The sequence below is a fragment of the Ornithorhynchus anatinus genome, chromosome 1, assembly GCF_004115215.2.
Source record: "Ornithorhynchus anatinus isolate Pmale09 chromosome 1, mOrnAna1.pri.v4, whole genome shotgun sequence".
Taxonomy (NCBI): domain Eukaryota; kingdom Metazoa; phylum Chordata; class Mammalia; order Monotremata; family Ornithorhynchidae; genus Ornithorhynchus; species Ornithorhynchus anatinus.
In genome coordinates, this window is record NC_041728.1 from 31,991,371 (window position 1) to 32,134,053 (window position 142,683).

Genomic DNA, 142,683 nt, shown 5'->3' on the forward strand with positions numbered 1-142,683 from the left:
AACTTGCCAGGGGAGTAGGCTGGCAAGGGGAGGCAGGAGAGCTAGAGGGGGAAGGGGCACAGGCTGGCAAGGGGAGGAGGGAGCGCTGGGTGGGGGGAAGAAGGAGAACTAGAGGGGGAAGGGGCACAGGCCAGGAGGATGGAGGGAGAGCTACTGGCAGGGAGGGGCACGGACTGGCAGGGAGAGGAAGGAGAGCTGGGTGGGGGGAAGAAGGAGAGCTGGAGGGGGAAGGGGCACAGGGTGGGAGGGGGAGGAAGAAGCGCTAGTGGCATGGAGGGGCATCAGGCTGGGAGAGGGGAGACAGGAGAGCTAGAAGCAGGGAGGGGGACAGGCTGGCAGGGAGGAGGACTAAGAGCCAGCTGGGAGGAGGAAAGAGAACTATTCATTCGTTCATTCATTCAATAGTATTTATTGAGAGCTTACTATGTGCAGAGCACTGTACTAAGCGCTTGGGATGAACAAGTCGGCAACAGATAGAGACGGTCCCTGCCGTTTGACGGGCTTACAGTCTAATCGGGGGAGACGGACAGACAAGAACAATGGCAATAAGCCAGGGGAGGGGCGTAGGCTGGCAAGGGGAGGTAGGAGAGCTAGAGGGGGAAGGGGCACAGTCTGGGAGAGGGGAGGAGGGAGAGCTAGTGGCATGGAGGGGCACAGGATGGCGGGGGGAGGCAGGAGAGCTAGAGGGGGAAGGAGCGCTGGGTAGGGGGAAGAAGGAGAGCTAGAGGGGGAAGGGGCACAGACCAGGAGGGAGGAGGGAGAGCTAGTGGTAGGGAGGGGCACGAGGTGGCGAGGGGAAGAGAGAGAGCTAACTGGGGGAGGGACACAGGCTGGAAGAAGGGAGTTGGCCCTCCGTCGGTGCAGCCCCTATTGTGGCCCGGGGATCTCTAGCCCACAGGGTGTGGGAAGGATTGCCATCAGAGACTGCCGGAGTGCAAGGTGACACGAGGACGCCCGGTCCCGGGCCCGGGAGGGGCTCCCTTCTTTCATCTCCATCGCTTCCCCCAGCCCTGCTCGAAGTCATCTACCGCTGCAGCGGGGGCTCGGCCAGCAGACCCCTGGTAGGGGCTGTGGGTGGCTCCCAAGGGCAAGTCGGACCCAAGCCAAGGATGGCGGTTTAGCTACTGGCTGAGCTTCAGGGGATGCTGCCCCCAGATGGTGCCTTACTTCTGGGAAACCGAGTCACTGGTTCCCTGGGCCTCACTGTGCCTGTGGGAAAATCCATCAATCAAATCAAAATAAAAGCCGAGTGCCTGCCTGATTCTGACCATTGTATTAAACAGTTGGAAGAGTCGATTTAGTAGTCATGATTCCCTCCCACAAGGAGCTTTCGATCCATTCTTTCGGTCGTATTTATCGAGCCCTTTCCGCGTGCCGAGCACTGTACTGAGCGCTTGGAAAGTACAATTCGGCCATAAAGAGAGACGATCCCTGCCCACAATGGGTTTACGGTCTAGAAGGGGGGAGACAGACATCAAAACAAGTGAGCAGACATCAATAGCATTAATATAAATAAATTCTAGATATATACACATCAGAACAAGTAAAACAGGCAAATCTAGCAGGGGAGATGGACTTAAAAATAAATTTCAGATGAGACTAGTAGTTGTAGAAGAGTAATAGGAATACCAGGAGTAGTAATAATAGAAATATTTATTAAGCACTCGTGTGCTGAGCACTTCATGAAACGCTGGGAGAGAATATTCTCGTGCGAATTACATATTGAACCTGCCCCTCGAGGGGCTCACAGTGTATAAATATCGGGTGGGGAGAGATCTGAAGACAAATACATTAGGAGCAAAGAGACAATGACACACTAAAACAGCATAAAAGACAAGGACAAGTATACAAAAGTCAGTAGGGAGTTGCGGTTAGAGGAGCCGAACTTCTCCTTGTGATTCTGAGTCCAGACCAACAGCTACCTCAACCACTTTTCATTCGATCCTGTTTATTGAGCGCTCACTGTGTGCGGAGCACTGGACTAAGTGATTGGAAAGTACAGTTCAGCAGCAAATAGAGACCATCCCTGCCCACAGCGGGCTCACAGTCTAGAAGGGGGTAGACAGACATCAAAACAAGAAGACAGGCATCCACAGTACTACGTTTCCTAAGGATCTTTGAGGCTTCATGCTGCATATGCTGGGGGCAGGGGAAAGCAGGACAGGATGGGGTCATCTCGATGGGGCAGCGGGGAGTCGGTGCCAGTCCCGTGTGGCGGGGGGAGAAGAAAACTGCCTTCTCTCGGCCACAGACGAGGGGGGCCGAGAACCCGCAGAGAGGTGAGACTGCAAATGCCAGGTGTTCTCTTGGGCTCCAGAGGTGAAGAGGAGCCAAAGAGGTGCAGCAGCAGCTTTTAGACACTCCCCTCCTCCCCCTGCCCATTGCACAATGAGCATTCTGGGGGGTGGAGGTGCTGGCACAGGGTTTCTCAGCCAGGGTGCACATTTTACTCAGCTGCAGGGGAAGAGGGCAGAATGATTTGCACATTAGTGCTTTGGGGGTGAGTGTTCAGGCCACATGGAAGTGCTAAAGTGGCAGGAAAGGTGGAAATAGGGTGAAGAGAGGAGAAGTTAATCCCAAAGACTTCTTGGAGACGTGATTTCACCAGGCCCTGGTAGGTGGGGAGAGTAGCGGTTTGACAGATGTGAAGTGGGAGAGAGCTCTTAGCAGAAGGGAGGGCGTGAAGGAAGGGGTGAAGAAGGCGGAAGGCAGAGCGAATAGCTTAGCCTGAAAGGCATGAAAAGTGTGATCTGGGGCTTGTTGGGAGAGAGGTGAGGAAAAGTAGTAGGGAGAGAGCTGCAGTAATGCCATTTTTACCTAACGATGATGATAAACCTTTTGGAAAAATCATAGTCCCTTGGGAATATATTATTCAACCAATCAGTGGTATTTATTGAGCTCTTACTGTGTGCAGAGCATTGTACTAAATGCTTGGGAGAGTGTAACAGAGTTGGTAATAATAATAATGATGGTATTTAATAATGACGTTATTTGTTAAGCGCTTACTCTGTGTCAAGCACTGTTCTAAGCGCTGATAATAATGGTGGTATTTTTCAAGTGCTTACCAGGTACCAGGCACTGTAGTAAGTGCGGGGGTGGATACAAGCAAATTGAGTTGGACACAGCCCCTGTCCCATGTGGGGCTCACAATCTCAATCTCCAATTTAAATATGGGGAAACTGAGGCCCAGAGAAGTGAACTGACTTGCCCAAGGGCACACAGCAGACAAGGGGTGGAGCTGGGATTAGAACCCAGGACCTTCTGACTCTCAGGCCCGGGCTCTATCCACTAAGCCATGCTGGGGCAGAGCCCCTTGAGCCCTCTCTGAGTGTTTCCCTAGCACCTGTGGTAAGTAAGGATGGCAGAGAGTGGTAACCAGTGGTCAAAGAACAGGTTTGCCTATTGTACTTCACTGAGGTGCTACTAATAAAATGATGCTATATTTCTGCTTTAGTGCTGAGCTGCATTTCTGAGCTGGGGATACATTTTCCGGTAGATCAGAGAGGCGTGGAAACTCCATTCCCATTCCATGAAGAGCTTTATTTCAGAAGGAGCTTCTAAACCTATAATAAAGGGGGGGGGAATCCTGCTGAACTGTATAGCTACTTTTATTACTTTAGAAACAAAAGAAACCCATCCTCTGAATTGGCTTGGAATTTCCTGGGTGCATTATTGCTTTTGTTTCTGTGCCAGGCTCGACCCTCCCCACCCCCCAAAAAAACAAAAAACAAAGGCACAACTAAGTTGGTATCTGAAGCCATAAAAAGCACGGTGGTTTCTATTCTGCAACTGACAGAACGTAAAAAGATTTTCCTTGAGAAATACAACCAAAGCCACTTAGCCAAATTTAAATTCATCCCAGTATATTTTCTCTCCTTTTTCCCCCAACTTGAAACACAGACTAGCAATTCAGCCTAATTGCCTTCAGACTGTCCCACTTTACGCTTTCCAACTACTTCTTATTGATCAGAGGCAGGAATAGTAAATAATACTCACATGTCTCCTGCTGGGCACCATTAGCAGTTTTCGCCTCAGCTCCTGCAGTGGAAGCACTAAAGCCTCGCAGAGCATCTTTTACATGCTGCCCTGGCAAGATTCCTTAAACCGGAGCAAGCCTCTCCTTGCAGAATCCTGTTTCCCAAGCCATTCCAGGGAAATCAGTTTTCCAGCAAGCATCAGGGGGAGTAAGATTCAGCATCTCCTCAGCCCCTGGCCCCACACACACTTAAAAGAGAAAGGTCACAATATTTCACGGTACTGAGAGGGCAGCAAAGACTAGTAGTGTAAGCCCGGGCTATGACCCGACAGACTTAACCTAACTGCTCATCAATCAAGCAGTGATATTTATTGAGCACTTACTATGCGCAGATTACTGTTCTTAGTGCTTGGGAGAGTACACTACAACCGAGTCAGTAGACACGTTTCCTGCCCACAGTAAACTTACAGTCTAGGGTCTACACTTGTCAGCCGTGTGATTTCGGGCAAGTCACTTAACTTCTCTGTGCCTCAGTGACTTCATCTGTAAAATGGGGATTTAAGACTGGGAGCCTCACTTGGGATGACCTGTTAACCTTTTCATCTACCCCAGTGCTTAGAACTGTGCTTGGCTCATAGTAAGTGCTTAACAAATACCATCTTCATTATAATTATTATTATTTTAACCCATCTCACTGCTGACCACCTGGATTACTCTTCTCTTTGGGGGTTAATTTTTCCTTATTGCAGTGGAACACTGTAGCTCAGAGAATCCACTGGGAATCCTGCCACCTTCCCACCGCCCCTCCCAGGACTCCTGCTCCCAACACACCCTGTCCCTCCTGGGCCACAGTGGCTCAAGCTTTAAGAGTGCTCCCCTTGGCCTCTTTCCACTACGGCCGAGTGAATCCATCTTGAATCTTGCCACCTTCCCAGTGTGACACGTGGGGCCTTGGTGTCCCCCTCTGCCAGACGGCCAAGACTGCACAGGCCCTCCTCCATGTTAGAGAGAAGACTCCATCCTGCCCTGCACTGCCCAGCCCTGGCGAGACCCTGAAAAGCAGCCTGGTGCCACCTCCACAAAACCTTGAGTGCTGTAACACTCTCTATGGCCGCATTTGTGACTCTGAACCACGAGAAGTGCAAAATTCAGAGGACCTGGGTTCTAATTCTAACTGCCACGTGTTTGCTGTGTGGCCTTGGGAAACTCATTTAGTTTCTCTGTGCTGCAGTTACCTCATATGTAAAATGGAGATTAAATCCTCTCCCTCATACCTGGGCTGTGAGCCCAATGGTGGACAGGGACTGTATCAGAAGAGATTAACTTGTATTCACACCAGTGTTTAGAAGAGTGCTTGGCACAATAATAAGTGCTTAACAGGTACCATAATTATTATTGTTAAAGGGGGAAACAGGCAGCCATAAATTGCTTACAGGCAATAAGAATATATAGAGATATATACATACACAAGTGTAGATATCTTTGGGATCTTTGGGCACTCCTCTATGCCTCAGTTACCTCATCTGTAAAATGGGGATTAGGACCGTGAGCCCTATGTGGGACAACCTGATTATCTTGTATCCCCCAGTGCTTAGAACAGTGCTTTGCACATAGTAAGCACTTAACAAATACCATCATCATCATGTAGATGAAAAAAGATAGGTGCCACTCAATAGTAAGAGTATGGAAAGTGAATAAATGGACTACTTAAATAATAATTATGGTGTCTGTTAAGCACTTACTCTATGCCAAACACTGTTCTAAGTGCTGGGTGAGATGCCAGGTTATCAGGTTGTCCCACATGGGGCTCACAGTTTTCACCCCATTTTACAGATGAGGTAACTGAGGCACAGAGGAGTGACTTGCCCAAAGATATCTACACCTATGTATGTATATATCTCTATATATTCTTATTGCCTGTAAACAATTTATGGTTGTCTGTTTCCCCCATTAACAATAATAATTAAGTGGCTTGCCCAAGGCCACACAGCAGATGAGTGGCGGAGCCGGGATTAGAATCCACATCCCCAGACTCCCAGTCCCAAAATTCTGCTTTTCCAGCCACGGTATCCTACAGCTTTTTGTTTTTATTTTATGTATTTGTCCATGTCTTATGTCATCTCAGTGTTTTGTCTCATCATTCCTTCTGTGTCTGTCACCAGCTCCCTCACCGTCACTTACGTTTTTAGACTGTGAGCCTCACAGAGGCCCAGCGGCTATGTCCACCTGGGTGTTCTTTTCCGGTCCTCAGTACAGTGCTCTGCCCAAAGTAAGTGCTTAATAAATACTATTACTACAGAAAGAGAGTGTTTCAGCAGGCACCGGTGGGCTAATTAGTCACGCTGGTCGCTGGTTTGTTCTATCAGGGTACGTTGATTTCATTCCATTGTCTGTCTCTCCAGGCTCCTATTACATCATCCCTGAACTACTTTGGATGGAGCAGGAGTGGAGCGGCACAGGAGAACTACGGGAAATGAGTTATTTATCCTCATCCAGACCCAGAAACCTCCTGGCACTGGTTGTCTGGTGACTGTCAGAGTAGCTGCTTCTTTCAAAACTGGGAGGTCGATGATTCACCCCGAGAGTGCTCCTTCAGATAGCAAGTGAAGGCCCGTCCCTCGGGATCTGCCATGGCAACAGAGTTGGATCTTTGGAGAGGTAGACCGAATTCCCCAGCAAAACTGCCGATTAACACTGTATTCCAGGCTGCCTTTACTCTCCCTGGCTCTAGCTTGTTTTTACAGAATAACCTACTTTCTGAATGCTGTGAGCATTCACCTCTTCACCCCAGCTGGGTAACCAAGGGAACTCAGACCCAGTGAGAAGCAGGGTGGTCTACAGGGTAATAATAATAATTACGGTATTTGTTAAGCACTTACTATGTGCCGAGCTCTGTTCTAAGCGCTGGGGGAGATACCAGGTTATCGGGTTGTCCCGCGTGGGGCTCACGGTTTTAATCCCCGTTTTACAAATGAGGTAACTGAGGCACAGGGAAGTTAAGTGGCTTGCCCAAGGTCACACAGCCGACAAGTGGCAGAGTCGGGATTAGAACCCATGTCCTCTGACTGCCAAGCCTGATCTCTTTCCACTGAGCCGCACAGCTTCCCCTAAAAAGAGCATGGTCCTGGGAGTCAGGAAACCTGGGTTCTATCCCAAGTTCTGCCACTTGTCTGCTCTGTAACCTTGGGTAAGTCATTTAATTCCTCTGTGCCTCAGTTTCCTCATCTTTAAAATGGGGATACCTGTTCTCTCTTCTCCTTAGACCGTGAACCCCATATAGGATAGGGGCTGTGTCTGCTCTAATTATATATTATTTCCACCCAAGTGCTTAGTATGTCTGGCATATGGAAAGCATTTAATGAATACTATCATCAGTAGTATTTATTGAGTGCTTACTGTGTGCAGAGCACTGTACTAAAAACTGGGGGCGAGTACAGTAAAAAAGACACTACAGTTTCAGATCTAGGCCTTCCCTGATCATTTATGTCATTTCTGTGGTCTTATTCTTGTATTTTTTCTGTATGTATCTGGTGACTAGTTCCCCATTTCCCCCGCGTCCTATCTTACTTTTCCTCTGTGAGCCCCACGAAGGCCAGGAACCCTGGTAATTTATTTATAATTTATTCATTTATTAATGAATATGTATAATATATAATCTATATAATATATAATGAATAAATGAATAAATTAATGCCCATCTCCTCCTCTAGACTGTCAACTCTTTGTGGGCAGGGAATGTGTCTGTTTACGATTATACTGTACTCTCCCAAGTGCTTAGTACAGCCCTCGGCACACAGTAAATGCTCAACAAATACAATTGAATGAATGAAAGACAACTTTCCAGCCCACAGTGAGTTCACAGATTAGCGGGGGAGATGGAGGAGAATATAAATAAATAATTTACAGTACATGAATTCAAGACATGTTACATAAGCGCTGTAGGTATGTACATAAGTGGGAGAAAAAAAACTGTTTGAAGATCATTTCTAAGTGCAAAATGTCAATCTCTTCTACCACCCCTGAGGAGAAACAGGATGGGGGTTGAGTGAAGTTTCTGAAACAGATGAGACGGAGGAGCAGTGAAGGAAAGATCAGAGACGGATGGTTGCCTGGGCTCTATCCAATTTCCTGTTATCTCTTACTACAACTACAGCTCTAGTTCATTTCTTCCCTGCCGCATAAGTGCAGCGCTTTGCACAGACTAGGTATTTAATAAATACTATTATTTATTATTCATTCATTATTACTCATTATTATTCATTCATTATTACTCATTCTCATCAACACGTCCAACTCGTCAACCATCCCCAGTACTAATAATAATGATGGCATTTGTTAAGCGCTTACTTTGTGCCAAACACTGGGGGAGATACAAGGTGATCAGGTTGTCCCACGTGGGGCTCCCATTCTTAACCCCCATTTTCCAGATGAGGTAACTGAGGCCCAGAGAAGTTAAGCGACTTGCCCAAAGTCACACAGCTGACAAAGTGCCAGAGTCAGGATTCAAACCCCCGACCTCTGACTCCCAAGCCCGTGCTCTTTCTACTAAGCCACTCTGCTCCTCTTATGTGCTTCTCTGCTTCTTCTCTTACTGTACGTTTCTCGTACAGTACTGTTTCTGTCCCTTTCATACTGTTTCTGTCCCTTTCATTGAGGCTGGAAGCCTCTTGACAGGGATTCATTATTTGACGCCCTTCTTCCTCTCCCAAACCAGTCCCAAACCCTGCAATACCAACCCAAACATTTCTGGATAGAAATGGGAATGTGGGTCTTCCTTCATGACTTTTCCTGGCTGTCACCATTCCCCACAGGATCTGCAGGTCAAGAGAGCAGGAAGATACATTCATTCACGGAATCGTATTTATTGAACGCTTGCAGTGTGCAAAGCACCGTAATAAGTGCTTGGGAGAGTGCAAGAGAACGACAAACACATTCCTGCCCACAACGAGCTCACAGTCTAGAGGAAATACCGGACACAAAACCAGATCCATTCCTACCCACCGGTGTGACAATCGCAACCGAGATTGCGACTTTATAAATTGCTCGTTCGTATCAAAGTCTGTCTCCCCCTCTAGACTGTAAGGTCATTATGGGCAAGGAATCTGTCCAATAAGTCTGTTGCGTTTTACTTTTCCAAGTGCTCTGCATATAATAAGCGCTCAGTACATACCATTGAGTAATGAACTGTGGGGTGTGAAGAAAATGGGCAGAAAAAAAGACTTGAATTAAGTAAATAACCAACGTATCTTGCATGAAGATAGAAGCGGTCATCAGCCTTTATAAGAAGGGCAGTTCTAACTGGCCAAGGATGGAGTCAATATCACAGCACCATGCGAAACTAAGATTAGTGAATGAAGTACAGTACATGGAGATGGGCACTGGCTATGCTATCTTGTAAAGAGGTCTTCTCTCTTTAGAGGGGACTTGGGCACCTCCAGAAGCCCACTTTTCATTCATTCATTCATTCAATAGTATTTATTGAGCGCTTACTATGTGCAGAGCACTGTACTAAGCGCTTGGGATGAACAAGTCGGCAACAGATAGAGACAGTCCCTGCCGTTTGACGGGCTTACAGTCTAATCGGGGGAGACGGACAGACGAGAACGATGGCAATAAACAGAGTCGAGGGGAAGAACATCTCGTAAAAACCGATGGCAACTATATAGAATCGAGGCGATGTACAATTCATTAACAAAATAAATAGGGTAACGAAAATATATACAGTTGAGCGGACGAGTACAGTGCTGTGGGGATGGGAAGGGAGAGGTGGAGGAGCAGAGGGAAAAGGGGAAAAAGAGGGTTTAGCTGTGGAGAGGTAAAGGGGGGATGGCAGAGGGAGTAGAGGGAGAAGAGGAGCTCAGTCTGGGAAGGCCTCTTGGAGGAGGTGAGTTTTAAGTAGGGTTTTGAAGAGGGGAAGAGAATCAGTTTGGCGAAGGTGAGGAGGGAGGGTGTTCCGGGACCGCGGGAGGACGTGACCCGGGGGTCGACGGCGGGATAGGCGAGACCGAGGGACGGTGAGGAGGTGGGCGGCAGAGGAGCAGAGCGTGCGGGGTGGGCGGTAGAAAGAGAGAAGGGAGGAGAGGTAGGAAGGGGCAAGGTGATGGAGAGCCTCAAAGCCTAGAGTGAGGAGTTTTTGTTTGGAGTGGAGGTCGATAGGCAACCACTGGAGTTATTTAAGAAGGGGAGTGACATGCCCAGATCGTTTCTGCGGGAAGATGAGCCGGGCAGCAGAGTGAAGAATAGACCGGAGCGGGGCGAGAGAGGAGGAAGGGAGGTCAGAGAGAAGGCTGACACAGTAGTCTAGCCGGGATATAACGAGAGCCCGTAACAGTAAGGTAGCCGTTTGGGTGGAGAGGAAAGGGCGGATCTTGGCGACATTGTAGAGGTGAAACCGGCTTGGCATCTCTCCTCACCTTGCCGCCATGTCCTCTCTTCCCACTCTCGACGATCAGGTCTCCGCTCTCAACTCCACCCTCTCTACTCATCTCGACTCTCTCGCCCCCCTTTCCCTCCGCCGCTCTCGCTCCACTAACCCACAGCCCTGGATCACCTCCTCCGTCCGCCTCCTACGCTCCTATGCTCGAGCTGCCGAGCGCTGCTGGCGAAAGTCCAAGCACCAAGCCGACTTCACACACTTCAAATTTATCCTTTCCTGCCTTAACTCTGCCCTCTCCTCCGCCAGGCAAAGCTTCTTCTCCTCCCTCATCGACACCCATGCCCGTCACCCCCGCCGATTGTTCCGGATCTTTAACTCTCTCCTTAGGCCCCCTGTTCCTCCCCCTCCCCCATCTCTCACCCCCAATGATCTGGCCACCTATTTCCTCACGAAAATCAACACGATCAGGTCTGAGCTCCCCAAAGTCACCCCTCCGCCTCTCCCCTCCCCCCCACCAACCCCCTCCCCTACTTTCCCATCCTTCCCTGCAGTATCCTCAGAGGAGATCTCCTCCCTCCTCGCAGGTGCCACCCCCTCCACCTGCGCCTCGGACCCCATTCCCTCTCACCTTCTTAAAACCATCGCCCCTGCCCTCCTCCCTTCCTTAACTTCTATTTTTAACCACTCAATCTCCAAGGGCTCCTTCCCCTCTGCCTTCAAACATGCCCACGTCTCCCCCATCCTAAAAAAACCCACTCTTGACCCCACTTCCCCCTCCAGTTATCGCCCTATCTCCCTACTACCCTTCCTTTCCAAAATCCTAGAACGGGTCGTCTACAATCGATGCTTAGAATTCCTTAACTCCCATTCTCTCCTAGACCCCCTCCAATCTGGCTTCCGTCCCCTCCACTCTACCGAGACTGCTCTCTCTAAGGTCACCCATGACCTCCTTCTTGCCAAATCCGATGGCTCCTACTCCATTCTGATCCTCCTTGACCTCTCTGCTGCCTTTGACACTGTCGACCATCCCCTCCTCCTCCATACCTTATCTCACCTTGGCTTCACGGACTCTGTCCTCTCCTGGTTCTCCTCTTACCTCTCTGGCCGGTCATTCTCGGTCTCCTTCGCTGGAGCCTCCTCCCCCTCCCATCCTTTAACTGTTGGAGTTCCTCAAGGGTCAGTTCTTGGCCCTCTTCTGTTCTCCATTTACACTCACTCCCTCGGTGAACTCATTCGCTCTCACGGCTTTGACTACCATCTCTACGCAGATGACACGCGGATCTACATCTCCGCCCCATCCTCTCCCCTCCCTTCAGGCTCGCATCTCCTCCTGCCTCCGGGACGTCTCCACCTGGATGTCGGCCCGCCACCTAAAACTCAACATGAGCAAGACTGAGCTCCTCATCTTCCCTCCCAAACCCGGTCCTCTCCCAGACTTCTCTATCACCGTTGATGGCACGACCATCCTTCCCGTCTCTCGGGCCCGCGATCTCGGTGTCATCCTTGACTCGTCTCTCTCGTTCACCCCACACATCCTATCCGTTACCAAGACCTGCCGGTTTCACCTTTTCACAGTTGTGAGCCGGGATGAAGAAAAAGAAGAATGCTTCCTCAGAAAGTAGACAAAAAGTCATCGATGGAGTACTAATTAGTGGCTATGCTAAGGGGTCATTTTAGTGCCAGGGTTCGGTTCTTTATGAGGTCCTATTAACTTGTGTCACCGCCCCTGTGCCTTCACAGCCCAAATGCCCCCATCCTATCCCCAGGGGATCTACCTCTTTAAGAGCCGAATATTTGGTGGGATCGTGAGACGAGGAGTCGGAGTGAAAATAGTACCAAGTCCTGGAAACGACAACAAGACAGCACAACAAGGGACAGCATTTGTGTGTGCAGAGTACAGTGGGGACTGTGGGTCTCCTACTGGTTTTACCAACCATACACCACCCACACACTCACACACACATACACACAGGTGTGAATTTCCCCATCAGGGCCGTGTCTACCTGTGTGTATTTTTGGGGATGGTTAATTTAGAGTGTCAGCAACAGGGGAAAGGAGGGATGTGGTGAGCAGAGGGTGTGCACTGTTTGTGTGTGTTTGTGTGTTTGTGTATTCAACCACTGGGTGGAGTACCTGATGGCCACAGTGAGAGATTTATCCAGCCTGCGAGATTTATTTATCCTGCGAGATTTATCCAGCCGTCTCCCAGAATTTCTATTCTACATTCCCATTATTTTTCATTGCATTCTTGGATGGGTTTTTTTAATGGTATTTGTTATGCACTTGTTATGAGCCAGGCACTGTTCTAAGCGCCGGGGTAATTACAAGATAAACAGTTTGGGCACAGTCCCTGTCCCACATGGAGCTCAAAATTTTAATCCCCATTTTACAGGTGAGGCACGGAAAAGTCAAGTGAATCGCCGAAGGTCACACAGCAGACAAGTGGCGGAGTGAGAATTAGAACCCGGCATCTTCTGACTCCCAGGTCCATGCTCTAACCGCTAGGCCACGCCGCTTCTTTAGTTGTATGGTTAGATCACAGCTTGCCTTCAAGTGTCAAGAATTATGCTGTGCAGGAGGAAGGCATCTATCATCTCCCTCTAGAGAGGTAAGAGTGTTTTGGTGCTGAGTGAAAGGATGATTGATCCCAGGAGAAAGTTTGCTGTTGTTGAGGAGGGATGGTGCTTTTTTTCAGAGTTTTCCAGGTTGTCCTTTCCCCTGGCAAGCCCTTTCAAACATTGAGTGGCGAGCTCTTTAATAAAATATCTTCTGGTAAAAGCTGCCCCTGAAGATGGGGAGTCTGGCTCACTGGAAACTTTCTCAAAACAGAGCAAAGGGAGAGACGTTAAGGTGCCAGTGGGCTGAGGGAAGGGAGCTGATGAAGGTGCTGAGTGTTTTTCATCCATATCCCTGATCCCATCTTAGGCTGAATCCAGCTTTAGTAACAAACTGGCGCCACTGTGTCCCAGCCATCGGGAAGGGCCAGAGGCCTCTCAGTTGGGCTCCCCGACCGGGCATCTGCCAGCTGGAAGACAGGGGGTCTGGGCTCTGCTTTCCTTTGCCCTCAGTCTCCGGGTTCCACGGAGCTGCCCTCGGGGACAAGAAAACAATTGGCTAGTAAAGGTCACACCACTGTATCCCCGGACCCGTGACTAGAAGCCCAGTGAGCTGGCCTCCAGGAAGCCATGTGGAGCCAGATTAGCATTGAGATCCTATTCCAGAGAGTGCGAGTATAGACTGCCTTAAAGCCTGTCCCTCCAACCGGGCTGAAGCTCCTCACACCCTTCGACCTTGAAGTTGTGGCTGCTGTTGTGCTTTTTGCAGAGAATAATTTCTACTCTCCTACAGTGGTGACTTTATGGGACTCTATTAAGAATGTAGAGAATCAAACTCCGTCCCTGCCCTATTTATGGTATTTGTTAAGCGCTTACTTTGTGCCAGGAACTGGACTAAACACTGGCCTGGACTGGCCTGTTTTGTTAGCTGTTGGATTAATAATAATAATAATACTACTAATAATGTTGGTATTTGTCAAGCGCTTACTATGTGCAGAGCACTGTTCTAAGTGCTGGTGGGGATACAGGGTAATCAGATTGTCCCACGTGAGGCTCACAGTTAATCCCCATTTTCCAGATGAGGTAACTGAGGCCCAGAGAAGTGAAGTGACTTGCCCACAGTCACACAGCTGACAAGTGGCAGAGCCGGAATTCGAACCCATGTCCTCTGACTCCCAAGCCCGGGCTCTTTCCACTGAGCCACGCTGCTTCTCTTCATCATCTTATTAATGATGTCCCATTAAGACCGGAGTGCAGTAGAAATCTCTAGTCCAGGAGCAGCATGGCCTAGTGAAAAGAACACGGGCCTGGGAGTCAGGAGGATTTGGGTTCTAATCCCAGCTCCGCCACTTGTCTGCTGTGTGAACTTGGGCAAGTTACTTAACTTCTCTGTGCCTCAGTTACCTCATCCGTAAAATGGTGGGTAATAATAATGTTGCTACTTGTTAAGAGCTCACTATGTGCAGAGCACTGTTCTAAGCGCTGGGGTAGATACAGGGTAATCAGGTTGTCCCACATGAGGCTCACAGTCTAAATCCCCATTTTACAGATGAGGGAACTGAGGCCCAGAGAAGTGAAGTGACTTGCCCACAGTCAAACAGCTGACAAATGGCAGAGCCAGGAATCAAACCCATGACCTCTGGCTCCCAAGCCCATGCTCTTTCCACTGAGCCACACTGCTGAGCCCCATGTGGCAGATGGATGGTGTCCAACCTGATTACTGTGCATCTCCCCACAGAGCTTAGTACAGTGCTTGGCACATAGTAATGGTACATAGTAAGTGCTTAAAAATACTGTTATTGGTTTTTTTTTTTTTTAAAAAAAAAGAGGTGATTCGATAAATTAGCAGTTTAGAGTGGCTACTGATCAAGTGACTTCCTACCCGATTATCTTGTATCGACCCCAGCATTTAGTACAGTGCTTGATACATAATCAGCAGTTAATCAATACCATAGTAATTATCATCATGGTTCATATTACTCGGTCACAGGATCTTCTCGGGGCCAGTGCTGGGGAAGAGGGAGGTGGGAATTCCGTGCTGCTCCACAGGAGGAAGGGACTCAAGCCGACTGCGGGAGTGCGGATTGGGGAGGGGCTGTGCGTGTCATGAGGGGCACACGGGGGGTTTCATCCAAAACTGAGGCAGCTCTGTCCCAGTTTTCCCATTAGGGCCGTGACCCCTCCAGCAGAGGAGTCGTGTGGGTGAAGGGGGACATGTGCAGCTGCGGTTTCCACCACTGGATCAGGGGACAAGGAGGCTACTCCAGCAGGGATGGAGGGACTGAAGCCTGTCTTTCCATCTTTCCACCTGTCAGTCTGGACTCCAGAGCAGGGAATTCTCTTCCCCTCCCTTCAAAGCCGGAAAATGGAGCAAACCAAAGTGGCTCCCCCCGGCTCCTCGGGAGTGTTGCCCAAGGTTCATCTTCCCACTGCCAGCCCAGACTCCGAGGCGGCGGCCGGAGGAAGAAAGCAGGAAAAGCTTTGCTCCTCGCCAGGCCCTGAAACCCTGGCCCCGGGGCAGGTGGAGAAAATGAAGATGAAATGAGCAGTTTCCTGCTCTTTCCTTTCTCTGACAAAAAATAAATCACTGGAGGCCAGCGGGGTCCAGGGCAGGGTTGGTCCCCCGCCCCCGGTCCCACATTGGGGAACCTTGTGGCCACTGCCTGGCCCAGTGGGGCTACGCTCATGCCTTCCTCATGGCTGCACAGGTGCACAGAGGGGAAGGAGAGAGGCGGGCAGCAGACCAGCATCAGATTATGTCACGTGATTGGCAGGAGAAATGGTGCCATTTTGGGTTGTATTTCAACCCTTTCTACTAAGGATTGGTAGATTTAATAGGACGCCCAGATGAATTTGTAATCCTACCAAACTCCTCCTATGCAAATCGCACTCCCGTCGCGGCCCCTCTGATCACTCCATCTCAGGGTCCTTTGCTGGTTTCTCTTCCACCTTTCATCCCCTTTCTCTCTCTATTAGGAGCTCTGCTCCTCTCCCTCTACATTTGCTCTCTTCGGGAACTCGTCCACTCACAAGGCTTCAGTTCCCACCTCTAAATGGATGACTCCCAAATCTGCTGCTCCGTGATAACAAAGACAGAATGATAGCTCCAGGCGGGGCCGCTCCTTCCGAACCCGAACCCCCAAGGCCTGGCCGGCTCCCTCCCCATTTGGGCTCTCCGGAACCCCTCTCCAGTGCAGCAGGTGGAGGACCAAGAGGCGGGGTATTCCTGTCCAGCTTTTAAGACACCGGGGAGACGTGGGTGGTTGCCATAGCTATAGCCTCCCTCCCGGGGCTACACAACACCAGGTGCTGCCAGTCTGATTCTCCACGTGGCAGAGGGTGGGAAGGGACTGAGTCATTGTGGTCCAGAGCTCCCTAAAGACCCACACCGGACTCTGGGCTTTGTCTCCACCCAGTCGGACCAGTATCCCCCAGTGCCTCAGGACATCCTGTACAGGAAGACCTCCTTCGATCAATCAATCAAACATATTTACTGAGGGATTACTGTGTGCAGAACACTGTATTAAGTGCTTGGGAGATTAAGAGTACAACAGTAAACAGACACATTCCCTGCCCACAATGAGGTTACGGAGTAGAGGCGGGGAGACAGACATTAATATAAACTACAGATATGTACATAAGTGTGGTGGGGCTGGGTGATACAGAAGGGAGTGGAAGAAAAGCAAATGAAGGCTTAGTCAGGGAAGGCCTCTCGGAGGAGATGTGCCTTCAATAAAGGAAGGGCGTTCCAGGACCGAGGCAGGATGTGGGTAAGAGGTAGGCCACGAGATAGACGAGATCAGAGTACAGTAAGTAGGCTGGCATTAGAGGAACAAAGTGGGCGGGCTGGGTTGTAGTAGGAGAGTAGCGAGGTGAGGTAGGAGGGGGCAAGGGGATTGAGTGCTTTAAAGCCGATGATAAGGAGTTTCTGTTTGACATGGAGGTTGGTTGGCAACCTCTGGAGGATCTTGATGAGTGGGGAACCATGGACTGAACGTATTTGTAGAAAAATGATCCGGGCAACAAAGGGAAGTATGGTCTGGAGTGGAGAGAGGAGGCAGGAAGGTCGCAAGGAGGCTGATACAGCAATCAAGGGGGAATAGGATAAGTGCTTGGATTAACATGGCAACAGTTTGGATGGAAAGGGTGGATTTTAACAATGTTGGGAAAGTTGAACCAACAACCGTCGTAGTGATAGGTTGAGTATATGGGTTGAATGAGAGAGAGTTTCGGGCCTGTGAGACAGAAAGGATGGTAGTGCTGACTACAGTAATGGGAAAGTTAGGGGGAGGACAGAGTTTTGGTGGGAATATAAGGAGTTCTGTTTTGGACATGTTAAATTTGTGGTGACTGCAGGACATCCCGGTAGAGATGTCTTGAAGGCAGGAGGAAATGCGAGACTGCAAAGATGGAGAGAGATCTGGGCTGGGGATGTACATTTGGGAATCATCCACATAGAGGTGTTAGTCGAAGTCAGGGGAGTAAATGAGTTCTCCAAGGGAGTGGGTGTAGATGGAGCATCGAGTGGGACACAGAACTGAACCCTGATGGACCCTCACTGTCAGGGCTTGGGAGGCAGAGGAGGACCCTGGGAAAGAGACTGAGAACGATCAGCCAGAGAGACAGGAGGGGACGGTGTCAGGGAAGCCGAGGTTGGATGATGTTTCCAGGCGAAGGGGGTGGACGACAGTGTTGAAGGCAGATGAGAGGTTGAGGAGGATTAGGATGAAGTAGAGACTGTTGGATTTGGCAAGAAGGAGATCATTTGTGACCTTTGATAGGGCAGTTTCTGTGGAATGAAAGGGATTGGAGAGGGTCAAGGAGAGAATTGGAGGAGAGGAACTAGAGACAGGAGGTGTAGACAACTCGCTCGAGGAGTCTGGAGAGGAAGGGTAGGAGGGAGATGGGGCGATAAATGGAGGGAGCCTTAGGGTCAAGGGCGGGTTTTTTTTTAGGATAAGGAGACGTGAACACGTTTGAAAGCAGTGGGGAAGAAGCCACCGGAGAGTGAACAGTTGAAGGTGGCGGTCAGGAAAGGAAGAAGAAGAGGGTGAGTTTTATAATAACTTGAGAAGGGATGGAGTCGGATGTGCAGGTGGAGGAGGTGGATTTCAGAGAAGGCAGGTGATCTCTTGAGATACTGTTGGGAAGGATTGGGAGAGTTGAAGAAGGGGCAGGAGGAGGAAGGGATTGGAGAGGAAAAGGGGAGGTTTTAGGTAGACTACGCCTGATGGCTTCAATTTTCTCAATAAAGTAGGCAGCCAGTTCATTATGAGCGAGGGATGCGGGAGGCGAAGGGACATGGCCTTTGAGGAGGGAGTTAAACACCTAGAACGACTGGAGAGGGCAATGGGTATGAGTGCAAATAAGGATGGAGAGAGAATTTTGCAGGGCAGAGGAGAGGGCAGAGTTAAAGCACCAAAGGATGAACTCGGGGCCGGCAAGTTCGGCCCGATATCTAGAGGTCCATCAGCAGCACTTTATGGCTTGTACACAGGAGCAGAGGAAGTGGAAGTGGGCCAGGGCTGTGGGTTAGTAGCACCAGATCGTTGAAGGGCTAGAGGAGTGAGTGGGTTGAATTTAGTGTGGTGTTGAGGGCATCGATTTGTTCCTGCCCGCTTGCCGACCTTTTGAACCCTGAGGAGGCTGTGAGGGTTTATTTCTAAGGACTATTTACCTGGAGCAGTGGAAAGACTGAGGGCTTCCCCTCCAGGATTTATTCTTATACTTCTATTCGACTAGTCAATCATGTTTACTAAGTGCTTACTATGTGCAAAGCACTGTACTAGGTATTTATTCACTCATTCATTCATTCAATTGTATATACTGAGTGCTTACTGTGTGCAGAGAACTGTACTAAGCTCTTGGGAGAATACAGCATGGCTTAGTGGAAAGAGCCCGGGCTTGGGAGTCAGAAGTCATGGGTTCGAATCCCGGCTCCGCCGCTTGTCAGCTGTGTGACTGTGGGCGAGTCACTTCACTTCTCTGTGCCTCAGTTTCCTCATCTGTAAAATGGGGATGAAGACTGTGAACCTCATGTGGGACAACCTGATGACCCTGTATCTATCCCAGTGCTTAGAACAGTGCTCTGCAATAGTAAGCACTTAACAAATACCAACATTATTATTATTATTATTATTACAGTACGGCGTAGAAGATAGAGCACAGGCCCGGGAGTCAGAACGTCATGGGTTCTAATCCCCGCTCTGCCACTTGTCTGCTGTGTCACCTTGGGCAAGTCACTTTGCTTCTCTGGGCCTCAGTTCCTTCATCTGTAAAATGGGGATTAAGGCCGTGAGTCCCATGTGGGACCACCTGATTACCTTATATCTATTCCAGCGCTTAGAGCAGTGCTTGGCACATAAAAAACGCTTAACAAATACCATAATCATCATCAACATCACAAAGATTGCGTCCAACTCGATTTGCTTGTATCCACCCCAGCGTTTAGTACAGTGCCTGGCACATAGTAAGCTCTTAACAAATGCCCTGATGATTGTTAATATTACTATTAATTAACAGACACGTTCCCTGCCCACAACGAGTTTGGCATTTGGAAGCGCACAATAGAGTTGGTAGATAGAACCCCTGCCCCCAAGGATCTTACAATGTAGTGAGGGAGACCAACACTGAGATAAATAGCAAGTAGGGGGAAGGCACAATAGGGAGAAATATAGAAGTACTACGGGTGGGCAGTGGGAGGGAGAAGGTGAGTGTCAACATGCTCAGGTGGTGCAAAAGTGCTGAAGCCGTTGGGGAAATAAGGTGGGGAGAGGAGAAATTAATTGGGGAAGAGGAAATGTAACTTCCGAAGGACTCTGAAGATGGGGAGAGCCGTGGTCCGCTGGGCGTGAAGGGGGAGGGCTATTCGAGGCAGAAGGGAGAGCTGTGAACAAGAGATCACTAGTAAGAGAGATGAGAATGAGGCACCGTGAGTGGCTTGAGAGAGGCACACATTGCCTTGAGAGAAGTAAAACATGTGAGCTGGGGTGTAGCGGGAGGAGAGAATAAATGGGGGAAAATGTCGGTTAAGTGCCCGAAACTCAAGGTCAAAAATTTCTGCTTGATACGGAGAGGAATGGGCAATCTTTGGAGGTTTCTGAGGAGCAGAAAGGAGCGCAGAAAATGACATTTTAGGAAAATGGCTGGGAAACAAAGGGCGGCATGGACTGGAAAGGAGAAAATTTGGAAGTGGGGAGGTCGGCAAGGACTGATGTAGTAGTCTTGGTAGGATACGACCAGTCTTGGACCTGCAAGGTTGGAACCAATCAATCGATTGTATTCACTGAGTGCTTGCTATGTGCAAAGCACTGTTGTAAGTGATCGGGAGAGTATAACGACAGGTTGAAACGTTCCCTGAACTGCATGTAGGACCGTAGAATGTGTCTGACCTGATTAGCTTCTATCTAACCCCAAGGCTTACTACCGTGCCTGGCACAAAGTAAGCATTTAACAGATACCATAAAAAAAGGAACTTATGGTCTAGAGAGGGAGACAGACATTAAAATAAATGGCGGGTATGTACATAAAGTGCTGTGGGGCTGAGGGCGGGGTGAATAAATCTAAGTGCAAAGGTGAAGCAGAAGGGAGAGGGAGTAGAAGAAAGGAGGGCTTAGTCAGGGAAGGCCTCCCCAACCTTGTCCAAGCCTCAAAGCCTCCCCCAAACCGCACCTCCCTCACCAAAACCTTCCCCATCTCGCCAATTCTTCGACAGCTTCTAGCATTTTATTAATGCCCATCTTCAGTACTTGTGATTAAACGTTCAATATTGTTTTTTCAGACTCTTCACTGCTCGCGAATGTTTCTCTCTCCCATTAGAACCTAACCTGCTTGTGGGGTTAGAATTTGTCTTGTGCTTAACAAAAACAACTCTGGTATTTGTTAAGGGCGTACTATGCGGCGAGCACTGTACTAAACACGGGGTAGGTAGAAGGTAATCATAATTAGAATTAATAATTGTGGTATCTGTTAAGCGCTTACTATGTGCCAGGTGCTGTACTCAGTGCTTGGGTGGAGACAAGTCAGTCGGGTTGGACAGTCTCTGTCCCATGTGAGGCTCACAGTTTGAATTCCCATTTTACAGGCGAGGTAACTGAGGCACCGAAAAGTGAAGTGACTTGTCCAAGGCCTCACAGCAGACGAGTGTCGGACATAGACTCCGTTCCATAGGAAACTCAGTCTAAAGGGGAGGAAGAACAAGTATATTAATCCCCATTTTCCAGATGAGTAAACTGAGGCACAGAGGAATTAAGGCGAATTGCCCACGGCCACAATGCAGATGAGTGGCAAAACTGGAATTAGAACCCCGGTCCTCTGATTCCCAATCCTGTACTATTTCCACTAGGCCACGCTGGTTCCCTTGTGCTTCTGTGATAGACGATCAAAAAATATCATTTCTATGACAGTTCCGGGAAGACTGGGGACTCAACTCCCACAGTCATGGCTTTCACTCTAGTGTGCCTCCCTCTCTGTTCTGAGTGTGAAAGCAGAAGCAGTCTTCACACTCAAGCAGCCTTGGGAAGCAGTTTGGTGTAGAACACAGAGCACAAGCCTGGGAGCAAGACGGTCTTGAGTTCTAATTCCACTCCTCCACCTGATTGCTGTCACCTTGGGCAAGTCACTTCACTTCTCTGGGCCTCAGGTCCTTCATCTGTAAAATGGGGATTGAGACTGCAAGTCCCTCATGGGACAACCTGATTACCTTGGATCTGCCCCAGCGCTTAGAAGAGTGCTTGGCACATAGTAAGGGCCTAACAAATACCATCATCATCATCGTCACAAGGACTGTGTCCGACACGATTTGCTTGTATCCACCCCAGTGCTTAGTACGGTGCCTGGCACATAGTAAGCACTTAACAAATACACCATTATTATTATTATCATTAAGTTGTGGGCAGGGATTTTCTCTATTACTGAGTTGTACTTTCCAAGCGCTTAGCACAGTGCTCTGCACACAGTAAGCGCCCCCTTTTCCTCTGCTTTCCCTCCCCTCCCCATTGCCCCGACTCGCCCTCTTTGTTCTACCCCTGTCCCCGCCCCACAGCATTTGTGTATATAACTACAGATTTATAATTATAATTCTCTTTATTTTTATTAATGACGTGTAATTATTTTTATTTGTAATAATGCTACTGATGTCTTTTTACTTGTTTTGATGTCTGTCTCCCCGCTTCTAGGCTGTGAGCTCATTGTGGGCAGGGATTGTCTCTCTTTGTTGCTGAAGTGGAAAGAGCCTGGGAGTCAGAGGTCATGGGTTCGAATCCCGCCTCTACCCTTGTCAGTTGTGTGACTGTGGGCAAGTCACTTAACTTCTCTGTGCCTCAATTACCGCAGCGTGGCGCAGTGGAAAGAGCACGGGCTTTGGAGTCAGGGCTCATGAGTTCGAATCCCAGCTCTGCCACTTGTCAGAGAGTGCTTCTCTGTGCCTCAGTTCCCTCATCTGTAAAATGGGGATTAAGACTGTGAGCCCCACGTGGGACAACCTGATTCCCCTGTGTCTACCCCAGCGCTTAGAACAGTGCTCTGCACATAGTAAGCGCTTAACAAATACCAACATTATTATTATTAAATTGGGGATGAAGACTGTGAGCCTCACGTGGGACAACCTGATTACCCTGTATCTCCCCCAGCGCTTAGACAGTGCACAGAGTAAGCGCTTAACAAATACTAACATTATTATTATTACTGTCCCAAGCGCTCAGTACAGTGCCCTGCGCACCCTAAGCGCTCAATAAAGTCGATGGAACGAAGGAAAGATCATTGATAATGCGGTCTTCTTCTGCAGTAACGCTTTTTTCTCGGGAGGGGGCAGTGGTGTCCCGGCGCCTCGGGGGCGGGGACGTCAAGGCGCACGCGCATACGAGCCTCTTCTGTCCCCTCCCGCTCGCCGTAGCGCCCCCCTCCCGTCTCCATAGGCGCCGCCGAATCCCGCCGTTCCCCCAGTCATGGCGGCAGCCGCGGCCGCCTCCGCCGCGGCGTCTTCTTTCCCGTCCTCCTTTCCGCCCCCGTCGCCCACGTCCTGGCCGGAGCCGCTGTACTGCCTGGGGCCGGACCACGCGCGGGAGCGGCTGCAGGACGACGCGGTGAAGACGGTCACCTCCGTGGAGCAGGTGAGGGGCCGGGGCCGGGCGAGGGGCTCGGCGCGGGGGCTTCTGGGAGCGGGAGTCCCCGGCTCGGGGGCGCGGCCGGGCGGAGCGCGCCTGGGGACTACAACTCCCACAGTGCACCGCGCCGGAGGGGGGCGGGGCCGTCATTCATTCATCCATCCATCATTCAAGCCTAGTGCGGGAGCGCTCACTACGTGCACGGCGCCGTACTGAGCGCTTGGACCGGCCGATTCGACAACAGGGAGAGACGGTCCCCGCCCTGCCGCGGGCTCCCAGGCCGAACGGGGGAGACGGACCGCAAAACAAGGAGCCCGGCGTCAAGATCCTCAAGATAAATGGAAGCCTAGCTGTACACACCTCTTTAATAAAATGGGGCCCTAAATAATATATACAGAGAAGCATAAGTGTGGGGAGGGGGAGCAGAGGGAAAGGGAGGGCTGAGTGTGGGAAGCTCTCAGGAAGGCTCTGAAGGCGGGTGGGAGAGGCCCGCCTTAGCCGTGCGGCCTCTTCGTGGGTCCACACCTGGCCCACCTGCCGCCGTGGAGGCGTCTGGGAAAAGCCTAGTCTTTCTCCTACGCCGTGGAGGCGTCTGGGAAGAGCCAAATCTTCCTCTGCCGCCGTGGAGGCGTCTGGGAAGAACCAAATCTTCCTCTGCCGCCGTGGAGGCGTCTGGGAAGAGCCTAGTCTTTCTCCTACACCGTGGAGGCGTCTGGGAAGAACCAAATCTTCCTCTGCCGCCGTGGAGGCGTCTGGGAAGAACCAAATCTTCCTCTGCCGCCGTGGAGGCGTCTGGGAAGAGCCTAGTCTTTCTCCGACGCCGTGGAAGCGTCTGGGAAGAACCAAATCTTCCTCTGCCGCCGTGGAGGCGTCTGGGAAGAGCCTAGTCTTTCTCCTACACCGTGGAGGCGTCTGGGAAGAACCAAATCTTCCTCTGCCGCCGTGGAGGCGTCTGGGAACCAAATCTTCCTCTGCCGCCGTGGAGGCGTCTGGGAAGAACCAAATCTTCCTCTGCCGCCGTGGAGGCGTCTGGGAAGAGCCTAGTCTTTCTCCGACGCCGTGGAAGCGTCTGGGAAGAACCAAATCTTCCTCTGCCGCCGTGGAGGCGTCTGGGAAGAGCCTAGTCTTTCTCCTACACCGTGGAGGCGTCTGGGAAGAGCCAAATCTTCCTCTGCCGCCGTGGAGGCGTCTGGGAAGAACCAAATCTTCCTCTGCCGCCGTGGAGGCGTCTGGGAAGAGCCTAGTCTTTCTCCGACGCCGTGGAGGCGTCTGGGAAGAACCAAATCCTCCTCTGCCGCCATGGAGGTGTCTGGGAAGAACCAAGTCCCCCTCCGCCCTTGTGGAGGCGTCTGGGAGGAACCTAGTCTTCCTCTGTCACCGTGGAGGCGTCTGGGAAGAACCAAATCCTCCTCCGCCCTCGTGGAGGCGTCTGGGAAGAGCCTAGTCTTCCTCTGCCATCGTGGAGGCGTCTGGGAAGAGCCTAGTCTTTCTCCGACACCATGGAGGCGTCTGGGAAGAGCCTAGTCTTCCTCTGCCGCCGTGGAGGCGTCTGGGAAGAGCCTAGTCTTCCTCTGCCGCCGTGGAGGCATCTGGGAAGAACCAAATCTTCCTCCACTGCCGTGGAGGCGTCTGGGAAGAACCAAATCCTCCTCCGCCGCCATGGAGGCGTCTGGGAAGAACCAAATCCTCCTCCGCCGCCATGGAGGCATCTGGGAAGAACCAAATCCTCCTCCGCCCCCGTGGAGGCGTCTGGAAAGAGCCTAGTCTTCCTCTGCCGCTGTGGAGGCGTCTGGGAAGAACCTAGTCTTCCTCCGCCACCGTGGAGGCGTCTAGGAAGAACCAAATCTTCCTCTACCCCCGTGGAGACGTCTGGGAAGAACCTACTCTTCCCCTCCTCCCCACCTTCCTTCACCCCCTCACCCCTCCTCCATCTTCTCTTTTCCTCTCCCCCCGCTTTCTCGCTCTCCCTCCTCCATTCACGTATTCATTCAGTCGTATTTAGTGAGCGCTCACTGTGGGCAGACCACTGTACTAAGTGCTTGGGACAGTACACTTAAGCAACAAATAGAGACAATCCCTCCCCACAATAGGCTCACAGCCTAGAAGGGGGGGGAGACAGACAAAACAAGTAAACAGGCATCGATAGCATCAATATAAATAAATAGAATTATTCATTCAATCGTTTTTATTGGGCACTTACTGTGGGCAGAGCACTGTACCGAGCGCTTGGAAAGGACAGTTCGGCAACAAATAGAGACAGTTCCTGCCCACAACGGGCCTACATCTTAGAAGGGGGGAGACAGACATCAAAACAAGTAAATAGGCATCGATAGCATCAATATTAATAAACAGAATTATTCATTCAATCGTTTTTATTGAGCATGTACTGTGGGCAGAGCACTGTACCCAGTGCTTGGAAAGGACAGTTCGGCAACAAATAGAGACAGTCTCTGTCCACAACGGGCTCTCAGTCTAGAAGGGGGAGACAGACATCAGAACGAGTAAACAGACATCAGTGGCATAAATATAATTCTATTTAGAATTATTCTGTAATTCTATTTAGAATTATAGATCTATACGCATCATTAATAAAATTAATAGAGTAATAAATATGTACATATATACCCAAGTGCTGCGGGGCCGGGCAGAGGGCCGGGGGGGAGTTTAGAGCAGAGGGAGGGACTCGGCGATGGGGTGAGGAGGGAAAGCTGAGGAAAAAGGGGAGGCTTAGTCCGGGAAGACTTCCTGGTCTGGGTTTCTCCTCCTCTCTTCCTCCCCGTAACAATAATAATAATAATACTGATAGTATTTGTTTAGCAATTACTAGGTGCCAGGCACTCACTCCTAAGCGCTAAGTAAATAAATGACAGATACGTAAATAAGTGCTGTGGGGCTGGGTGGGGGGAAAGACCAAAGGGAGCAAGTCAGGGCGATGCAGAAGGGAGTGGGAGAAAAAGAAAGGAGGGGCTTACTCTGGGAGGGCTTCTTGGAGGAGATGTACCCTCAGTAAGCCTTTGAAGGGGGGATAATTGTCGATAACACCATTCACGGGTCCCCCCGCTCCATCATGGCCAAGTTCCCTGTCATTATTGGCCCGTTACTAGCCAGCTGGCTCAATCATTCAGTGGTATTTATTTAGTTCATACTATGTGCAGAGCAGTGTACTATGCTCTTGGGAGAGAACAACGCAACAAAATCAGGAGACACAGTCCCTGCCCTTAAGAAGCGTGGTTAACCCTCCTCATCATCACTACATCTGCCTTGCCTTGTTGGGGTCTCAATTACCACTGCCCACCTCCCCATCAGGGAAGGGAGAGGATTTGACCTGCCCCTTGCCCTCCAAACTCACTTTGGTTTTCACACGCCCCTGCCGTCTGAACTTTTCTCATTCAGAAAGGTCTCTACCATCCGCTGCAGCTCTTTGTCCCTGTTACGTACCGCCTTCCTGGCCCACCTTTGCCATTCTGCCAGACACTGATGGCTTCGTCCTCTCCCCTCTTGTACTGTGATCCCTGGGACTTTGACTTTTTGCCGTCGATCCCTCATCCAAGCTCCTAGAAGGAGTCGTCTACACTCGCTGCCTAGAATTGCTTAACTCCAATTCTCTCTTGGACCCCCTCCAATCTGGCTTCCGTCCCCTCCACTCTACCAAGACTGCTCTCTCAAAGGTCACCCGTGTCCTCCTTCTTGCCAAATCCAATGGCTCCTACTCTATCCTAATCCTCCTCGACCTCTCGGCTGCCTTGGACACTGTCGACCATTCCCTTCTCCTCCCCCCCCATCTCACCTTGGCTTTACGGACTCCTTCCTCTCCCGGTTCTTCTCATATCTTTCTGGTCCTTCGTTCTCAGTTTCCTTTGCGGGCTCCTCCTCCCCCTCCCATCCTCTAACTGTAGGGATTCCTCAAGGGTCAGTTCTTGGCCCTCTTCTGTTCTCCATCTACACTCACTCCCTTGGTGAACTCAATTGCTCCCATGGCTTCAACTATCATCTCTATGCAGATGCCACACAAATCTACATCTCCGCCCCTGTCCTCTCCCCCTCCTTTCAGGCTCATATCTCCTCCTGCCTCCCGGACGTCTCCACCTGGATGTCTGCCCGCCACCTAAAACTCAACATGTCCAAAATTGAGCTCCTTATCTTCCCTCCCAAGCCCTGTCCTCTTCCTGACTTCCCTATCACTGTGGATGGTACAATCATCCTTCCCTCCTCTCAAGCCCACAACCTCGGTGTCATCCTTGACTCAGCTCTCTCGTTCACCCCATTCATCCAATCTGTCACCAAAGACCTGCCGGTCTCACCTTTGTAATATCGCCAAAATCTGCCCTTTCTTCTCCACCCATACAGCTATTTTACTGGTACGGGTTCTCATAATATCCCGACTGGATTATTGTGTCAGCCTTGTCTCTGATCTCCCTTCCTCCTGTCTCTCCCCGCTGCAGTCTATTCTTCATTCAGCTGCCCGGATCATCTTCCTGCAGAAACGCTCTAGGCGTGTCACTCCCCTTCTTAAAAACCTCCAGTGGTTGCCTATCGACCTCCGCACGAAACAAAAACTTCTCACTCTAGGCTTCGAGGCTCTCCGTCACCTTGCCTCCTCCTACCTCTCCTCCCTTCTCTCTTTCTATTGCCCACCCCGTAGGCTCCGCTCCTCTGCTGCCCACCTCCTCACCGTCCCCCGTTCTCGTGTATCCCACCATCGACCCCTGGGCCACATCCTCCCGCTGACCTGGAATGCCCTCCCTTCTCACCTCCGCCAAACTAACTCTCTTCCCCTCTTCAAAGCCCTACCGAGAGCTCACCTCCTCCAAGAGGCCATCCCAGACTGAGCTTCCCCTTTTCCCTCTGCTCCCTCTGCTGCCTCTCTGCCCCCCCACCTCCCCTCAGCTAAGCCCCCTTTCCCCCTGCTCCTCCCCGTCTCCCTTCCCCTCCCCTCAGCACTGTACTCATCTGCTCATTTGTATATATTTCTATTACCCTATCTATTTTGTTAATGAGATGTATATCCCCTTGATTCTATTTATTGCTATTGTTTTTGTCTGTCTCCCCCGATTAGACTGTAAACCCGTCAGTGGGCAGGGATTGTCTCTATCTGTTGAATTATACATTCCACGCGCTTAGTACAGTGCTCTGCACATAGTAAACGCTCAATAGATACTGTTGAACGAATGAATGGCCCCCACCCTAGCAAACCACTTCCTTAAGGTACTTAAACCCATTGGCCTCCCTCCTCGCTTCACTAAAGCCACACATCGCTATCATCTCCAGACAGTGCTCTATTTAAAATCTCAGCAACTCTGAAATAGCATCCGAAAACGGTTCTCTAGAATTTGGCACTTTGCCCTCTCAGCTCCCGGCGCCCTTCCCCCTCATTATGACCTGGACCTACTTCACCTGTCCCAAGCAATCCCCCCTCACCCACCGTCCTGTCCTTTGAGGGTAAAGCCCATGCCCACAAACCCCCCCCACACAAACGCTGCTTCAAACTCAACTCCCTTGCCCTAGATCAACCTCCAGTTTTTACTTCATTACCCTTGACTGCCTTCCTTTTCTGCAATCTTGCATCTTCTATCTCCAGGGCACCTTTAAGTGCTTACTGTCAACTAAGCCCTATGCTTAATGCTGGGGCAGATACAAAATAATCGGATCAGATAGGGTTCCAGTCATACATGTGTCTCACAGTCTCAATGGGAGAGAGAACGGTTGTTTAAACCCCATTTTATTTAATCGTATTTTATAGGTAAGGAAACTGAAGCACAGAGAAGTTAAGTGACTTGCCCAAGGTCACCCAGCAGGCAAGTGGCAGAGCTGGGATTAGAACCCCCAAGTCTTCTGACTTCTAGTTCTGAGCTCTTTCCACCGGGCTGTGCCGTTTTTCATAGATGTCCTGTTTGTACTTCAAGCTCATCAGATCCAAAACGGAACTCCTAATTTTCCCTCTCAAATCCATCCTTCCTCCTTGCTTTCCCGTCATTATTAACAAGGTCACTGTCTTCCCCAACTCTCAAGCCCACAGCCATGGTATTTGCTTTGACTGCTCCCTCCTGTTCAATCCCCAAATCCTGCCAGTTCTTTCTTCACAATGACTCAGAATCCACCCCTTCCTCTCTGTCCACGCACTTTTCCTATCCTGACTTGAATACTGCATCAGCCTCCCCAGAGACCCCTGCCTCCAGTCTCTTCCCTCGTCAGTCCATACTGAACTCTGCTGTTAGGATAATTTTCCTAAAATATTTCGTGCGCAAATTAAAAAAACTCCAATGTTTTCCAATTCTTCTTTGAATCAAGAAGAAACCTTTCGTCATTGTCTTCAAGCCACTTAAACTGTTCTCTCCCCACTACTTATCCATAGTCCTCTCCACCTACCACCTAACTGGCCAGTGTTGCTCCTCTCAAGCTAATAAACACACTTTGCCCCTCACCACTGACCTCTTTTTTTTTTAATGGGGTTTATTGAACACTTACTATGTGCCAGGCACTCTACTGAGCGCTGGGGTAAAAGCCAATCAGGTTGGACACAGACCATATCCCACATGGGGCTCACGCTCTCAACCCCCCATTTTACAGACGAGGTAACTGAGGCACAGAGAAGTTGTGACTTGCCGAAGGTCATGCAGCGGATGAGTGGTGGAGCTGGGATTAGAAACCAGGTGCTTCTGACTCTTGGCCTGTTTTCTATCCACTAGGCCACGCTGACCTCATCCTCACACTCTTCCTTCTGCCTGGATCTCCCTCCTCCTTCACATCTGGCAGACCACTGCTCTCCCTATCTTCAAAGCCTTTCTGAAATCACATCTCCTCCAGGAGGCCTTCCCTGATTAACTTCTTATCTCCCCCACCATTTCAGTACTTCTGCCCCCTAAGCATTCGTGTCCTTGCTTTCCCAATCATCCTCCGTCTCCTCCCCTCTTGCTGGCAGCACTTACATGCATTTCTGTAAACTCTCTTTCCTCCAACTTGTAAGTCATGTGGATTTCTGCCTCCCCCTGGATTGTAAATCCTTTGAGGGCAGGGATCGTATCTTCCAAGTTTATTGTATTCTCTGCTTAGTGCAGCGCTTTGTCCGGAGTTCAGTAAATACAGTGGTTTGAAAATCCGGGCACCAGGCCCACATCCGCCACTTTGGATTTATTATGATCTGCTCCAGTTCAGTTGTGTCTTCTGCCAAGTGTGTCTGTCTCCCCCTTCTAGGCTGTGAGTCCGTTGTGGGCGGGGATTGTGTATACGTTGCTGAATTGTACTTCCCAAGTGCTTAGTACGGTGCTCTGCACACAGTAAGCGCTCAATAAATGCGATTGAATGAATTAATGAATGAATCACACCTATTCCTCCCTCACTGACTCCCATGCCTGCAGTTTCCTCCAACAGATCCAGCTCTTTACTCCTTCCCAAGCCCCTCATGACCTACCGTGTTCGTATAATTGAGACCATCACACCCAGACTTTACAGGCCCTCCGTTGGCTTCCTCCCGCTCTGTCACCTCCTCTTTTATTCTCCTTCCCAGCTGTCTCTCAGGTGGAGATTTTCCTCCGGTTCTCTAAATCTACCCCCCTCTACCATGTGTTTCTGACTCTATTTCCTCTCACTTCTCAAGAACGTTTCCCTCCATTTCAGTCCCCTTTTGTATCACAATCTTCTATCTCTCATGGATGTCTCCTTCCCCTCTCTGCCTTCAGACTGTAATCAATCAATAGTATCTGTTGATTGAGCTTTTACTGTGTGTGGAGTCCTGTACCGGGAGCTTGGGAGAATATCACCGTCAACAAGTCGGTAGAGACGATCCCTGCCCAAAAGGAGATTACAGTCTAGAGGGAATGGTATTTATTGAGCCCCTACTGAACACAGCACGGTATCCTAAATGCTTGGGAAAGTACACCAGAAACATAAGACACATTCGCTGCATACACTCTTTGAGCATGTTCAGTTATATCCAATTTTCCTAAAACGGTGGGGATAACTTTCTCCCAAAAATCCATATTAAGGGAAACTCACTCTTTAGTATGGTGTCTGAAGCACCACCCGCATGCCCGCTCAAATATGCCATATTCTGTGGTACTGCCAAGTCCCAGGTCTTTATCGTCCCTAATTTCCTAACAGTGTTCTATCCGAAATGCGTGGTGGAAAAAAATGCATTCTGGTAGAACTAGGTGTATGAAAACGTCTCTGTATCTCTCAGCCCCCTCTGTGATCCTTCCATCTTTCTCCTCACATCCTTACCCAGGCTCCTTGAACAAGAAGAATTCACCTGCTGCCTTCACGTCCCGACAGTGAACTCTTCTCTTGTCAGGTTTCTCACCCCCTTCATTCCATGGGGACTGCCCACTCCAGGGTCATTGAACCCAGTTTGGCAGGCTCCATTCTGGCCCTATTCTCCAAATTTCTCCACCACCTCTGACGCTTCTGATTGCTCCTTTCTCCCTGAAACACCGTGGACAAGTCACTTAATTTCTCTGTGCCTCCGCTACTGCACCTGCAAGGTGAAAAAATACCTGTTGTCCCTCCCTCTTAGGCTGTGAGCCCCATTTAGGACATGGACTGTGCCTGATTTGCTTATCTTGTAGTAATAATAATAATGATGCTGTTGGTATTTGTTAAGCACTTACTTTGTGCCGAGCACTGTTCTAAGCGCTGGCGTAGATACAGGGTGATCGAGTTGTCCCAACTGGGGCTCACAGTCTTAATCCCCATTTTACAGATGAGGTAACTGAGGCACAGAGAAGTGACTTGCCCAAAGTCACACAGCTGACAGGTGGCGGAGCCGGGATTAGAACCCATGACCTCTGACTCCTAAGCCTGAGCTCTTTCCATTGAGCCACGCTGCTCCCCCGGCGCTTAGTACAGTGCATAGCACACTCTAAGGACTTAGCAAATACCGTTATTGTGGTTATCGTCACCACTGCTCAGTGACTCAGGCTTGAAGGTCAAAGCAATCCTGTCCAAATTAGGTTGGTTTGTAGTTATTTTTCAGCTAGAAGAAGAAGAGCAAGAAATGCGGTCTCATAAATCTCACCCTTCCTCTCCCTGCCCCGCCCCCCTTTCAGATCTCACCCTTCCTTTCCCGCCCCGACCCACCCCTGCACCCCACAATCCCAGCCCATCACTGCTTAACTGACCTTCTTCTTCAACTTCAATAGTATTTATTGAGCGCTTACTATGTCTAGAGCACTGTACTAAGCGCTTGGGATGAACAAGTCGGCAACAGATAGAGACAGTCCCTGCCGTTTGACGGGCTTACAGTCTAATCGGGGGAGATGGACAGACGAGAACAATGGCAATAAATAGAATCGAGCGGAAGAACATCTCGTAAAAACAATGGCAACTTAACTGACCTGCACCCAGTGAGGAGAATCCTCTGGATCCATTGTGCCCTACCCCCCTTTTTTTTTAAAAAAAAAAAAAATGATATTTGTTAAGCTCTTACTAGTCCGGCACTATGCTAAGCACTGGGGTAGATAGACTGGACCCAGGTTGGACCCAGTCCCACATGAGGCTCATAGTTTGAGTCCCCACTTTATTGATGAGATAACTGAGGCCCCGAGAAGGGAGGAGATTTGCCCAAGGTCACACAGCCGACAAGTGGCGGAGCCAGAACCCAGATCCTCCGACTCCCAGGCTCGTGCTCTATCAAGTAGACTACACTGACCCCCCTCCCTGCCACTCCCAGTGGGCGAACTCCTGCAGAGTGTTAGCTGCAGCCTCGCTGGTCCAGCTAACTCTCCTCTTCGGGCTACTGCCGCATACCGGTGATGGAAGCGGCCCCGAGCAGCGAGGGAAACGATCCTTTGGAATTGCAGAACTGGCCAAACTCCATTGATCATAATGCTTCTTTTGTCGCCTGGTTCGTGCTTGGTGTGGAGAGGAATGAGGATCCAGTGGAGGTTCTGGGGGAGTGGGGAGATGGGTGTTGAACGACGTCTGTTTTGGTTTCCTCTGCCCAGCTGGGGGAAAATGAATCCCAGCTGAAGCACGTGGAAATCTATATTTAGTCCTAGATCTGGGACCCAGCTGTGCTGCACTTTGCCTCACTACTTCAGTCATTTATATGGGCTTCGCTTGCTTTAAATGCCAGCCCTGCTGTTTAGGCCCCTTTAAAATCAATTTGTGGTAGGTTGGAATGAACTGGGTCATACCTGATTCAGGCTGAATTAGGGAGATTCTACTGGCTCAACATCCTCCCGGCTGCTGCTCCAACTCACCTCTCCTGGGGTTCTGGATTTGGATCACCCAGGGGCAGCCCGGGTCTGATTTTAGCCATTAGATGGAAAAGAAATATAAGCCACATCTGTTCTGCCAGGTGACTCTGCTGGGCCCACCAACATATCTAGCAAAAGCAAGACTATTTATAATAGTTTATAATGCTTATAATAGCATCACTGTAATAATCGTAATAATCGAGAAGCGGCTTGACGTAGTGGAGGGAGCACAGGCCTGGGAGTCAGAAGGTCGTGGCTTCTAATCCCAGCTCCTCCACTTGTCTGCCTTGTGATCTTGGGTAGGTCACTTTACTTCTTTGGGCCTCAGTTACCTCATCTGCAAGATGGGGTCGGGATTAGAACCCAGATCCCCTGACTCCCCGTCTCTTTCCACTAGGCAACATTGCTTCCCATACCTTAAGAATACCCGTTTACAACATTGAAATTTTGTGGAAACAACACGAAGTGTTCTCGGTATGATAAATGCTGTAAGTTTTATGGTGAACATCAAATATTTTACACACGGTTCCCTGAACAGCTTCTTGAAATCCTTTAAAAGGTGTTGCAGCCCAAACTGTGGCCCATCCCTTCTCTAGCGTCTGCTACCCTGGATCCTGGAAGACAGGAGGGATGGGTTAGGAGCAGGGACACGGTGGGAAGTTGGAGCTGGGAGCTGAGTACCCCTGGGACCTGAGCACCTCTAGGACTTGCAGACCTTGGCAGGGTGAGGGCTAGGTTCAAGCCAGGGGCTGTTCACCGATTTACTCTCTCGGGGTTTCCGTTCACTCACCATCAACGCCCGTTCATGTAAACACCCTGTTTTCTCTCCCTCCCCTTGCCCTTTCATCAGACGAGAGTAGAAGATAAGATCGAAGAAGTCTTCAGCGCATACAGGATCAACCACCACGTACCAAGGTATGCATAATTTTGAGGTTTAGAAGGGCAAATCAAGACGGAGATTTTTCTGTTTACGCATTCTTATCAATGTTCTTCTTTCCACAGAACTTCTGCACTTTTTTTATGGTATTTATTAAGAGCTCAGAATGTGTCAAGCACTGTACTAAATTCTGGGATAGATTCCAGATAATCAGGTTGCAGACAGTGTAAGTAGGAGGGAATAGGATTGAATCCCATTTTACAGATGAGGAAACTGAAACACGGAGAAGTTAAGTGACTCGCCCAAGATTACACGGCAGACAGTGGCGGAGCTGGATTTAGAACCTAGGTCCTCTTACTCCCAGGCCTGTGCTCTTTCCTCTAGGCCAAGCTGCTTTCCCCATGCATATGTTTAGTCTACTGAGCATTCGATTTTATATATTTATTGGTATTTGTTAAGTGCTTACTATGTGCCAGGCACTATATTAAGTGTGGAGGTAAATACAGTGTCATCAGGTTGGACACAGTCCATGGGGCTCATAGTCTAATTCCCATTTTACAGCTGTGGGAACCAAGGCACCGAGAAGTGACCCGCCCAGGGTCACACAGCAGACGAGAGGCAAAGTCAGGATTAAAACCCAGGTCCTTCTGACTCTCAAGGCTGTGCTCTATCCATTAGCCTTCTAATAATAGCTCAGCTCACAACAGGTTCTCCTTGATAAAGCGACCCTCGGGCCCCACCTGACCGTGTTGACAAAAATCTGTCGACGAACAAAATTGCAGCAAAGTCTGGTGTCTTTTAAACCCTAAAAACGCCTAAAATAAGCAAGCCCCACATCGTAAATCACTGCTTACAAGCATTGTAAATCCTTCCCCTATCCTAACTTCCTTTACAGAATTGCCAACCCCTTGGCAACCCCTTCCAATAGTCAGAAACCTCGCTCCTTTCGGAATATATAAACACTTTTAGCCAGTCGGTCAGTGGTATTTTTTGAGTGCTTACTGTGTGCAGAGCCCTGTATTAAGCACTTGGGAAGGTACAGTTCAACCAAGGGGGTAGATGTGATCCCTTCCCACAAGAGGCTTACGGTCTACAGGGAGAGACAGATGTAGATAAGCGATAGGGGGAAAAGTAGATTATAAGAATATTTACCTTTACATATTGTAGGGGTGGAGGGAATCAAAGTGCTCGAGGGAGTATAGCCAAATTCGTAGTTGATACAGACGGGAGGATGGATAGGGAAAATAAAGGGCTTAGTCCGGAAAGGCTTGTGGAAGGATTTTTAGGAATGTTTTGATGGTGATAATAATAATAATGTTGGTATTTGTTAAGCGCTTACTATGTGCAGAGCACTGTTCTAAGCGCTGGGGTAGATACAGGATAATCAGGTTGTCCCACGTGAGGCTCACAGTTAATCCCCATTTTCCAGATGAGGGAACTGAGGCACAGAGAAGTTAAGTGACTTGCCCACAGTCACACAGCTGACAAGTGGCAGAGCTGTTGTGGACTGTCAGAGATGAAGAGGGAAGGGAGCTCCAGGCCCAAGGGAGAACCTGAGCAAGGGGTCGGCGGTTGCATAGTTGAGATTGAGGTACAGAGAGTCGGTTGGTGTGAGAGGAGCGGAGTGTGTTAGGAGTTCGGCAAGGTTAGTTAGGAGGGAGAAAACTGATTGAATGCCTTAAAGCTCATGGTGAGGAATTTCTGTTTGATGTGGAGGTGAATAGGTAGCCATTGGAGGCTTTTGGGAGTGGATAGGTGTGGACTGAACATTTTCAGAAAAATATCCGGGCAGCAGAGTGAAGTAAGAAGTAGAGTGGGGAGAGACAGGAAATGGGGAGGTCAGCGAGGAGGCCGATGCAGTAGTCAAGGCAGGAAATAGTGAGTGTTTGGATTAGCGTGGGAGCGGCTTTGGTCCTTTGAAGTTCATCATAGAGCCCCGGATGTCCCGTTTGGGTGTTGAAAGTCTCTTGAGGCCCCTCATCTACAGTGGAATTTATCGAGTGCTTACTGTGCACCGAGCACTGTGCTGAGCACTTGGGAGAGTACAATGCAACAGAGTTGGGAGACTTGTTCCACGCCTGCGGGCAGGCCCCCAGACTAGCAGTGGCAGCCGTCCCCACCAGAGTTCATTTTGCAGTGAGGATGACTAAGTTGTCGTTGGCCTCCGGTGCCGGTTCGGTGCGCCGTCTTGCCGTTATTCAGTCTTCAGAGAGGCCCTTCCCTTCCCTCTCCTCCAGGAGGCATTCCCTGTTTGATTTCTGATTTCCCCACTTTACCTCCTCTGTCGAGTCCCCGCCAAAAAATCAAGGCTCAGCTACACGGCCCAAGGAGTGCTTGTGCGATATTTTTGGCATTATTTAATACAGATCCGTATGGATGAAGAAAGACGTAACCTGTTGCCCTGAAAGCGGGCTCCACCTCATCCCTGAAAGGTGGGAAAAGTAGGTATTTATAGTCCGTGGTGGGAGTGGTGTTCCTTCACACCAACAACAGAATCTAAGTATGGCTCCAGTTTTCTTAATTGAAGATGGGGGAAGGGTGTGGCCGCGAAGCATGATTTAGGAAAACAAGGTAGATTAATGCAAAGTGGAGACTGAAAACAAAATGGAGTAAAGGTGGTTAAGAGTTGGTTTGCACATCTCAAACTGCTTTTCCACACCTCAACCTAAGCACACAACCCCCTACAGTATTTAAATACATATCTCTCTAATCTGTCACTGCCTCCTATCTTTAATTCATTTTGATTCCATCTCCCCCACCAGACGGTAAAATCCTTGAGGATAGGGAACATGTCTATGAATTCTGTGGTATTCTCCCAAGCGTTTAGTACAGCGTCCAGTGCTCTGCACATAGGCACTCAAATGGTACCGATCATCTGATAGTCTTGCTTAAAATCAAGGGGAATAAGAAGTTTGAGTTGGGAAGGAGTTTTAATTAATTTAATCAATTTGACTAATAGATGCACGCTAGTTACACAATACACATCTCCCTAACTCTGACTCGTGAGTCCTACTTTTGGAATCTGGTGGAAAACAGACCTGTTCTTTTAGGGTTCCGACCCTTAAGTACAGTAGCCAAGCGCAAGAGCCGGGACTAGAACCCAGGTCTTCCGTCTCCTAGGCCCATGCTTTATCCACTAGGCCATATTACTTCTTGTCCCCCCCTACCTCTTAATTAATTATCCACAGGCTGTGGGCCTCAGGTGGGACAAGGACTGTGGTCCCATTTGCTTATATTGTACCAGCCCCAATGCTTAGTACATTGCTTGGCACATAAGTGCTGAACACACACCACAGTTATTAGTTGAGTTTCATCGGCACCCCTGACTGTAGTGGCTTACCTAGATATGTTCCTCTATCTTTTGTTGTTGTTTGGCTTCATGGTTCCTCTTAAAAATGTAATAATAATAATAATAATAATGTTGGTATTTGTTAAACGCTTACTATGTGCAGAGCACTGTTCTAAGCACTGGGGTAGACACAGGGCAATCACGTTGTCCCACGTGAGGCTCACAGTCTTAATCCCCATTTTCCAGATGAGGTAACTGAGGCCCAGAGAAGTTAAGTGACTTGCCCATAGTCACACAGCTGACAAGCGGCAGAGCAAGGATTCGAACCCATGACCTCTGACTCCCAAGCCCATGCTCTTTCCACTGAGCCCCGCTGCTTCCCCTATCTCTTTCCTTATGACAAAGTCAGTAGGTGGGAGCTCCCTGATGACGTGGATGATGATGCTGTTGTCAGTAGCAGGGATTGCCTTTAACTCATGAAATAGATTTCATTTCTGGGCACCGCTTTGCAACTCCAGGCTCTAATTCATTCAGTCGTTTTTATTGAGTGCTTACTGTGTGCAGAACACTGTACTGAAGGTTTATGTAATGTTGGATTTGACGCGTTGTGGGGTAAAGCGATTCCAAATTAACCACAAAGCAGTTTTCACTCCCGCTTAGTGCTGGGGTCTAGGAATACTTTTATGATCATTTTTATGCCTTTACTTACACATGGGTTCATGTTTATATTTCAGTCTCACTGGGCAACTGGGAAATTTCCTTAAGATTGTACTAAAAGAGGCTCTTGTATTTCATTTCCTCCTCTTTCTCCTTCATTCGTGACTTATCCCCTACTTAATGGTATTTATCAGTCACTTCCTCCATCCCTAAGTACTGTGCTCTTTCTAGGTACAGATAAAGAATTCGGATGCAGTCCTGTCCCACATGGGGATCACAGTCTAAGATATAGGGAGAGTGGTGTCCTTATCCCCGTTTTACAGGTAAGGGAATAGGTTCAGAGAGGTTACGGAGCAGGTCAGTGATGCGTGTGTCATCTTTGCCCATGCTAGTCAGTTGCAGGGAGAACCGGGACTAGAACCCAGGTCCGGTGGTCCCAGAACCATCCTCGAATGGCCTGACAGCAGGAGTTTTTCCATCCAAGTGCATCTCTCTCTCTTCAGGCCAGCTCTGTGGTTCCTGGGATTTGGGGAGGGAACTTCCGTGTGCTTCAGCAAGAAAGCTGGATTTCAGACCCAGGTCCCGGAAACCCTGAAACAGAGGTAGTCCTCGTGATTTTGGTGCGTGAGGCTCCAAATAGCAACTCTGAGGAAACGTTTCCCTTTTCTATTATTTAAAGCCCTCAGGCGACTAAAGAAGCAAGAAAGAAACTCCCTAGGAGAAAATTGCACCCTCGGGAATGTAAATATAAAACCCACTTTCGGAAAAAATTCTAAAGCCAGTAGTGGGAATTTCTCTCTTTGTCAGAAGGAAGTTTGCGTGGAAACTGAGTCCAGCCAGGGAATTTGGTCAGAAGGCTTTCCGGCATTTCTCATCATCCTCTGCTGCCGGTCTGGCCTGGAGGACTCTACAGCAGGTTACCCACACAGCCGACTCAGAGTGCCGGATGTTGAGTTTACTGCTGGAAGAGGGAGGGCGTGGGGGTGGAGCAGCTTCTAATTTTGAAAGTGGGAGCGAATTTGGGTGGAACGTCGAAGGGATGAAAGAACAAAGCATAAGGAGAAACAGAAAAGAAAAAGGAGGGAAATAATTAGTCTGTATTGGAGGAGAGCGTTAATGCTGAGGTACTCTTGATGTGAGGAGGTTCCCGTTTCTAGGGGACCAGCTCCCCAAAATAGCTATCAGATTGTGGGTGAAGAATGGAAGATGTCTTGAGACTTTCAGCCCTGGTTGGAAATTGATCAGGTACCCTGCTGGGGTGTAGGTGGAGCTGACCACCGTGGAGCTGACTTGTGGCCTCGCCAGAGCAACCAGACAAGCACAGTGGCAGAGGTGACCATTTTTACATTGTGGGAAACTCATTTGAATGGTCACGCCGAGCCTATGTTATATATGAGCAAGCTCGTTGCGGGCAGGGAAAGTGCCCACCAACTTTGATATTGTATTATCCCAGTGGCATAGTAGAGTGCTCTGCACCCAGTAAACGCTTGGTAAATATGGTTGTTGATTGATATGAGCGCCAACTAAACTGGCTCAGTGGACAGCGTGGGTGGAGAAGGAAGTGACCGACATCACTCCGCCTCCTGGGCGGTGCTCGCGTGAACCCCGGGAGATAAAATGTGAAGCCCAAGTAGAGGTCAGGGTGCGTGCTCTCACTCTTCACCTACCTCATCCTCTTGCTCCTGTGCTCTTGGGTGGTCTTGTATGGTTTTTGGGTCTTTTGGCAGAGAGGGGCTCTGTGATGGGGATGAGGGACTGCAGGGAACCGGGCGATAAGCTCAACTCTGTTCACACATCAGGTGTTGCTTACTGTCAGATGACTTAAAGCAACTCCAGACCAGAACCCGAATACCATTTTATCTCCCTTTTATAACAGGGATCTTGGCTAACGCTAAGTGCTTGAGAAGCTTCAGCAGAAGAAAGAGACGTGTTCCCTGTCCACAAGGAACTTATGCTCCAATGGGAAGACAGGCATAAAAATATTTACAAATATGCTGGTTTTGCTAAGTAATTGGGTACAATTGAATAAAAATATCAACTCAATAAAAATATACATCCCCAAAAGCCAAGGTAGATTGTAAACTTCTTGAGGAAGGGATCACGTGTACCAACTCTATTTTACTCTCCCAAGCACTTAACACAGGGCTCTGTGCTCAATAAATGCCATCGATGGATTAATTGGTGGGATTAAAGAAATAAAGAAATGCTAGACGTGGCAGGCTAGATGAGATGATTTGGGATAGGGAGAACAGTTGGGAAAGGTGTGGCCTGTTGGATTTGGTGAGAAGGAAGTTCCAGGCTGGGGGAACAGGATAAACAGGGGGACAGGGGCAGCTGGGTTGAGAGCATGGCACAGTTATTCAGTTTGCTTGGGAGCTACAAAGAGAGTGTGATGGAGGGTGGCGGCTGAAGGGAGCAGATATGATTGAAATTGATTTTGAGGAATTTCTGCTTGCTGTGGAGGGAATTGGAAAGCCAGAGGAGATTTCTGAAGAATAGGGAAGTGAGTGCTGAGCAAATCTTGAAGAAGATGAGCCACGGAGCAGTACGTTTTATAGGTTAGAGGCTGGAGGAAGGGAGACCAGCGAGGAACCATGAAGTTATGGCTCCTGGGACAGCGGGTGGATATGGGAGAGGGAGGGGTTGAGATAAGTTGGGGAGGGAAAATGAACTCAGTTGAGCTTGAAGTGTTGATGGGATAACTAACTTGAGGCAGGGGCAAATGCAGGATGGTAGCTTAGTTGAGGGGTCGAAGCTGGAGATCCGGTTACGGGGATCACCTGCGTAGAGGTCAGTCTGCATCTGTAGACTGTCAGCTCCTTGTGGGCAGAGATCATGGCCTACCAACTCTGTTGTGTTGTACTTCCTCAAGCACTCAGAACAGTGCTCTGCACAATTTTCACTCAATAAATAACATCGATCGGTAGTTGAAGCCATGTCCCCCAGAGGTGGATCGGGGAGATTAAGACTCAGAACGGAGCCCTGGGGATCGCCCACATTTAAAGGATGAGGTAGAGAGTGAATAAGTCTGAGAAGGAGCTGTCAGGGCGGTAGGGAGAGAAATATTTTAGTGATGTGTCAGCAAAACTGAGACCTGATAGTATTTCAGGCAGGAGGCAGGGATTCAATGTCAAAAGCAGCTGAAAGCTCAGGGAGGATTAGGATTGAGGAGAGAGAGCCCTCAGGAATCGACTGTCAGGAACTTATTTTTTCTTTGTTTTGCTTTTCAGTGGTATTGGTTTTAAGTGCTTACTGTGTGCCAGGCAATGGAGTAGATACAAGCTAAAGCATTCATTCAGTTGTTTTTCTTGACCGCTTACTGTGTACAGAGCACTGATTGTACTGAGCACTTGGGAGAGTACAATATATCAGACACATTCCCTGCCCACAATGAGCTTACAGTCTAGAGGGACCCAGTCCATGTCCCATATGGGGCTCACAGTACTAATTCCCATTTTGCAGATGAAGTAACTGAAGCTCAGAGTTAAGTTCCCAAGGTCACACAGCAGACAAGTGTGGTCCTCAGTACCGCTGTGTTCCCCTCTAGACTGTAACCTCTTTGTGGGATTTCCTTCAGCTGCATGAACAGAGGGGCACAGGGAGGGGACTGCTGTCCAGTAAGGAAAAGGAGGAGAAGAGAAACTAAGAGGTGGAGAAGAAGAGGAGAGGAGGGGAAGAAAAGAGGAAGAAGGGAGGGGAAGGTAAGAGGACACTTGAGATTGTGCCTCTTGTTTCTGTCGTAATCAATTCCTTCGCACGGGTTCTCGGACCTGACGTGTTTGCAACTGAAGCTCATCCGTCGTTTTCGACAGGAGACCGTTACTACTCTCCCCAGTACTTAGTGCAGTGCTCTGTGTAAAGTAGGCATGGGTACCGAGATCTTAGTCTACCTCATCGCCACTGTCTCGCCATTCTCATGCGCAGTCGACTGTTAGCTCACTGTCACCGGGCAGCTGGGTTGGAGGCTTCCCAGTGCCTTTGGGGTGAACCATCCCCTTCCTTATCTGGTGCACCTTCCACCCGCACGCCCCAGCAAGCGTCCCTCGGGGGACCTGCCTGGGGGTTTCTGGTGTTTCCATTATCATCCCTGGTTTCTCTCACTGCCAGGCCCAGTGCCTGTGGGGCGAGCCATTTTCTTTCCCGCTAGGCGCCCCTCCTGCCCACAGCAGCTCCGGCCCACCTGGCCTGCCTTTGGCACGGCTGTCGATCAGCACTAGGGCAGGAGGCGTGAACGGCTTCTGGCCGGCCCGATCCCTCAGGCCGGTGTGGACGACGGGAACCCCGCAGGTCTTTGGGGGTTGGAGGCGTGGGGTAGGGCCGCCATCTTGGTTTTGGCTCTGGTCCCTTTCCTGCTCCAGTGGTGGGGTTATCCATCTTGGCCCAAGAGCTTGGGGTGAAGCTCATAGTGTCACCTCTGCGGTGCTTTAGTTCGTGGGGTCATGGCCCACTTACCCCCCGTGAGGTGGGCATCATGGTGAAATTAGCAGGCAGAGCAGGCGCAGGTAGAAATCACCACCAGTTTTGTCCCCAAGGCCAGATGTGGGTAGCTGAGGAATAGGTGAATCAAGTTTCACAGACTCATTCGCTGCTCACTGAGGCTTGTGGCTTGTTTACTGAAGCGTGCAGTCGGCATCAGCAGTCTTTACCGGGTGTGCTTTACTATACCAAGTTCTTGAGGACAAAAATAAAAGAACTAAAAGACACAGTCCCTGCCCCTGAGAATCTTACAATAGAATGGGTGAGACGCTAAGCAAACAGTGATCAGTATACACCAATTAAAATGAGAAAATAATAATTAAAAGACCAAGTTAATACACGACAGATGAATACTTGAATGCTGAGAGAATGGATTGACCAGGAAAATGGGGAGATTAATCAGGAAAGGCCTCCCGAAGGAAATGAGTCTTAAGGAGGAGAAGGATGTTGTTTGGTGATACTGAGTTGTGTTTGAGGGGAGAGACATCCCAGTTGTGGAGAGGAAGACCGAGGTGATGGTTGGAGGCAGGAGAGTTGAGACTGGGGGAAATCGCTAAATTTGTCTGGGAAGAATGAAGAACACGAGATGTGGGGGAAACAAGAGGCAAGGGGAGCCAGCTGATGGAGAACCTCCATGTCAATATTGGCAGTTAGGGGTTTTTTTTAATGAGGCAGTGAGGAGCCATAGGGAGTCTGGAAGAGGGGAGTGATGGCGATTTAAAAGATGATATATGTAGCAAGTGTAGGGAAGACTGAAGCAGGAAGACCTCAGAGGCAGGGCAGGTCCAGAAGGTAATGAGAGCAGCTTCCAGAGGGTGTGGGAAGAGTGGAAGGTAAGGAGTGGGTCCATGAAACATTACAGAGGAACCAGAGGAGCTGGCTGGACCGAGAGACAGCTGCAATGTGGGAGGTAAAAGAGAAGAAGGCTCTGAACTGGGCGTCCAAGTCACGAGCCTGGTGGTTGGGGAGAGGTAGGTTAAGGAGAGGGTTTTGGAGGAAAGTAAAAGACTGCAGATGCCTCAGCAGACCAGAGGGATTTCGTGTCCACTCTCGATAGAGGAAGAACTGCCAGGCTGGTGAGGAAATAAATAGCTTCAAAAACCTCACTTAATCCCCCCTATTTAATTTGGTCATGATCAGTTCTCTGTATGCGTTGTGTGCTCACGGGATGGGTCAGATGGAATTCACCTCAGCAGCTATGCCCGGGGCAAAACTTGGATCCCTTCCGGGCCTTCCTCCTCCTCTGGCACCTCTTTTGGCTAAGCTCTATTCTTCACTGTGATTCTTAATCCTTTGAAAACCAGAAGTGGTGTATTCAGACCTCCGACTTGCGACTGCCATCTTTGAGTCGGGCTCTTTGAGTCGGGCAAAACTGAAATTGGGTTTCCCGCCCCCGTCGTTACTGATGCTCTCATTAAGCGGCATCCCTTCCAGCTAAAACTGGCAAGGCTATTTGACGTCACCTTTCCTCCCCTGAGATCTCAGGTTTTTATAAGCTACCGCAAATTCTGTTTCCCTAGAGTACACATTTTCAGATCCTGAATAATAATTATAGTAGGCCTTTAGCGCTTACTAGGTGCCAAGCTTGGGACGAAGCACTGGGGTAGAAGATAATCTGGTCAGACTCGGTTCCTGTCCACATGGGGTTCACAGTCTGAGGAGTAGGATTTAATCCCCGTTTTACAGATGAGAAAACTGAGGCCCAGAGCAGTTAAGTGATTTACCCGAGGTCACACAGCAGACAAGTGGCAGAGCCAGGATTAGAGCCCAGGTTCTCTGACTCCCAGAGCCGTGCTATATCCACTAAGCCACGCTGCTTCTCAATACAGTATAGCACCACCCGAGAGAATTAGCAGACACGTATCCTGCCCATAATAAGCATTCCTCTTGTTCCTCAGCTGGTCTCCTTTTCGGATCCGGTTCACCTAGGGAGTGCGGCCTCTCTGCTTCTCCCCTGCCGCCCCCGTGTTCCCCATATGTGCAGCTGGCTACGGGCAGCACATTCCTGTTCGAGGCCCCCGGGCTGGCATAAACACCGACAAGCGCCTCGGGCTGAGGAAAACAAACACGACCCACGGGCCAAGGGCCTGGGTCAGCAGTGGGAGTTGGAATTTCAGTGAGGGAATAATAGCTGTGTTAGAGCAAATGCTGGATAACCAAGGAGCGGACACAGAAACAACCACAAACAAGTAACCGCTCTTCACTTCCCAGAAGAAATCCTGGCGATAAGAAAGGGCAGAAGGGACAGTGGGGTCTTGTGGGGAGAACCAGAAAACCAGGTTTCTAGTCTCCAAACTACTTTTATAATGTGTGAAACAATCGGGCTAACAGAACGAGGACTACAGCTTCTCCCCAGATATATAAACTTTCTGTCTCCAAGGAGGAAATATCGCTTAGGGAGCTCCAAGGTATTTCCTAATGAGACCTTCAGATCCTGGCACGTTAGCATCTATGTGATCATTGCTCCCAGACTTGGGCGTAAAAATAAGACCGACTTTCTGTCTTTTTTTCAGAATTTCACGGTGAGCTGTGAGGATTGAGTTTATTTTGTATCATACTCTCCCAAAGACTTAGTACAGTGCTGTGCATAGTAAGCATTCATTATATCCCACTGTTTGAATGATTGAGGTTTGTGGTCCGGAAATAGAGCGTGAAATTTCAGAGGAGTATTACAGTGCTCTTTGTCTCTATAGGCTCATTCTGCAGCGAGAAAAGCACTTTCACTATCTGAAAAGAGGCCTGCGTCAGCTGACCGATGCCTACGAGGTAGGTATACAAGGCAGTGGGGAACTTTCAGGCCTGGATGTCATACCAAAATGAAGTCTGCTCCACCTGCTATTCAGTTGCAAGCAAAGGAGACAGACGTGGCCTTCCAGAGACCGTGGGGTGCAGAAGTAATGAATGACGTTTATTAAATGTTCGTTGTGCGCCCAGAGCTAGGTGAGAAACGTCAAATGGCAGACCCCTCTGGCTGGGAGCAGAGCACACCAGTCTGGCATCAGTAAAGAGGTGCTCTGCTCTTCCCCTGACCAGTTCTCGGGCTGTTCCTACAGCCTCCATCCTTCCCAATCCATTTCGAGGGACATTTTCCAAATGCCTGCTAAAACAGGGTTCATGACCACCATTAAAGACCAAATGGTCCTTTCCTCCTTCTCAGTGTCTAAAGGCAGTTTCTGACTGATGCCTTTAGGGCATATTCTTACCTCTTTAGCTTGCCACGGGTAGGAACTATATTAAATCCTGGGATAATGTCGGCCTGTTAAAAAAAAAAAAAAAGTCCTGTTTTCACACTCTCGGTGAGGAGCGACAACTCTTCCCTCAACCCGGCCCCCCCCCGTCATTGTTCAATTTCGGCCTGAGAGACTTTAGTGTCTCCTTCCCCACTTATGATGTCCAGTGCCCCGGGGCAGAAGGGTGACAGCCCTTGGGCCCTAGGGGAGGGTCTCCAGAACCTGGCCCAGAAACCTCCTCGAGATCCCCCATTAGAGAGGGGATCGATGTAAACCTCTACGGAGCTTTCGCTTGTTCCTCCCCGGTCCCTCTCTAAGAAAAACCCGTGGTCTAGCATCCTTGTAGGGGCCTAGGGACCCCCTTTCACCGCCCTTTCCTTTTGAATCCCAGACCTTTCCTTTGCACCAACCCCTCACCGAGAAGACTCCCCTTCCTGAGGTTCCCTGACCCAGCTGTCTCCCTCAGGCACGGGAAGTGCCCCGGGCCCGGTTGTCCAGAAGCCTACTAGCTTTCCCGCTCCTTGGCCTCCGTGAAACCTTAGGCCTCCTGGCCCTAAGGTGAAATCCTTCATGATATTGTCCCTTTCTCACATAAAATATTTGGAGCTGCTGAGTAAGGCCAAAGCTCAAGTCACATGGTGTAGCCTGCCTTCATTCACTGATTCTTATCAATAGCATTGCCGCCCCGCTCTGGGCAAGCTGCCTGGAGGGAAACAGATGCTGCCTTGTCAGCGGGGTCCCGGAGTCTCTGAATAAGGGCTGTTTTTTCTTCCCTGCCTCTCTCGCAGTGTCTGGATGCCAGCCGCCCCTGGCTATGCTATTGGATCCTGCACAGTTTGGAGCTGCTTGATGAGCCCCTCCCAGAATCGGTGGCTTCAGAGTGAGTTTGGCCTGGTGCGGCGACGATTCCCGGGACGGCGTCGGAAGTCACTTGGCTCCGGTGTCCACGGCCCCGGGACGGGCATTTCCGGGCAGCGGGGGCTGAGGGATGTGGGCGGCGGAGGATGGGTAGACAGTGGGGAGTTGGGGTTGGGCCACGTTGGGTCGGGCCATGGCGCGGACAGCCCCCCCCGACCTCACACCCCTTCCCAGCTCCTGTCGTCTGATATCTTTCTGGTTGCCGGCAGCCCCGCCTTTCCCAGTACACCGCAGAGCCCAGAGCCTCTGCAGCTGCCCCCCTTCACACCCTGAAAGTCTGCTTGCTCACTACCAGGAACTCACCACCAATCCTCCTCCCCAACCAAAGCCCACTTGCCTACCAGGGTGGAAGGGTAGGGTGACAAGAATGAGGGGAAGAGTGGGGAGCCAGCATTCTGGTATTTTTTTTTACTTGCAGAACTGTTTCGGGGGCTCCTGATAACGTATTTGAAGCGCGGGGATTTTACTTTCTAATAGACTGAATTCCTGGGGAAATTCTTACTCACAGTGACCTAAAATGCTCACATTTAGGCAGCCTTTTGGTCTCTAATCTGGTGGGTAGAAAAACTTGGGAGACGCAAAAGGAGGGTTCTGGGCTATGTGGCTTGTTAGTTTACTGTTTTGTAAGTTTCTTGAGCATCGTTGAGCACCTGCTGAGGCCTCTTGTGAGGGAGGGAAGTCACCGCTTCATTGGTCAGCAGGACCTTCTGGGACCATGGCTTCTTGTGGGAGGTAGGCGTGCTCCTCAAGGGAGCTCTCTAGGAACCCTCCGCGATGGCGGGGTTTCCCTTCAGGAACGATGGATGAGTTTCAATCCTGAGACTTGGGGATCGAGAGGTTGCAGAGAGGAACTGAGTGTGGTGAAAGTGGTTTGCACAGCACTCGCACTTCTGGTATGCCAGAAGTTCATTCATTCAATAGTATTTATTGAGCGCTTACTATGTGCAGAGCACTGTACTAAGCGCTTGGGATGAACAAGTCGGCAACAGATAGAGACGGTCCCTGCCGTTTGACGGGCTTACAGTCTAATCGGGGGAGACGGACAGACAAGAACAATGGCACTAAACAGCGTCAAGGGGAAGAACATCTCGTAAAAACCGATGGCAACTAAATAGAATCGAGGCGATGTACAATTCATTAACAAAATAAATAGGGTAACGAAAATATATACAGTTGAGCGGACGAGTACAGTGCTGTGGGGATGGGAAGGGAGAGGTGGAGGAGCAGAGGGAAAAGGGGAAAATGAGGCTTTAGCTGCGGAGAGGTAAAGGGGGGATGGCAGAGGGAGTAGAGGGGGAAGAGGAGCTCAGTCTGGGAACGCCTCTTGGAGGAGGTGATTTCTCGCTGGCAACCAGCAAGTAGACTGGCAGGGGTAAAGTCTGCCCCCAGAGAACCCCTCAGCCAGGTGGAGTGGGATTAACCCAAAGGCAGTCTCTGTACCCAACATTCTGTTTCTGATAGAGGAGGTGGGGGGTATCATGAGACCTGGTTTTAGTCCCAGCTCCATCAGTGGTTGACAGTGTGACCTTGGATAAGTCCCTTTAACCTCTCTCTGCTTCAGATGCTATTCCCTATCTCATAGGAATACTGTGAGAATAAAAGAATTGATGTGGAAGTCCTTTGAGGAAGTAAATATGCTCTGCAATTAATTAATCACTGATATTTATGGAGTGCTTGATGTGTGCAGAGCACTGTACTAAATGCTTGGGAAAGCACAACACAAAAAGTTGGTAGCTCACAAGGAGTCTACAGTCTATTCCTAAACATTAGGCTGCTTCTGGCCGTGAAACTGGGAAGAAAGGAAGATAAGTTCAACGATATCGTCAGCCCCAGACACAGAGATGGGGTTCTTGGATCAGCGAGAGAATAGTGGAAGGTGCAGAGCTGGCTTTTAAACAACCTCCACTTACTCGCCCTTTGTTGCTAATGGCGTCTTGTGGACAAACATTCTGCTGTCCACTCTCAAACCCCTTTTGGATGACTGAGATGTAATTGGATGAATCTTCCTCTGTCATTCGGGCAGGATGGTAACCTGTGGATTGTGCTCCTTTTTTCTCTGGGAAAAAACCCGCCGTCATTTATATTCCGAGAAGAGCCTCGCTGCGGGCTTGGGAGCCCTCTTCGGGGACTGGAAGATGAGGGTCAGAATTAGGAATTGGGGGATGAAGCTGAGACTGGCGTGGGGAGAATGCGGCGAGGAAAGGCAGATGAGCCTGGATCCTCGAGGCTCTTGGGAACGCGACTCTGGGGCGGGGGAAGACTCTCGGATAGAATTTGTTTCCATGCAGCGTACACGGCAGGGGCTCCACCAGGCCGCAAGGAGGCCAGTTGGGGCCCCGGCTTGGGTCACACTGTAATGCCACTAGAATAGAAGGGCGCATTGTTTCATTCATTCTGCTCAACAATAATCTCTCATTTTTGCTTCCTGGGCAGGGTGTCTTGTGATGAACGTGGTTGGTGGGGATAGTGAGGAATTGGGCTTCTTAACCCGCTGTGGGCTTCTTTAACCCCCTTTTGCATCCCTCCTAAAGGGGAGTAAAATCTGTCTCCTCCCCACCAGGATGGGAGAGCCCATATTGGTTCTGACCCTCGGCGAGGAGTCGGAGCACGTTTTCTGAGAAGCGGGACTTTATTGTGCCAAGAAAGGCATATGTGACTTTTCTTTTAAATGATCAGTCGGGAGCTTTCGTTTTTAAAGCAGCGGGGACATCTTTTATGTCTACAGGGAACCCTCACTATAGCGTCCTTTCGACACTTTTTTGCAATAGTGCCATTGAACCTTATGCCAATATTTCTTACGGTGGTTCATGATAGTACTAGGATTATTAATAATAATATAATAATAATGTTGCTATGTGCAAAGCATTATTCTTGAGTGATACAAGATGATCAGATAGAAAACAGTCCCTGTCCCAATCCAATCAGTGGTATTAATTGAGCACTTAATCTGTGCAGAGAAGTGTTATAAGTGCTTGGGAGAGTACAGTTCAAGAGAAATTAATAGACACGTTTTCTGCTCCTAACAAGTTTACAGTCTAAGTAGGGAGTTGTGCCGCTCCTGCATTCTGAGCAACATGCATGAGTTCTGTGTATGTAATTGTTTAAATTCACAATCTTTTATCATGGCTCTTCTGCCACTTGTTCCTGTAAATTAATCACGTTAACTTAATTGTGTTTCTTAACATTGTTTTTAACATATTTAGCCTATTTTAACCAACTTTTGGGATCTGGAAACATTAGCAACCTTCATTCATTTCCCATGGAAACCTATATTCTTTTAGCATTCTTTCCTTTAATGCTGTATTTGATGGGACTAATTAAGAGTGCTAATCATGGAATATCAGTATACAGGGAGGAGTGTGTCTCCTTCAAGGTGGCCATCCCTGGGGGTTCAAGCTTTGGGGCGGCAGTTCCAGGAAACAGTTGCCTGGGAAGGTCTTGGTATAGGTTTTGGGGTGACGGGGAGGGTGTTGCAGGCACCCCACCCGTCCCGCTTCTCGCCCCAGTCCTCCTAAAACCCTCTGAGAAGGAGCCAGTTACAAGTCGCCCCTCTCCCTCTTACTTGCCATCATTTGAAAGAGCAAGGGCCTGGGAATCGGAGGACTTGGATTATATTTCCAGCTCTCCCATCTGCCTGGGCCAAGTCAGTTAACTTGTTTGGGCCTTAATTTCCTCATCTGTAAAAAAAAAATGGGATAAAAGCCTTGTTCTCCCTCTTAGACTGAGGGCCCCTTGTGGGACTGTGTCCGATCAGATTATCTTGTTTTTACCCAGGGTTTGCCACATAGTATGGGTTTAATAAATACTATTATTATTATTATCAACTCTTGCTCCAGTTCCTGCAGGAGCAGGAAGGAGTTAAGTCCAGGTTCAGGGGAATATAGGCAGTTTATCAGTCTTCCCTGCCCTCCTTACCCACTGGACACTGTAGCAAATCTGGAAGCCGGGGGGCAAGGGGATGGTAACGGAGGGGGGACACCAGACCTCCTTTAGTCCACTGGCCACTTCATTCGCTCAGTCGTATTTACTGAATGCCTAGTGTGTGCAAAGCACCGTACTAAGCAATTGGGAGAGTAACTATACAACAACAGACAGACACAGTCCCTGTCCACAACGAACTCACTTACCACATTTGATCAGTCAATCCATGGAATTTATTGAGCACTTACTGTGCTTACTGTCACTCTACTAAGCGTTGGGGATAGTTGGTGGTTGTGACCCCTGCCCAAAAGGAGCTTACAGTCTGCAGGGAAAGAAAGACATCAAAATAAATTACAAATAGGGTTATTTCTTTGGCAGGCTGAAAAGACGGAGAATAAAGGAAGGCTTAAACTGTGAAGGTTCAGCCGCTTCCACCATGGCTTCTTCCTGATTCTGGGCCGTCCACCAGTACTCTTAATAACCCCCACATGTTAGTAACCCCCACATATCTGTGGTTTCAGAGTCACAGCACTCCAGGAGGTTATTACCAGTGGCTGAGGCTGAAACAGAGCGAGGAGCATTACAGGGTAGGGGCGAGTGACCTAAAGCCAACTCAGATAGGACCGACGAGACAGATGAAATTGGCTGGGCCGGACCGGATCTGGCCTGCAGACCACCTGGCCCTTCCTGGCAGCGGACACTTGGAGCCTTCTGAAGGAAGTTAGCTCTCGAAGAGCAAAATCAAAGGGCAGGATAAGGGACTACAAAGAGACAAGCCAGCAGTTCTGGATAATAAAAGAAAAAGAATTGAACCCTAAGGAAAAATAAAAATAACAAGTTTGGCAAGGGTCCTGATATTCAGGACCTCTCGAGGAAACACCAGGTGACTCCTTGCGAATCCCTGGATTCCTGGAGAGTTTGAAAGCGTTTCTTATTGGCCTGCTGGGACTTTTTCCAGAATTCCAACCGCATCATCCCCTAGAGAACATTTGCTTCTCCCTGTGGGTTTCTGTTGGTGCGGGGGAGTCTAGCAGGGGGAGGGTGTAGTCCCCCTGGGATCCCCTGACAGGGAAGCACCCAGGCGCTGGTAAATCTCTTTCCCTTCTCTTCGACTCGTGAGGGTGGGTGTGCTCCGGGGAGGGTAGGGAGGGACAGTAGGTGCCCACAGTGCTCTGCACAGAGGAAGAAGTGTGGATTAGTGAAAAGAGCACGGGCTTGGGAGTCAGAGGTCGTGGTTTCTAATCCCGGCCCCGCCATTTATCAACTGTGTGACTGTGGGCAAATCGCTTCACTTCAGTGCCTCAGGTACCTCATCTGTAAAATGGGGATTAAGACTGTGAGCCCCCACGTGGGTCAACCTGATTACCTGGTATCTACCTCAGCGCTTAGAGCAGTGCTTGGCACATAGTAAGCGCTTAACAAATACCATCATTATGATTATTAAGCACTTGCTACTGTTACTAGTACTGCGTTCTGGGTCCAGTAGGGCTTTAACCTGGTCCTGAGGGCAGAGGTAGCAGAGCCTAGTGGAAAGAGCACAGGACTGGGAATAGGAAGGCCAGGTTCAAGTTCCAGCATCCAGGCTAGCCGACTCTGCGACCTGGAGCAAGCCACGTAACCTCTCTGGGTCTCAGAGCTCTCATCTGTTAAACATGGATCAAGTAGATTGGGAGTCCTGTGTGGGACAGGGATTGGGTCACCATTGGCCACCTTGCCACATCCCACCTCACCTCGTTACTCTCCTGCTACAACCCGGCCCGCCCACTTGGTTCCTCTAATGCCAACCTCCTCACTGTACCGCAATCTCTTCTGTCTCGATGTCAACCTCTAGCCCACATCCTACCTGTGGCCTGGAACGCCCTCCCTCCTCTTGTCAGACAGATAATTGCTCTCCCCCCCTTCAAAACCTCATTGAAGGCACATCTCCTCCAAGAAGCCTTCCCTGACTAAGCCCTCCTCTCCTCTTCTCACACTCCCTTCTGCTCCGCTCTGACTTGCTCCTTGATTCATCTTCCCTTCCATCCCCACAGCACATATGTATATTTAGTAATTTATTTATTCACTTATCTATTTATATTAATGTCTGTCTCTCCCTCTAGGCTGTGAGCTCATTGTGGGCAGGAATGGGTCTGTCTGTTGTTACAGTGTACTCTCCTAGGCACTTAATGCAGTGCTTTGCACGCAGTAAGCACTCAATGTGATTGAAAATGAACACTGAACACGAGCATGGGTCCAGTCTCATAACTTGGTTTCTACCCAAGCATGTAAAACATAGTAAGTGTTTAATTTCAGCCATAGTTATGGGTAAACAGGAAAAAGAAGGAAAAGTTGTTTGGTTGCCATCTGGGGACAGGTGGAGTTGGGCTCCTAGAAGGATGCGATTGCGGTGGCCTAGTTGAGGGAGGGAGACGGGAGCCATTTCCTTTTGTTTCCTGATTCACTGAATGATCAGCATCCTCTGGGCTCTTCTGAAGATCCATCCCCAGCTTCAGTCTTCTGCTTCCATGGCTTCAACTACCATCTTTACACAGATGATTCCCAAATTTTTCCCTCCCGCCCCAACCTCATTCCTTCCCTGCCATCTTGCTTTTCCTCCTGCCTTCAGGACATCTCAATCTGGATGTCCCCCTGACACCTCACACTAAACATATCCAAAACAGAACTTCTCTTCCCACCCAGACCCTGTCCTCTTGTCTTTCCCATCACTGTAGATAATACCACTGTCTCTCGTGAGCCCATTACCTTGGCGTTATCCTCGACTCATCTCTGTCGTGCAACCCAGTCTGTCAGCGGATCCTGTCGGTTCTACCTTCACATGGTTAAAATCCTCCTTCTCCTCTCCATACTGCTGCTAGCAGATCCAAGCACTTATCCTGTACTGCCGTGATCACTCCTCGCTGACCTCTCTCGCCTACTGTCTCTTCCCACTCCAGTCCGTACTTCACTCTGCTGCCCAGCATTTTTCTAAAAACAGCTCAGTGTGCATCTGCTCAAAAATCCTCCAGTTGTTGCCCATCCACCTCCACATCAAGCAGAAGTTCCTTACCATCATCTTTATAGCACTCAATCAGCTCTCCCCCGCTTCACCTCCCTCACTGATATACTACGGGCCAGCCTGCACCCATAGCTTCTCTAGCACCAATTTACTCGCTGTGCTTCGTCTATCTCACCGACTCCTTGCCTGTGTCCCGCTTCTGGTCCAGAACTCCCTCCCCCTTCAAAATAATTATTATGTTATTTCTCTAAGCGCTTACTGTGTGCCGGGCACTGGACTGAGCCCTGAGTGGATGCAAGCAAATCGGGTTGGGTGCAGTCGCTGTCCCACGTGGGGCTCATAGTCTCAATCCCCATTTTTACAGATGAGGCATCTGAGGCCCAGAGAAGTGAAGTGACTCGTCCAAGGTCACGCAAGAAGCAAGTGGCGAAGCTGGGGTTAGAACCCATGACCTTCTGACTCCCAGGCCCGTGCTCTGTCTGCTAGACCACGCTGCTTCGTATATGCCAGACCTCACCTTTAGAGCCTTAATACCGTTAAATCTCCAAGAGATCTTTCCCGATTAAGCCTTCTTCCCTGGCTCCTTCTCGCTTCTGCATCAGCTGTGCACTAGGAATGATTCCCTTTAAGCGCTTAATATTCATCCCACCCTCAGCCTTCTGTTCTCCCTCCTGTGAGCCTCATGTGGGACCTGATTATCTTACTACAGTGTTTGGGTCTATAATAAGTGCTTAACAAATACCACTGAAGTGCAAATCTGTAACTTATTTATTTATATTAATGTCTCCCTCCCCCTCTAGACCGTAAGCTCGTTGCGGGCAGGGAACGCGTCTGCCAACTCAGTTGCAGGGTGCTCTCCCAAGTGCTTAGTCCAGTGCTCTGCACCCAGTGAACGATCAAGCAGAATACTTGATTGATTGTTAGAAGGGCATAGGTGAAGTGAGAATGAATGAAGGAATAAATATGATTGCACGAATATCTCTGTGATGGCACCTTTTAAAATGAGCCGAACAATAATAACTGCTTTCAAATTTAACTAGGCAAAGTCAAATGTAATAAAATATGTGATAAGGGAAATTTTCAACGAGAGCACTCGCTTTGACTATCTGATCATTCTTTGATGGTGGCCCTGATGACCGTAAGCTCACTGTGGGCAGGGAATGTGTCTGGGCAGGGCTTGTCTCTCTTTGTTGTTGAATTTTGCTTTCCAGGTGCTTAGTACAGTGCTCTGCACACAGTGAGTGCTCCAAAAATACGACTGAATGAATGAATGAATTCCCACTATGGCAGCAAAACCACCTCATCATGAGGGGAGAGCTCTTTGTCTGGAGGATATTTAGTATTTATTTGGCCGTCCTTAAGCTGCCTCAAGCAATGTGGGGATCAGATTTGCTGAGTCCCACCTGAAGCGGGATATTGAATGTCCCCTTTTAAACAAACCCTCCTTAAAATTATGACACAATAGGACAATGTCTATAAATGTAGCCTGTAAGCCCGCTGTGGACAGGGAATGGGTCCACCAATTCTGTTGTGTTGATTTCTCCCAAGTGCTTAGTTCAGTGCTCTGCACATAGCAAGTGCTCAATAAATATCGTCGATCTATCGAGACTGAGGTTATTCATGTGTTTTTGATTTTGTAATGAATAGAAACTGATTTAGTCTTCAGGAAATGCTGGTTCCAGAATTGAACCCAGCCCAGAGGTTGCTCTGGGGTTCGACTCTCCTTTCTCTCTTCCACATCTCCAGCCCAGAACAAATATTTCCCTTCTGATTTTCCACGCATTCTACTTCTGCAGTGTGTAGGGAGGAATTTTGGTACCCTCTGGTGGCCAAAAGCACTCTTGTCGATTCCTGTTTCTGGTGACCCGACAAAACTTAATAATAATAATAATGTTGGTATTTGTTAAGCGCTTACTATGTGCCGAGCAAAACTTCAGGCCTGGTGAGCAGAGAGAAATGGACATTTCTGAGTTAGGTTTTTTTTTTAATAGAAAAATTTTCTCGTTTTTGATCTCCAACCCAAATCAGTCACCTTTGTCTCCTTGTTCATTTTGTCATTAGTAAATCCTATGTTACATTTAACCACTATTTCAGGTCCCTTCGTAAAAATTTTTCCTACGTGCAGGGTATTTTTCAAATGATAACGAGTTTAAATGTGATGCATTTTGCATTGGAGGCTATTTGCCCATCATCTCCCTTTTTCCTCCTAAGTAGCTTCCTCGTTAATGTTAGAAATTAGTAGTGGTGTTATTAATTGAATGCCTTATGAGTGTGTTTCACTGTACTGATTGATTGGGAAGTATGAAACAAGCGACCCGTTCCATTCCCACTAGGCATTTACATTTTAACAGGGAAGATAAGCATGAAAATATTTCCAGAGTAATCAAGATAAATAATTGATTGCACACTAAAAAAAATGTACACATATAAGTGCTAGAGTTGGCTGAAGTTAACTAATACCTTGAAAAAAATTTTCAAATGGGTTTTATTGTCATTTACTTTGTCGTGGAGTTTTAGTTAGGAGGATGCAGTTTAGTACCTGCTTTATAGGCATGATTTGGCCCAACTTTTACTCTGATTAGATTGAAAAGCCTGCTAAAGTCGTAAATAAAATAAATCTCTCTGTGTGTGTGTATGTGTGTTAGATATGTGCTGTACATGCTCTTTCAACAAAATCAGGTTATAGTGACAGGTCTCTCCCCCAACCCCAAAACCATGCCAAAAATTCTGTAGATAAATAAAAGCATTTTTTATTATCCCAGTATTTTTTCAGATGTTGTGTAGTAAAAGTGGTATTTTTTAAGCACTTATAATATGCAGGAAATTATTCTAAGTCCCGGGGAATAATACAATAATAATAATACAAGCACACCGATTCAGACAGTCTCTGGCATGCAAATGCCTCACATTCTAGAGGGGATAGAACAGACACACAAGGCAAGACTATCATTGAAAATTTAAAAAAAATGTTCAGAATAACAGTGCCTCATCACTCAGTGGTAATTATCGAGTATTTTCTATTTGCAGAACACTGTACTTGAGTACAACAGAGTTGGTAGACACATGCCTTGCCCACAACAAGCTTCCAGTCTAGAAGGGGAGACAGACATTGATCAACATATATAATTTATAATATATAACATAGGTTAAGTACATAAGTGCTGTGGGGTTGAAGGTGGGGCAAATACCAGGTGCCCAAAGTTCACAGATCCAAGTGCATAGATGATGCAGAAGGGAGAGGGAGCCAGGGAAAAGAGGGCTTAATTGGGGAAGGCCTCTTGGAGGAGATGTGACTTTAATAATGGTCTAAAAGCGAAGAGAGTAGAGTAGTGGTCTGAGATATATGGACAGGGAGGGAATTCCAGGCTAGGGGGAGGACGTGGGAAAAGGGTTGGAGGAGATATAGATGAGATCGGGGCACAGTAAGTAAGCCGGAGGTAGAGGAGCGGAGTGTGCGGGTTAGGCTGCGGTAGCAGATCAGTGAGGTGGGACAGGGTCGGCTGATTGAGTTGGTTAGAAATTTCTGATTGATGGGGACGTAGATGGGCAGCCATCGGAGGCTCGTGAGGAGTGGGGAGAACAATTTTGTTGTAAAACGATCCGGGCAGCAGAACGAAGTATGGATTTGAGTGGGGACAGGCAGGAGGCCGAGAGGTCAGTGAGGAAGCTGATGCAGTAGTCAGAGCAGGGTAGGAAAAGTGGTTGGATCAGCCTGGTCATAGTTCGGATGGAGAGGAGAGGGCAGGTTTTAACAATGTGGAGGTGAAACTGGCAGGATTTGGTGACGGATTGATTATGTGCGTTGTATGAGAAAGGCGAGTTGAGGACAAAGCCAAGGATACGGGCTTGTGAGATAGGATAGTGGTATCGTCTATAGTGATGGGAAAGACAAGGGGAGGGGACAAGGTTTCTGCTTCGAAGATTAGGAGTTTAGTTTTGGACACGGTTGTTTGAGGTGTCGGTGGGACATTCAGATAGAGATGTCCTGAAGGCCGGAGGGAATGCAGGGAAGGAAAGAGGTGAGGGCTGGAGTTGTATATTTGGGAAACACCTACAGGGAGTTGGTGGTTGTAGCCATGGGAGCGAATGAGTTCCCCAAGGGAGTGGGTGTAGATGGAGAATAGAAGGAGACCCAAAACTGAGTCTGGAGGGGCCCCCACTTTTAGAGGGTGGGAGGCAGAGGAGGAACGAGTTAAAAAAGCCAAAAAACTGATAAGGAGCTGTTAGAGTGTATCTCCAGTCAGGATTATCATCCCCTCCATTTCATAGTTTCACAGAGAAACAGCGTGGCTCAGTGGAAAAGAGCACGGGCTTTGGAGTCAGAGGTCATGGGTTCGAACCCCGGCTCTGCCACTTGTCAGCTGTGTGACTCTGGGCAAGTCACTTCACTTCTCGGTGCCTCACTTACCCCATCTGTAAAATGGGGATTGAGACTGTGAGCCCCACGTGGGACAACCTCATTCCCCTGTGTCTACCCCAGCGCTTAGAACAGTGCTCAGCACATAGTAAGCGCTTAACAAATACCAACATTATTATTATTATTATAGTTTGGATACATAATCAGGAGGGACTAATCCTCTGGAGAAGACACTAATGTTAGGAAAAGTCCAGGGAAAATGTGGAAGAGGCAGACCAACTGCTAGTTGGATAGAAACCATAACAACGATAACGGAAGAACCATTAGGTTGCGGATTACTGTAGGGGACAGGATGTTCAGGGGAAAGTATATCCACGGAGTCGCTGTCAACTGGAAATGACGGCAATTAATAATAATAATCACTCCATGGAGACTGTACTCTCCAAGGTCATTGATGACCTCCTCACAGGCAAGTTCAGTGGTTTCTGTTCCAATTCTCTGAATTTCTGTGCCACCTTTAACACTCGATTGCTCCTTTCTCCATGAAACACCCTGGATAAGTCACTTTTCTGTGCCTCAGCTACCTCATCTGTAAAATGGGGATAAAATACGTGTTCACCTTCTCTCTTAGACTATGAGCCCCGTTTGGGATGGGGACTGTGGTAGATTTGCTTATCTTGCATCTCCCCCAGCACTTAGTGAACACCGTCTCCCCCCTCCTAGAATGTGAGCCCTTGTGGGCAGGGATTGTGTCTATTTGTTGCTGAATTGTAGTTCCCAAGTGCTTAGTACATTGCTCTGCACACAGTAAGCACTCAATAAAAATGATTGAATGAATGAATGAACTTGGCACATAAATTAAGAGAGCATTTTACTCAGCTATGGGAGAGTAGAGCCCAGCAGAATTGGTAGACGCGATCCCTGTCGACAAGGAGCTTACAGTCTGAGGGCCAGGGACTGGGTCTAATGCCTACTTGAGTCTCCTCTCCCAGCCCTAAATACAGTGTTCTGCATACAGGGAGCGCTTAATAAATACTCTTGATCCTACAGCGGGAGACAGAGAGACGTTAAAATAGATCAGGGATGTGAGGAAATAGTAGCGTGTGTGGATGGGGCGAAGATCAGCCAGATTCATAGTCAACAGACGAGGAAGCCCTCTTCCCACGCTCCGGAGAGAAAAGGGGAACGTACAGGAGAAGAGGAGGGTTTATTCCTTCTTGGTGGCCAGGGGCAGTGTCTTTCCTTGCATGCAGAGTGACTTCTGCCTCTGTTTTCCTTTCTCGTTGCGTACAGCGTGTGCCAGTTCCTGGACCGATGCCAGAGTCCTAATGGCGGCTTCGGAGGGGGTCCCGGCCAGCAGCCGCACCTGGCTCCAACGTATGCAGCAGTCAATGCGCTCTGCATTATCGGCACCCAAGAGGCCTTCGATATCATCGACAGGTAGGACCAGGCCGGGGGGTGTAAACAGACCAAGGGCTACTCACCCACGCTCCCGAGCGTTCAGTACAGGGCTCTGCGCACAGTAAGTGCTCAGTTAACGAAGACGATTGCTCGGTCGATCGATTGATCCGTCGAACTGACTTGGTCCATTCTTCTGTGTCTCAGGGAGAAGCTCCTGAGATATCTATACTCCTTGAAGCAGCAGGATGGCTCTTTTATCATGCATATTGGAGGCGAGGTGGATGTCAGGTGAGCCGAACGGGTTCCTGGGGGGGGTGGTCTCTCTCCCCAGGCCTGTGGAATTGGGGGATCCCAGGCCCTCCTGTAGCTTTTAGGCTTACGTGCATTCAGGGAACCAGAGCCCAGAAAGAAACGTCAGTGGCATGGATGTATACGGAAATGCCACAGAGGCCCAGGGAGGGCAGCTTCTTGATTCACAAGCCACCCAACAGTCCTGAGAATAACAAAGCTATGAGATGGGAGGGATTGTGAGATTGAGGGGCTGAAAGAAAAATGGTTCATTTGTTTCTGTGAGCGACTGTTCCCCATTGGCCTCATCTGTGCACTCCAGATTTCTGGAGCAGAAGCACCCAGGGGAGGGAATTGGCGTCACAGCACACTGTGAGGAGAAAGATTAAAAATAAACCCGCTATCCCTAGGCCGGAACTTCGCCTTCAGTCGGGGAAGGGAGAGCCTCCACTCTGGAAACGGAAGACGTTTCTTGGACACTAGCCGATCGTGGTAATGGGAATGTGATCCATAAATCTACCTGGATGTGGAGGGTGCAGTTGGCCAGGAGGCTGAGGGTGCTGCAGATGGACTGTACGTGGCATTATTGGTATATGGCGGTAGAGGGAATGACGGCCCCCGTGATATTGGCATTGAGGGTACAAAGCCATTCATTTCCGTACCCCACGGCGATTATGTACATGTCCTTATATTCTGCTTCTTCCCCTATCTGTCACTTACTGCTTGTCAGTCAGTCGTTCGATCAGTCGTTTTTAGTGAGCACTCACTGTATGCCGAGCATAGTACTAGGCCTCTGGGAGAAAACAGTACAGTGGAATTGATAGACTCATTCGCTTCTCACAAGAAGCTCAGAGTCTAGAAGGGGAAATAGACATTAAAATATATTACCGATAGGGGAATGGGAGAGTTTCAGGGTATTCAGTCCTCTAGACTGTAAGGTCTTCGTGGGCAGGAAACGGGTCTACCAACTCTGTTGTACTGTGCCCTCCCAAGTGCTTAGTCCAGTGCTCTGCACACAGTAAGTGCTCAGTAAATACCATCGATTCCTTGATATGGTATTGCAGCGGGGCTAGAGGTGGGGTTTGTATTAAGTGCTTGGGGAGTATGGCTTCTTCCCCACTCTTTTCAAACATGCCCGTGTCTCCCCATCCTAAAAAAACCTTGCCTTGACCCCACGGCTTCCTCCAGTTCTTGCCCCATCTCCCTCCTATCATTCGTCTCCAAACTCCTTGAGCCAGTGGTGTACACCCGCTGTCTCCAGTTCCTCTCCTCCAGTTCTCTCCTTGACCCCCTCCAATCTGTCTTCCGTCCCCTTCACTCCACATAAATTGCCCTCTCAAAGGTCACAAGTGATCTCCTTCTTGCCAAATCCAACAGCCTCTACTCCACCCTAATCCTCCTCAGTCTCTCAGCTGCCTTCAACACTGTCGACCACCCCCTTCTGGAAACATTGTCCACCCTCAACTTCACTGACACTGTCCTCTTCTGGTTCTCCTCTTATCTCTCTGGCCATTTGTTCCCAGTGTCCATCATGGACTCCTCTTCTGCCTCCCACCCTCTAACTGTGGGGCTCCCTCAAGTTTCAGTTCTGGGTCTCCTATTCTCCATCTACACCCACTCCCTTGGAGAACTCATTCGTTCCCATGGCTTCAACTACCACCTCTGTGAGGATGATGTCCAAATGTACATCTCCAACTCTGATCTCTCTCCCTCTGCAGTCTCACATTTCCTCTTGCCATCAGGACATGTCTACTCAGATGTCCTCTCGTTACCTCGAGCTTAACATGTCTAAAACAAAACTCCTTATCTTCCCACCCAAACCCTGTCCTCCCTGACTTTCCCATCACTGTAGATGGCACCACCATCCTTCCTGGCTCACAAGCCCGTAACCTTGGCTTTATTACTGACTCCTCTCTCTCATTCAACCCACATATTCAGTCCAACACTAAATCCTGTTGGTCCCACCTCCACAACATCACTAAAATCCACCCTTTCCTCTCCATCCAGCCTGCTACCATGTTAATACACTCACATCCTATCCCGCCTGAATTACTGTATCAGCCTTCTTGCTGACCTCCCAGTCTCCTGTCTCTCCCCACTCCAGTCCATACTTCACTCTGTTGCCTGGATCATTTTTCTACAAAAATATTCAGAACATGTCTCCCCACTCTTCCAAAAACTCCAGGGGTTGCCCATCCACCTCTGCATCAAACAAAAACTCCTCACTATTGTCTTTAAAACACTCTATCACCTTGCCCCCTCCTACCTCACCACACTACTCTCCTACTGCAACCCAGCCTGCACACTTCGCTCCTCTGATGCTAACCTTCTCACTGTGCCTCAATCTTGTCTCTCTCCAGACCAACCCCTCTCCCAAGTCCCTCCTCTGGCCTGGAATGCCCTCCATTCTCAAATCTGACAGACAATTACTCTCCCCCACTTCAAAGCTTTATTGAAGGCTCCTCCAAGAGACTTTCCCTGACAAAGCCCCCCTTTCCTCTTCTCCCACTCTTTCCGCGTCTCCCTGACTTGCTCCCTTTGTTCTTCCCCACTCCCAGCCCCGCAGCGCTTACGTACATATCTTTAATTCATTTATTTATACTAATGGATGTCTCCCCCTCCCACCTCGACTCAGTGGGCAGGGGATGTGTCTGTATATTGTTGTAATGTACTTTCCCAAGCACTTAGTTCAGGGATGTGGACTGTAAGCACTCATTAAATATGATTGAATGAATGAATGAATCCAAGTTTGTGAGGCAGTGCAGAAGGGAGGGTGAATAGAAGAAGTAAAGGCCTAGTCAGGGAAGGCCTTTGGAGAGGTGTGATCGTATTAGGATTTTGAAGATTGGGAGAGTGGTGGACTGTCAGATATGGTGTAAGTTCCAGGTCAGAGGGAGGACATGGGTGAGAAGGTGGTGGCAAGACAGATGAGATTGTGGTACAGTGAGTGGTTGGTTGGTTGATGGTAAGACAGATGGGATCATGGTACAGTGTGTAGGCTGGGTTGTGGTAGGAGCGCAGTGAGGAAGGCGGGAGAGGGATGATTGAGCTCCTTAAAGCTGATGGTAAGGACTCTCTGATGTGGAGGTCAATAGGTAGCTTTTGGAATTTGTTGAAGAATGAGGAGAAATGGACTGAATGTTTTTTCAGGAAAATGATCCAGGCAAAAAGAGTGAAGTATGGACTAGAGTGGAGATAGGTCAGTGAAGGGGGCTGATGCAGTAGTCGGGATATAAGTGCTTGGATCAGCACGTTGGCAGTTTGGATGGAGAGGAAGGGGTGGATTGTAGAGATGTTGTGACGGTTGAACTGACAGGATTTGGTGATAGACCAAATATGTGGGTTAAATGAGAGAGATGAGTTGAGGATAATGGTGATGTTCTCCAAGGAGAAAGGTGTAGATGGAGAATGGAAGGGGACCCAGAACTGAACCCTAAAGGACACTTACAGTTAGATGAGAGGAGTCAGAGAAGAACCTGATAGACTGGGAAGGTGGGCCAGAGAGAGAGGAGGAGAACCAGGGAAGAACACTGTCAGTGAAGCCAACTGTAGGAGAATGTTTCAAGGAGAAGGGGATGGTCCACGGTGTTGAAAGCAGCTCTAAAATAGAAGGGAATTATGATAAAGTAGAGGCCATTGGATTTGGCATGAAGATCAATGGTGATCTTAAAGAAGGCAGTTTCTTTGCAGTGGAAGGGGCAGAAGCCAGACGGCAGTGGGTCAAGGAGAAAAGTGGAAGAGAGGAGGTGAGGCAGCAGGGTTAAATAATTCACCTGAGGAGTGTGGAGAAGAATAATAGGAAGTAGATGGGGCAATAGTTGGAGGATGCCGTGGAGTCGAAGAAGGGTTTTTATTGTTTTGTTTTTGGGATTTTTTGGCTAGATAATACATGGGTGAGAGAATACATGAGCATGCTTGAAAGCAGTGGAGAAGGAACAATTGGAAAGTGAGGGGTTACTATTGCTGTCAGGGAGGAAAATAGGAGGGGCAAGTGTTTTAATAAGGCAAAAGGGGTTGGGGTTGAAGGTGCAGGTGGAGGGAGTAAATTCTGAGAGGCGGTGGGAGATCTCTTCTTCACATAATGCTGGAAAAGATGGGAGAGTCAAAGGGGGCAGGAGACAGGTGGGACTGGAGACACGCAGGGGAGATTTTAGGGAGCTCACGCCTGATGATTTCAATTTTCTCAATGAAGTAAATGGCCAGGTCAGCAGAGACAAGAAATTGGGGACCCAGGGTGCAGGGAGTATGAGGAGGGAGTTAAACTTCTGAGTTAAAATTCTGCAAATCATACGCAGGCAATAGGCATAGGGATTCAACTAGAAGGATATTACTGGGAGGGTGAGAGGACAGAGTTAAAGCAGGGGAAAATGAGTTTGAATTGGACACGATCAGCCTAGTCTGTAGATTTCCTGTCCCAGCACTCTGTAGCTTGAGCAGAAGAAGATTGTAAACTCTCTGTGGGCAGGAAAAGTGTCTACCCACTTGTATCGTACTCTTCCAAGCGCTGAGTACCGTCCTCTGCACACAGTAAGTGCTCAGTCAGCAGCATCGATTGATGTTAGCAGGAAGCTTTTTGGCCAGATGGGCAGCTTTGGATGGCCTGCTCTGCCTCCTAGATCCAGAGGAGGAACTCTCATGCTGTGTCCCCTTGTTGGCAGGAGAAGAAAGAGACTTCTGACACACCCCGTTTGTTGTGTATTAATGGGGTTGACCCTGAGCCCCTTCGGGGTGAGCCGTCTACCTGCCTTCCCCTGCCTAGGCAGTCGGGGGAAATCTCTGGAGATACAGCCTGGGTCAGAGATGTAGTGCCATTTTAAATTGGTTGTAAAGCAGCAGTTCCTGCTCCACTGCTGCTCACGGAGAAGCAGGAAAACAGGTGTCAACAGTAGAGTTGGTAGACATGATCTCTGCCCTCAAACATCCTTGTAGTGAGGGAGGCAGGAACTAAAATAAATGACAGGTAGGAGAAGTTGCAGAGGTTACATAAGTGGTGTAGGGCTGGGGGTGGAATGAGTATCAAAGTGCTTTTGACCCAAGGGCATAGGAGGGGGAACAGAGTAGGGAGATCGGAGGTTATTCAGATAGGTCTTCTTGGAGGAGAAATCATTTTAGTAGTGCTGTGAATATAGAGGAAGTAGTGGTCTATATCAATCAGTCAGTGGCATTTATTGAGCGCTTGTCTTATGTCTCAAGTCGTCTGAACCATAGCAACACCATGGACATGTCTCCCAGAATGCCCCACCTCCATCTGCAGTCGTTCCTGGTTGAGCATCCATAGAGTTTTCTTGGGAAAAATCCAGAAGCGGTTTTCCACAGCCTCCTTCCACGCAGTAAATTTGAGTCTCCACCCTCGACTCTCTCCCGTGCCATTGCTGCCCCGCACAGGTGAGTTTTGAATTGTAGCAGATTGCCTTCCACTTGCTAGCCACTGCCCAAGCTAGGAATTGATATGCTTCTGCTTGACTCTCCCTCCCATAGTCAAGACCAGTAGAGTACTGGAAACTCCCAGGTGCAACCCCGAGAGGGAATTGAGCGCTTACTGTGTGCAAAACACTATACTAAGCACTTGGGAGAGTACACTGTAACAGAGTTGGTAGAGTTAGGATATGACTTGGAAGGGAGTTCCAGACAGGAGGGAGGATGAGGCTAAGGGGTCGATAGTGAAAGAGACAATATCGAGCTACAGTGAGTAGGTTGGGTTAGAGGAGTGAGTTGTCTGTGCTGGGTTGTTGTCAAAGAGAAGTGAACTTAGGTTAGGGGAAAGATTGACGGAGTGCCTGAGTCAGGCAAAAAAAAATAAAAAGGTTTTTTTTAGGATATGAGACACATGAGCATGTTTGAAAGTAGTGGGGGTAAAAGCCATTCAAGAGTGAACAGTGGTAGTGGTCAGGGAGGGGGCAAGTGCTTTGATAAGATATGAAAGGATGAGGTTGACTGCATAGGTGGAGGGGGTGGCTTTTGAGAGAAGGCAGATCTCCTCCTGAGATACTCCTGGAGAGGATGTGAGAGTTGAAGGGCCAGGAGGAGGGAGGGATTGGAGAGGACCTGGGGAGATTTTAGGGAGATCGTAACTGAAGCTTTCAGTTTTCTCAATGAAGTCGGTGGCCAGGTCATTAGGGTCAAGAGATGGGGAGCAGGGGGTGGGGGACAGGAGGATTAAGAGGGGAGTTAAACATTTGGAACAACCAGCAAGGGCAGTGGGTATAGGTGTAAATAAGGGTAGAGAAATAATTTTGCCAGACAGAATTAAAGCATGTAAGTATAAATTTGAGGTGGATGAAGTTGGCCAGATATCTAGATTTCCATCAGCTGCACTCTGAAAACAACATTCCATGCCAGGTTTCCCTCACAGTGAAAATTACAAGTGGGGACCCCCGAATGGAAGCGCCTCTTTGCTTACTCCCAAAGTGTAGCCAATTCAGCCCGAGAATCTGCTGCTTTACTCTAAAAAAAAGTCTGGGGAGGAGGAGAGCAAGGAGATGGGCATTAAGAAAGCGTGTGGAATTTTCCAAGGTAAAATTGGCTTGGGACATGGAAGGAATATCCCCTAGCTGTGGAAAGTCCCCTGAAGACTTAATTGATGGTAAGTCAGGTTAATACATCAGTGCCTTCAACCTAGGTTCTCTGTGCCTCGGTTTCCTCATCTGGAAAATGGGGATTCAATACCTATTCTCCCTCCCCACGTGGGACAGGGACTGTGTCCGAACCGATTAACTTGTATCTATCCCACTGTTTGGAATGGTGCTTGTCACTAAGTAAGCATTTAACAAATTTTATTATTATTCTCTCCTCAACCCCGAAACGTTGGTTCCATCCTGACAAATCTGGGAATCCCTGGGGAGCAATCAATTATTTGAGAATGTGAACAATGGACAGTTCTTTCGAGTACAAGGCCATATTTGAGATTTCAGGTCAGCATAGAGCAGAATGGACATTTGCCAATGATCTAAATAATTTGATCATTGCAGAAAGCCATGTCTTAAGTGGATTGTTTTGGCCTGAATGATCTCATTTGTCTGCTTAGGCGACCAAATGGTCGACAGATCTGTATTTATTCTGGCAGACGCAGCCAGGATGTCATTCCACCTCACGTTCTGGTGATGTATTTTCTTGTCGGCTCTTTGTGCCAAAATACTTTCTTAAAAAGATCAAATTGTAAATGATTACATCAGTTCTTTGATGCAGAAAGACATTTCAGAACTTAATGGCAGGAACAGAACAAGAAGGTGGAGGAATTGGGCAAACTCTTTCCACGTAAAACAGCCACTCACGGGGTATAATGAAACTCACTAGGAGGTGTACAAGCCCTCTAATTGGGAAACTATTCGTGGGATGGTATGATGCTGTCCTCAGTAGCAAAGAATTCGTAGTATAGTAAGGTGCTGTCTTTAGGCAATGGACTCCAAGGCCAGTCTCCTTGTGGGCAGGGGTTGTGTCTACTGACTCGATTGTGTTGAATTCTCCTAAGTGCTTAGTGCAGTGGTTTGCACGCTGAAAGAGCTCAGTAAATAGAACTGATTGGTTGAAGCTCCTCCTCACTGTTGGCAGCGTCCCAAGCCCCCTAGGCCTTGTGCCCATCAATGTTCCCTGCTCCAGCCCCTGGTTAAAGGCTGAGTGCAGCTGCCTTATTGGGGAGAAAGTGGTCCTGGAATATAGGGGCATGGATGCAGGATTCTCAGCGTCCAGGGAGCCTCTCAAATATCTGTTCTTTCCATCTGTCCAGGCCCCAAGGCATGAGCTCCCTCTGTATCCTGCTCACCCAGGCACACAGTTCACTCACCTTTGCCCCAGGATGGCCATGGGTCTTCCCCTTCTCCCAACCAGCTCCCTCTACTTCTTCCCCAATTCCTCTTTCTGCTTGATTTGGCTGTGTCTTCGGGCAGGGCCACCACAGAGTGAGTCTTCTGGCTTCCTCCTCCCTTCTTATTCATTCATTCAGTCGTATTTATTGAGCGCTTACTGTATGCAGAGCACTGTACTAAGCACTTGGAAAGTACAATTCAGCAACAAAGGGAGGCAATCCCTGCCCACAACGGGCTCAGAATCAAGAAGGGGCGAGACAGACATCAAAAGAAGTAAACAGGCATCAATAGCATCAGTATAAATAAATAGGATTAGAGATATGCATAAACATCAGAACAAGTTAAACAGGCATTAATATAAATAAATAGAATTAGAGATATGTACATAAAGACACAAGTGTGATGGGGCGGGTTGGGGGGTAGAGCAAAGGGAGCGGGGCAAGGCGCTGGGGGGAGCTGAGGAAAAGGGGGGGCTCCTGTGCGTGGGTGCTAGTGTAACTGGTCATTGCCTCTGCACTGGGGATAAGAGAGTCTCAGATCCCTAATTCACTTATGTGGAAGAGTTTGCGTACACAAAAGAGGGTCTGATTCACCCCCAGTGAGCAGTTTATTCATCTCTAAGGAGCTATCTCATTGTGTACAAGCTAGAGCATGTGAGAATTTCATCATGAACGTGACTTCTTTGGGATTGTAGCAGCTTTGATCATAGAGTTTCAAGTCTTTTTTCCTGTAAAACTTGTGAGGTCAGGGCATGAGGTTTTTCTCATTTGTAAAGTCTGCCCAGTTGGTAGTTTCTCTCTCTCCGAATTGACCAGAAAAGTGAAGTTTAAATGAAAAATAAATGAAGCCTAAAGGTAGGAAGTTGCAAGGCGGGGTAAAGAAATTGTAAAACACAGCACGGATAGGTCAGTGGAGGAAAAAAGTGGGTAAGAGTCAATTGAAGAATTTTTTTCAACCTATAAACTGCCAAGCCAAAAATTAGACGGGGGACCTGGGCTTGCAGAAGTCTCTTACTAATTGTATTTTTACCATAGTAATTATAAAGTAATCTAATCTTCTATTAATTAAGGAATAGCCTATTGTACCAAAGACGCACCTCTCCTCTAGATACCGTCTTTAAAACTCCTTTTCTAAAGGTTTTTCAAAAGGGGCGTTGCTTTTGTTTGACTACTCTCTTCAGAATTTAAGGAAATAAGCAAGAAGACTTTAAGTTGAGAATAACGATGATATTTATTAAGTGCACTGTGTAAACTCTGGGAGTAGATGTGAGATAATCAGATTAGACATAGTTCTTGTCCCACATGGGGATATTAGTCTACATGGGAGAGAAAGCAATTATTATTACTATTGCTGTTATTAAGTGTTTAGCACATGCAAAACCCTACACTATGCCGTGGGATTCATGCAGTTTAAGCAGATTAGATATAGTTCCTGTCCCACCTGGGGCTCACGGTCTAAGGTATCACATCTCCATCTTACAAACAAAGAAAATGACTTACCCAAAGTCACACAGCAGTGAAATGCGGAGCCAGGACTAGAACTCAGATCTCTTAATGCACAGTCCCATGCTCTTTCCACTAGGCTACACTGCCTTCCCATGGCACATAAAATGTCTGCTCCCATAGACATTCTGCCTTCCTTTCGAACGGGCCGTCCTGTAATTCCTTCTATTCAGCCCCTATCACTTTCCGTGGTTCTCAGTTTACATCTGTCATAGTAGCGTTTGTCATCCCCAGTCTTGAACCCCCGCACAGTCACCCAGGTCACGCCACGCCTCCTTGAAGTAGAGAGAAATCACGTCCGTAGCTCTTGGGTAACCCCGAAAGGCCTGCAGTTCTTTGCTGTGCTTGGCTCACATCGCCGTTGTAGAGCAGAATCCAAGATGTGGACAAGAGAAGACCTGGATTGGCACATCAGCTCAACAGTTTGGAAAGGCCCTGAGAAAAAATTTAATTTCAGTTTCTTGTCATTTCACTTGTCTGCGATACTGGCAGGTACCACATCTGCTCTTGTGTTCGTTCGTTCAAGGAGTTTAGTTTCCGAGGAGTCAAGGAACAAGAATTACGGTGTATCGTCACACTGTTGGGTACCGACTGCGTCATCTGTCAGTTGACCCAAGGTGGCTCAGCATTCCTTCCACAAACAGTGTCACCACAGTATGCTTGTAGGAACACAGTCAACTTGGCCCACTGTGGCCCAAAAGCACTTACCATTCATCCTTTTCCTCTGCGAAGACCCCTTCCTTGCTCTGCTGGCACCATTTCGCTTGTCTGCGCTACTGGCAGGTACCACGTCTGCTCTTGTGTTCGTTCGTTCAAGGAGTTTAGTTTCCGAGGAGTCAAGGAACAAGAATTACGGTGTATCGTCACACTGTCGGGTTCTGACTGCATCATCTGTCAGTTGACCCAAGGTGGCTCAGCATTCCTTCCACAAACAGTGTCACCACAGTATGCTTGTAGGAACACAGTCAACTTGGTCTACTATGGCCCAAAAGCACTTACCATTCATCCTTTTCCTCTGCGAAGACCCCTTCCTTGCTCTGCTGGCACCTAGATTGCCTACCCAGTCAGAATGCAACCTTGTCCAGCCCCAACAACCTAAGATCTCATTTAATCAGAAAATAGAAATCTTCTAGCAGTTTCATCTTCCATCTCTTCTTCCCTCCAATCCAACTTTCCTATCTATACTAGCCTGCTTTATTAATTTCCACTCAAAAAAACAGCCCTTAAGTACTCACCCTGGGGATCTTTTGACCAACTAAAGACCCAGAATTGGGAATGTACTTCATGTCAGGGTTAAGGGTTCCTTTAGAGAACCATAGCAACTGAAACTAACCCATAGAGAAATTTGAAAAACCAGAATCCGGGGAAACACCAAACTTTTGCTCTTTTTCATTTCTTTCCTCTCTCCATCTCTCTGTCTCTGTCTCTCACTGTCTTTGTATGTAGCTAGACTAGGGTATTTTTGGCAATTATTGTTGGCCTTGCTTCCAGCCTGCCATTTTATGCAGGGTGGCTTACCAGTTACAGCCTGCTAAGGTTTACTCTGAAGGTACTCGACTGACATTAAACAACGTCAGCCGAGGACTGCTATGCTGTAGTTTTCCAAGCTCTAATCACAGTGCTCTGCACACGGTAAGCTTTCAGAAAATACCACTGATTTTAGCAAAATAAATTCCTGGATCCACCACAGGCTGGACCCACTAAAAATGGCCAGTGGCTGCAGAGCAAGTTGACAGGGGACATTAAACCTAGAAAGCTCTCCTCAGAGCTGTTGAGTCTCACCTTAACGTTCAGCAGCTGCCAGGTTCATCATTCAGGATCGAGACTTGTCAGGAGGGGAAGCTTGGACTCAGCCACTCAACCACACTGAACATTTTCAAAGAGAGTCATGTTGTTTTCGATTGGCTACTTCTTACAAATCCCAGGACCCTCCCTGCAGTCCAGAAGTGGAAAGAAAAGATGAGGGAATCTGGAAGAGCCCTTTCTGATCCATATATAAAATTAAATTATTTTGCAACTTTCCTCTTCTAGCTCAGGGCAAGGTCTTAAGCAGAATTCTATCCTTGTCACTGCCTCATCCTCCAGAGGGAAATTGAAACTCTTGCTTAACGCTTATCTAACTCACACAAGCTCTGCTGAATCATGAATTTGCACTTATTTAATTAGCGCCTTTAGCACTGGGTGGAAGGAGAATTTAGAAGGAACTACCAGGGTAGAATTCTGTGAGGAGCCTTCTGGTCAACTTGATCTAATGAGCATTTGATGATTTTTACCTCCCTGATAAATTCAAATTATGACACAGATCATTAAAACACCTACCCCTCTGGACCAGTGCTTTCCCAGCGCTAGGGGGTGGCCAGGCGTGCCGTAGGTTCCTAGCCCAGCTGACTTGGCTGAGTTGCGATTCGTTTTCCACCGAAGCTGAGAACGTGCCATTTGTTTTTATTTCCAGCTGATCCTTTTAGAGTGTGTCTGGGGTGGATATTCAGTGATCAGAACCAGGGCGAGAGAATGATAATTGGTCGCCTCTGACCTCTCTGTCCACTCCTTCCTTGTTCCCTGGATCTCTGCCTCTAATCCATCACTGTTGATATTCTGGATTTTCTTGTCTTCTCACTCTAAGCCCTCTCAGGGAGATCATCCACTCGTGTGGCTTTTTTTTTTTAATGGTATTGGTTAAGTACATACTATCTGGCAGACACTGTACTAAGTGCTGGAATAGAAACAAGCTAATGAGGTTGGACACAGCCCATGCTCCACATAGGACTCCCAATCTTAACCCCCTGTTTACAGATGAGGTAACTGAGGCACAGAGATGTGAAGTGACATGCCCGAGGTCACACAGCAGACAAGAGGTGGAGCTGGGATTAGAACCCAGGTCCTTCTGACTTCCAAGGCCCCGACTCGACATGCTCCCTTTGCTCTACCCCACTCCCCGCCCCACAGCACTTGTGTATATATATACATATTTATAATTCTATTTATTTATTTTAATGTGCATATATCTATAATTCTTTTTATTTATATTGATACTATTGATGCCTGTTTACTTGTTTTGATGTCCGTTTCCCCCTTTCTAGACTGTGAACCCATTTTGGCCAGGGATTGTCTCTCTTTGTTGCTGAATTGTACTTTCCAAGCACCTAGTATAGTGCTTTGCACACAGTAAGCCCTCAATAAATATGACTGAATGAATGAAAGGCCCATGCTCTTTCCACCAAACCGTACTGCTTCAGCTACCTCTACGCAGATGACTCCCAAATCTTCCCGTCGGTTAACCTACCATCCCACATCCCCTCTGGCCTCGAGGACATCTCCGCTCGGATGTCATTTCGCCTGAAGATAATTGTCATCCCTCCCGAACCCACTCCTCCACCTTTCCCATCTCAGACGATAACTCCCCCTTCCTCCCTGGCTCAGAAACCTGAAATGTTGAATCATCCTCTGCTCCGCACTGTCTTTCCACTCTCACATTCAACCTATTGCTAAATACCTGTCATTCCTTCCTTTGTGAAATTTCCCCAATCCATATGTTCCTCTCCTGGTCTCCAAGCTCTTGTCATTTCACCTATCTCATCATGCCGCATATCACATGTCTTGTATCAGCCTCCTCACTGGTCTTCTTGCTTCCTGCCTCTCCTTCCGCTTTGTCCCTGCTATCAGGATCATCTTCTTGAAGTGTCGCTGAGCATGTGCCTCTCCATTCCTCCAAATTCCCATTGGCTTCCCGACTGATTCCCCTTCAGCAAAAACTCCTCACAGTGAGCTAAACCCTGACGACCAGTTCTTCCCTTCCTGCGTATCAGCTCTCTTCACCTGACCCTCCCCAGCTCTGTGGGCATCCCAAACTCATCATCTAACTCTACCTCACTCTCAACTCTCCCACCTCTTTCCCTTTGCTCCCATTATCTCCCCAGCCTGGAGCTTCCTCCCCACGAAACCCAACAGACCACAGTTCTTCCCATGTTGAAATCCCACCTTCTCTAACTAGCTTTCCGTAGATTCTAGTCATCTCGTCCCAACAGCCAACTCTAGCGATTATGTGTTTATTTCACTCCTTCCTCAGTACTTGTGTATATATGTAGAGTCACGTGTAGTGTCAGTAATTTTGATTATTTGTAATTCTTCTTCAATCCACTGCCCCCATGGTAGTGAAAAGTCCTTGCAGACAAGCAATGTACTTCATGTTCTGTTTCACTTTTCCAAGTAGCCAGAGCACCAAGGGGCATTCAGTAGATAATTTTACTGCTATTTAGTTAGGGTACTTGATAAGCACTCTCCCAAGTCCTCTCTGGATTGCACCTGGAGAGTTTCCAGTCCTCTACCAGTCTCGGCTATGGGAGGGAGAGTCAAGCAGAGGCCTGGCTGTTCCATTCCTAGCTTGGGCAGTGGCTGGAGAATGGAAGGCCATCTCCCATAGGTCAAAACTCACCTGTGTTGGGCCGCAGGGGCACGGGAGAGAGCCAAGGGCAGAGATTCAAGTTGACTGCGCTGAAGAGGCAAGGTAAAAATACGGAAGGAAACTCTGGATCCACTATCAGAAAGATTGAAGATGGAGGTGGGGCGTTCTGGGGCAGATGTGTCCATGGAGTCGCTAAAGATCGGAGGCGACTTGGCAGCGTGAGGCAAGACTTGATGATAAGTGCTCATTGTGTGCTGAGCACTGTACTAACCACTGGAGTAGGTACAAGATAATCAGGTTGGACACAGTCCCATAGGGCTCACAATCTAATCAATCAATCAGTGGTATTTATTGAGCACTTACTATGTGCAGAGCACTTGGGAGAGTACTATATTACAGAATTAGGGACTGTGAGCCCCTTGTGGAATAGGGACTGTGTACAACCTGATTAACTTGTATCCACCCCAGTACTTAGAACAGTGTTGACACACAATAAGTACTTAACAAGTACCATTAGAAAAACAACAGTCTTCATTTAGAAATGGATTTTGGTTTTAGTACTGCTAAATTCCTTCTGCCTATCAAATCATTCAAACCCAAATTAAGGAAATGGCAACCATGAGATTTTCTCTTTGCTTTAAGAGATCAGAATCATCCCTTTATGTAATAAATACGGAGAACCAAAGTGCCGTAGAGAATGGAGTGGGGATAGAATTGACATCTTGTGTGGTTCTCTTTGAAAAACTTTGACTAGACAGACCTGGTCTACTGAAAATACTGCTTCCTGCTCAAGTACCATGAGCATCTGACACTGGTAGCCACGTAAAGCCACTTGGATCTGAAATAACTAGATCAAGGCTGAAACAAGGATCCAGCCCCTTTGTCCCCTGAAGGAATAGAGGAAAAGGATCATGGTACATGGAGACCCCAGCCCCAACCACTGTAAATCAGAGTATGGAACCTCCCGCTAGAGGAGGATTGGGGCTTTTAGTCAAGTAATGTCTGAACTAGAGGCTTGTGAAGCAGCACAGCCTAGTGGAAAGAGCATGGGGCTGGGAGTCAGAGAACTTGGATTCTAATCTCTGGGCAAGTCATTTCACCTTGCTGAGCCTCAGTTACCTTATCTGTAAAATGTCGATTAAGATTGTGAACCCCATGTGGGACATAGACTGTGTCCAACCTGATTAGCATGTACCCACTCCTGCACTTTAGTACGGTGCCTGGAGCACAGTGAGGACTTTTCTGTATTTTAGCTACCCGGGGGCATTATGTGTCCTCGGAAAAGCAGGGAAATCATCTAGACCTCTGGTTATGGAGACAGAGGGGAGAGAACCATTTACCTCTCATCTGGGGGAGTTGATGGAACCGTACCAGTCCAAGAGCCTGTCATCCACACAGTTCGAGGAGCTGCCTTGGAGTTGTTAACACTCGTCTCTGACTCTCTCTTTTTCCAGAAGTGCTTACTGTGCGGCATCGGTGGCCTCCCTGACCAACATCATTACACCCACACTCTTCGAGGGCACAGCTGAGTGGATAGCAAGGTGAGAAGCAGGAACCTTCTCTAATCTGGTCACTTTGAATGGATCGACCAGGCCCAGTACTAGCCAACCTAGACATAAGGAGCTCATGCCTCTGACTCGGTCTCTGGGAGTGATGTTTTGAACGCCACGTAAGCACCCCATATTGTTTGTTGAGCTCATGGGGATAAAGTGATCAGTTTATGTCTGGAAAGCTCTTGGAGTCCCTTAGAGGAAAGGCGTACTGAATTAAGGGGAAGAATATTAAGGTTGGACTCCATTCAAAGTGAAGTGTAGGAAGAAATTCAGACAACCATCCTTTTAGGTAGGATGGTAAAATGTTTCTCAGCTCAGTCCACACTCTTGAGTTGTTTGGCAGAAAAGTGTTAAATAACTGATGAAAACAAATGAGGAAACTACTATTTCGTCCCTAGCATTTTCACTTTATACAAAAGGGGAGACTCGGTTGGGTGCGGGTGTTTGCTTGTGCAGATTCCGATCAGCTGTTCTTTTGCCCATTCTCTGTAGGTGTCAGAACTGGGAAGGTGGAATTGGTGGCGTGCCAGGGATGGAAGCCCACGGCGGGTACACGTTCTGTGGGCTAGCGGCATTGGTCATCCTGAAGAAGGAGTGCTCTTTAAACCTCAAGTGTTTGCTAGTAAGTGCTCCCCTGGGTATGGACTCCATCCCAAAAAGGCGACCACTGCTGATTACTTTTAGTTCTTGGGTAGCTCCGGGAGGCTCTGTGAACTTGGACATCATGGGGAAGAGTGATCATTCATTCATTCATTCAATAGTATTTGGTGGCAAGTAGAGGAAGAGCTGCCCTACCAGGGGACTTGCCTTCTAGGGAGCCCTTAATCCCCTCTCCCTTCTCCCTCTCTGTTGTAAAGGGCAGAGGTAATGTTATGGCAACATTAACAGAACAGAGTAAAAAGATCAACCCCAGCCCTCCTGCCCAGACTCGGTGAATTAACTGAGGATTACATATCCGTCATCTATATTAATGTCAGCCTCCCCCTCTAGACTGTAAGCTTGTTGTGGGCAGGCAGCATGTCTACCAACTGTGTTATATCGGACTCTGCTCCATAAAATCGATGGATTGAGATTGAGGGAGAGCACTCTTGGATCATCCCTGGAAACCCCTTTCGACTCTCACACTTCCGTAATCAACGTCGATTTTTCCTCACGGTCTGGAAAAGATTGTCAGCTGTAGCCACGGTCTGTCTTATCCAGCTGGAGACCGGCTTTCTAATAAAAGGCACTAGTGATAGCTGCTGGAGACAGGCTCCTGTGCCGAATATGGTAGGGAGCTTTTTGAAACCCCAAACTGAATGACTTTACCACGTTTTAGTCCCCTTCATTTCCACGAGTGGTCTGAGGACAATCAAGGGGGCCATGTAACCACATCCTAAAGGTGACTCCTTCATTTGCCCCGGCCGTAATGAGTAGATTCGGAGCCCCGAGCGTGAGGTGAGCAGGCGGTCAGATTTGTAGATTGACCGAAGCGAAGTTTATGTAATCAGCCGAGACCGATGGTCAAACGCACCGTTGTAGTCTATAAGGGCCAGGCACACTCGAAATGCGACCAAGAGGCAGACCAGCTGGGGTGTGTTGTTACTGACCTTTTGCTCAACCCTCCCCGGAGATCCAGCCCCGAGCTTCCCGCTGTGCTTTCAACTGAACCAACGCTCAACTGTCACCACTCGGACCGTCCCCCTCGCCCTCTCACCGTCCGTCACGGTCTTAGGAGCCAGTCGAAGGCCCCCCGCTGCCATCTTCAACCATTCTTGGTTTGGGTGGCTTGACTCGGGGGGCAGATTTGAACCCGAGAATCAGCTCTGGGGCTCGAAAAGATTTCAGTTGAGATGAAAAATACAGCCCTGAAATTAAGTAGGCTAGGTGTAATGGAAATCAGCTTGTGGGCTAGGAAACATTTACATCGAGGTGGAAAATACAGTCCCCATCACTGAGGGCTTTCATTGTTTTGGTTTCGCTCTAGCTGAGTAGGTGCTAGGGAGGTTTCTTTGCTAGGATACGGGTTCAGTCCGGTATGTTTTCTGTGACATTTTAGATTGGCTTTGTTTTTGGCTTTTTTAACCTGCTTGCAAAACACGATTAGACCATTAATGTTCTTTGTTCTGGAAAAGAAGTAATAAGATGGTACAGGGTCCTCTTAAAGTAATTCCTCTTCTCCCACTCCCTTCTGCATCACCCTGACTTGCTCCCTTTATTCATCCCCCTTCCCAGCCCCACAGCACTTATGTCCGTATCTGTAATTTGTTTATATTAATTGTCTCCCTCTCTAGGCTGTAAACTCGTGGGCGGGGAGCGTGTCTGTTTATTGTTGTACTCTCCCAAATGCTCAGTACAGTGTTGTGCACACAGTAAGCACTAAATAAATATGACTGAATGAATGAATGGCAAAGGACAGTTGAAGGTTTAGCCATTAGGGTTGCAGAGTGCTATATATTAACTTGAATTTTCTGATTTCCCCAGCGGATCGTGGAATTCCACCCCTCCGTCTGAAAGGAAGGCTGACCCGAGCCATCCCAGACAGCTCTTTTGCTCTCATCCTAGTGATCTCCATTCAGAGTAAAAATCTAGGGTTGGAGTGCTATATATTAACCTGAATTTTCTGATTTCCCCAGCGGATTGTGGAATTGTGGAAAGGGAGGCGTCCCAGACAGCTCTTTTGCTCGCATCCCAGTGATCTCTTCCTATTCAGAGTATAGATCTAGGGACTCCTCTTATAGGAAAGCCGCTGCTCCTATATTTCATCATGACTAGAGCCAGTAAGTAGATTCAGTTCTCCAACATCGGAGCTTTAGTACCAAGCGGAGGTTAGGGATGGCGATATCTACTTTATAGGCCACTTGCAGTCATTCCTGAAAGACTATCTTGAGCCCGGCAGCTGTGTGTGTTCGTAAAGATTAGAACCGAGTGGGGAGTGAGGCATATCTTCGGTGAGGTTTGGGTGACCGACGCCAGGAGCCGCCTTGTAACTCCAGTCGGTCATTTGTATTTATTGAGTGCTTACTGTGGGCAGAGCACTGAACTAACTGCTTGGGAGAGTATAGCACAATAATAGACATGTTCCCTGCCCACAGCGAGTTTACAGTAATGGTTTAATTGCACCCTGATTAATTCTCTATTAGGGAGGTTAAAAGAAAATAGTCCAAATGAAGCTGATAAAACTCACAGGTTCTGCCTTTGGTTTTTGTTTGCTTTAGGGTATTTGTTAAGCGTTTACTACGTGTCGTGGACTGTACTAAGTGCTGGGGTAGAGACAAACCAATCAGGTTGGACACAGTCCATGTAACGATAATAATAATAATGGTAATTATGGCACTTATTAATCGCTTACTATGTGTCAAGCACTGTTCTAAGCCCTGGGGTAGATGCAAGGTAATCAGGTTGTCCCACCTGGGGCTCACAGTCTTAATCCCCATTTTACAGATGAGGTAACTGAGGCACAGAGAAGTTAGGTGTGTTCCACAGCAGACAAATGGCGGAGCCAGGATTAGAACCCATTCTTCTGTGACTCCCAAGCCCATGCTCTTTCCACTAAGCCACGCTGCTCCTCTGTACCACATGGGACTCACAGTCGTAATGCCCATTTTAGGAATGAAATAACTGAGGCACAGAGAAGTGAAGCGACTTGCCCTGTGTCACACAGCAGGCAAGTGGCAGAGCTGGGATTAGACGCCAGGGCCTTCTGACACCTAGGCTTGTGCTTCCAGTGTTCTTTCCATGCTGCTTCTCGGTCCTGCTGCTGATTTGCAGAAAGCCCTATTCCTAACACTTCCGCTTTCTATGGTGGTTGTTCGAGAATGGAACCAGGGAGCAATTAAAAGTATCTGAGAGGAGAGAAATGGAATGTGGTGAAAAAAGGATGTCTGGACAGTCGGAGCCTGAGTCGACAATCATTAGTTCCCTTAAAAATTACTTTTCCTGGTGAGCTTCCAGTTGCTTAGTAAGAAGTTTTGAAATCTCTTGCAAGCCTGCACACTCTGGTCCTCATCCCTGTCTGCACCGCTAAGGACTCTTGGGGAACCGTCATGAATCCTGGGTTCAAGAATTGTGAAAATGATGAATTAAAAATGAAGTTAGTAAACAGTGCGGCCTAGTGGAAAGAGCATCGGCACAGGAGTCCAACTACCTGGGTTCTCATCTCAGCTCCGCCACTCGCCTGCTGTGTAACCTTGGACAAGTCACCTAACTCCTCCGTACCTCAGTTTCCTCATCGGCAAAATGGGCTTCAATACCTGTTCTCCCCCTCCTTAGACTCTGAGCCCCATGTGGGTCCTGGTTATCTTGCATGTACCCCAGCACGTAGTAACGTGCTTGGGACCTAGTAAATGCCTGACAGACACCACAGTGATAATAATTATCATTATCAATAATAATAATCAGTATTTATTGAGCACCTGCTGCAGGCTGCAGGGAATAAAAGGCACACACTCACTTCTTCAAACTTAGGGGTGGTAAAGTCCTGTATGGACCCAGCCCAGCCTGCAGCTCTCAGATCTGTCCAGTATGCAGGCTGGGGGTGGAGCGGAGTCCTCTCCGCACTCTCCCCGGCCCTGCCGAAATCTGGCCAGCCGTGGCAGGACTGTGACCCGCCCCCGTGACTTCATGTGGGCCCCGCATTTCAGGCAGGGGTATACGTCTTGCCACGCGTACGGAGCAAGTTCTTGCCGGATGTTATTCTCCCGAGGGTAACAATACCAGATGCCCGTAGGAGCACCCCTTCTGGAGTCATGCCAGAGCCTTCACCTCACCTCATACTTCTTCCCTGGACCTGCTAAGCTGTCATAATAATAATAATGTTGGTATTTGTTAAGCGCTTACTATGTGCAGAGCACTGTTCTAAGCGTTAAGGGAGATACAGGGTAATCAGGTTGTCCTATGTGAGGCTCACAGTCCCCATTTTACAGATGAGGGAACTGAGGCACAGAGAAGTGAAGTGACTTGCCCACAGTTACACAGCTGACAAGCGGCAGAGCCGGAATTCGAACCCATGACCTCTGACTCCCAAGCCCGGGCTCTTTCCACTGAGCCACGCTGCTTCTGTTGTGACTCTGAACTGAGGGATGAGACATACATGGCACTTCATTTCTTACTAAGCGAGTATGCTGACACAAGACATGGTCCGTGCCCTACCTAACGAGGAAACTCTTTATTCGAGTAGGGTATTGCCGAGGTGTGGCCGAAATCTAGTCCCACATGAATCAGTCAGAAGAGAGGAAAGGGACCTGCACACACATTGCCCTCTGAAGGAAAAAAGCATCATCAAGAATTTGTAAGGTGACTGCCTGGTAAAGAAGGATTACCTAGGAAAAATAGTGCAGGGGTGGGGATGGGGGAATAGAGAGGTTGTCGACATAATAATAATGATGATGATGATTATGGTTCTTGCTGTGCGTTTGTGATGCGCCAGTCACCGAACTAAATACTGGGGTAGATTCAAGTTAATTAGGTCGGACACAGCCCCTTTCCCACGTGGAGCTCCCAGTGTAAGTGGGGAGGGAGAATAGGTATTGAATCCTTATTTACAGATGGGGAAATGGAGGCACAGAGAAGGGACGTGATTTGCTCAAAGTCACAAAGCAGTTGAGTGGCGGAGTCGGAATTAGAACCCAGGGCAGGAATTACCACTATGTACATAAAGTGCCACGGGTCTAGGATGGGGAAAGAACAAAGGGAACAAGTCAGGGTGATGCAGAAGGGAGTGGGAGAAGAGGAAACAGGGCTCAGTCAGGGAAGGCTTCTTGGAGGAGACGTATCTTCAGTAAGGCTTTGAAGTGGGGGAGGCTCATTATCTGTCGTATTTGAGGAGGGAGGGTGTTCCAGGTCAGAGACAGGATGTGGGCGAGGGGTCTGCGGTGAGAAAGACGAGAGCGAAGCACAGTGAGGAGGTTACCATTAGAGGAGCGAAGTGTGCGGGCTGGGTTGTAGTAGGAGAGTAGCATGATGAGGTTAGGAGGGGGCAAGGTGATGGACTCCTTTAAAGCCAATGATGAGGAGCTTCTGTTTGATGCGGAGATGGATGGGCAACCACTGAAGTTTTTTGAGAAGTGGGGAGATGTGTCCTGAAGATTTTTGTAGAAAAATGATCCGGGCAGCCGAGTGAAATATGGAATGGGGTGGGGAGAGACAGGAGGCCGGGAGGTCAGCAAGGAGGTCGATGCAGTAATCCAGGCAGGAGAGGATGAGTGACTGGATTAATGTCGTTGCAGTTTGGGTGGAGAGGAATGGGTGGATTTTAGCGATGCTTTGAAGGGGGGACCGACAGGATTTAGTGATGGATCGAATATGTGGGCTGAGTGAAAGAGAGGAGTCAAGGACAACGCCAAGGTTATGGTCTTGTGAGACAGAAAAGATGGTGGGGCCGTCTAACAGTGATGGGACGGTCGGGGGGAAGTGCTGTAGGGTTGGGGTTGTACTCCCAGGCCTGTAGTTTTCCTGTAGGCCACACTGCTTCTCTATATTCAACCCTTCCTTACATGCAACCCTCTGGGTGACCAGAGTAAGAAATCCTTCAGACCGTGGTAGCCAGTAGCATGGGTTAACTTGCTCAGTGACCCAGTGGGTTTTATTTCTTTGTCTCATATCGTGATTATTATGCTTCGGGGCTTTTGCCATTCGTTTTGGTTCCGTGGCTCAGCGACTAATGGTTTCAGACATCATGTTGCTAGGAAGAGAGTTTCTGAATGTCTCTTTTTATTTACATCCAGATCACACACCATCCTCACAAATTTGAATAATAGTAGTGATGCCTTGAGTTAAATAGAGCCCTTGTAGTTTTTCTTCAGTAGCATTTATTGAGGTCTTGTTATCTGTACTCCACATTTGGGAATCCCCAGTAAGAGAAGGAGATTCTGTCCCTGCTCTTAAAGACGTATGTTCTAATGGAGGAGACTGGCAGACAGAAATGAACTCCTTACCAATGGCTTTAAAGTTCTCCATCAGCTTGCCCCCTCCTACCTGACCTCATTGATTTCCAGCTACAACCCAGCCAGCACACTCCACTCCTGACACCAACCTATTCACTGTCTCAAGACCTTGCCTATCTTCCTACCAACCCTGTGCCTATCATCCTCCCTCTGGTCTGGAACTCCCTCCCTCTTCATATACAACAGACCAGCACTCTCCCTGCCTTCGAAGCCTTATTAAAATCACAGCTCCGCTACGAGCCCCTCCCGGATTGTGCTTTCTTCTCCCCTACTCCCTCTCCCTCCGTTTCGCTTGGATCTCTACCTTGTAATTGCTTAATTCTCAGCCCACCCACAGCACTGATATACATATCTGTAATTTATTTATATTAATGTTTCTCTCCACCTATAGGCTGTAAGCTCCTTATGGGCAGGGAACATGTCTGGTACTCCCCCAAGCTCATAGTACAGTGCTCTGCACAAGGTAAGTGCTCAGTAAATACCACCGATTCATTGATTAACACAACAGGAAGAAGAATAAAAGCAGTGGGCCCCGAAAAGCAGGCAAAAAATAAAAGAATAAGTGGAATAAACCATTATACAGTTGGGCGGCATTCCCATCCCCATCAGCTGTTTCAGTTTTATCCCCACAAGATCCCTCTAAGGAACGGAGAAGCATATAATATTTCATTTTACAGATGGAGAGACTGAGGCAGAGCGAGCGGTTAAGCGATTTGCTCAAGCTCTCACAGCAGCCCGGTAGCAGAGCTGGGACCAGAACCCAGGTCTCTAGATGCCCAGATCGTGCTCTTGCCACATCGTCATAAAGTTATACGAAGTTACACTGAATTATATGAAGTCACACTGAACCAACCCAGGCAATCGATCAGACGTGTACCAGGGAAGGAAGGAAAGCTCTTGTCTCCCGGGGTCCGTCTTGGCAGGAGGAGGCTCTTAGAATTTCTATTTCCCAGAGGTGAGGGAGAAGAGCTGTACCACTCAATCTCATTTTCCAAGAAAATAAGAAAATCTCACTACACAAACAGCCATGGAAAAGATGATTTCAGGCATTGGCTCTCCCGTGGTCTGTGGCCTCTCTGTTCTAAACCGAAAGCTTGTTGTGGGCAGGGAACGTGCTTCTGATTCGGTTGTTTGTACTCTCCCAAGTGCTTAGTACAGCGCTCTGCATAGAGTAAGCTCTCGACAACTAAGATTGATCGATCGGTGGATTGGTTTTGTTCACTCCTTTCTACAGCAGTGGGTGACGAGCCGACAGATGCGGTTTGAAGGTGGATTTCAGGGGCGCTGCAATAAGCTGGTGGATGGGTGTTACTCCTTCTGGCAGGCGGGATTGCTGCCGCTGCTCCATCGAGCTCTGCATGCCCAAGGTGAGTTTGAGGGGCGAACGGAGTGCCGAGCAAGAACGCGCGGACGACGGTGCCTGATTGCTCCCCGAGGTGGAAGCACCACACGGGTCTCTATCCTCCTAAGAACGCTTTCGCCTTCCTGGACCTGCTAGATCTGCTGTGCTAGACAGGCTGGGGATCGTCCAAGTGGGAGCCGGGCTTTGGTCCTGGGATTTGAAGGGATTCTCAGCCACCCTTTTTTATTATTATTATTATTTTAGTTTTATTAAGTGCTTACCAAGTGCCAAGCACTGTTCTGAGCATTGGGGTAGGTAGAAGGTAATCAGGTCAGGGACAGTCCACGGCCCGCGTAGGGCTCGGGGTCATAATCCCCGTTTTACAGATGAGATAACTGAGGCATGGAGAAGTGAAGCGGCTTGCCCGAGCTCACACAGCAGATAAGTGGCGGAGCTGGGGCTAGTACCCAGGTCCCTTCGACTCCCAGGACCGCGCTGGTCATGCTGCTTGGGACAGACTGTGTTCAACGACATCTTCTGGCAGAGATTCCGGGCTCCCCAGTGTGGCTCAGTGGAAAGAGCCCAGGCTTGGGAGTCAGAGGACGGGATTCTAATCCCGGCTCTGCCACTTGCCTGCTCTGTGACCTAGGGAAGTCACTTAACTTCTCAGTGAGCCTCAGTTCCCTCATCTGTAAAATGGGAATTAAATCCTACTCCCTCCTACCCAGACTGTGCGACCCATGTGGGACAGGGACTGTGTCCAACCCGATTATCTCGTATCTACCCCAGCTCTCAACAGAGTGCTTGTCAGATAGTAAATATTCAACAAGAACTATAATCATTATTATAAGTGCGAGCCAATCGAAATGAGCCGAGGCCAAGCAAAAGTGTCAAGACTCATTTTGGAGGGTGTGGGGGATGCTGTTTCATGGGAACAATTGTCCTGGGGGCTGCTGGGAATTGCAGTTCCAGGAGCCTGGGCAAAGCTGAGCATGTGCCCAGAAATGGCTCGTGTACCACAGGCCCATCCTACCTTCTCTTTTCCTCTACCCCAGGCTCCTGGAACAAAGAGGGAAAGGGCCCGCTGGAAGCTCGGGGAGCTCTCTGATCCAGTCTGATCAATCACCAGCTTCAGGGGAGCTCTCTGAACCGTTCTGACCAATCACAGGGCAGCTATTGTTGATATTTTGCTCACTTTAACGGTCGGGGTAGGTGCCCCGTCCCCTCTGTCGTGCTGGACCCCCACAGTGGCTAGGGATGCCTTTACTGATCAGTGTCAGGCATCAGCAGTTCTTTTCCACCATACTCGGAGCTGCTAACTGGCTCTGTCACAGATAAGCAGCATGGCCCGTGGAAATAATTCAGATGAGGGAGTCAGAGGTTCTGCCACCTGCCTGCTGTGTGACCTTGGGCAAGTGGCTCAACTTCTCTATACCTCATTTTCCTCAACTGTAAAATGGGGATACAGTACCTGTTCTCCTTCCTATTTGGGACAGGGACCATGTTCGTGCTGATTGATTTGTCTCCAGTCCAGAGCTTGGGATAGTACTTGATAATATAATAATGATGTTGGTATTTGTTAAGCGCTTACTATGTGCAGAGCACTGTTGTAAGCGCTGGGGTACATACAGGGTCATCAGGTTGTCCCACGTGAGGCTCACAGTCTTCATCCCCATTTTACAGATGAGGTAACTGAGGCACAGAGAAGTGAAATATCTTGCCCACAGTCACGCAGCTGACAAGTGGCAGATCCGGGATTCGAACCCGTGACCTCTGACTCCCAAGCCCAGGCTCTTTCCACTGAGCCATGCTGCTTCTCTAGTATAGTAAGTGCTATACCATAAAATACCATAAAAAGTCATTTAAAAAATAAAACAACCCAAAGGACACAACCCGTCCCAAGCCCCAGTGATATAGTATGGTTTGGGGTCCCTTGGAAGCTCAGGACTAAAGCTTGCAGCCCACGTGCAGAAAACCATTTGTGGGCAGAAGAGGAAAGGAAGGGAATTGTCTGGTGTCTATTATTATTATTATTATTGTTATTATTATTCTTGTTAAGCATGGACAGTGTTTCAAGGACTGTACTAAGTGCTGGGGTAGATCCAGGTTCATCAGGTCAGACACAGGTCCTGTCCCACAGTCCTTGGGGTTCCCAGTCTAAATAGGAAGGAGAACAAGCTTGAACCCCCATTTCACAGATGAGACCCAGAGAAGTTGTGCCATGGCCAAGATCACACGGCAGGCATATGGTAGAGTCAGGATGAGAACCCAGGTCCTCTGACTCCCAGGGCTAAAGAGGGCAGACAGTCAAAACCGTTAGGCGGGTTGCTGGAAATTGACCAAATACCCCTTCCCCTGGCTTTTATGATGAGTAAAGCTAGGGATTTCTTTTTAACTATACTGAACAAAACAAAGCCTTTCGAATTTCTTGTCCACAAAGAAAGGACTTTGGCTCCCCCGGCCCGCTCCTCCCAGTCTTAGTCATCCACATAAAAAGTGCCTCTTCATTGTAAATATTACATAGAAGAAACCCACATTTATGTCACAGTGGTGTCCCCGATTAGCTCTATCTCCCACCCTTGGTCAGGTCAGCTTTAGCATTTACGCTGGCACACTATCCCCATCAATCCCCTGGTACCGCACTCATTCGGCACACTTCGGCAAGAGCACTGTTGGATTTTAACACCAAGATTCCTTACAGCACTCTTACATTAAGGAATAGCATTTTGGCATGCTGTGAATATGCCCGGTGGGTGTCGGGCATAGCGTGGCCCCTGTATGCCAGTTGTGTTTAACATTGAAGTTGGTTTCCCCTCAGATACTTAGTAAAGAATGCCACAGTTTCAAATAGCGCAGCATAGTGAAACTCTGACGGGAAGTTTCAAGTGGATCTATAGTTGCCCTTCATATTCTAATTAGACACAACTGAAGTCCAGGGGTTGCCGAAAAACCAATGAGGGATCCACAGTCCGGGCCATGCAAACAATCACTTGGAGCAGAATGAAACAGCTGCAGGTCGTAAACATCGAAAGAGCTTAAATCTGGCAGTTAAACCAGATATGCCGAAGTGTCTGGACTGAGATGGGCATCAAATCAACATCTGCCAAGGTTTCTGGGAGGGCCGTCTGCTTCTGTATGTGTACCTGTATTAATATTTAATTGTTTAAATTCATCCTTTTTCGCCACTTGATCACTGTGTGCAGAGCACTGTGCTCCTTCCCTTATCTGGCCTGGAACACCCTCCCTCAAAGCCTTATTGAAGACCCATCTCCTCCAAGACTCCTTCCCAGACTGAGCCCCAGCTTTCCTCATCTCTCACTCCCTTCTGCGTCTCCCGGACTTTCTCCCTTTGCTCTTCCCCCGCTCCCAGCCCCACAGCGCTTATGTACGAATCTGTCATTAATTTATGTGTATCGATGTCTATCTTCCCCGCCTCTACACTCCAGATTCGTTGTGGGTGGAAAATGTGTCTGTTTCTTGTTGTATTGCACTCTCCCAAGCACTCTGCACACAGTAAGTTTTCAGTAAATACGACTGAATGAATGTCTGTCTTCCCCACTAGACTGTAACTCCTTGTGGGCAGAAGTGTCTACCAACTCTATTGTATCGTACTCTCCCCCCTGCTATCAACACAGTAAATGCCAAATAAAAATAATTGATTAAAATAAATTACAGATAGTAGAGGTGACTGACTATAAGGCTACATGCGTAAGTGGAAAGAGCACGAGCTTGGGAGTCAGAGGTCGTGGGTTCTAATCCCGGCCCCGAAACTTGTCAGTCGTGTGACTTTGGGCAAGTCACTTAGCCTTCCGTGCCTCAGTTACCTTATCTGTAAAATGGGGATTAAGAGTGTTAACCCCACGTGGGACAACCTGCTTTCCTCATATCTACCCCAGCACTTAAAACAGTGCTTGGCACATAGTAAGCGCTTAACAAATTATTAGTAAGTGCTGAAGGAATGGGAGGTAAGTACTGATTGCTTTGAGGATGGGACTAAGTGTGAAGATGAGGTAGGAGAGGGAAAATAGGGGAGATGAGAGGTTAATCAGGGAAGGTTTTCAGGAGGAGATAGGGGTTTCGGTAAGGCTTTGCAGATAGGGAGAGTGGTGGCCTGACAGATAGGAACGGGGTGGGGATTCCAGGCAGGAGAGAGGGCGTGAGCGAGGAGGCAACGGTGAGAGAAACAAGATAGATTGAGAGTGATTAGGCTGATGTAGAGGAATGAAGTGTGTGGGTTCGGTTGTAGTAGGAGATGGATGAAGCCAATGGGAGTTTCTTGTTGTTGGATTAGAGGTTTTTGAGGAATGGGGAGATATGCTTGTTGTAACACAGAAGCGAGGAAGCGGGATGGCCCAGATTTGCCGTTCATGTGGTAGATTTCTGGAACAAATTAATTGTTTCTCGGTCTTCCCTCCGAGAGAGAGGTGGTGCGGCTTGACAAGCTGCCAGAATCTTCAAGGGCGCTACTTGCTGACATTTTGCTTACCGTAACTCAAAGTTCTGAAAATTATTTACATGTGCTGAGTGTATGGAAAGATTCGGGCGTGATCTTCACTGTCTCCAACCTTTTTGAGTGACTGGCAAGAAGTCAGTGTCAATTAGGTGTAAAGAGGAAGTACATTTTCCTGCTTGGAATCAGCTCACCCGAGTGGGATGGTCTGTGAACAAGGGGAGCCCAGTGGTTGGGAAATGAGCTGGGAAAGTAGGAGGGCAGAGCACTTGCTTAAAACAGACAGGAGCTTAGTCCCAGCCTAATCCAGCCGGCTGACAAGGTGGTGTTTCTGCCCTTTGAAGGAAAACAGTACCGTCTGGAGAGGAATGAAGCCCTGGAAAATCTCTTTTCTAGGAGAAGCAGCGTGGCTCAGTGGAAAGAGCACGGGCTTTGGAGTCAGGGCTCATGAGTTTGAATCCCAGCTCTGCCACTTGTTGGCTGTGTGACTGTGGGCAAGTCACTTAACTTCTCTGTGCCTCAGTTCCCTCATCTGTAAAATGGGGATTAAAACTGTGAGCCCCACGTGGGACAACCTGATTCCCCTATGTCTACCCCAGCACTTAGAACAGTGCTCGGCACATAGTAAGCGCTTAACAAATACCAACAACATCTCTTTTCTGCTTCCATCTTTAATAATCTAATTGGCAAAAGGGTGAGGAGAGGGCATCAGGGGAGGCTGGACATGGTATGTCACAGCTGTTCCCCAGTTGTACCACCTGTAAAATGGAAGTCTTCGTGACCAAGGGCGAGACTTGTTCTTTCGTCTAGGGCAGTGCTCAAGCTTAGGATGATTGTACCTTTCAATCTGGCCAGAATGCTGTCGTTTTCTCTTGCAAAATGCATGACATCCTGGGGCCTTGCTGCTTTCCAGCTAAAGCTTAGGCTGCAAAGATTTGGCTTGGCTTAGATCCATCCAGACTGAGCTGAGCCCCATTGAAAATGGGGCCGGCCTGGGGCCTGCAGGGAGCTGGCATCCAAGCCCAGTTGTCCCCAAGGGCTCCTGGGGCTTCTTATTGCCCACAGGCATAACTCCACAGGTACTGGTGGACCACAGATGCAGAGCAGTCGGGGTTCTTCTTAGGGCAGGGTCATCTGGGACCCACACTTCAGAAGGTTGCCCTTCGCCCCGTACAAGTGACAGAACTGTTTGACTCTGGAGAGATCTACCGGTGCCCGGTAGGTTTGCTATGGGAGCCGGAAGGGAAGGGGTGGAGAGGGAAGCTGTTTCAGTAATGGAGCTGCTGTATCGCTTTCCACTAAGCAGGGCCTCTCCTGAAACTATCTCCCTCTTCTCAGGCCATCATCCCATCAGCGGTGTCCTGGATGTTCCCAACCTCAATCAGTCACTCGGTGGTAATAATAATTATTATGATTATGGTATTTGTTAAGCGCTTACTATGTGCCAGACATGCGAGCAAATCAGGTTGGACGAGGTCCCTGTCCCCCATGGGGTTCGCAGTCTCGATCCCCATTTTACAGATGAGGTAACTGAGGCAAAGAGAGGTGACTTACTCAAGGTCACACAGCAGACAAGTGGCGGAGCTGGGATTAGAACCCATGACCTTCCGACTCCTAGACCAGCGCTCTATCCACTCCACCATGCTGCTTCCCGTTGTGTTTTCATAAATACCATTATGCGGTTTTTCTTGAGCACTTGCTGTGGGCAGGGCACTGTGCTAAGCACTCCAGGAAGTACAGTACAACTGAGTTGATAGACATGACCCCTCCCTTCAAGGAGTTTACAGTCTCCCGGTGGAGACAGAGATTAAAATCAATTACACATTAACTTGGCCGTACTGGGATTCTGACCAGCGGGGTCGGAGAAGGAGGGCAGGGAGCCGAGGCTTTATTTTGGTTGTCCGGCTTCCATATTTTAGCCTCTTGGTTTCTTCCCGCATATCCTACTGTCCTCAGAGAGGCTTAGTAGGAAATGGAGCAGAACAGCTATTTGGAAGAGAGAAAAGTGCTCTCTAAATGCCCAGAAATAAGTTAGGGCCCTTTGAAGGCCAACAGATACGTTCTGAAATGAGCTCTGTTTAAGCCAAGTCAGCATTTGTGAACAACTGTTTCAGCAGGGAATTAGAGGATGCAGTCCAAACCTCTCCACCCAACTTCCTATTGAGAATATTCGGGGAGTTAGCTCATGCTTTTTTGATGCTTAATGCTTCTCTTAGGGATGTTTGCTTGGGGATGCCCATTTCTCATTTGGAGCGTGGAGGTGGGTGACTTTGAGATGGAGCTTTGAGAGGTGCAATTACGCTACTGGTGGGGGACAGCAAGTGAAGAGAAAACCTAATAGCAGGAGACCCAGCCAGTTGCTCTGAGGTAAACTGAAATGGGGGCTTTTAGCCCTCAATACATCAGAACTTCAAAATATGTGAAATAGCGGTGGACAGTTAGGAGATGTTAGCCAAAGACAGATCAGCCTGGCACGTGAAAATCTACAGTGAGATGACTTTGTAGAAGCAGTCTTCTGGAAAATCTTGACATTTAATCACAGCACTCACGTACTGTTGTTTCTCCCTACCCGTAATTTATTTGGTGTCTGTCCTGCTGGATCGTGTGAGGGCAGGGAACATGTCTCAGTATCAATCAAATGATCAATCGATCAATGCTATTTATTGAGTGCTTACTGGGTGCAGAGCACTGTACTAGGTACTGGGGAGAGTTCGGTGCCAAAGAGTTGGTAGACACGTTCTCTGCCCACAGTGAGCTTACAGTCTTGAGGGAGAGACACATTAATAAAAGTAAGTAATATATAATTTAAAGACATGTCCCCAAGTGCTGTGGGGTTGAGGGTGGGGCAGTTATCAAATGCCCAGAGGTCACAGATTGAGATTCAGTGCATATCGATTAGTCATATTTATTGAGAAGTATTTATGGGAGAAGCAGCGTGGCATAGTGGTTAGAGCCCAGGCCTGGAAGTCAAAGGGTCATGGGTTCTAATCCTGGCTCCACCACTTGTCTGCTGTGTGACCTTGGGCAAGGCACTTCACTTCTCTGTGCATCAGTGACCTCATCTGTAAAATGGGAATTGAGACCGTGAGCCCCATGTGGGACAGGGACTGTGTCCAACCCGATTTGCTTGTATCCCCCCCAGGGCTTAGAACAGTGCCTGGCACACAGTAAGCACTTGACAAATATCACAATTATTATTATTATTATTATCATTATTGAGCATCTACTGTGAGCAGAACATTATACTAATTCCATGGGTGAGTATAGTAGTGAGCAGACCCCATCCCTGCCCCCAAGGAATTGAATTTACGATCTAGCGGGGAGAGAGACACTAAAATAATTTAAGATCGGAGGAGGAAGAAAGATAAATAGTGATTAAGTAATAGGATGTACAGAAGGTCCAGGGTCATCATGAGTATATTTTAATGTCTGTCTCCCCCTCTAGACTGTAAGTTCCCTGAGGGCAGGGATCATGTTTACTAACTCTATAGTAGTGTACTCTCCCAAGTGCTTAGTATGTTGCTCTGCACACAGTAAGGTCAATAAATACCACTGATTAATTAGAGAAGCAGTGTGTCCTAATGGGTAGAGTCATAAGACCTGGGTTTTCATCCTGGCTCCGCATCTTGTCCGCTGTGTGACCTTGGGCAAATCAATTCACTTCTCTGTGTCTCAGTTACCTCATCTGTAAAATGGGGATTAAGACTGTGAACCCCATAAGGAACATGGACTGTGTCCAACCTGATTAGCTCGTATCTACTCCAGCGCACAGTACAGCGCCTGGCATGTTGTTCGTGCTTAGCAAATACATTTAAAAAAAAATGGTGGGAGAGGAGGAGAAGATGAGGAAAAGGTCATCGATTCTTTCATGTGGCTTCTTGGTCCTGAAGTCTTTCCCACCTTTATGGGAATAGAAGGTTTTGATGTGTGATTTCCAAGTGTGTAGTGTAGACATAGGAACCCTATGAATCCAAACTTACCTGCTTCAGAAATAGTCTGTGATTACACATTCTTCCCAGGCATTCACACCAAAGGCAAACTCATGACTCTACCCAAATCTACATCTCCAGCCCTGATCTCTCTCCCTCTCTGCAGTCTCGCATCTCCTACTGCTTTCAAGACATCTCTACTTGGATGTCCTCCCGTCACCTCAAGCTTAACACGTCCAGAACGGAACTCCTCATCTTCCCACCCAAACCCTGTCCGCCCCCGACTTTCCCATCACTCTAGACGGACCACCATTCTTCCTGTCTCACAAGCTCATAACCTTGGCGTTATCCTTGACTCCTCTCTCTCATTCAACCCACTATTCAATCCATCACTAAGTCTTGTCGATCCCATTTTCACAACATCGCTGAAATCTTCCCTTCCCTCTCCACCCAAACTTCTACCACATTAATATAGTCATTTATCTTGTGCCGCCTTGATTACCGTATCAGCTCCTGGCCAACCTCCCCACCTCCTGTCTCTCCCCACTCCAGTCCCTACTTCACTCTGCTGTGCCTGGACCATTTTTCTAAAAAAATGTCCAGAACTCTTCTCCTCACTCCTCAAGAACCTCAAGGGGTTGCCCAACCAACCTCCCCAACAGACAAAAACTCCTCACCATTGCCTTGAAAGCAGGCAGTCACCTTGCTTGCTCCTACTTCATCTCATTACTCTCCTACCACAACACAGTCCACACACTTTACTCCTCTAATGTTAATCTCACTCTTCCTTGATCTCTATCTCGCCTCTGACCCCTCGCCCCACTTCCCGCCTCTGGCCTGGAGCACCCTCCCTCCTCAAATCTGACAGACTCTCTCTCCCCTCCTTCTGCTTCAAAGCCTTATTGAAGGCACATCTCCAAGAGGCTTTTCCTGACTAAGGCCTCCTTTCCCACTCCCTTCTGCGTCGTCCTGACTTGCTCCTTTATTCGTCCCCTCTCCCAGCCCAACAGCACTTATGTACATATTTGTAATTTATTTATATTTAAGTTGGTCTCCCCCTCTAGACCAACGCTGTGGGCAAGAGATGTGTGTGCGTATTGTTTTAGTGTACTCTCCCAAGCTCTTATGTACAATGCAGTGCACACAGTAAGTGCTCAGTAAATATGACTGAATGAAAGAATGAATGAATGAATGTCAAGATAGATGAGAATGAAGTACAGTGAGTAGGTTGGCAATTAGAGAAGCAAAGTGAACCTATTGGGTTGCAGTAGGAAATCAGCAAAGTAAGATTGGAGGGGATCGAGTCCTTTAAAGCCAATGGACAGGAGTTTCTGTTTGATGTGAGGTAGATGGGCAACAAATGGAGGTTTTTGAGCAGTTGGGAAATATGAACTGAACATTTTTCTGGAAAAACGATGCGGGCAGCAGAGGGAAACATAGATTGGAGTGGAGAGACACAGGAGGCAGGGAGGTCAGCAAGGAGGCTGGTACAGTAGTCAAGGTAGCATAGGAAAAGTGCTTGGATTGGTATAGTAGCAATTTTGATGGAGAGGAAAGGGTGGATTTTAGCAGTATTGTGGAAATAAAACTGACAGGATCTGGTGACAGATTGTATATGTGTTTTGAAAGAGAGAGATTAATCAAGGATAATGCCAAGGTTACGGGCCTGGTAGACAGGGAGGATGGTGGTGCTGACCACAGAGAGGGGAAGTCAGGGAGAGGACAGTGTTTGTTTTTGATGTGTTAAGTTTGAGGTTCAAAGGTACATCCAGGGAGAGATGTCCTGAAGGCAGGAGGAAATCTGAGACGACAGAGGAGAGATCGGGGCCGGAGATGTAGATTTGGGAATCATCTGCCTTAGAGATGGTAATTGAAGCCATGGGAGTGAATGAGTTCTCCAAGGAAGAGTCTCCAACCTACAATCTATTACTTTTCACAGTTAGGGAGCGAGAAGCAGCCAAAGAGCTAGAGGGAGAACCATGAGAGGGTGGTGTCTGAAAAACTAAGATTAGATAGTGTTCCCAGGAGAAGGGCAAGGTCTACAAAGAAGGACAAGTGAAGTGTCAACAATCCATGATGATAGTGGTCAGAATTAGTGAATAAACAGTACTAGGAAGGTGAAGCTTGTAGGCTCCTCACTTTTCCTCACCACCCCCCACCACCCTCCAAACTATATTGTAAACTCCTTGAAGGCAGGGATTGCATCCTCTTGCTCTTTTATGGAAGCAGCATGACATAGTGGCTAGAGCACGGGTCCGGGAGTCAGGAGGTAATGGGTTCTGATCCCGGCTCCACCGCTTGTCTGCTGTGTGACCCTTGACAAGTCGCTTCACTTCTCTGGGCCTCAGTTCCCTCCATTGTAAAATGGGGATTGAGACTGTGAGCTCTATGTGGGACAGGGACTGCGTCCGACCCCATACGCTCGTATCCGTCTCAGCGCTGCGTACAGTGCCTGGCTCATAGTAAGTGCTTAACAAATACCATGATTGTTATTATTATTATTATGATTGTGCTCGCTGATATGCCGTGGTGTGAAGTGTTTCTGAGGATGATTGTCTCATCACCGTCAGGCGTGATAGGTATTAGGCATCTTCCTATCTTCTTCAAATGAATATGAAATGTACTCATGAAAATGGTCTGGTTTGGAATTGTTGGGTGTTTATAATAATAATAATAATAATAATAATGTTGGTATTTGTTAAGTGCTTTCTATGTGCAGAGCACTGTTCTAAGCACTGGGGTAGATACAGGGTAATCAGGTTGTCCCATGTGAGGCTCACAGTCTTAATCCCCATTTTACCGATGAGGTAACTGAGGCATAGAGAAGTGAAGTGACTTGCCCACAGTCACACAGCTGACAAGTAGCAGAGCCGGAATTCAAACCCATGACCTCTGACCCCGAAGCCCAGGCTCTTTCCACTGGGCCACGCTGCTGTCATTATTAATAATAATAATGATGGATTTTGTTAAGTCCATACTATGTGCCGTGCACTGTACTAAGCGCTGGGGTAGATGCAGGATAATCAGGTCCCCATTTTGTAGATGAGGGAACCGAGGCACAGAGACATGCAGTGACTCGTCCAAGGCCACACAGCAGACAGGTGATAGAGCTGGGATTAGAACTCAAGTCCTCTGACTTCCAGGCCCCTGCTCATTTCACTAGGCCACACTGCTTCCCTATTAATGATCGTAGACCAGAAACCCAGGGAGAAATTCCTGAAGAATTCTGAGGCCCGAGTGGCTGTGGAGAAGGAGAGCTAAATGACCGAGCCAATGGCTGGGGAACAGTAAGCGGGATAGACTCTCCCATTAACCCAGAGGGAGTAGGAACGCCACCAGAGTTCATTCTGTTGAGTTTGTTCCGGGCCTCAAGAGAATATGATTGAAACTGAAGCTGAGGAAAAGGAGGAATGGCCAAGGTCATCATGAGTGTATTTTAATGTCTTTCTCCCCCGCTAGACTATAAGTTCCTTGAGGACTGGGATCATGTTTACCAACTTTATCATAGTATATTCTCCCAGGTGCTTAGTATGGTACTCTGCTCAATAAATACCATTGATTAATTAGAGCAGCAGTGTGGCCTAATAGTTAGAGCACGGGCCTAGGAGTCAGAGGACCTGGGTTTTAATTCCAGCTCCCCCGCTTGTCTGCTGGGTGACCTTGGGCAAATGACTTCACTTCTCTGGGCCTCAGCTCCCTCATCTATAAAACGGGGATTAAGACCGTGAGCTCCAGGGGGGATATGGCCCATTTCCAGCCTGATTAGCGTGTATCTACCTCAGTCCTTAATACAGGGCCTGGCAAATGGTAAGTATATAACAAGTACCATTTAAAAAAAAAAGTGTGATGACTTGAGCTACCATTTTAGAGGTAAGTCCAGGAGATGGGGGGGACTGTGGGGAACTCAATAAGAAAGAGGACCATATATTAACATTCCTCTGCAGGGTTAGCCAGACCTTATGCTCAGCCGGCCGACCCTTGTCCTCTTCTGTTCAACAGGTGATCCTGCCCTGAGCATGAGCCGCTGGATGTTTCATCAGCAGGCCCTGCAGGAGTACATTCTCCTCTGCTGCCAGTGTCCTGCAGGAGGGCTTCTGGATAAACCTGGCAAGTGAGTACCATCCACTCCAGCCAAGGGAAAGTGGGAGAAGGGAGTCCAGGAGGACACATATGGGTGTGGATGGGAAGGTCAGAGATGTGTTACGAGCTCTCCAGAGGCCACCTCTGCTTCGGTTGGCCGGGGGTGCTCGAGGGACTTTACCGCAGATCCCCCACTGGGCAAAGTAGTCTTCCTCGAGCAGGGGAGCCTCTTTTTGGGACTCCTTCCTCTCGCCACTCATGTTGATTCCCACTTCTGACTGTCTATCTCCTCATCCCTACCCAGGGGACAGAAACGGAGACCCCCAAGCTTAGTTTTCTGGAGGATATAAGACCGGTTCAATTCCCACAAGCGTGGCTTAGGGTTCAAAAACCTCTGGTAGACATTGTGCCCTGACAATTACAGGAGACAGAAATGGTTGAAAGGAAATGATTCCTTTTTGAACTAGAGTGAAAAGGGAAATCAAACAGGAACCCTGTCTCTCTAGCCAGGAGCCAAGGGAAGTTGCCCACTAGGCCAGGAGTGGCCCATCATCGAATGGGGGAGTTGTGTTTTTAGAAGAAAATGGGCTGTGAAGCCCAAGTGGAACAGGAGTTACTCCAATCAGATTAACTTGTATCTACCACAGAGCTTAGAACAGTGTTTAACATATAGCAAGTGCTTTACAAAAATGATAACAGTAATAATTTGAAAATCAGACTGTTAGCAATGACTCCTTTCCTGGGAAGCTGCCTCTCAATACCATGCACCAGAGAGGGCTACAGAAACAGACCGTAAAATGTGAGCTCCTGCCGGAGGGGGTCGGAGGATTGGGCTTTGTTCAAAAAACCGGGGCTTAGAGTGGGAAATTCTGAGAACTGCGTGGGGACACGTAATATTGAGGAGGGGAGGGGTGGGAAGACTTCTACAGATGGTAATCCTCTCTGCTTGTGTGTGTTGGGTGGGGAGGTTGATATTAATTGTGAGCTATTTCTGGACTTTGAGGCTTTTCCTATGAGGTTGGATCAGAGTCGGAAAGCTCAAGGGATTATTCCTGTTGGCACTCTTCCTCCCTGGCGCTGAGAGAAGCCAAGTGGAAAGTGCATAGTACTGGGAGTCAGGAGATTCATTCATTCAGTCATTCTTTCAGCCGTATTTATTGAGCGCTTACTATGTGCAGAGCACCATACTAAGCGCTTGGAATGTACAGTTCGGCAACAGATAGACGATCTCTGCCTGACAATGGGCGGGAGATTCAAGTTCTAGTGCCAGCTCCACTTGCTAGGCCAAGTCGCTTAACTTCTCTGTGCCTTAGTTCCTCTTCTATAAAACCTAGATTCGCTAGCTGGACTCTCTCCTTTAGATGTGAGCCCCAAGGGGGACATGGGCTAGGTCTGATATGATGATGTGTATCTACCTCAGCTCCTAGCCCAGTGCTTGACACGTGGTAAGCACATAACAAATATAGTTGTTTTTGTGATCTTTAGAAGTCCCTGCTCAGAGATGCTTCTTCTCTCTAGGTCACGAGACTTCTACCACACCTGCTATTGCCTGAGCGGCTTGTCCATAGCCCAGCACTTTGGCAGTGGAGATATCCTGCGTGATGTGGTGTTGGGGGTGCCGGAGAACCGTTTGGTAAGGCTGTCGTTGGGGCTTGGGAGGAAGAGGAGATCGGAAGGGGAAGGGTCAGGCAGCTGGGCTGGGAGTACGGTAACCATTTCTGTTGAGAAGGTGGCCCCTTCTGGCCTATTCCTAACCAATCTCGGGCCCACAGCACTTATGTACACGTCCCTCATTTATTTGTGTTAATATCTGCCTCCCTTCTGGCCTGTAGGCTTGTTGTGGGCAGGGAACGTATCTACCAGTTCTGTTGTACTGAACTCTCCCAAGCGCTTAGCACAGTGCTCTGCACATAGAAAGCACTCCCAGCCTCAAAGAATTCCACTGATTGATTGCTCACTCCCAGCCTCACAGAGTCCTCACTTTGGACTGAGATAGTTGAGCTCCTGGAGCTCAGGCGGTAGGATCGGCTATGGCTTGTTCTTCAGTTCATTCATTAATTCAGTCGTGTTTATTGAGCGCTTACTGAAGTGAGCACTTGGGATAGTACAATACAACCCTAAAAAGACACGTTCCCTGCCCACAACGAGTTTACAGTCTAGAGGTGGGGAGACAGATATTAATATAAATAAATTACAAATACATACGTAAGTGCTGTGGGGCTGGAAATGGGGATGAACAAAGGGAGGAAGTCGGGGCAACACAGAAGGGGGTGGAAGAAGAAGAAATGGGGATTTAGTCAGAGAAGGCTTCTTGGAGGAGATGTACCCTCAGTAAGGCTTTGAAGGGGGGAGAGTAATTGTCAGATTTGAGAAGGATGGACATTCCAGGACAGAGGCAGGACGTGGGCAAGGGTCCGGTGGCGTGATAGACAAGCTCAAGGCACAGTGAGAAGGTTAGCATTAGAGGAGTGAGGTGTGAGGGTTGAGTTGTACTAGGAGAGTTGCGAGGTGAAGTAGGAGGGGGCAAGGTGATTAAGTGCTTTTAAGCCAGTGGTGAGGAGTTTTTGATGCAGAGGTGGATGGGCAACTACTGGAGTTTCTTGAGGAGTGGGGAAGCATGTCCTGAATGTTTCTGTTGAAAAATGGCCCAGGCAGCAGAGTGAAGGGGGAGAGACAGAAGACTGGGAGTCAGCAAGGAGACTGATGCAGTAATCCAGGCGGCATAGGATAGGTGACTGTATTACCACAGTAGCACTTTGGATGGAGAGGAAAGGGCGGATTTAGCGATGTCGTGAAGGTGGGACCGACAAAACTTAGTGATGGATTGAATGTATGGGTTAAATGAGAGAGAGGAGTCAAGGATAATGCCAGGGTTATGGGCTTGTGAGGCAGGAAGGATGGTGGTACCATCTACAGTGAAGGGAAAGTGAGGGGGCGGATAGGGTTTGGGTGGGAAGATGAGGAGTTCCGTTTTGGACATGTTAAGCTTGAGGTAATGGGAGGAAATCCAAGTAGAGATGTCTTGAAGACAGGAGGAGATGCGAGACTGCAGAGAGGGAGAGAGATCAGGGCTGGAGTTGTAGATTTGGATATCATCCACAAAGAGGTGGTAGTTGAAGCCATGGGAGCGAATGAGTTCTCCATGGGAATCGACTTAGATGGAGAATAGAAGGGGACCTAGAAGGTGTTCTTCTCTCACCCCTAAAGTCTCTCTTTTGAGGGGGTTTCGTTCATTCATTCACTCGTATTTATTGAGTGCTTACTGTGTACTGAGCGCATGGGCAAGTACAATACACCAGTAAACAGACACATTCCCCGCCCACAACGAGCAGGTTCACAGCAGATTTTCTCACCCGCTTTAAAAATGGCAGGGGTCAGGGCTGGATAAAGTCAGGGCTGCAGGAGAGTCAGAGCTCTGTGAGTGGTTGGCTTCAGCTTGGGTTTGTTCCTGAGCTCTGCCCCACCTCATCCTGCTCTCTCTCTCCCTCCCTTCCCAGGGCAATCCTAATTGACCATCCTACGCAGGCAGATCAGAGGCAGCAAACTGTCAGCCAAGCTCCATTTAGGTCAAAGGCAAGCAGAGTCCTCAGGACTTTTGGGGTGACCTCGGTCAGGTCTTCCTAGAAGGCACCCCTGGGAGACCATTCATGAGTTTGCCTTTAATGGGACGACTGTGCAGTCACAGTCCATTTTTGAACTTAAAATGTAATTGTCACTTCCCTAACAGTGAAACCAAAAATTAGACCCAGATCCCTTATTGCGGAAATGTACACGAGAGCAGGGAAAGATCCATAAAGGAACCCAGTGAGACCCACTGAAGCCTCATCCAGTCCCATCCCCATCCTGGCTTCTTCCCTTCGGCGATCCTCGAAGAGCTAGCCCTCCTGGAAGAACTTTAGCATGGCGTGAAATCCAGTCCTCGAATCGGGTGCTAATGGCCTGGATATCTCCCTCTCTCCTTCTGCAGCATCCCACTCATCCCGTGTACAACATAGGACCGGATAAAGTGGTCCACGCTGTTATGCACTTCCTGAAGAAGCCAGTCCCTCACCTTGAGGAGGCGGCGACAGCTACAGCCAAGAACGTTACTGCTGCCAACTAGAAAGCACTATTTCTCTACCCACTCGTCCCGGAGTTCTGTACTCTCTCCTTATCTCCCTTTCTCTTCCTCTCTCTCCATCATCCTTTCTCTCTCCTTTTGATAACACAATGCCTAAGTCTTGGAGATGTTCCAACCGATTCTTGAAAGCCTAGGGGCTTGCCCAGTCCAAAACCCTCCATCCAGTAGTGGTGGGGCCTGGGGGAGCAGTGCACGCTGGGGAGATAGTTGCCGTCTATCCTGCCAACACCTCAGCCAGAACTGGTGATGAGTACAAATATTTTGGCATCTGATCCAGTTGCTGCTGCGACTAAGTCACCAAAAGGAGATGCTCGTCCAGCCTGGGGCAGACAGAAGTCCTCTAGGGTCTGTTGAGACAAGTCCCCTGGAAATCGTGCATGTGGGATTCCAGTTAAACCTGGACTGGAGTGTGATTCTACAGTGCCCCACTACTCTGCTCCACCCTTCCTCTCTCTCTCCCTTTATCTCTTCCTCTCTCTCTCTCCCCCTCTTCCCCTCTCTGTTTTTCTCGGGTAAGCGGGAGATAGGCAAGTAGAGAGTGAGGGACCTTGTGGGTATAACTCAACTGAAAAAAGGCCACAAAGGACCTGGAGCTTGGGCAATCCTGGTCCTGGGAAGCCAGCTTCAGGTCGAGAGGCCAAAGGAAGAGAGTCACTACTCATCCCGGGCCTCAATAGCTCTTCGGTAGCCCTTTGGCTCCTGGAGGGCCATTGATGTGGGCCAGCTGGGGGGCCATCCCAAGGATAAGATTTCTTTCCTTATCCTTGTATTAACACTACTAAATATCTCACCATAACTGACTCAGGATTCACCCACTGGCTCCCAGAGACAAAAACTTCCAAACAGGTGGATGACTCCTACTAAATCAGGCTAGAAAATCTTGTCGTTGAGAGAGCCTCTGATGCAAAGAGAATCTGAGTTGGTTACCCTCTTGCATTGAGAGAAGTTTAGTCACCTAGTTTGGGACAATATCCAACTCTAACTAGGTTTCTCTGATTAAGCTGTATGTGAGACTGAGGAATAATTCCATTGCTAACATGACAGTGGGATTCAGAGAATTACTGACTCGGCTTCTCCGAGTGGAAGCCTGTGTGGACGGTTGGGAGATGCCCAGTGAGTGTCTTTTGCTTTCAAATTCAGAACAGTTGTTGCCTCTAGTAGCCTATTGCTTTGGATTAAAGAGCTGTGTATTACTTCTTTTAGGTAATAAAAAAAGTTCCATTTTCACCATGACTGTGCCTACTTCTTGGCAGCTACAGAGACTTCCTTGGAAATGCCCCGCGCAGCCAGAGGCTGTGGGAGACAGTAGCTGCAGAGCTGGGCCGCAGGCCTCTGGTACCTGATCTTTGTAAGCTCCTTGAGTAGTAATAATAATTACGGTGTTTGTAAAGCGCTTACTATGTGCCAAGCACTGTTCTAAGTGCTGGGGTAGATATAGGGTAATTAGGTTGTCCCACGTGGGCCTCACACTTTTAATCCCCATTTTACAAGTGAGGTAACTGAGGCACAGAGAAGTTAAGTGTCTTGCCCAAGGTCCCACAGCAGACAAGTGGCGGAGCCTGGATTAGAATCCATGTCCTCTGACTCCCAAGCCCGTGGTCTTTCCACTAAGCCACGCAAACACTAAGAGAGCATAAGGACTAAAAACAAAGCTCAGTAGGGGACTGTGGCTCCAGGAGCCAAATTCGGGCTCCTAACGGCTCCCGGGCCTGTGGCTGCTTTTCTCTGTCCTGCTGGGCTGGCGGAAGCCAGGTGGAAAGTCAGGGTGGAGGCCTCCTCTTTTCCAGTGTGGGATCTCAGGGAGTAGTGTTGTCTGGTGGACAGAGACCCCGGGGGCTCCGAGAGCCACCATAGAGAGGGGTCAGGCAACCATCCGGTGCCATGGTCCTGGATGCAATCAGCAGCAGCTTCAGCCCATGTGGGCGGCCCAGGGTGCACAGGGCGTGCTGGGAGCAGAACCTAGAGAGCTGCAGTGGCGGGGTAGCAGGAGGGCACTGGTGGAGACGTTTGAGGGCAGGGATCATGTCTACTTTATTGGACTTTTTTCAAATGCTTAGAACAGAGCCCCGCACATGGTAAGCATGCAATAAATGTCATCGATTGTCGGGGAAAACGGGAGGGAGAAGAATGCATGGGAAAAGGATTAGAACCCTCACAGAAAACCTAATTCTTGGCACCCCCATTTCCCTATCCTGGCTGATTCAGTCTGAGATGGGGGTGTATGTCCTTCCCCTGGAAGGGGAGGGTAAGCTCTGCCCCTGATCTCTCCAGGAAAAGGGAAGACGGACCCCACGAGGACCCCCAAAACTGGACAGGAACACCCTGAAACGTCCCTGCTAAATCCTGGAGAAGCCCTGACAGGCTAACCCCAAGTGCTGGGAGGAACCTTCCCCGCCCACCGGACAGGTGAGAGTCAGCAGGGAGCGGGTGACTGAGTCACCACTTCTGTGGGCTTAGTGACTCTCCCGTGAACTCTGGCCCGAAGGAAGGCCCAGAACTACCCAGGAGTGGAGGAACAAGGTGAGAAAGACCGGTGTGTGGAGACCTGTAGTTGTAGCCTCTGTTAAGCACTTACTGTGTGCAGAGTACCAGCCAAGTGCTGGAAGAGAATACCCAGGTGGGAATTAGACACAATCCCTGTCCCTCTGGGGCTCCCATTCTAAGAATTTAAGCGGGAAGGGGACAGGAATGACACATCAGGAATGATGAAACATCAGAACGTAACACAGACACAAAATGAAAACCAAATCAGGAGGGTGTTGTGGTTAGAGGAGCAGAATTACAGGCTCCTCAGGGATCAGAGTCCAAGGCACACCCATAGCCACAGCAACCACTAGAGTAGCCACCAGTCTTTCTGAGGATCTGTGGCGGCTTCATGCTGTTGGTGCTTTTCTCTTTCCCACCGGAGTGGTAGAAGGCAGGACAGGATAAGGCAGGACAGGATGGAGTCTCCTCGATGGCGTGGAGGCAGTCTGGTGGAGGGGATGCCAAGCGTTTGTGGTGTCAATTTTTATCCCAGGTCCAGCGCACAGAGCAGGGGGAGCAGGGACCCTTGGCTGTGTGTGGGATGATGGTAGAGCAAAGACCACTTGGGAATCTGCCGGACCTGGCCTGGTCTACTACAAGTGCGACTGGGAAGTGGGTGTGCCTGATTCATCCTGCTGCCAGTTGTCCATCTGAGGGGGCGACCTGCCCGGCAAGGCTGCTCCCTAGCCACAGGGCCCACTGGCCGGCAGATAAACCTTACTGTTAGCCACCTGTGACTAGGACTCGCTGCACAGTTAGTGTCGGGGATGGAGCGCCACTGTGGCGGGGAGACCTGGAGAGGGCCGCCTACCCTGGAGCCAGGGAGGTCCCCGGGTGACTGCCAAGACGTCAGTGGTCCTGTGTTTTAGTGGGTGGAGCGGGCTGCGTTTCCTGAGGTGGGTTCCACCGTTGGCTTGGTCTATACTCGGGCAAGTTGCCAATGCCAGCTGGACCATCTCCCCGGGCAGCGAGTCCATAAGCAGGGGCACTGGTGACTCAGTGACAGGGTCAGGATGGGCAGCATCTCAGCCCTCCCCTTAACCAGGGACCCTCCGGTACCTGGAAGCAAAAACCTGCTTTGCTGGCCCCATTTGAGAAACAGCATAGTCTAGTGGAACGAGTGCAGGACTGTGTTCTAAATCCCCACTCTGCCACTTGCCTGTTACGTGACCTTGGGCAAGTCTCAACCTCTTTGTGTCCCAATTTACTCATCTGTAAAGTGTAGATTAAATACCTGTTCTTCCTCCCCATTAGACCCCATGTGGGTCGGGAACCAGAATCTTAACCCAGTGCTTAACACAGTGCTTGGCACATAATAATAACGATGGCATTTGTTAAGTGCTTCCTATGTGCCAAGCACTGTTCTAAGCACTGGAGTAGATACAAGGCTGGCCCACATGGGGCTCACAGTCTTAATCCCCATTTTACAAATGAGGTATCTGAGTCACAGAGAAGTTAAGTGACTGACAAGTGGCAGAGTCGGGATTAGAACCCACCACCTCTGGCTCCCAAGCCCGGGCTCTCTCCATTAAGCCATGCTGCTTCACATAGTGTTACTCCCTCTCTGCTGCTGAGGGTAAGAGTGACCATCCACCTGAGCTACGCTGGCCACACTGCCAGGCTGAGCCCAGGATCACCCACCAGGGTGCCCGCAGCCAGCAGGGTGGGAGGGGTGGGAGGCTCCAGATCCCCTGGGGATGTGGGCTGGGGACCTCCTCAGGGGTGACAGGCAGTGGAAGAGGCTCCAACTCCCCTAGAATATGGAGCGTTGGACTTTACAAAGGGAGAGGGGCCGGTAGGGGGGCTCCAGCTCCCCCGGGATAAAGGCCAGTGATCTCGGTGGTGGGAGGGGCAGGGGAAGAGGCTCCTGCTCCCCCGAGATGTGGGCAGGGGGCTTTCTCAGAGGTAAGAGGGGCAGGGGAGGGGACTTCAGCGACGTCCAGAATACAAGCAAGTGGCATCTGTAACTGGGAAGAAGGATGGCTCCAGTTCTCAGAGTTTGAGATGCCAGAAGGGGAGGGAACGGGCATATTCGCCGCTCAGAAAATTCAGGCTGCCACTGCCGTGAGTCTGACGTCTCCTGCCCCCTTTCCTTGGAGATCAGAGCCCTAGATGTGGTTCCCTTCCACCCCTTTCTCCCCAACCCCAGGCCTGACCCTACCCGGGTGTCTCCTTCCCCTCTCACTTCCCAGCCCCACAGCAGAGGGGACCCAGCCTCTGATCCCTGGTGCTCCGGAGTCCGGTGGTAGTCTGACCCCGGCACCTTGCCTCCACCAAGCACTCCGAGGCCCGTAACCGAGCCGCGTGGTGGCCACGGAGCCGAGACGGGGGATCCCGGCGTGCCCCACCAGAAGGGGCGGACCCCAATGGGAGCGACCAATGCCCGCCCGGAGTAAGTGATCAACGAATACCAACTGATCGATTGACTGACTGATCGATCTTCAGTGTTGGTGCGGACCGGGACTGATGCACTGGCCGAGAGCTTTGGCGGCCACGGGACCGAGGGCTGGTTCTTGGAATCTTCTTTCACGGGGAAGCTGGGGAGGAGAAAGTTGCCGTGTCACTTTGAAAGAGGGCTGGATTTGCTCAAAGAGCCACACCCTGAAATGATCCTGGAAAATAGAAAACACAGCAAACCTCAAGTTTGGCTTTAAAGCAAGACCCCAGGAGACTGGGGGCTGCCGGCACTGGGTACCCAAAAGAGACGGCCATTTAAGTTGTGCTCTGCCCTAGCCCACCGTCGATCTCTCCACACTCACCCAGGTGTGTGTGAGTGTGTGCAAACATAGGGTGTGAGTCACCCCGTCACTGGAGAATTCTGAGCTCTCCCCAGCCTCACCCACTCTGACAAACTTTGCCCTCGGTTTCCGGGAGAGAAGTTGGCCGAGGGGAGCTGTCCCTAAATGGTGTCACAGTGAGAGGGAGTGGAAGCCAAGTTGTCTGCAAGCCAGAAGCCGGGTGGAAGTCTAGGGCTTTGATGATATGAAGGGAGAAAGGAAAGCTACCCCTCTGGACTGTGAGCTATCTGTGGACAGGGAACGTGATGACAAAATCCATTGTATTGTACTCTCCCAAGTGCTTAGCATAGTTTCTGTACATAATAAGCGTTCAGTAAATACAGTTGATTGATGGAGCTCATGTGCCCGTTCAAACTGAAGCCCTCCTTGGCCATCGTCAGACTCTGAATCCTGCCAGATTGAGCTTAACCAAGGACACCCCTCTGGTTAATGGTTTCGCCACTATTGAGGCCCGAGAAGTAACTCTCCACTGGGCTCTTTGAGGACCTTTTCCCCAGAGAGCAAACTTCACTGCCCCAACGGGAGGCCAAAGGGCTTAGCAGGTTTTATTAGCCCCATTTTCCAGGTGGAGAAACTTAAGTCAACTGATTTGGCAGGGCAGAGCTGGGCATTTCTTCATTCCTCGTTCCCCAGTGGTATTTACTGAGCAGCCATTGTGTGCAAAACTCTGCACTAAGTGGGTGACGGTGAATAGAGGGTGAAGAATTCTTGGGATTTGGCCTTGGGGGGCTCAAGAGTCCAGAGGGGCAGCTGGAGGAGGGCAGGAGACACATAGGCACGGAGGCAATAACACAGAACACAATGACAGTGATAAACCCAGAAAGAGCAGGAGAACATTATGGTCGAAGGCACGGTTTACTGGGTTCTGCTCATCCAGGCACAGAGAGGCCACGGGTCTCTGCAGCCACCAGCTGTGGCCACAGCTTTCCCGGCATCCTAGAGTTTGTGAAAGCCAGTGTGGGCAGCTGGAGTTCTTCCCACCCAGCTCAGCCAAGGCAGGTCAGAGCTGGGGCTGGAGGGGCAGTGTGGAGGAGCGGGACTTAAGGTGGGGAGGGGTGCGGAGATCGATGGGGAGGGGAGGGAGTGTGGGGTGGGGAATAGTATCTTGGGGGAAGGGAATGTGGGATGAGGAGGGGAAGAGGGGGTCTGTCTGACTCCCCCTCTAGACTGTAAACTTCTTGTGGGCTTGGAACGTGTCTACCAATTCTCTTATATTGTACTCTCCCAACTGCTTAGTACAGTGTTCCGCACACATTAAGCAGTTAATAAATATGCTCGATTGATTAGCGGGGGGATTAGAACCCAGATCTCCTCACGCCTCATCCTGTGCTTTTCCCTAGGCCATTGCAAATGTCTAAATATCCCTGGTGCGACTGCTGGCTTTGAGGGGAGGCCTGAGTGTTGCCTCCAAGAGTTACAGAGGAGAAGGGAAGTCAGGGTGCTTCGTGCAGGCACCAAAATCAATTACAGACCAGAGGAAGTCACAGAGTATAAATACACGGCACGTTAAGGGTCACAGGGTGAGGATGAGGTGGAGATTCCCCAGGGGAGGGATGTAAACTTGGTTCAGTAGCAATTTATCGGGGAAGGCCTCCTGGAGGAGATGGGATTTCAGAAGGGTTTCGAAGAGGGGGGAGCAGAGGCATCCCCACCAAAAATCTTTTCCCCCTCTGACTTAGACCGTGAGCCTGACGAGAGACAAAAACTGTATGAGACCTAGTTACCTTGTATCTACCCAGCTCTTAGTACCGTGCTTGGCACAGAGTAAGTACTTTAAGTTTTATTCAACAAGAGTTGGTAGACGTGTTCCCTGGACACAGGAGAGTACAGTTTAGTGAGAGAGCTGATGCGGCAGTAGGGGAGACAGGATATAATAATAATAAGTTCTTGGGAGAGCACACCAGAATCGACCAGATCATTAATAGTATTTTTTTAGTGTCTACTCTTTACAGAGTTCTCGCGAGAGTACAGTGGAGTTCAAAGGCAGAGGATCCCTGCCTCCAAAGATCTTACAGTCCAACGGAGGGAAAAGAGATGCACGAATTTACTGGTAGCTGGAAGAAGAGAATGGAAAGACGGAATGTGGATGAGTAAGTGCTTAAGCAGCAGACTACCTAAGACGGGATGCTCAGAAATGCTACAGAAGGTTGTGACTGCTTAAGTGCGGAGATAGCGCAAGAGTGTTGAGGTGGGAAGAAGAAAAACTGATTGGGGAAGGCTTTCTGGAGAAGGAGGGATTTCAGAAGGACTTGGAAGATGGGAAGAGCAGAGAGCTTGGGGACTTTTTTTTTCACTAAGGTAACTTGTTAAGTGCTCATTACTTGCCAGGCATTAAGCATGGGGGTAGATACAAGATATAAGATAATCAGGTTGGACACAGTCCATGTCCCACATGGGGCTCCCAGTCTTAATTCCCATTTTACAGATGAGGGAATTGAGTCACACAGTCAAAATGACTTTGCCAGGGTCACAAGCAGACAAGTAGCAGAGTAGGGATTGAGAACCCAGGTCCTTCTGACATTCAGGTCCATTATCTAACCACTAGACCACACTGCTGCTCTTCCTCCGTTGAAAGGGGAGTTCCAGTAGGAGGAAGGGTATGAGAAAGAGGTCTGAGTTGGGAGAGACCAGGAGGAGGTCCAGTAAATAGGTTGGCTCAAGAGGAGCAAAACAGGTCAATTGTGGGGAAGTGGGAGCAGAGACTAGATAAGGGGTAGAATTGATGAAATGCCTTGAAGTCAGTAGTCAGGAATTTTTGCCTGATGGGAAGAGGAACTGGTACCCATTGAGGTTTTTTTTTTGAATAGCAGAGAGAGTGTTTTAGAAAAATGATCCGAGTGCAAGAGTGGAGAATGGACTGGAGATAGCAGAGGCTGAAGGCAGAGGTCAATAAGCACTTACCATACTAAGCACTTAGGAGAGCTTGATTCAACAGTGTTGGAAGACGTGTTCCCTGGACACAAGCAGATTACAGTCTAGTGATAGGGCTGATGTGGCGGTAGGCGAGAGAGGATATGATGAGAACATCGAGCCAGCGGGTGGATGGAGAGGGAGGGGCAGATCTGGGGAAATGTGGAAGAAAACCCAAAGATGAAGTGGGAGAATTGAAAGACGGTGTACCAAAGCTGCAGATTTCAGGTTTAGGGAGGATGATTGGTGTTAGCAGTTGTAATGGGAAAGCTAGGAGGAGAAGATTTGGAAGGGATTCAGTTTGGAGTTCCTGAAGTTAAGGTGCTGGCATCAGAAAATCCACGTAGAGTTGTCCTGGAAGCAAGTGGAGATGTGCATAGGAGGTGAGAGGTCAGGGCTAGTGGAATGGATTTGGTCGGCAGCAGAGGAGACGTGGTGGCTGAATCCATGAGGGGGATGAGCTCCCTAAGGAAGTGAGTGTGAAGTTGTAAGTGTGATGTGTGGAGTCAGAATAGAAGAAGACCCTGAACATAGCCTTGAGGAACATCCACAGTTAAGGGGAGAGCAGCAGAAAAGGAGCCAGTGGAAGGAAATTAGAAGAAAAGGCCAGAGAGGAGAACCAGGAAAGACATGACAGGAGCGTGGGATAACCGCTAAACAGCAGAGATGGCACTTCCAGGAGAGGTGAGTAGTGTGGAGTGTTAAAGACAGCCAAAAAAAATTGTATTTATTGAGAGCTTACTGGGTGCAGAGCACTCTACTAAGCGCTTGGGAGAGTATAATGTAACAATACAACAGATACATTCCCTGCCTGCAGTGAATTTACAATCTAGAGGGGGAGGCAGGCATCAATATAAATAAATGGATCATGGAGGATTAGGATCGAGTCTCTGAGCTCTAATTTGGAGGTCACTGGTGACCTAGAAGATTTCTGGGAGCGAAGGGACTGGAAACCAGATGGCAGTGGATGAAGAACGAAGCTATGGGAGAGACAGTGGAGGTGTAGCCAATCTTTTTTTTTTAATGGTATTTGTTAAGCACTGACTATGTGCCAGCCACTGAACTAAGCACTGGGGTAGTTACAAGCTAATCGGGTCAAACACAGTCCCTGTCTCACACAGGACTCACAGTCTTAATCCCCATTTTACTGATGAGGGAACTGAGAAGTTAAGTGACTTGTCCAAAGTCACACAGCAGAAAGTGGTGGAGGCGGGTGGTGGAGGCAGGATTAGAACCCAGATCCTTCTGACTCCCAAGCTCATGGTCTCTCCACGAGGCCATGCTGCTACTCAGTGAGGAGTTGGGACAGAAATGGGATCAGGGAGATGTGGAAACAGGGAGATGGGAAAGCAGCATGGCCCGGAAGAAAATATGTAGGCCTGTGAGGCAGAGGACCAGCATTTTAATCCCAGCTCCGCCCCATCTGCTATGAGACCTAGGCCAAGTCACGCCTGCTCTGGGCCTCAGTTTCCCCACCTGTAAAATGGGGATTTAATACCTGTTCTCTCTCCTTCTTAGATTGTGATCTCTGTGTTCGGCAGGGACTGTGTCCAACCCGATTATCTCATATCTACCCCAGCACCTATGGGGCAATTATGGGAGGATGTAGTGGACTCCAGAGCAGACCTTTTTTAAATGTATGAGGGAGAATTGGACAGGGTTTGAAAGGAGCTATCGGAGACTGAATGGATGAAGATGGAGGTAGAGAAGATGGGTGGGAACAAACGGATGGCACCGCTCGACGGGTAGATTTTTGAAAGCGGGCAGGAGATCCTAGAGATGATGGGGAGGGATGAGACAGTGGGCGTAATGGGGGAAGGGCAGTGGGGAAGTGAGGGAGACACTTTGGGAAGCTCATGCCTGATAGTTTCAATTTGGCCAACAAAGTTATTGGAGAAGCCATCGGGCTGAGAGAGGAGCAAGGCGAGGGCACTGGAGGATCAGGGAGGGAATTCCAGGTCTGGTATAACTGGAGGAGGCAATGGGCTCGGAAATCAGAAGTCTTTTTGCTGAGGGCAAGAGAGGGCAGAACTGGAACGAACATGAATGTGAATGTTCAGTGGCAGAAGTCCACCGGGGCCTGGATTTCTATACTCAGCACTCCACGCCGTGGGCACGGGAAAGGGCGAAGCGAGCTGGCGAGGTGATCCAGGCCTGGGTGTTGATGGGGTGAGATAGTTGGGGCCAGCTGCACTCTAGGTAGGAGACAGGAGGAAAACACTCAAACCCCTGCCCCTGGGGCGAGCCAGGACCAGAAGGGCGGTGATGGCACAGGAGGAGGAGGAGGAGGAGGAGGAGGAAGACCAGGCTGGCGGGGGGGGGTGAGTAAGAGGTGACATCAGCAGGCATGGTGCCTTACCTCTCTGGCTTCCCCCCTTGCCCCTCCCCAGATGAAACCAAATCCATTTCTTTCGCTTTCTTTTTCTCTCTTCCTCTATCACTTTCTATTTTTTCCTCTCTCTATCCACCTCCCCCACCTTCCGGTTTCTATCAGGCGATTGGCTCTTTGCACACCAGCTGCTCAAAGGTTTCATTTTATCAGGCTCTTCAGCGTGCAAATTGCAGCCTCCTGGGCTAGCTGGGCTTTTCCTGACCCACAGTGGACTGAGGACTGTAGCTCCGCTCCCTAGAAACGAAGGGGGAAGTGAGGTGCGTAGTAGGGTTTGGGCAGCCCTACCAACCTCCAGCACCGCCCAGAACTTAGTCCGGTCACAAAGGTCTCCGCTGATGGACACCCCCTCCCCCCAGGCCGACCGCCGGCTCATCGGGGCCATGCACGAGCCTGGAACTTTTGCCTTGATTTTGCTTTCTGCCTTCACTCCCACCTTCCAGTTTCAAAACTTTCAAGACTTCCTAACCCATCTTGCAGTTCCCGTCGGCCCGCTTCCTCCCCAGATGAACCAGAGCCAAACTCCTTTGGTCACTTTGGCTCTGTTCTCCAGGAAGCCCGGTTCTCCCTCGTTCTTATTCTTCCTGTTGGTCAGCCCACTCCTTTGGAGGCTTTGACATGCCACCCGGGGGTTCAGCAGCAGCTTTGTCTCTCAGCATTTTGCAGGGGGGCGACTGTAAACTCCTTGTTGGAAGGAATTGTGTCTATCAACTCTATTGCGGTGTACTCTCCCAAGCGTTCAGTACAGTCCTCTGCACACAGTAACTGTTCAGTAAATGCCATTTACCCCAAAAAGAAAAACACAAGTGTTTTGTTTCTCTCTTGGAGAAGGTCACCACTAGCTTATAATCAGTCAATCAGTGGTATTTATTGAGTGCTTACTGTGTGCTGAGCATTATATTAAGTATGACAGAGTTGGCAGACACATTCCCTGCCCACAAGGAACTTACAGTCTAGAGCGGGAGACAGATATTAAAATAAACTACACATAGGTACATAAGGTGATCATCAAATGCATAAAAGGTACAGATTCAAGTGCGTAGACGGGAGAGTGGGGAGATGAGGGCTTAGACAGGGAAGGCCTCTTGGAGTAGATGCGATTTTAATGAGGTTTGAAGGTGAGGAGTGTAGTGGTCTGTCATATTTGAAAGAGGAGGGTGTTCCAGGTGAGGGGACATAGGCAAGGGGTCGACGGTGAGATAGACGAGATCAAGGTACAGTAAGTAGATTGGCATTAGGGGAGCAAAATGTGTGAGCTAGGTTGTACTAGGAAATCAGTGAGCTGAGATAGGAGGGGGCGAGCTGATTGAGTGCTTTACAGCCAAAGGAAAGGAGTTTCTGTTTGATGCTGAAGTGGGTGGGCAAACACTGGGGGTTCTTGGGCATTGGAGAGGCATGGACTGAATGTTCTTCAGAAAAATGAGCCAAGCAGGAAAGTGAAGTATGGACTGAGTGGGGAGAGTGAGGAGGCAAGGAGGTCAGCGAGGAGGCTGATGCAGTAATCAAGGCAGGATAAGTGCTTGCTAAGTATAATAGCAGTTTGGATGCAGGGGGAAGGACAGATTTTAGTGACATTATGAAAGTGGAACTGGCAGGATTCAGTGGCAGAATGAATATGTGGGTTAAATGAGACATGAGTTGAGGATTCATTCGTTCATTCAATTGTATTTATTGAGCGCTCACTGTGTGCAGAACACTTTACTAAGTGCTTGGGGGAGTACACAATAGTCACATTCCCTGTCCACAATGAGCTTATAGTCTAGAGAGGAGGGTGATAGACATCAATACGAATAAATAAAATTACAGATACGTACATAAATGCTGCAGGAATGGAAGTCGGGGGAAGAGCAAAGGGAGCGAATCAGGGCGATGCAGAAGGGATTGCGAGGTGAGGAAAAGTGGGGCTTAGTTTGGGAAGGCCTCTTGGAGGAGATGTGCCTTCAATAAGGCTTTGAAGCAAGGGAGAGTCACTGTCTGTCGGATTTGAGGAGGGAGGGCATTCCGGGCCAGAGGCAGGATGCGAGCTAGGGGTCGGCAGCGAGATAGGAGAGACTGAGGCATAGTGAGAAGGTTAGCACGAGAGGAGTGAAGTGTGCGGGCTGGGTTGTAGAAGGAGAGAAGTGAGGTGTGGTAGGAGAGGGCAAGGTGGTGGACTGCTTTAAAACCAATGGTGAGGAGCTTATGTTTGCTGGGGAGCTGGATGGGCAACCGCTGGAGTTTTTTGAGGAGCGGGGTGACGTGTCCTGAGCGTTTTTGTAGAAAAATGATCCGGGCAGCAGAGTGAAATATGGACTGGAGTGGGGAAGAAACAGGAGGCTGGGAAATCAGCAAGGAGGCTGATGCAGTAATCCAGCCAGGATGAATAAATGACTGGATTACCGTGGTAGAAGTTTGGGTGGAGAGGAAAGGGTGGATTTCAGCGATGAAGGGAAGGGGGGGCGGACAGGACTTGGTGATGACTTGGAGTTGAGTTGAATGACGGAGAGGAGTCAAAGATCATCCCAAGCTTATGGGCTTGGGAGACAGGGAGGTTAGTGGTGCTGTCTACAGTGCCAGGAAAGACATGGGGAGGACAGGGTTTGGGAGGGAAGATGAGTTGTTTTGGACATGTTAAGCTTGAGGTGATGGGAGGACATCCAAGTAGCGATGTCCCGAAGGCAGGAGGAAATGCGAGACTGCAGAAGAGAGAGGTCAGGGTCATGGGAGCAGATGAGTTCTCTAAGGGACTGGGTGTAGTTGGAGAATGGAAGGGGACCTAGAACTGAGCTTTTGGGCGCCTCCCACAATTAGAGGGTGGGAGGCAGAGGAGGCTGCGAGAGTGAGAAGGAGCAGCCAGAGAGGTAAGAGAGGACGGTGTCGGTGAAGCCAAGTTCAGATGATGTTTCCAGGAGAAAGGGGTGGGAAACACATCTAAAGGCAACGGAGAGGTCGAGGAGGATTAGGATGGAGTGGAGGCCATTGGATTTGGCAAGGAGATGACTGGTGACCTTAGAGAGGGTGGTGTCTGTGGAATGAAGAGGGTGGAAGCCAGATCGGAGGGGGATCGAAGGGAGAATATTGGAGGAGAGGAACTGGAGGCAACAGGTGTAGACAACTCGCTCAGGAAGTGTTGAGAGGAGAGAGATGGGGAGGTAACTGGAGACAGTCATGGGGACGAGGGGACTTGTTTGAAAGCAGTGGGAAAGAAGCCATTGGAAAGGGAATGGTTGTGGATGGCAATCAGGGCGGGGAGCAGAGATGGGGAGAGTGCAATTCATCACGGCTTCCTACTTCCCTCAGTGCCTGAGTCTTGTGATGATTCTTGCTCCCACTGGATTGTCCATCCAGCGTATTTCCTAGCAGACATAGCCCATGATATGGCGAGGTTTATGCTCCTTGAAAATATGGCTGGATCCTGAGGTACACTGTTCCACAGGCTTGCATATTATCAATTGAGATCTGTTCCAGAACTTCTAGAAAAGTATCAAATTCCTCTGTGTTGCATACTGCAAGAGTAAACAGCACTACAACACCTAACCTCTGTTAAAGCAATTTAAAGCATAACAGAGCATAGCATCCCACGTTGAGAAGATGGCTTAGTGGAAAACCCCGGGTTTGGGAGTCAGAGGACGTGGGTTCAAATCCCAGCTCCACCACTTGTCTGCTGTGTGATCTTGGGCAAGTCGCTTCACTTCTCTGGGCCTACCGCATCTGTAAAATGGGGGATGCAGACTGAACCTGGCGTGGGCCGACCTGATTACCTTGTATAATAATAATGTTGGTATTTGTTAAGCGCTTACTATGTGCCGAGCACTGTTCTAAGCGCTGGGGTAGACATAGGGAAATCAGGTTGTCCCACGTGGGGCTCACAGTCTTAATCCCCATTTTACAGATGAGGGAACTGAGGCACAGAGAAGTTAAGTGACTTGCCCACAGTCACACAGTATCTATTCCAGCGCTTAGAACGATGCTTGGCACATAGTAAGTGCTTAACAACTACCAACATTATTATTATTATCTCCACACTAATTAAATGAGGAACTGTAGTTCGATCATGAATCGCTGCATGAGCCCACAGAAGTTCAAGCTAGTTCCCCTGACACAGGGGTGACCACACAACCTTCGAATAGAATTAATTTTCTTCTTAACGGATCTAGCCTGCAGGCAGGCTAACACCTCCTGAACACCTCGGTTCACCTTTGAATCTCTTTCTCCATCAGGGGCTTCTTCGATCATTCTGCTAAATTCATTCACTTTCTTGAAAACTGACACACGTCTTCTTCTTGAGAAGCAGCGTGGCTCAGTGAGAAGCAGCGTGGCTCAGTGGAAAGTGCACGGGCTTTGGAGTCAGGACTCATGAGTTCGAATCCCAGCTCTGCCACTTGTCAGCTGTGTGACTGTGGGCAAGTCACTTAACTTCTCTGTGCCTCAGTTCCCTCATCTGTAAAATGGGGATTAAGACTGTGAGCCCCACGTGGGACAACCTGATTCCCCTGTGTCTACCCCAGCGCTTAGAACAGTGCTCGGCACATAGTAAGCGCTTAACAAATACCAATATTATTATTCCCTCCAACTTCAGTTGGCGACTATAACTTCTTCACCTGTTTTGACATCTTGCGAGGATGGATTAGATCTGCTGTGTGACCTTGGGCTAGTCACTTCACTTCTCTGTGCCTCAGTTACCTCATGTGTAAAATGGGGATGAAGACTGTGAGCCCCACAAGGGACAACCTGATTAGCTTGTATCTACCCCGGTGCCTCAACAAATACCATCATTATTATTATTAGATATTTTTAATGGTATTTTTTAGGTGCTTATTACATGCTAGGCACCCTACTATGCACTGGGGTAGATACAAGATAATCAGGTTGGGCACAGTCCCTATCCCTGCACGGGGCTCAGAGTATAAATTGGAGGGAGGAGGATTTAATCTGCATTTATCAGTTGAGGCAACTGAGGCCCCGAGAAGTTACCTGCCATGCTCAAGGTCCCAGAGCAGACAGGAAGTGGAACCAGGATTAGAACTCAAATCCTCTGACCCCCAGACCCATGTTCTCCCCCCTAGGCCTGGTTGGACGAGTCCTCTGAAAGATTCATTGCCGATGGCATCACCCAATCCTAAATTAAGTGCCTCCCCAGTTCGGCACCTTCTTTTAGTCATCTGTTAGGGGACTTCTTGAGCACCTTGAGGATCGGACCCAACAGGCAGGGAGCTTCCTCCAAGATTCATTCTTTTATTGTTGATCGCTCGGTCTCGGCCCAGGCACGGGGTCTGGAGCAGGGAAGAATCTACTCAATCGTAGATAAGAGAAGCAGCGTATATATCAATCATTGGTATTTACCGAGCACTTACTTTGCGCAGAGCACTGTAGTGAGCGCTTGGGAGAGTACGACAGTGTCAGCAGACACGTTCCCTCCCCGTAACGAGCTTAGTCTCTAAGCAGGGTGGTCTAGTGGAAAGAGCGGGGGCCCGGAAGTCAGAGGACCGTGGTCCTAATCCCGGCTTCACCCCTTGCCTGCTGTGGGACCTTGAACAAGTCACTTAACCTCTCTATACCTTCGTTTTCTCACCTGTATAATTGGGATTCAATTCCTGTTCTCCCTACTTAGACCGCCAATCCCCTGTGAGACTGGGAATGGGTCCAACTGAGTCCTTGTCTCCACCCTGGCACTTAGTTCAGTGTTTGACACATAAGCACTTAACCAAGACCACTATTATCATCTTTTGTGCCCAACTGGGACATCGGTATGGCAGGGCTTTTGGTGGGGTAAGCATGTTGCATCCCTGGGGCAGTTAAAACCCAGGGTCAGGCCTGCATCCTCAGGTTATGTGTATTGCCAGGTGACCCCATCACTTCTGGGAGGCCTTCCCCCCTTTAGTTTCTAATCTCCCCTGCTTAGTCCCCCCTGCCCAGGTGCCACTTTGGCATTTCCTCACTTCTATTTAGCTCTCACGCTCCCATCCTCCACCACCTCGACCAGCATTTAGGTACATCAAATACATTTTCTTCCACCAGTCTGTAATTTCTTTTAGTGTCTCCCCCCTATTGTAAATTCCTTGCCTACTAAGTATTTTACTCTCAATCACTGGGTTTGATTGAGCAGTTACTGTGAGCAGAGCTCTGAACTAAGCACTTGGGGAAAGTACAATAGTTGGTCACTGTGATCCCTGCCCACACGAGTTTACGGTCTACTGAGTCTCAGTCAGTACACTGCTCCGCTCACGGTAGCCACTCAATGATTTTGACTGATAGGACGCCGTCGTAGCATTTCCGAAGCCCATTATACTCCACAACCTAACACCTAACTACTCAACTTCTTAGATCCAAAGGAACAGTACTCCAATCCTGATTTCTCAATAAACGGTTAAGGAGTTATCTGATTCAGATGGGATCTCATTTCCTTAAGCCACATGATTTTAAAGTTCGATGATGTGCCCGGCCCTAATCTGCATCTTCTCTACGAACAAATGAAGTCCAAGCGTTAGAACAGTAGGTGCCCAATAAAAATGATTGATTGACTGACTGATACATGGGAAACCTTCAAGCTTCATATTACAGTAACCCCTATCAGTCGGAGCACAGTTCCTGGCCGCAGTCACCCCTACAAGTTTCTCATTCATTCGTTCGATCGTATCTATTGAATGCTTACTGTGTGCAGAACACTGTACTAAGCACTTGGCAAGTCCAATAGAGCAATAAAAGAGGGACGATCCCCGCCCGCAACGGGCAGTCTTTCAAGCACCAGCCTGTCAGAGCTGTCTCTGGGATAATGCCGGATGGGGAGCTTCAGCCCCAACAGTCCTGAAATGTCAACTATTTTTTCCCTTTCTGGGGCATCCATCAACGTTTCTTCGTACAAGTTGCTTCTGGCCACCATACGGAGGACTTGGGAGAGTACAATATCTGAGTTGGTAGACGCGGTCCCTGCGCTAGGGAGATTACAAACTCGTCGGAGGCTGAAAAGGGCTGTCAATCCCCTACTTAGATGCAGTTCAGGGGAAGCCTGAGAAGGCGGGTGGCCTAGTGGAAAGAGCCCGGGTCTGGGATTCTAATCCCTGCTTTGCCGTTTATCTGCTGTGTGACCTTGGGCAAGGCACTTCACATGTCTGTGCCTCAATTACATCTGTAAAATGAGTATTACTAATAATAATTATGGCATTTTTTAAGCGCTTACTATGTGCCAGGCACTCTTCTGAACATCGGGGTAGATACAAGGTAATCAGGTGGTCCCACGCAGGGCTCACAGTCTTAATCCCCGTTTTACAGTTGGAGTAGCTGAGGCCCAGAGAAGTGAAGTGACTTGCTCAAGGTCACACAGCAGACAAGTGGCAGAGGGGGATGAGAACCCTCGTCCTCCAACTCCCAAGCCCATGTTCTTGCCTCTAGGCCATGCTGTGAGCCCTACCTGATTTGCTTGGATCCACCCCAGCGCTTAGTGCAGCACCAGGCACATAAGTGCTTAACAAATGCCACAATTATTATATTATTATTATTGTTATGAGGGACAGGGACTACTCCCAGGAGTCAGTCCAGCGCCCAGCACACAGCAGATGCTTAACCAATGCCATTAGAAAAGAAACGCTAAAGGACAGCCCACCGAGTCTCTGTTCTGGGCTCTTCAAGGCACCCTCCAAAGGCGCTCTCGCTCCGTGGCCCGTTTGGCTCCTGCGTCTCATGGGCCGTCTCGAGGCTTTCCCGCTTTGAGCACAGTTGTGGATTCCCGCAACACCTTACCGCCCTGCCCATCTGACGGGGATTCCCAGCGTGAAAGGCTCCGCGGCCTCCTCGGCATCCCGACCCCGGGGAGGCTCGTGGTTCGTATCTGAGAGCGGCGGGAAAACCGACACCGCGGTCAGAAGTCGCGCCCTTCCTCCGCAGCCTGACCTCCGGAAATAGGCAAGAAGACATCATGACCACTAAGAAGGATAAAATAAGTTTTTATTTATAGTCTTATAGTAAAGGGGGAAGCCTTAACTTGCAAGACAATTCTTGGGCAGTATGTACAACATACTTTTTTATTTCCATGGAATGGAATCAAACATGGACCGAGACTACATAGTATACACTAGAGATCAGCAAACGCCAGGAGTCGAGTACGGTGGGGGTAAAGACGAAGAAAAGATTTAAACGCACGATCCCTCCACTGGGACCCACCGACCGTGTCCAGGACTGGGGCCGGGCGGGAGGGGAGAGGGGCATCTCGTAGAGGAGGCGGCGGGTCCCTGAGCAAGAGGGAAATGGGGATGAGGATCGGGGAGGAGGGAGTCCGCGCTAACCTGCAGGGTTTAGTACCAGTACGATGCTCTTGGTGTATTTACATAAAAAACGGTTGGCTCTATTTCTTAGAAATACACACAGAGAGAAAGGGAGAGTTTGATCATTACTTTATGAATCTGTCGCTTTACAGTTTCAACATCATCGGGGAGAGGGGGAAGTCCAGTCAGATTCAAAATTTCAGTAGCAGGTAATAAATATTAAAACATCATCGATTGCCCTCAACACAGTGCCCGCCACCCTCACCCAAACCCTTCCTCCCTACCGCAAACACAAACCCACGCCAATCCCCGGGTGCCCCAAAATGCCTCGCTGCTGCAGCCTCCAGATACGCACCATATGGGTGTCACCTGACGCACCCGAATGCTGGCAATTCAGGCTTTAAAACAAACAAAAAAAATAGCCGGCTTCACCTGCCAACTTGGTGGCCGAGACGCACGGCCTTCCGCTGAAAATGTACTCCACCTGCCCTCGGCCAACCGCAACCTTCCCGCTGGCCTGGCCCTTCTAGCGGGAGCGATTAAATAAAAAAAACCAAAACACTTTCGTCTAAAAAAAAAAAAAAAAAAGGACAGAAAAACAAACAAAAACAACTCCCCCTCTCCGTTGTTGGTTTCTTTTTTGTTTAAGCAGGGCAAATCTGATTATTCCCAACCGCTTTTCTTCTACAGCTCGAGCAGTTCGCAGATTCACAAAGTCTATCAAATGAGGGGCAGGGGAGAAAGGGTGGGGCTCGTGTTGGAGAAAGGAGTCGCCCCTGCTCTGGAGCCCGGCAGGATGGGCAGGCGGGGCGGCGGCCTGTGCTTAGGGGTCCGTCCATCTGTCCTCCGCAGAAAGAGCTGCCAAGTTAGGATGTTTTGGTTGAAAAACATATGACGGGAGAGGGAGCTGCTGAAGGGGAGGGGGGAGGGGGGTGAAAGCTGCAGTCCAAGAGCTTCTACTTTAAAAAAAAAAAAAAAGAAAAATAAAGAGTCTGTGAAACAGCTTGGAGGGGTGTCTAACGATGAACTGAGGGAGGAGACGGTGGAGGAGGAGGAGGAAGAGGAGGAGGAGGAGGAGACAGACAGACAGTTTTTAGTGCTGGCCTGCCCTGCTTAGCTGGCCTCCATGCGGAGCTTCTTTCGGCTCTGGGGCTCTTCCGGCTCTGACTCGGAGCTGGAGTCGGAGCCCCCGTCGAAGGCGGAGATGGTGCTGCCCTTGGGGTTGGTGTACAGGCTGTTGTCCGAGGAAGAGTAGTTGGCCTGCAGCTGGGCGCTCGACCTCGCTTTCTCCAGTGCACGGACTGAAAGGCAAGACGAGGAGCACGTCAGGGCTGGGGAGCCTAGCAGGGCCGGGGAGACTCAGCCTCGGGGTCCTTCCTGTTCTTCCGAAGGCTTGGCTTCGGGAGGTCCGGACGTGCAATGGCCCTCTGGAGGCTCCGCCCTCCCCTCCCCGCTCCCGTGCGACTCCGGAGCAGAGATCTGCGATGTCATCACCCCCGCCACAGAAGCCCGGCACACGCGCACGGACCCACGGAAACGCCCACCCGCCGAGGATGAGCTCTCTGCAGGGCCCGGCCACGGAATGGAGGAAGAAGAGCGGGGCCGGGCTCCCCCCACCCACCCATCGCAGCAGGGGTGGGAGCGGTTGCACCGGGAGGGACGCGGCGGAAACCGACCGGCGGCCCGGGGTGACGCCACGGAACCGGCCAAGGGAGAGTTTAGGTCACGCTCCGTAACGAGACAGACCCTCTGGTCGCGAGAGCCCGGGGTGGGGGGTGGGGGGCAACTGGCAGCAGCTCACCAATGCACACTGCTCCCGAGCCCCGACATGCGGGATACGGCGGCTGGCACCTCCCATCCCCACCCCCCGGCCGTGTCTCCCACTCCCAGCCCCGGCTCGGTTTCTCCTGAGCCTGGAAAGCCAAGAACCACCCTGTTTTGGCATCGTTCTAACCCAGATGGTTACTTGCATTTCCTTCTACTTGCATCTTCCATGAGGGAGGAAGAGAAGTGAACTCCCCAGGAACAAAGACCTTGAGCGGCTCTCCCTTTGCCCTGCGGTCACAGGAAAAGGCGGTTGTGAGCAATGGACAACGCCGTGGGCCGCCCTATGGGCGGCCCCAATCAGACAACCATCTACGCTGGCCCTTGGGAGTCTTGAGGCTTGGTACTTACACCGCACACTTTCTTCCGATGGTCTGCAAAGCACTCTATGGACCTCGGTGCCAGGGGACCTCCCCCATGTGGAGGGAAACTGAGGCAGAAAATGGGGGTCGGGGGAGCGGTGCCACGTCCCAGGTCAGAAGCGAGATGGGCAATCTTCAGACTTGCGATCTAGAGTTCCATTCCCTAGTCCCCACTGCCCTGACTCAATCATTTTAGGGCTCGGCAAGTTTCAGCTGCTGCTTGGGGAAGTGGCCAAAGGTTCTTCCTCAGACTAACTCCTGGCCGCTTCACACCGCGTCTCTGGGACGGAGGTGGCTCGTCGGCTCTCCGGGCCCGGCTCCGCTCCTGGCTTTCCCGGCCGAGGTAGAGCAGGGCCCGCTGCCCCTACGCCCCGGGTGCTCACCTTGCTGCTCCAGGAGAGCGTTCTGCCGCTTGAGGTCATCAATGTCCTGCTGGTGTGTGTGGTTTTTCCTTCGCATGTACTGGATATACTCTGTGGCTTTGTCTAAGATTTGGGCCCGGGATGCCTGTTGCAATAGTGAGAAAAAGCACAGGGGACAAAATAAAGACCTAGTCCACAGGAGAGGGGAGGCCCAGGTTGTTTTCCGCAGTCGCTGGAAGGAAGGGGCGGGGGAGCGGAGGGGCAAAGCTGGCTGGGAAACCGGTCGGGGGTGAGCGAGCCGGCGGCGGGGCCCCGGGCGTACAGCACGGCAAACTGCTTAGCTGGGCACCAGTTACTGACTAATCGCCCGTGACTCCTGAGGCTGGGGACCACGCCCGCTGAGGGAAGACAAGGGTGAGACGATGGACGGCTGGCCCCTCGGGGGAAGAGAAAAGGACCGGAGGAAGAGAAGGATGTTAAACTTCTCTTGCAAAGTAGGGGCCGCGGGGAGAGCTCGTCAGGCTGCTTTCTAGCCTGCGGCCCTGTCTCCCAAGGAGAGAACGCTACGGGGGGGGCGTCGAAGTATTAAAACCTTGATGTCAGCCTCCGAGAGAGCGGAACAGGGCAGGTTGAGCAACTTCCGGCCGAGGCCACGCTCTTTACTCTCCACGTGACGACTGTGGGTGCAACCGTCTGGCCAGAGGAGTAAGTTGGTAGTGAGAGGCGTGAGATGATGGGACCAGGTAACTGAGAGGTGTTGCTCTCAGGTGGCAGATATCGCCAGGGTGACTCAAAGCTGCTGCTCGCACAAGTTACTTCACAGTCCATTTCTCTGGGGTGACGCGGTACAGAGACATAAGGCGGGGGAGCCCAGAGAGGCTCCCGACTGAAGCGTTCCCGGTGGTTCCCCTCTGGAAATCACAACCCGCGTTGTTGGGGTGGGGAGCAGCTCCAGGCAAGACTTCAAATGCTTAGTACAGAGCTCTGCACACAATATACCCTCAATTGATTCCATTGATTGATTAAGGACAGAAAAGCGCTCCAGTACTTTACACGGGTCCCAAATTTCTAACAGTGGGAGACAGAAGTCACCAAAGGACTAACGTATACAAACACACCTCCTTCTTGGTGGCTTTTACTAGGCCCTCGGGAGAATACAAGTGGGGAAAACCAAAATAGAGCCTCGCTTATTCTTCCCAGGTTGGGCCCATGGGCTGCGGCAAAGACACTCAGCTCTTTTCTCCAAAGTGCCACGGCTGCATCTGGATGACCTCGATATGCACACGAGAAGGTCTAGGAGGGGAAAAGGACTCTGGGCCCTCGAGTGAGGCAGGACCAGAGGGAGTGTCCCACATGCAGGAGAGGCGGCTAACCACGTCTGCCTGGGCCTGCATGCTGCTTGCCCTAGTTGAAGGCTTGAATGGGGGCACGGGACTGGCCCCATCTTGGCCCTTGCCCTTTCCACGACTAACCCAGCCTAGCCAAGGTTCTTCCAGCTCCTCTCCCGGTGAAAGCCATTCTCAATGCTGCTTCCCATCTTCCCCAATAACTGAACCTACCAGGGCTTTTAATTACTGGGTGGCAAAATTAAGCAATGCACACACTCAAAAAGGGAGCAATTAAAGGAACTCGCTTTTCTCGTTACCGCCCCATCACCTTCGACGTGAACAGCATCTCACGTAAATATTTCATTTACCTAATGGTTTGTCGTTTATCCTGTGTTCTAGATACACACCTGCCATTTAGACTTTATCTCCTTTAGATGATAAAACTCCAGGGGGTAAGGAGAGCGTGGAGTTAAACCTTGTACAGTCCTCAGCCCAGCAGGTTATAAATATGGGTGTTGAATACTTTTGGGTGATGACGACGATGATAAAGAGGCGCCGTTTTCAGGGCTGCACCCTTCCAGAGTCAGACAGCAGTTTCTCCTTGTTTTCTTACAAGTGAAAAGTTGGACACTAACCACCTATCTCCGATATGGAAGATGGGGAAACCGCAACCTTCTAAAGATGAAAAAGCATCCTGCCAACATCTGACCAGAAAGGAAGGGGAGAACAGGGTAGCCCCTGGTAACTTAAAAACCAATTTCCCGTAGAGTACAGGCTTTCTTTTCTCTCTTTTGAAGGAGCCCAGAATATGCAGCTTTCCAACAAGGCAGGGTGGGGGGGTGTCGGGGGAGATTTGGAACATTAGATTTTCCCAGCCCTTACACGGCAGCTAAAATAAATAGGAGGTGGGGTGGAGCCGTGATTCGGATAATCCTACATATACTCAGCCCCAGACTCCGGGGGTGGGAGAGGAAGGGAAAAAGGCCAAACGGAATATCCTCGCCTCAGACTTCTGACGCTGTTTGGGCAGCACGAATGTGACTGATGGCAGTTGAGAAGCTACCCTGCTTCTTTCTCTCTTCTCATTCCCCAGTGGTAGCGGTTGCAGAAAGGAAGAACTCAACCATTTCAGGACCCTCCAAATGTTTCTTCCTGAGAGGGCCTCCCAGCCCACATTTTCCACCTCCCTTCTGACACTGGATATCAGACATGGAGAATCAGAGTGCACGGGTCCCAGAGTCTCCCATAACTTGTCAAAATCATCTAGCATTCAAAGGGGAAAGTTTACATTCAACAGAGGAAGAAAAAAAAAAAAGGAAAGCAGGAAATGCAACCTCTCGTCATTTGTTCAACTGATCCTTCTAACCGGGTAGACTGGCCCAAAGGAGAATAAAACCCTAGGGCAAGAAGCAGCGAGGCTCCTTTAACACTCCAAAACACCCCGTATCTAACAGGCAAAGCTCCCCACCAACCCAGCGTCACAGTTGAAGTGATCGATTGGGTCTGGTAAACCAGTATGTCCTAGAATGACAAGGAATTGCCCTTGTAGGAGAGACTGTAAAATATTTGTTGTTTGGATATTATCAAGCCAGAGAGATGCCAATGAGCCTTTATGACCTGGACTCTGAAGCAAATTTGAATTTGGGGCTTTCGGTTTCTGTTTTGCAGAAAAGGTCTCAACCAGATGAGTTAACGGTAAGACCGAAAGGGTTATTTCTGGGCCTGGAAATCATTTAATGCCTTATTTCTGCTTGTTGCTTGGGATGGAACACCTATTCTTTTGGTCTCCAACCAGAATTCAATGAAAGATAAAGGCACTCTACTCTTATTTTTTTCACCTGCTGCAGGGCCTAGTTAACTCCCAATGCCAGGGCCCAACTTCCAACAGCAATTTTTCTTTTTAGAATGGCTCAAAGATAGGCCATGGGATTGGATGAAATGGAGTTGAAATGCTTCATGTGGAGAGGTGGTGGGAAGATGAGGATAAGGAGGAGGGAGGAAAGTTAAGACTTGAGCTCCTAGAATTTTGTTTTCCCCCAAAGGAGCAGCTCTTTCTTAGGCAGAATAACGTTTCACTGAAGGGTCTCAAAATTAAGACCCTCACTCTGTGGGACTGGTTAAAACCTAAGAAATCTCATGCAGGAATAACATCTGATAACTCACCAAAGAACTAGGTTGGCAAATTTCATCTAAAATGATTTTGACATTCTACCTCATTGCCAAAATCGCAGACTCTCCTGGGTAATAATTTCCATTCTGCAGCGGCAATATCATCACCTCAGAGCTGGGAAAAGACTTATATACACAAATATCAGAAAGTCCAACTCACCAAAGTCAGTTTTACTGGGCAGGATCATTTTTAAGGGAGTGAAGCCGTTTCTTTTGAGAAGCCTGCAGGATCCCTAAAATAGGGGCTTTTTTATGGTCTTTATTAAAATGCATACTATGGGTCAAGCAGTGTTCTAAAGCACCGGGATAGGTACAAATCACTCAGGTTGGGCACAGTCCCTGACCCACATGGGGCTCACATCTGATTTAAACCAGAATTCAAGTGAATAATTTAATTGAACCACCAGTTGTCATTGAAACCACCTAAGAAGCTGAAACACCTCAGGGTCGAAACAGGTCCTAAGTGGCCAACACACCCCTCCCTCAGTCACTCTACTCCTGACATGAGCATAGTAAATCAGGGTGCACGGGGCGCAGTTAGGGTGTGAATTTTTACGGCTCGATCTGATCCAACCGACAAATCTTCTTTTAAATCAGGCTTAAGCACCCACAGAAAGAGAACTTTTAAAATCTGGGTTATTTTTCTTCATACTTTTGCTGCCAAAATGGTCAAAATCATCAATGTAGGGCATGTGCGTAATGGATTCCCCATTCTCGCATCTCCATGACTGTCAACAGAACAGCGATGTATTTTGGAGCATTAGTCACCAACAGAGGAGGCTGTGATGTTTGGTCAGTTTAGTCTATTAAATCAAGTATAATATTATTCTCTGGGCAATTTTCCTTCTCTCTACTGTAAAGCACTGGAAGTTGTCCTCATGATCGGTTTTACTGATTTCTTCTTCTTTCTTAGAGAAGCAGCGTGGCTCGGTGGAAAGAGCACGGGCTTTGGAGTCAGAGGTCATGAGTTCGAATCCCGATTCTGCCACTTGTCAGCTGTGTGACTGTGGGCAAGTCACTTAACTTCTCTGGGCCTCAGTGACCTCATCTGTAAAATGGGGATTAAGACTGTGAGCCCCATGTGGGACAACCTGATTCCCTTATGTCTACCCCAGCGCTTAGAACAGTGCTCTGCACATAGTAAGCGCTTAACAAATACCAACATTATTATTATTATTCTTCATGTGCCATTTATTCTCCCTTCAGTATAGAGTCCTCACTCAAAAACAAGATCTATCTCACTGTTGGGAGTTCAACCAGCCTTCTTTAGTTTTGGGTGGCTTTCTTTGCTGTGTTAGCCAACAGATGGCTTGTGAGAGGGTACATTTGTGTGACACTTGCATCATTTGCAATGCCAGAAAGGAGTGATGTCATGGAAGAAAGCTGGGGGGAGCAGAGTTGTTACATGCGAATCACACCAAAAAGCTTGAGATTGAATAAAACCTTAGTTTCAAATCGAGTTTAAGTGAGAAAACCTGACAATTACCTCCCCAAATGATATTTTTGAAACAAACAAAAAAAATCCACAGAAGTGTCATCATACAAATTTATTTTTTGACACCTTTTGCGATCTTCTTTCTTGGTCACCAAGAATACTTTGGCAGAAAAATACGTTTTCCCACCACAACTTTTGTCCCATCTCTCAGAAACATTTAGTACAGGAGCACTTGAAAGGATGCTCCCTTTTCTTCAGACAAAGAACTGTTCCTTAGGGTGGTAAATGTTCTAAACGTAATATGCGGAGATCGCTACCTAGCTATGAAATAAAAATACCAAGACACTCCACCTTCTATGAACACGGTAATGAGAACTTTAATGAGAAGACGTTGTCGGTTTCATCCAAAAGACAATCCCTCCAGCGGCCAGAAGCGATGCGAGGAAATAACAGAGCTGGACAAACTGCTCACATTCCTAAAGTAATCTCACCCTCCTTAGATATACTGAATGGGAGAGAACGGTTTGCCAAAGCAGCTTCCTTCTACCCTAGGGTTTTCCACACAATAATAATAATCGTGGCATATGTTAAGCAGTTGCTATGTGTGAAGCACTGGGGCAGATACGAGTTAATTAGGCCAGACACTGTCTCTGTCCCACATGGGGCTTCCCAGTCTTAGTAGGAGGGAGAACAGATGAAAAAACCGAGCAGAAGGGGGCTGTTTGGTCACCACACCTCCTCCTCGAGGAAGAGAGGCTTCAAAGAAAAATAAAATCATTCTAATGAAGGATAAAAAGGGCCCTCTCTACACATTCACATACACCAGATATCCAGAGAGGGTCTGGCAGAGGGAGTTGGGAGCGTCAGCTGCTTGTCTTTTAACATTAGTTTATAAAAAAGCCTAAATTTGCCTTGGCCAAAGGAGCTGGAGGACCACCACCCTGCTTTTCTTTATTTTCGACCAAGGCTACACTCTTTGTCCTTCGTGACCATTTCTGGGCCCTTCGCTTCAAAGGAGACAAGATCAAGGCAGGTGACAGATTCAGAAGGACGGGTAAGGGAGATACAGGTGGTTTCTGTAGGTCACCGTTTCTGGCACTGGCCCAGGTGAACCCACAAAAGGAGGCCTCTACCTCGATGAAGGGCCCCTGAGCCAGTGACACAAGTGAACCCAAAGTTGCTACCGGGAGCTTCCTGGCCTATTGGAAAGGGGCCGAGCCTGCGAGTCAGTGCCTGCGGTATGACCTTGGGCAAGTGAGTTCACTGCTCTGTGCCTTGGTTTCCTCATCTGTAAAATGGGGGGGGGGTCCAATGGCTGTTCTCCCTCCCCTTAAGACTGTGAGCCCAGTGTGTATGTCCAACCTGTCTTGTGTCAACCCCGTAAGCACTCATTATGCTCGGCACAGAGTGAGTGCCTAAGAAATACCCCCATTACTATTATTAGAGTCCTTCATGAGGTAGGCCCACCCCCAAGGGTTCTGGACCGGTGGGACAGTCCAGGCAAATGGGGTTCGCTCTTCCACTTACTCACCATGACTGCCCCCATCAGGGTTTCAGACCAGGAGGACTACACCTGCCCATGCTCGGTTGCCCTCTGGACTTCTGGGACTGCGGCCCACAGATGACTGAAACAACGCGGCCACACGCCGGGGGAGTGAGCCTCAGGCTGATTCTCGTTCAGCCAGCCCCAGTGCTCTGGAACCTGAGACCACTCGCGGGTCAGCCCTGAGCTTTTGGGTCCTTATAATAATAACATCATTTGTAAAGGGCTTACTCTGTGCCAGGCACTGTACTAAGCGCTGGGGTGGATTCCAACAAATCGGTTGGACACAGTCCCTGTACCACATGGGGCTCATAGTCTCAATTCCCACTTTACAGTTGAGGTAACTGAGGCACAGAAGTGACGTGCCAAGGTAACAAGGCAAACAAGTGACGGAGCTGGGATTAGAACCCAGGTCCTTTGGACTCCCAGGCCCTTCGGACTCCCAGGCCCTTCGGACTCCCAGGCTCTTCGGACTCCCAGGCCCGTGCTCGATCCAATAGGCCAGTGCTGCCTAAGGACTGGTTCGATTTGAGAGTGGGCCAGAATTTGAGATATCTAACGCCAAACAGGCACACCTGATCTTCGCACTCCCACGAGAAGGACAACCTTCTTCAAAGGTTCTAGAAACTGTGAAGCAGAAGATTATTTCTAATAAGTGGCAAGTTAGCATACCACCCCAAAGCCCGCCAGGAAGCAACTGAAAAACTACAAAAGTCCAGGGCCAATCTGACGGCCTTCTCTGCTTGGTTGCTAGAAAAGGCACCATTTCAATTTTTCCTGAGAAGCTTATTCAGCCACTTCCTAAACTGCAATATTCAAACAAAATCTCCAAACACCTGACAAATATTGATCTCGCAAAAGGACACTTTACAGAATTTGGATACTGCAGGGAACTCTAGTAGGGGGCTCTATAAAATTCAAAATGGGATTCCAACAGGAAAACTTTCTGGCAAATCTCGGTCTTTGGGAATGTTCCTCCAACTCTGAGCAACCAGGATTCCAAAAGGCTTCCCAGCCCATTTCCACTTCCCAACTCCAAGGGACATAGGTTCGGCTCCCTACCGTGGGAAAGGAATTTAGGAAACCCGTGGCAGTGCTCGCAACCATCTCCTCGATTTTCAGATTAATCTGAATCCGAATTAAATTACCAAGGAATTGAAAGGCAAAATGTAGTCCATCATTCAAGTGGGAATTTTATCAGGATGTGAATCAATATCATCAACAGCAACAGCAATGGTATTGAGGACTGTGTGCAGAACACTGTACTAAGCATTTGGGAGAGTACAGTACAACAGAGATGACAGACCCGTTCCCTGCTCACAAACTCACAGCCTAGAGATTACGATCCATAGAAGTTACAGTCTTACGTGAAAGGGAACACCACGAAATTGTTTATCGCGGGTGGAGGGAAGTGAATCAGAAGATGGCCAGGACCTGGGCCGTACACTTGAAAACTCTGTTCCTTACTCAAGCTGCTTGCTTAGCTCGGTCTCAGCGGGAAAGGTAGCTCCCTCCTTCCCCCTGAGCCCCTCCCCATTTCCTGTCACATCTGAGTTTCCTGAAATGGGTTTCTCAAAGAATTTACGGTCCCGAGGAACTCGGAATCACAGACCATTTCAGCCTCAAGTAACTTAGCAGCAAGAAGCTAGCAGGGAAACGCCTGTCAAAACCCTAAGTGAGAGGTTGGACAATAGTCTACACTCGCAATTAAGGGCTGTCAGGTTTGCCCTGAGGGACACTGAAACTGAAAAGGAAACCCCAAGGAGCAGAGACCCCTCGTCACCAAATGTCTCAACCTGCGTGTTCACGCAACTCGGATCAAGTGTGAGTCAATTTCCTTTGGGTGAAACCCTACGATTTTAGTAACTGCATCATCAGGCAAGAAACTAGAAGTCTGTGCGGAGTCACGGGACCCTAATCGCATCTGCTGGATGCACTTACCACGCTGAGGCTGGGCCAGAACAAACCAGAGCTGGGAAGGTGAAAAAGCTTTGATACTCGGAATAGAGAAATGAGACTTGGGCTCTCCTGAAACAGAAAGTACTGCCCAATAAAAGGTTCAGAGCCTTATTACCATAAGTTTCCTCTGAAGGCAATACCTATGTCCATATTTTGGGTACCCAATAAATACACCAAATGATAGATTCCAGAATTGAAAGTGCCCAGAAAGAACTCCAGAATCTTATGGCCCCAAAGTACGGACTTTTTCAATTACACGGGAGCAGTGTGGCCTAGGACAGCACAGGCCTGGGAGTCAGAGGATCTGGACTCTAATCCCCAACCTGCCACTTGTCTGCTCCGTGATGTCAGGCAAGTCACTTTACTGCTCCGAGCCTCAGTTTCCTCATCTGTAAAATGGGGATTAAGACTGTGAGCCCCATGTGGGTCAGGATCCGTAGCCAAAATGATTATCTTGCATCTACGCCAATGTTTACTACAGTGCCTGGTTCATATTAAGTGATTAACAGATACCATTAAAACAAAACACCCAGCAAATTTTATTCGGCAAACCAGGGATTTCCTTCCAATGTTTGTAAAGAAAAAACAGAATTCCTCCTGAACGACTGAGAACCTTGTCAGAAGTCAAGGGAGGAGAAATCACAGGGACAGGGAAGAATGTGTTCTCTGTAGGTCGAAGACGATCTCTGGGATCGATAGGGACAAAAATAGCCACCAGAACCTCTGTGACCTTTGACATCTTCAGGTCGTACAGGCTTGGCCCGCCAAAGGAATGCCAAGTTTACAGGCTTTGCCCGCCAAAGGAATGCCAAGATACGCTGTGGCAAAAGCAGCACTATCAATTGCCAGTGGCCTAGGTTGGCATGAGACGGTATTGTTCTTTGTACACGTGCCCTCTGACTAAGAAAGGGCGGGCCTGCCACCAATCATAAAGATTCTTTGTGTTCAGACAAGTGTTGCACCCAGGAATGCTGTCCATCAAGATAAGCACCTTGGCTCAGGGCAGCTGGGAGCCTGTAAAAGGAGTCTGCGGGAACCTACAGCAAAGATTCTGACTCTGCGTTGATGGGTTGTCACGTGGCCTGCTTCCTTATTCTTTTAACCAACTCACCCAGGGAGGCTGCCCTGTGAAAGGCAACATCTGCAGGCAGCCTTCCAAAATACAAAAGGGTCAATCAATCAGTACTGTGTGCAGAACAGTGCATTTAGCACTTGGTAGACACCCTCCCTGACCACACGGAGCTTAAGGTCCAGAGGCCAGTGATGATGATGGTGGGACTCCCCAGTGGGAAATGCCAAATGAGTCTCGGTCCCGGAACTTCGGAATCGAGAACTCGACCCCGGGGACGGATAACGTTGCCTGTGGTTCTCCTTAGTGCCATTCGCACTCTGTATCCTGCCAGTCACATTTCTGCTGGGGCACAGCGTGCAGCAACGCAACACTTTTTAAAAGAGCCCACAAAGGTTCCCTCCCTACGGGCCTCCCTGCCCCTCCCCTCGCTCAGGAGCCATTTATAGCGGAAGTGACCACAACACTCACAAATGCTAGAGTGCAAAAACCACATGGTTGGGGAGTAAGTGGAAGATGGTTGGGGGGGGGGGAATAACCAGCTGACTGCCACCTGAATCAAATCTTCGCCAAACAAGCTGAGAGACATCTCCCCATCCCAACAAATACAGACTTGAAAATGGGAACTCAAAGCACTCCTAGGGACGGTTTCCATACAGGAAAAATGCTTATTTCAAGACTTCTTTCTCATTTCTGGATTCACACCCTGCCCCGCACACCAATCAATATCTCAAAGCACCCTTTTCCCAGATTCTGGTTCAGTCAGCTGAACTACTGCAGAAGACCAAACAGATCGTATTCTAGATCTTGGATGAATTAGAGAAATAGAGGCCATAACGAACAGCCAAAAGGGAAAAGAGTCATTCCAAAATCATCAGGGAGGGAAGGGAGAAAGCTGACTAGCTTGATTTCAGAGCGGGTTCAAATGCAAGCACTCGTGGCCTTGTTTTCCATTAGTGACAGGAAGGCTTCACGAGCGGCCCTAACCTTTGTCCTTGCAAAGACACAGTAGCGGCCCAGGCTGAGTAGGAAAACATGCCGGGAATGAGGATTGCAGTTCTGCACCTCCCGGAGAGCTCAATCAGGTGAAGAACATGTCCTTAACATCCCACAGTGAAGCTCGGGTCTTTTAGACGGATGCTTCCTCGATAGTCCGAAGGGAACTCTTACCGAAGACCAGGTGCAGAGCTTCTAAACAAGTATTTCGAATGGACTTCCCCAAGCCACTTAGTACAGTGCTTTGCACACAGTAAGCACTCAACAAATATGATTGAGTGAATGAATGAATGATGGGAAAGACTTGGTCGGATCTTTCTCCTTGGGGAGGAACACTGGTTTCCTCATGTCCACTGAGTGACACATTACATCTTACTTCTTTGGGTTTTTCCCCTAGGAGACCAGTCACAAGTCCTTTCTGCAAGGCCCAGGCAAAGAACATCAGTCCAACCTTAGAGTTGTCCCACCAAACCACCGTTCTGCCTCTCCGGCGTGAAGGGAAGAGCGAGAGGACTGATCCTGAACATCCAGTGACTTTCCCCTGTTCGTTCCCGCCGGCTTGGCAACCGCCCCGAGGGGAGAAGTGGGGAAGCCAAGCAAGGAAAGAACCTACTGGCTTTCTCAATAAACTCACCTTCTCTCCTTGGAGTGATGGAACGGAGTCCCGCAAACTGTGGAAGCTGTCTTTGATATGGTCCCTGCGCTTGCGCTCCAGTGCATTATGATGAGCCCGTTTGTCAGCCTAAAAGAGAGGGAGAGTGACAGTGCGAATGAGGGCCAGCGATCCTCCACCGGAGCACTGCGGGAAGAGGGTTCGGCCTGGAGAACTCAATGCCCTCGGCGTGGTCCCTGGCAACTGAACTTGGAGGCGCCTGATTGGGGTGGGGTGGGGGAGCCGGGGAAAGGAGCGAAGGGGGTCTCCGGATTTAGGCCCTGCTGAAGGGAGGGGAAAATGGAGTGAGGAGCAGCAAGGTCCATAACAGGAACATCCAAGGCAGCTTGAAGCATCCAGCTCACGCACGAGTAAAATAAAAAGTTATTCACAGGGGCAAAACTTGCTCTCCCGCAGCCCGTCAATCCTTTCCCCCGTCTGCCCGATGTGGTAGGACGACAGTTAACGACAGGCCATCGCCTATAAATCCAGCGGCGGAATCTCCAGCGTGCATTTCCACTCCGGGAGGGCCCCAACAAACAGCCAAGGTTATTGGTGCTGCGCTACTTTCCTTCACAGTGCTCCTCTCTCCACTCTCTGGGATTCTAAAAATGACGTCCCCAAATCTGAGAACTTCTGCCAGCGGTCAGATAACAGGAGCAGAAATCCGGAGAGAATTCAGACGCAAGAACCCGAGATGAGTTGTGGCAGGGCTCAAGACCCAGAAACGACATTTCAAACAACCTCATGTTGTTCAAAGTTTTTCAAAGAGACCTTAAGCTGTCCTGCCAAGGGCTTCCCCTTCATACAGGCTGTGCCAGGAGCTGGCAAAATTCTGAGACGGCAAGGCTTACAACATCCGCATGCCCTGAATAAATTACCTCAGGCACCTGTTGCAAAGTCATGTTGGCTTGGCAGGATCCAAATGCCTCAAAGTCTCTCTGTCCTCGACTGCTCAGAATCCCAACGAAGCACTGCATAGGAGAGACGGCGCAGCTATCCTCTAAACTCTGCTTCAACAAGCACATACAACCTGCTCCATAGGCACCCGAATCCCACCGATGGGAGTGAACCAACAATCTCCCGCTGAGAACGCATCCTGAGCACTGAGGTACCTTCATCACTTGTGAAACCTACCAAAGAACTGAACTAAAGGGAAGAGCAATCCGTTTGAGGGTAGATCAGCTTAACTTTAACCCACATTAAGGAGAATGCCAAAAGCTTAGCACCAAAAGAGGAGCGAGACTCCGTCTAGGAGAGTGCTTCCTTCCCAAATGGTACCTAATGTGCCCGAACCATATTTCTTAAGAATGCCACCGCTTTACTTTTTTCCTTGAGCTGTGATACAAAGGTAAATTACATTTGACCCAAGAGTTATAGAAGAATTAGGGATCTAAGCGCTCTATTGGACACAGTCTGAGCCACTCAGGAGGGCATCTACCTGTAACTGAGTCACTTTCTGATTGCCCAAACACAATGCCCTAACTATTCTGCACTGATGGACGCATAGTCTGCAACATGAAATCCCATGTTGCGCTCCAGACTACAACTTTCTATTTCAGGACATACACCTGGGGGCCTTCCTCAGGACCTGTGAGCTTGCTCAGTCTTGAACTCATTCACTGGGCTACGCCAAACCCGTCCAACATGGGCCACCCAGAGAAACTGAAGAAAGAGGCAATCAATCAGTCGTTGAAACGTTGGCCAGCCAATTGCAACACTACCCCGCTTGCCAGACAACCTGAGGCCAGAGATTTTCTTCAACAGCCTGCTTGATAATACCACAAAGAGAGCCTGCCATGACAGAGCACCATCTTCTGAAAGAGATACGAATTAAGTGATGAATCTATTCATTCTTCTATCTGGAAATCCTTTCCTAAAGCATCCTCTCCTGTTCTTCCTAGTCACGTGGTCACCAGTGGTTCAAACCAGGCTTTTGCCTGAAAGGCACCTTAACCAAACATAAAACTTGATGTTTAAGTTCTCCCGTTCACAGGCCGATGCGGCTTTATGGTCGTACGCTTTCTCGCTGCTTTCCACCATGCTCCATCCCGACTGCCATTTTACCGGAAAAATGTTCTCACAACTACGGCTTCTACCTACTCAATCATCTGTATTGTTCTCTTTCCTAGCCATCCTATTTTCTCAACTTCAAGCAAAATAGAAGGCTGTTTGGAAACAATCAAACAAAGCAAAACTGAAAAAAGTTCCCTTGGACCAACTAACCAATGGAATGTACTGCACGCTCAGTACGCAGAGCACTGTGCTAAGCGCCTGGGAAGAATACAACAGAACCAAAGACAGGTCCTGCCCTCATAGGGTTGACAATCTAAACAAAAGAGGCAGGCAGACATTAGAACGGAGAAAATTGTCATCACTTTCCTCCCGGAGTGGTCTTAATTGCTAGGATCGGGTTAAATGTGGTTTCAATGAGCCCTTGCGGGCACGGCCCTGCCCGGGTGGAGTTGGGGTACCCAAATCTTCCCCACAATGCACCATTCTTTTCTCATTTACTGAGCCTTGAAAGAACTAAAACGGACAACAGGCCTTTTGGTCGGAGGGACCATCAGTGAACTTGGCCGTCGACCATCTGTAGAAATCTTGGCTTCTCATCTGGAGAGCCAGCCAAATTCGAGAAGCCGGATCGACAACACAGACAGCACAGCTCGCGGCCTCTACACGGGCCTGAGCTGGGGACTGTTGTTCCCGATGCCGCGGATGGGATTTCTCCTGGGGTTCCAGGTCTGATCAAACCACCGGAGAGGGTGGAAATTTAACCCAGCCCTCGCTCCCGTATCCACTCTAGCAGAGGTCATTCTGGGCAACCTTCAGGTGAGCGAGCTGTGAAATCTACATCAGGTTCTTCCCACCTAGGACTTGATTATTCAGAAAGTTTCAAACAAGCCAGGCTCACTTCAGATCTCAAGTCTAAACCGAACAGGCATCTACATCTTTTACCCACACCTCCTGTGGCTTGGAGAGGCACACTGAAGGCCTTCAATCAAAGTTGATCCTATTGCTCTGACCACTTGTTGGCCACAAACTCCCGCAGTGCCAACCGGACCAACTTGACAACACTAACCCCCATCTCATTCAAACGGGATGGCTAGCGGTCAAGACAGAGCTCTCCACCACGGTGGCCTCTTAGCCGCTTTGCAGGCCAGCATCTTCCTAGAGAAATGCCACAGTTCTAACCGCCATGGAAGAAACTTCATCCTCTTGGGCAATGACTGACTGGCGGCACGTAGGAGAACCTGCCCCACGCACAAACGCAGACGGGGTGAGAAAGGAAAAGAAGAGTCACACAGAGACACCTTAGAGAGGCAGCCAAGCTCAAATGAGTGCTCCCTAAGGCACCGAGAAAGGCCCAGTTCCTCCAAGAGGTCAGTGGGCAGTAGTGAAAGCACCATCCTCAGGCCCTACCTTGGAGGGGGCAGGGGACAGAAGACTCCCCAGGGCAGGCGCAGGGAAAATGGTCTCACTCTGTCCCAGCGAGGCGGCAGTGACTAATTCGGCCTCTTAAGGTAACTAGATTAATAGGCCCTGTCAGAGCACCGGCCCATCAAGGAAGCCAACGTATACAGGGATGCGGGAGGTCTGGGCAGGCCCTATGGATGCTTGAAAGAGACCCAGGCATAAAACGCATTTGGACTTCTTTGCCTATTTTTTACCCAACCCCTCGGCATCTCACAGGAGCGACTGGAATACAAGTTATTGCTGGCACTGTGCCCAGCCCTGCCTCTAACAACAACATGCGTTTCAAGAGTTACTCTATTCTGAAAGCAAAGACTTTCTTAACCGTTAAGCTGCTAAATCAACGGGGCAACCCTGCCCCAGCCTTTTCGCGAGCCTCCCTCCCTCCAGACTCCCTGCCCTCCTCTCCGTATTTCGCTCGGCCGCCCGGATCATTTCCTTAAAATATCATCCTGCATGCTGCTCGTCGCTGCTGGCAGCCTTCCAGTGGTTGCCCATTCCACTCTGCATCAGGAGGAGATTCCTGACTAGCTTTCCTCAACACCCAACTGCGCTCCTCTCCCACTATAACCCCAGCGGGCCCTCTTCGTTCCACTCGAGCCAATTACTCGCTGTACCTCGTTCTCACTTCTCCCACTACTGACCTCTCACCGGTGCCTTTCTCCTTGCCTGGAACTCCCTCCCACTTGAACTGGACAGACCCCAGCTCTTCCGATCTTCAAAGTCCTTCGGCAATAATAAAGATAGTATCTATTAAGCATTTACTGTACTCAGAGCACTGTATTAAGTACTGGGAAAGGCTCCCCAGGTGGTAATTACACATGAGTCCCGTCCCTCAGTTAAGGGGGGAGAGATGAAACCGAACACTAAGACGAGATGAAGAAATCACATCCCCTTCAAAGGGACCTCACTGAAAAACCTCTTACCTCCCCAGGTGACATTCCTCCTCAACTGCCACTTCAGAACCACCTAAACACTTACGAATTCAAAACCATCCAGGGCCCTTATGTACAGATCTCAGGTGCATTATTACTTAAGTACTAACTCATGAACGCACGCCCCTCTTCCTTCTCCCTGTAAATCTCGCCAACTACACTGTATGCTCCTTGAGGGCAGGGAACATACATCCGATTACTCCTAAGTATTCAATACGCTGCTCTGCGCACAGCAGGCACTGAGGAAATAGTGCCGACCGACTGAACCCTGTCACCGGCCCAGTGGAGACAGCACAGATAAGACTTGGGACATCTGGGTTCTAGCCCCGGGTCTGCAACTGGCAGGATGCTTGCTGGGACCATAACAACAGCAGTGTTGGTTTTTGACCAAAGAACCAGCTAGGGCATCCTGCAAGGTGGACGGGCCCATCGCTAACATGGGCAGGAAAGATTTCAGAGCTACCGAAGCACTAGCACTCCACAGCACTTCCTTGAGCTATGAACGGGGCCTACATATTTTTAAAAAAAAAAAAGTAAAGACATCTTTTGCACTGCATTTCACGGCATGTGGCACCTCTGCTCAATTATTTAACTGTTGCACTCCGGGCCCCAGCCGGAACAAAACTGGAGAGGAGGAGAGAGAAAAAGTGGTACTGCACTGACACAGTCCGTTTCTTTGCCCAGGTTTTCCAGCTCGGGCTCGAGGCTCACTCGGTGAACTCCGCATGACACCCGCCTCACCCAGGTAGCAAGGGAAAGTCATCTGGGATGACCCAGAGCAACAAGGACTCTCCATAAAAATAACTAAAAGAATCTGCAGTGTCCTCCCAGCTACCCAATATATATAAAATACCACTTTATCGACTTTGGCTTGGCCGGCGATGACATTTTACGTATTTGGATAGGCAAAGGAGCCGCCCAGCTTATGGCAGGAGGAAAATATCCCTCCAAGCTGGGATGAGCTGAGTAGCTAGAATTTCCTACCACTTGCTTTCTGATGGTTATGTCCTCTCCAATTCATGCAGGCACCCCCCTATAATAATAACAATAATGAATAATTATGGTATCTGTTAAGCGCTTACTATGTGCCAAGCACCATTCTTAGCTCTGGGGTAGATACAAGGCAATCAGGTTGGACAAAGTCCCTGTCCTTTATGGGGCTCGTGGTTGTCATTCCCATTTTACAGATGAAGTAGGAGTCACAGAGAAGTTAAGAGACTTGCCCAAGGTCACACAGCAGAGAAGTGGCGGAGCCAGAATTAGAACCCACCTCCTCTGACTCCCAAACCCATACTCTCGCCACTAGGCCAGGCTGCTTCTATCCGACAGAGGCAATTTTAATAGCCCACCCACTTGACCGGGAAGTGGACCATAACTCCACAGAAGATTTTAGGCGAAAAAGGAAGAACATGTGTTCGTGAAAATGTCGATATCCGTCATCATTAATCCAAGCATCCTAATTAACTGGGAATAACGGTCCTGACTGACAGCAGACAAGGCCTATCGGTTCCCCCGCTACTTAGACGATGCCCAAGCGGGCCTGACCTTCCCCCACAAAGCACCTCTTATTTTACAGCATTCACGACTGGCATATTCCAACTTGCTAGGGTTGAGATCCACCTGCGAAAACCCCTGGGAGGAAAGGTTAATCCATGCTTCCCTGACATCTACTCTTTTAAGAGGGTATTTCGGTAGGCTGCTCGAAGACAGGGCAGAGAGCTCCTCTATATCAAGCCTCTTTTTTAAGTCCCCTTGAGATTTCCCTGCCCCGATACTTAGAAGTAAGCTCCAGCAAAATCTGTTACTTGGGCCTCTTCGTCAACCCTTAGAAGATGGAGAAAACCCACCCTTAAGAGCTTCGGAGCGCCGAATCAGGTCACGCCGCCAACCCTGGATTCCCTGACGCTGCTCCAACATTTCACCAGTTTTAAAGGAAATCACTTGGAAAAGTTCTTCGAACACCCAAGTTCTCTGTTCACCTCCATTAGGGTGAAAAAATAAAAAATAAAAGTGATGTTTATTGAGGAAACCAAGTCCTGGGTTCCAGAGCCAGAGTCAGCCCCGAGATTTAGGAATATAATCGTACTTCAAAGATTCTGAGCCAAGTAGAGAATGGGCAACGCAGAGGACTTGGGCTCTGCCAACGACTCTGGCTAAAGCCGGCAGTCTGCTCTACAGGCCCCAATCTCAGAGGCAGTTCTGCTCTCCTACCTTTCTGAATAATTCCCAAAGAAGCAAATACCTCTTGAGACATCAAATACTTCATGCCGGAAAGCTCCAGAAATGGGATCTGACAAACCCACTTAATCTTCCAGAGGCAGTCTGCCTATCGATTGGGTTAGAATTCTTCATAACCATGTTTTTGAATAGACGAAGATTTTCGGGGTATCGCCTTACCCCTAAATTTCCCGTTTGGGCTCTAACCTCTTCCAGGAAAATCTCACCAAAACAAGGAAATGGATGTAAAAGTAACCATTTACACTCATTAAGATAGACTGGCGCAAGGAATTGATCTTCAAAAGGCCGGCCAAGGCGCTTAAACAAAAAGATGCACTCCGATCTTGCAGGGTTGCAAGGGTTTGGTTAAAGGAAACACTAATGACAGAGTAGTACAAAAATCTATTCATCTGCTAGATGATCTAGTGAGGTTTTTTCTAACGAATACATTTACCCCTTCCTCAGCCTAGAAAATGACATTATAATTAAGTTTCACTTTCTGTTTTACTTTTGCTTCTGACTCTCGCCTGCCCACATCTCCTGCATTTCTCAGGATACAAAATATTTACAGCCATTAAACGTAACTTTCTATGGACGTCATGTGTCACAGAAACTTTTCTAAATTAAGCCTGCTATTTCTAAACTCTAATATAACTTACTTGAAGGGATCTCTTTAAAATCAAGACAAGAACTAAAAATGGCTCCTCCAAATGGATAAATTCCTTTTAACAATAATCACTGTGGCACTTGTTTTAGGAAAAGAAAGAAGCAAGCAGCGAGTCACTGAGCAGATATTAATCCAATAGTCACTACAGAAAAATGGAATTCCCACTGCCTAGGTAATGTTAGCAATTGCTTGTGGTTGCAGAAAACATCTGTCACATTGTCACTTGTCTGCTGGGTGACCTGGAGCAAGTCACTTAACTTCTCTGTGCTCAGTTACATCACCCGTAAAATGGGGATTAAGACCGTGAGCCCCACAAGGGACAGGGACTTTATCAGACCTGCTTTGCTTGTATCCACCCCAGCGCTTGGAACAGTGCCTGGCACATAACTAAGCCCTCAACAAATATCATAATCATTATCATCTACCCCGGCACTCAGAATAGTGTCTGGCACATAGTAAGTACCTTACAAATATCATAAAAAGAACCCAAAACACTACCTTTTTGCATACCACGGTGACTGTACTCAACTCACTTGAAAAGCTTGACATTTCAAACCAAAATGATCAGATTTCTAGATGTTAAAAGAAGCAGATGGGCACTTGCATCATCTGCTAAAACAACTGAAATTTATAAGCAGCAGCAAGGGGTTGGGAGTCGGAGGATCCGGGTTCCAATCCCAGCCCCGTCACCTGCCAGCTGTCACTTAACTTTCTCAGCACCTCAGTTTTTCTCATCTATAAAATGGGGATTCAATAACTCATTCTCCCTCCTCCTCAGACCGTGAGTCCTAAGTGGCCTAGGCACTGTGTCCGACCTGATTAACCTGCATCTACTCCAGCAGGTAGAAGAGTGCTTCACACCTAGTAAGCACTTAAATACCATTAAAAATAGCAGTTTTCAGACTAGGTAAGATGCTAATTGTATTTTGTGATTTCACAAAATTTTAATATTTTTGAAATCCCTTCAGAATCTCAAAAGCTTCCAGGACTTCTTCGGAGGTGTGTGTGTTGGGGGGGGGGGGGGGGGTGTTCCCGTCTGCCTCGATCAAATGGATCATGGATCAGGTTTCTCTCTGTCCCAAGATTATTACAGTCTCCTCAAAGTCTTTACTGCTCCAACCATTCCCTGTTCCCTTTAAAAAAAAAAAAAAACCCAAACCAAAACGAAAAAAACAAACTTGTTTTCCTCACGCTGATCCTCGGCTCTTTCAATTTCCGGTCACCCACCAAGATTCCCTCCTCTTCCGCCTTCCTCAGTCCCAACCCCTTTCGCTGGGATTCGCATACGCCTCCGCTGAGCTGAATTCCAGGTACTGGCCGGGACAACGGGAACCACTCCATCTGGGCAAACCCATCCCCAGCCAGTCCCCTGGTCTTCTTTCCCCCTTCGGGGTCCCGCTCCCTGCCATATGCTCTAAAGCCCTCCTCCATCCCAAAGACGTGGAAGCCGCTCTTTTCGGACGGCGGGGACCCCCGGACTCCTGGCTCCCAGAGCATCCTTCCTGACCCCCAGATTGGTCCCCCAAGGCCAGCTGGGTCTTCCCTCGAGCCCGGGCTCCTCCCACCCGTCAGGGGCCGATAGATGCGAAGTGGAGCCGGGAGGATCTGGGAGCCTTAGGTCCCATGTTCATTCATGCCATGGTATTTATCGAGCGCTGACTGGGTGCAAAAGCACCGGTACTAGGTGCTTGGCACCGGTACTAAGCGCTCGGCACCAGTACTATGCGATCGGTACCATACTAAGCGCTCCGCACCGTACTAACAGCTAGACACCGTACTAAGTGCTTAGAACCATACGAAGCGCTCAGCACTGTATTAAGTGCTTGGCACCATACTAAGTGCTTAACTCCGGGACTAAGTGTTTGGCACCGAGATTACACGCTCGGGACTGTAGTAAGCGCTTGGCACCGGTACTACATCCTCGGCACTGTATTAAGTGCTCAGCATGGCACTAAGCGCTCTGCACCGTACTAAGTGCTTAGTACCATACTAAGTGCTCAGCACTCTATTATTGGCACTGTAGTAAGTGCTTAACAGTGGGACTAAGTGTTTGGCACCTAGACTACGTGCTCAGCACTATACACTAAGAGCTCGGCACCGTACTAAGTGCTTAGAACCATTCTAAGTGCTCAGCACTGTATTAAGTGCTTGGTACTGTACTAAGCGTTTAACACCGGGACTAAGTGTTTGGCACCGAGACTATGCGCTCGGCATGGCACGAAGCGCTCTGCACCGTACTAAGTGCTTAGCACCATACTAAGCGCTCAGCACCGTATTAAGTGCTTGGTATTGGACTAAGTGGTTAACACCAGGGTTAAGGGTTCGGCACCTAGCCTACGCACTTGGCACTGTACTACGCACTCAGTTTGGTGCTGAGTGCTCTGCACTGTACTAAGTACTTAGTACCATACTAGGTGCTCAGCACCGTGTTAAGTGCTTGGTCCTGGACTAAGCAGTTAACAGCGGGGTTAAGTGTTCGGCACCGAAACTACGTGCTCAGCACTGTACTAAGCACTCAGCATGGCGCTGAGCGCTCTGCACCGTTCTAACCGCTCATCAGAGCACTAAGTGCTCTGCACCGTCCTAAGTGCTTAGCACCGTACTAAGCGCTCAGCACCGTATTAAGTGCTTGGTACTGGACTAAGCGGTTAACACCGGGGTTAAGTGTTTGACACCGAGACTACGTGCTCAGCACCACACTAAGCACTCAGCATGGGCAGAGCACTAAGCGCTCTGCACTATCCTAAGTGCTAAGGCACCATACTAAGCGCTCAGCACCGTATTAAGTGCTTGGTACTGGACTAAGCGGTTAACACCGGGGTTAAGTGTTCGGCACCGAGCCTACGCGCTCTGCACCGTACTAAGCACTCAGCATGGCACTGAGCGCTTTGTACCGTACTAAGCGCTCTGCACCGTACTAACTGCTTAGCACCACACTAGGCGCTCGGCACCGTACTAAGCACTCAGCATGGCACTAAGCGCTCTGCACCGTCCTAAGTGCTTAGCACCATACTAAGCGCTCAGCACCGTATTAAGTGCTTGGTACTGGACTAAGCAGTTAACACCGGGGTTAAGTGTTCGGCATCGAGTCTACGCGCTCGGCACCGTACCGAGCA

General features: G+C 49.0%; 2 protein-coding genes across 5 annotated transcripts in view; one reads left to right on the top strand and one right to left on the bottom strand.

Moving 5' to 3' along the window:
* The first annotated feature begins 22,818 nt into the window (after positions 1 to 22,818).
* On the top strand, positions 22,819 to 100,948 carry FNTB (farnesyltransferase, CAAX box, beta). 2 transcript variants are annotated; one of them, XM_029065405.2, is made up of 12 exons: positions 22,819 to 23,016; positions 34,054 to 34,118; positions 45,196 to 45,268; positions 46,521 to 46,612; positions 59,217 to 59,363; positions 59,529 to 59,612; positions 74,773 to 74,859; positions 75,364 to 75,493; positions 83,032 to 83,161; positions 95,515 to 95,626; positions 97,114 to 97,228; positions 99,563 to 100,948. In XM_029065405.2, the coding sequence occupies exons 1-12, from the start codon at positions 22,852 to 22,854 to the stop codon at positions 99,695 to 99,697; spliced, it is 1,335 nt and encodes a 444-aa protein (XP_028921238.1). In that variant the 5' UTR covers positions 22,819 to 22,851; the 3' UTR covers positions 99,698 to 100,948. The 2 variants fall into 2 exon arrangements, with proteins under 2 accessions (XP_028921238.1, XP_028921229.1); XM_029065396.1 differs by having other exon boundaries at positions 22,820 to 23,016; positions 83,029 to 83,161.
* Positions 100,949 to 118,241: 17,293 nt separating this feature from the next.
* The window catches only part of MAX (MYC associated factor X), a 25,394-nt gene continuing 952 nt past the window's right edge, over positions 118,242 to 142,683 (bottom strand). For 2 of the 3 annotated variants that reach the window (XM_007662681.2, XM_007662679.2), the window contains 3 exons: positions 132,257 to 132,364; positions 121,145 to 121,274; positions 118,242 to 119,876 (listed from right to left, as the gene is read on the bottom strand). In XM_007662681.2, the coding sequence (XP_007660871.1) occupies positions 119,689 to 119,876; positions 121,145 to 121,274; positions 132,257 to 132,364 (426 nt within the window). In that variant the 3' untranslated portion in view covers positions 118,242 to 119,688. The remainder of the gene's footprint in view (positions 119,877 to 121,144; positions 121,275 to 132,256; positions 132,365 to 142,683) is intronic. The other variant, XM_007662680.3, reaches the window with a different exon arrangement.

Excerpts from the sequence above, each read along its gene's own strand:
- FNTB (XM_029065396.1), top strand. The coding sequence starts at position 22,852 with ATGGCGGCAGCCGCGGCCGCCTCCGCCGCGGCGTCTTCTTTCCCGTCC. Across the intron at positions 34,119-45,195 it reads ATCAACCACCACGTACCAAG|GCTCATTCTGCAGCGAGAAA; the intron begins GTATGCATAATT and ends TTGTCTCTATAG. Across the intron at positions 95,627-97,113 it reads CTTCTGGATAAACCTGGCAA|GTCACGAGACTTCTACCACA; the intron begins GTGAGTACCATC and ends TCTTCTCTCTAG.